This window comes from Tasmannia lanceolata, unplaced genomic scaffold (genome assembly GCF_043159265.1).
Source record: "Tasmannia lanceolata isolate RefF3 unplaced genomic scaffold, GAP_Taslan_0.1 ptg000019l, whole genome shotgun sequence".
In the NCBI taxonomy this organism is placed as follows: Eukaryota; Viridiplantae; Streptophyta; class Magnoliopsida; order Canellales; family Winteraceae; genus Tasmannia; species Tasmannia lanceolata.
In genome coordinates this window covers 7,124,862-7,269,040 of record NW_027518696.1, presented here as the reverse complement: position 1 = coordinate 7,269,040, position 144,179 = coordinate 7,124,862, and the positions used below count along the sequence as shown (strand labels likewise).

The 144,179-nt window shown below is 39.0% G+C and overlaps 3 protein-coding genes and 1 pseudogene across 13 annotated transcripts in view; 3 read left to right on the top strand and 1 right to left on the bottom strand.

Annotated features, from left to right (window-relative positions):
- Window positions 1-23,688: 23,688 nt before the first annotated feature.
- Window positions 23,689-48,574, bottom strand: APG3 (Peptide chain release factor 1). Of its 4 annotated transcripts, none has more exons than XR_013236758.1 (18): window positions 48,338-48,574; window positions 43,539-43,595; window positions 41,843-41,923; window positions 41,649-41,706; window positions 41,467-41,570; window positions 39,724-39,775; window positions 38,393-38,442; window positions 34,303-34,368; window positions 34,057-34,221; window positions 33,242-33,314; window positions 32,894-33,026; window positions 29,587-29,644; window positions 28,047-28,094; window positions 26,967-27,050; window positions 26,648-26,742; window positions 26,208-26,457; window positions 25,965-26,098; window positions 23,689-24,087 (listed from the first exon to the last, which is right to left on the bottom strand). XR_013236758.1 is itself a non-coding variant. In XM_077361626.1 (16 exons), exons 1-16 carry the CDS (start codon window positions 48,488-48,490, stop codon window positions 26,310-26,312), a joined length of 1,425 nt encoding a protein of 474 aa, XP_077217741.1. In that variant the 5' UTR covers window positions 48,491-48,574; the 3' UTR covers window positions 26,144-26,309. The 4 variants fall into 4 exon arrangements, 2 of the variants coding, with proteins under 2 accessions (XP_077217741.1, XP_077217742.1); XR_013236759.1 differs by having other exon boundaries at window positions 26,236-26,457; XM_077361626.1 differs by lacking the exons at window positions 23,689-24,087; window positions 25,965-26,098 and having other exon boundaries at window positions 26,144-26,457.
- A 5,559-nt stretch (window positions 48,575-54,133) lies between these two features.
- Window positions 54,134-72,556, top strand: LOC143852579 (zinc finger CCCH domain-containing protein ZFN-like). Of its 3 annotated transcripts, XR_013236798.1 has the most exons (9): window positions 54,134-54,483; window positions 54,622-54,764; window positions 55,517-55,582; window positions 55,801-55,920; window positions 56,329-56,622; window positions 56,725-57,045; window positions 61,536-61,598; window positions 71,419-71,857; window positions 72,156-72,556. XR_013236798.1 is itself a non-coding variant. In XM_077362022.1 (8 exons), exons 1-8 carry the CDS (start codon window positions 54,387-54,389, stop codon window positions 71,788-71,790), a joined length of 1,476 nt encoding a protein of 491 aa, XP_077218137.1. In that variant the 5' UTR covers window positions 54,134-54,386; the 3' UTR covers window positions 71,791-72,556. The 3 variants fall into 3 exon arrangements, 2 of the variants coding, with proteins under 2 accessions (XP_077218137.1, XP_077218138.1); XM_077362022.1 differs by having other exon boundaries at window positions 71,419-72,556; XM_077362023.1 differs by lacking the exon at window positions 61,536-61,598 and having other exon boundaries at window positions 54,135-54,483; window positions 71,419-72,517.
- Window positions 72,557-77,229: 4,673 nt separating this feature from the next.
- On the top strand, window positions 77,230-136,282 carry LOC143853307 (sucrose nonfermenting 4-like protein). Of its 4 annotated transcripts, none has more exons than XR_013237071.1 (14): window positions 77,230-77,355; window positions 77,558-78,144; window positions 78,470-78,557; window positions 78,817-78,996; window positions 88,835-88,969; window positions 89,078-89,137; window positions 99,855-99,944; window positions 107,167-107,301; window positions 112,840-112,984; window positions 113,061-113,234; window positions 116,199-116,320; window positions 116,498-116,561; window positions 116,691-116,760; window positions 135,351-135,418. XR_013237071.1 is itself a non-coding variant. In XM_077363025.1 (14 exons), the coding sequence occupies exons 2-14, from the start codon at window positions 78,020-78,022 to the stop codon at window positions 135,636-135,638; spliced, it is 1,446 nt and encodes a 481-aa protein (XP_077219140.1). In that variant the 5' UTR covers window positions 77,230-77,355; window positions 77,558-78,019; the 3' UTR covers window positions 135,639-136,282. The 4 variants fall into 4 exon arrangements, 3 of the variants coding, with proteins under 3 accessions (XP_077219140.1, XP_077219139.1, XP_077219138.1); XM_077363025.1 differs by lacking the exon at window positions 116,199-116,320 and adding an exon at window positions 135,547-136,282 and having other exon boundaries at window positions 88,865-88,969; window positions 135,351-135,468; XM_077363024.1 differs by lacking the exon at window positions 116,199-116,320 and adding an exon at window positions 135,547-136,282 and having other exon boundaries at window positions 88,838-88,969; window positions 135,351-135,468.
- A 2,868-nt stretch (window positions 136,283-139,150) lies between these two features.
- Window positions 139,151-144,179, top strand: part of LOC143853384 (pentatricopeptide repeat-containing protein At1g11290, chloroplastic pseudogene) — an 8,911-nt pseudogene continuing 3,882 nt past the window's right edge. For both annotated transcript variants that reach the window (XR_013237100.1, XR_013237101.1), the window contains exon 1: window positions 139,151-141,592. The product of XR_013237100.1 is annotated as a pentatricopeptide repeat-containing protein At1g11290, chloroplastic pseudogene, transcript variant X1 (transcript). The remainder of the gene's footprint in view (window positions 141,593-144,179) is intronic.

Here is a 144,179-nt window from a genome sequence, read left to right as displayed (position 1 = left end):
TTCCTGTGATTGGACATGATTTGACATTTTCCGCCGTTCACTTGTCTTCTCGGGAAAGCGGAATTACACAGTTGGCCCTCTAAATTTTCTCACCAAAAGGATGGGAAAATCACTTTCCTAAGAAAACCACTTTGCCTGCATACTTTCTTTTCCTTTCTCGGCCAAGTGAACAACGGAATTTTCTCACAGTTTCTTTTTCTTTCTTTTCCAGTGTTCCACGTCAGATTCTTTTCCTTTATTTTCTTTTCCTGCAGCTAGAAAACAAGTGAACAAAGCCTAAGGGGTTGTTCACCATGTGATAGCAAACTCGGGTTTATTTAATGCTTAGATAAACATGCCATCCTCAGTTTTCTTCACAATTTCTGAGATAACATGTAACTAGAACATAACGAATTAAACAAGGTGAAGATAATTGAAGATCAGCGAATAGCCTATCTAAGGATTTCTATCCCCGAATAGCCCAAAAAGATATTGTTATCAGATGCACGACCAGGAATCTTTACATGTGCCATAACATTGACTTAAATCCCTGATAATTCTCTCCGTATCTGTAAACTAATTAAATATCAAAGTTGAACTTTCCAGAGTACAGGCAAGAAGAATCTTACATCATATATTAAAGCTTCTAACTAATAATTTCATGTAAATAATGGTACACATACGAATCACACCCTAAGACTCTCTCTCTCTCTCCATTGGAAATGGCTAAGGGAAGTGGTGAAGTTAATTTATAAGATACTTTGATTTGCAAATAATGCATTTAACTATTGTGCACCATGTGACGTTAATTCTTGGCAGGCTCACATGTAATGGTTCTAAAAAGTGCTTAGATACAAAAACTCGAATTTTTTTTTCTGAAAGTTCCCCCTTTAAATTAAGGTTGCCCCCTTAAAATTGGGGATTTCTTTTCAAGTCGATAGGTTTGTAGGAATACAAGAAAACTCACATGAGATTCCTAAGTTCCTATATTATAGTGTTTTTTGAAATTGGGGATTTTTTTTCCCATGTAGACAGGTTTAGTTAGCAAGTTTTTGTAAAGTTACTATCCAAAAAATTTGGGATTTTTCCCTCCATATCATGTAAAGTTGCTACCCTAAAAATTCCCATGATGATCCAAACTGTTCATTTGTAGGGCCGCAAAAGAAATAGGTTGCAGCACGTAAATCATCTCCATAGGATGATCCTAACCTCCCGATAATGGGATCGCACATTCGATCGGATGGTTAGGATCATCCTATGGAGATGATTTATGCGGTGCGGAAAATGAGGTGTAAATAATGGGCTCCATTACATGGAAATATGAGGCGTAGATTGTGGGCTCCACCTTAAGCATGTGTTAGGGGAGATGGTGGGCCCACCTATCAAAACATGAATTGCAAAATGGTGGATCCAAATTACATGCTATAAAAACCATTTTTTGTCCCCTCTAAATAGGGGTGGAACTTGCGTCGGGTTCAACCCGATTTTGGCTCGGGTTGGGTTGGGTTAGTGATGCAGCCCACACCCATGTGGCTGACAAATTTGAAGCCCACATGAGCCACCCTAAGGAAAAGAGAAGATCAGCCCGCATTCACACATGGACAAGCTAATTAAGCCAACAAAATAACCAAAATGCCCTTGCTCGCAAACTTATATTTTTGTCCTCAATACATCTCTCAAAAATAAATAAAAAATAAAACTGAACTAAACAAAAATAGTTTCTAAAAAAGAGAAAATATATGGTGGCCGACCGTCAAGTCCAGTGAAGCTGGTACGATGGAAGTACCATCCTTGATATTTGATCCAACAGAAGCCTCTTGAAAAGTGAGCTGTTGTTGGATGAAAGTGTGGTAACGCTATGACGGTACTTGACGGTCGGGCACCGCCATATAAAAACCATAAACGTGTGATTGCCAAACGTTTATGGTTATTATTAATTTTATAATTTTTTGCCAGCTAAGTATACCTCCTTATTGTTTATTTTATCCTTGCACAGACTTGCTGTCCTCGGTTCATGTCAACCATTTTCTTCCATAAGATGTTGCCAGAGAAAAACTAATGAAGAAAGGGAAAAAAAAAATTCAAAGATAAACTAAAAGAAATGATAAATGCGCCCCTTTTCAAAACTTGGGACAATGGTTTGAAATTTCGGTTTCGGCATATATTTCGGGCCTAGCATAAACTGAAGTTTCAGCCGAAATTTGGTAAAGACACACGAAATATCATTTTTTTGGCCAAAATTTCGGTAATTTTGTGAAATTTGGGACAGGAATAGAAAATTAATATATATTTTCAAAGTTCGCTGAAATTGACCAAATTTCCGAAATTTCGACCGAAATTGAGTACGTTTCGGCAATTCCGGTTTCGGTCTTTGGACGAAATTTAAAATCATTCTTGGGAAGTGATGAAAAGGGGCGCATTTATCATTTCCCTAAATTTATCATTAACAGCCCCAAAAGAATCTTTACATGTGTGATGGCATTTACTTAATTCCCCGAGAATCCTCTCCATATCTATAAAGGGATTAAATATCAAAGTAGAACCTTCCAATAGGCTAGAAGAATTTTACATTATATATTATATAAACCTTCACACAAATAATTTCATGTAAGTAATAGCACAAACGAGAATCACACCCCCAAGAGTCCACCTCTCCCTCTCATCTCATGTGTCTATATAAACACCGAAGCTGCTTCCATATCTCACACCCTCAAGTCTCTCTCTCTCTCTCTCTCTCTCTCTCTCTCTCTCTCTCTCTCTCTCTCTCTCTCTCTCTCTCCCCCTATTGATGTGTTTGCAAACTATTCAAATGCGGATATATTAACTAAAAGAATTGTGACCCCTAAATCCCATATTTACCGAACTTGCACAAATCTGTTTTTCCTGAATCCAAATTATTGAGCGATTGAGTGTGTGTGTCTATCACTCTCTCGATCCTTAGTCCAAGAAGCCTAGGAGAGGCTTGCATCAGTTAGGGTTGGGAAAAGCCAACCCAATTTAATTTCGAGTTGGGTTAGGGTTGAAGCCTTAGCAACCAGACCCGATTTAATTTCGGATTGGGTTAGGGTTTAGGCCTTGCCAACCCGATCCGACCTGAACCCGACCTCTGTCCTCTAATTTTGTCATGATTTAGGATTATGTTTTTTCCTTGTATTTTTCTGTTCGGCCCTAGTTGAACCCGAACCCAACCATCCTCAACCCGAACCCAACCCGATTTGGAAGGGGGTTGGGTTAGGGTTGACCATCCTCAACCCGAGGTTCGGGTTGGGTCGGGTTAGGCTAGGGTTGGACTCAACCCGACCCATACCTCTAAAGCAGACTCCTGGCTCCGCCCCTGATAAGAACAATAGAAAAAAAAAACCCTCAAAGCATAGAGAGATGGAGTAAATTGGCACTTTTCAAAACACGAGCTTACGCATGTTGGAGCTTCAATGGAGGTCTTTGTAATTGAAAATCTATGTAAAAAAATCCCAGCAAATAGAAGTAAATAGTGATACGCTTAGTCGATGGAAATAGAGACTAATGGCTTAGAGATGTGGTAGTGGATGGAAAAGTGGAAACTTAATTGCTTAAGGAAGTGGTGGTCGGTGTAGAGTTGCAAGTACAGTTTGAATTCATATATAATAAGAGGGAAGTGGGAAGATTGAGGAAAAGATAGAGCAAACAAATGTGACTCACACATGTACAAGCTAAGCCAACAGAATAACCAAAATGCCCCTGCATGCAAACTTATATTTTTGTCCTCAATACATCTCTCTAAATAAAAAATAAAACTGACCTAAACAAAAATAGTTTCTAAAAAAGAAAAAATTTATGGTGGCCGATCGTCAAGTCCCGTGAAGCTAGTACAATGGAAGTACCATCCTTGATATTTGATCCAACAGAAGCCTCTTGAAAAGTGAGCTGTTGTTGGATCAAAGCGTGGTATCACTATGATGGTACTTGACGGTTGGGCACCATATAAAAACTCTCCAAATAATACTCTTTAAAAATTAACATTCTGAGGTAGGCGTGCAAGTTTGGCCCTGCCAGCCCTGACCCGCCCTGAGACCAAACAGGGTCTGGGCTGGATTTTTCAACCCTGAGGGTGGGCCAGGGTTCATTTTTTAGGCCCTGACTCAGGGTTGAGTCGGGTTCTGGGTTAATGCCTCGGGTTACCCTGACCCGGCCCGACCCTAAGTTTTCTATTATAGAATTGAACCATCTGTCATGTTTCTTTTGCTAATGTTTTCTATTATCTTGGATTGATGTTTCTTTAGATTATTATTGTTAAATGTCTCTGCTGCCCTTCATGTTGTTGAATTCATATTGTCATATTTTGTTCCCCTTCTCTGTTTATTGATCATTTTGTTCTATATGATATGTGGTTGCTTTATTTTTCACACTCTTAACAGGTATTTTCACTAGGGTCAATCAAGGCCAGCCCAGCCCGGCCCTATCCAATCAGGGCGGGCCAAGGCCGCGCTGAGCCCTATAGGGCGGGCAATGGGTTGAGGTTTTTCAGCCTTGACTCAGGGTCAAGGCGGGTCAGGGCTGAGATAATGGGAACAGGGTCTGGGCTGGATTTTTCAACCTGAGGGCGGGTCAGGGTTCATTTTTTAGGCCCTCACTCAGGATAGGGTCGGGTTCTGGGTTAATGCCTCGGGTCACCCTGACCTGCCCGACCCTAAGTTTTCTATTATAGAATTGAACCATCTGTGCATGTTTCTTTTGCTAATGTTTTCTATTATCTTGGATTGATGTTTCTTTAGATTATTATTGTTAAATGTCTTTGCTGCCCTTCATGTTGTTGAATTCATATTGTCATATTTTGTTCCCCTTCTCTATTTATTGATCATTTTGTTCTATATGATATGTGGTTGCTTTATTTTTTGCACTCTTAACAGGTATTTTCACTAGGGTCAATCAAGGCCAGCTCGGCCCGGCCCTGCCCAATCAGATCTAATCAGGGCGGGCCAAGGCCGCGCTGAGCCCTGTAGGGCGGGCAATGGGTTGAGGTTTTTCAGCCTTGACTCAGGGTCAAGGCGGGTCAGGGCTGAGATAATGGGAACAGGGTCTGGGCTGGATTTCTCAACCCTGAGGGCGGGTCAGGGTTCATTTTTTAGGCCCTGACTCAGGGTCGGGTCGGGTTCAGGGTTAATGCCTCGGGTCACCCTGACCCGGCCCGACCCTAAGTTTTCTATTATAGAATTGAACCATATGTGCATGTTTCTTTTGCTAATGTTTTCTATTATCTTGGATTGATGTTTCTTTAGATTATTATTATTAAATGTCTCTGCTGCCCTTCATGTTGTTGAATTCATATTGTCATATTTTGTTCCCCTTCTTTGTTTATTGATCATTTTGTTCTATATGATATGTGGTTGCTTTATTTTTCGCACTCTTAACAGGTATTTTCACTAGGGTCAATCAAGGCCGGCCCGGCCCAATCAGATCCAATCAGGGCGGGCCAAGGCCGCGCTGAGCCCTGTAGGGCGGGCAATGGGTTGAGGTTTTTCGGCCTTGACTCAGTGTCAAGGCGGGTCAGGGCTGAGATAATGGGATCCAGGTTGGGCTAGGGATTTGAACAACCCGACCCTGTTGCATCCCTATTATGAGGGCAGCTAGCAAAACTGGATTTCATTTGGAAAATATAGACAACTCCACGGTGTGACACATATGCAAAAAACAATGAAGTGAGTGTGAGTCCCCACTAAATGCAAAAATAACTGTGAAAGTGGCCAAATTGTTGGTCAATTCCACATTCATCTTTATTTCCTGATGAAATCCAGCTTTGGAAGTGTTTTCCTAACATTATTAAATGACTAATTAGCAAGTGATGATTAAGAAGTCAACTCATCAAAACCATAAACGTGTGATTGTCAAACAATCTCTTAGATGATCATTATTAATTTTATAATTTTTGCCAGCTAAGTATACCTCGTTATTGTTTATTTTATCCTTGGACAGACTTGCTGTCCTCTGTTCATGTCAACCATTTTCTTCCGTAAAATGTTACCAGAGAAAAACTAATGAAGAAAGGGGAAAAAAATTCAAAGATAAACTTAAAGAAATGATAAATGCGCCCCTTTTCAAAACTTCGGACAATGGCTTGAAATTTCGGTTTCAGCATATATTTCGGACCTAGCAAAAAATGAAGTTTCAGCAGAAATTTGGTAAAGACACACGAAATATCATTTTTTTGGCCGAAATTTCAGTAATTTTGTGAAATTTGGGACAGGAATAAAAAATTAATATATATTTTCAAAGTTCGCTGAAATTGACCAAATTTCCGAAATTTCGACCGAAATTGAGTACGTTTCGGCAATTCCGGTTTCGGTCTTCGGACGAAATTTAAAATCATTCTTGGGAAGTGATGAAAAGGGGCGCATTTATCATTTCCCTAAATTTATCATTAACAGCCCCAAAAGAATCTTTACATGTGTGATGGCATTTACTTAATTCCCCGAGAATCCTCTCCATATTTATAAAGGGATTAAATATCAAAGTAGAACCTTCCAATAGGCTAGAAGAATTTTACATTATATATTATATAAACCTTCCCACAAATAATTTCATGTAAATAATATTAGCACAAACGAGAATCACACCCCCAAGAGTCCACCTCTCCCTCTCATCTCATGTGTCTATATAAACACCCAAGCTGCTTCCATATCTCACACCCTCAAGTCTCTCTCTCTCTCTCTCTCTCTCTCTCTCTCTCTCTCTCTCTCTCTCTCTCTCTCTCTCTCTCTCTCTCTCTCTCTCTCTCTCTCTCTCTCTCTCTCTCTCTCTCCCTTTGAAGATGGCAAAGTGGAGTGGTGAAGCTGTTGTAATATTTGTAGTCCTAGTCTTGTTTGTGTCATGTGCCCATGCCCAAGTGGAAACTGTAGTGACTTGTGTCAACAACTGCATTGGAGCTTTTTCGACTTGTGGGAGTACTAATTGCCCAACTGGTCAGGCCCCCATTTCTTACGTTACATGCTTCGCAAACTGCGCCCTCAGCTTGGTCGGCTGCATTGCTCAATGTAATGTCCCTGCCTGTGTTGTGTCTGCTAGCTAGGCTTGGAAATGGTAGACGGATCTAGGATTCTTGTCAGTTTCCAATTAATAATAAGGCCAGGCCAATTCCATTGCTTTTTTCTTTCTTCATTGTAATAAGCATTTGCATTTGTAATATGCATTAGCATTTACAACATGCAATGCAACAGTTGTGATTAATAAAAATCATACTCGGTGTGCAATTTTTCTATTAATGATTTCTACTTTATACTTGAATTTATAAGATATTTTGATTTGCATATAATGGTTCAACTAATGTGCACCATATAGAATTAAATGGTTTTGGGGCTCATTTTTTAGCAGATTTTGTCTTATTCATTTAATTCACTGGAGGTGGCTGTTCTCTCCGCCAAAAGTAAGCCACAAAATTGGCTTCAGGTGAAATTGCCTAGCAAATCACATATAATATAATACATTGATACAAGCATTTGCTCGGCAATTTTGCTGAAAGCCATTTCGCGGCTGACTTTTGCTCGAGATAACAGCCACAAAGGCTCAGTTTTAAGTAGATTTTGTCTTATTCATTTAACCAATCTAACCCACTCTCTATTCATTGGAAATGGCCAAGGGAAATGGTGAAATTGTTGTGTGGTCGTGGTCTTGTTTGTGTCATATATGCACCCATGCACAACCGGAAGCTGCAGTTGCTTGTGTCAATTGCTGCAATGGAGCTTTTTCGACTTGTGGAAGTACTAAGTGCCCAACTCCTCAGCCCATATATCTTCTTATGTTACATGCTACTAAAACTGTGCCCTGAGCTTGGTGGGCTGCGTTGCTCAATGCAACGTCTCGGTCTAGTACCCTTTTCTTACATGCTTTGGGAGACATGGCCTCAGTTTTCCTTAATAAAAAGGCCACCCAATGTTATGGCTTTTCTTTCTTCTTTGTAATAAGAATTTGCATTTGTAATTTGCATTTGCATTTGCATTTATAATATTCGATGCAACATTTGTGATTAATAAAAAGCGTACTCCAGTGTGCAATTATATACAAAACCTCTTAATAATTTCAAGACTATGCTACTAAAACTGCGCCCTCAGCTTGGTGGGCTGTGCCTTGAACCAGGGTGCTTGCATTGTTCGATGCAACGTTATCGTCTAATACCCTTTTATTTGCATGGTTTTTGTTTATGTGGTCGTCCCTCTTCGTTCAACTCTCCTCTCTTTGTGTCTCTACCTGGCTCTGCTTCTCCCTTGTGTTTGTTGTTAATAATGAAACCACATTAATTGTAAAATATTGAAGATTTCCATTAATCTTTGTTTATCTTACAATCAAGCCTAATGAGTGTTTATGTAGAACACTCAAGAGGATAAACATAGAAACTAGTGTCACAAGATTTATGGAAAGAGATTTGACAAGATATGAGAAGATAATCTCAATACCTAATCTAGCCTCCCTGCATAATCTTCCCCAATTAATCCAAATTAAATCTTGGAAGATGTGATTTTATTCTACCTAATCAAACCATAATTGCCTAATCTAACCTATTGGTGAGATCTCACATATTCTAACATCAATTCCATGCTTTTTCACTCTAGCCTCATTTGGGTGCATTATATGCAGTGTGAAATGCACTATCAATGAACTCCTCTTTGCTTACATTTGGTCTCTCTCTCTCTCTCTCTCTCTCTCTCTCTCTCTCTCACACACACACACACACATATTCAGCCCCTTATCTTCATCTGGCCACCTCATCGAGTGGTTAAGAAATCCACTTACCAAAAACCTTGTCATGTGATTTCTGAGTAAGGTTTAAGCAAGTTACTAATATTATTTACATTAGAAAAAATAATAATAATATTTAATTGTAAACATGACCCAATTTTGGTGGTATCAGAAGAGGTCATAAGGGGTTGTTCACCATATGATAGCTAACTCGAATTTATTATATCCTTAGATAAACATAGCATTCTCAGTTTGCTTCACAATTTCTTAGTTAACATGTTACTAGAACATAACGAATTAAAAAGGACAAAATAATTGAAGATCATATCCAAGCAGGATACCCTATCCCAGGAGCAACTTATCTAAGGATTTCTATCCCCGACGGGGTCAAGAATAGCCACAAAAAATATTTTTATTAAATGCACGACCCGCCCTAACATTGATTTAAATCCCGGATAATTCTCTCTGTGTCTATAAAAGTGATTAACTATTAAAGTTAACCTTTATAGCCTCAAACAAATACTTTCATGTAAATATGCACGACCTGGCTCCACTTGTTTGTCGTGTAGTATTTAAAGGGATTTCGGAGGATATTACGGTTCCCAAAAAGCTCTTTAAACCCTTTAAATACCACACGACAAACAAGTGGAGCGCCTATTTACTGAAACACCTTGGCGCAGATATCATTTCCCAAATTTTATCGAAAATATGCTTCCAAAAGATAGAAAATAAATATGGATGTCCCATCACCAATTTCAGACATTTGATGGAAATCACTGAGATTCCAGTGTGGTAGTAGGAATACAAGAAAACTCACATGAGATTCCTAAGTTCCTATATTATAGTGTTTTTTGAAATTGGGGATTTTTTTTTCCATGTAGACAGGTTTAGTTAGCAAGTTTTTGTATAGTTACTTTCCTAAAAATTTGGGATTTTTCCCTCCATATCATGTAAAGTTGCTACCCTAAAAATTCCCATGATGATCCAAACTGTTCATTTGTTGGGCCGCAAAAGAAATAGGTTGCAGCACGTAAATCATCTTCATAGGATGATCCTAACCCTCCGATCTATAATGGGATCGCACATTCGATCGGATGGTTAGGATCATCCTATGCAGATGATTTATGCGGTGCGGAACATGAGGTGTAAATAATGGGCTCCATTACATGGAAATATGAGGCGTAGATTGTGGGCTCCACCTTAAGCATGTGTTAGGGGGAGATGGTGGGCCCCACCTATCAAAACATGAATTGCAAAATGGTGGACCCAAAACATGCTATAAAAACCATTTTCTGTCCCCTCTAAATAGGGGTGGAACTTGGGTCGGGTTCAACCCGATTTTGTCTCGGGTTGGGTTGGGTTAGTGATGCTGGCTGACAAATTTGAAGCCCACATGAGCCACCCTAAGCAAAAGAGAAGATCAGCCTGCATTCACACATGGACAAGCTAATTAAGCCAACAAAATAACCAAAATGCCCTTGCCCGCAAACTTATATTTTTGTCCTCAATACATCTCTCAAAAATAAATAAAAAATAAAACTGAACTAAACAAAAATAGTTTCTAAAAAAGAAAATATACAGTGGCCGACCGTCAAGTCCTGTGAAGCTGGTACGATGGAAGTACCATCCTTGATATTTGATCCAACAGAAGCCTCTTGAAAAGTGAGCTGTTGTTGGATCAAAGTGTGGTAACGCTATGACGGTACTTGACGGTCAGGCACCGCCATATAAAAACTCTACAAATAATACTCTTTAAAAATTAACATTACAAGGGCTGCTAGCAAAACTGGATTTCATTTGGAAAATACAGACAACTCCAAGGTTTATTGATCATTTTGTTCTATATGATATGTGGTTGCTTTATTTTTGGCACTCTTAACAGGTATTTTCACTAGGGTCAATCAGGGCCAGCCCGGCCCTGCCCTGCCCAATCAGGGCTGCCAATCAGGGCGGGCCAGGGCCGCGCTGAACCCTGTAGGGCGGGCAATGGGTTGAGGTTTTTCGGCCCTGACTCAGGGTCAGGGCGGGTCAGGGCTGAGATAATGGGATCCAGGTTGGGCTAGGGTTTTGAGCAACCCGACCCTGTTGCAGCCCTATTATGAGGGCAGCTAGCAAAACTGGATTTCATTTGGAAAATACAGACAACTCGACGGTGTGACACATATGCAAAAGACAAGGAAGTGAGTGTCAGTCCCCACTAAATGCAAAAATAACTGTGAAATTGGCCAATTTGTTGGTCAATTCCACATTCGTCTTTATTTCGTGACGAAATCCAGTTTTGGAAGTGTTTTCCTAACATTATTAAATGACGAATTAGCAAGTGATGATTAAGAAGTCAACTCATCAAAACCATAAACGTGTGATTGTCAAACAATCTCTTAGATGATCATTGTTAATTTTATAATTTTTGCCAGCTAAGTATACCTCGTGACTGTTTATTTTATCCTTGGACAGACTTGCTGTCCTCTGTTCATGTCAACCATTTTCTTCCATAAAATGTTACCAGAGAAAAACTAATGAAGAAAGGGAAAAAAAATTCAAAGATAAACTAAAAGAAATGATAAATGCGCCCCTTTTCAAAACTTGGGGCAATGGCTTGAAATTTCGGTTTCGGCATATATTTCGGACCTAGCATAAACCGAAGTTTCACCCGAAATTTGGTAAAGACACACGAAATATCATTTTTTGGCCGAAATTTAGGTAATTTTGTGAAATTTGGGAAAGGAATAAAAAATTAATATATATTTTCAAATTTCGCCGAAATTGACAAAATTTCGACCTAAATTCAGCACGTTTCGGCAATTCTGGTTTCGGTCTTCGGACGAAATTTAAAACCATTGTTGGGACACCCAGCTGCAATATATGTGGCAATTAGGTCACTTCATCCCATCATATGTGAACTACATCAGCCCCTTTGTAGTCATAGATAGTGCCCCGAGTGATGAAAAGGGGCGCATTTATCATTTCCCTAAATTTATCATTAACAGCCCCAAAAGAATATTGACCAAGAATCTTTACATGTGTGATGGCATTTACTTAATTCCCCGAGAATCCTCTCCATATCTATAAAGGGATTAAATATCAAAGTAGAACCTTCCAATAGGCTAGAAGAATTTTACGTTATATATTATATAAACCTTCACACAAATAATTTCATGTAAATAATAGCACAAACGAGAATCACACCCCCAAGAGTCCACCTCTCCCTCTCATCTCATGTGTCTATATAAACACCCAAGCTGCTTCCATATCTCACACCCTCAACTCTCTCTCTCTCTCTCTCTCTCTCTCTCTCTCTCTCTCTCTCTCTCTCTCTCTCTCTCTCTCCTTTGAAGATGGCAAAGTGGAGTGGTGAAGCTGTTGCAATATTTGTAGTCCTGGTCTTGTTTGTGTCATGTGCCCATGCCCAAGTGGAAACTGTAGTGACTTGTGTCAACAACTGCATTGGAGCTTTTTCGACTTGTGGGAGTACTAATTGCCCAACTGGTCAGGCCCCCACTTCTTACGTTACATGCTTCTTAAACTGCGCCCTCAGCTTGGTCGGCTGCATTGGTCAATGCAACGTCTCTGCCTAGATCTCTCTCTCTCTCTCTCTCTCTCTCTCTCTCTCTCTCTCTCTCTCTTCCCCCCTTGTTTTTATTGATGGCAATGTGTTGTGTCGGCTAGCTAGGCTTGGAAATGGTAGACAGATCTATGATTCTACAACATGCAATGCAACAGTTGTGATTAATAATAAGGCCAGGCCAATTCCATTGCTTTTTTCTTTCTTCATTGTAATAAGCATTTGCATTTGTAATATGCATTAGCATTTACAACATGCAATGCAACAGTTGTGATTAATAAAAATCATACTCGGTGTGCAATTTTTCTATTAATGATTTCTACTTTATACTTGAATTTATAAGATATTTTGATTTGCATATAATGGTTCAACTAATGTGCACCATATAGAATTAAATGGTTTTGGGGCTTATTTTTTAGCAGATTTTGTCTTATTCATTTAATTCACTGGAGGTGGCTGTTCTCTCAGCCAAAAGTAAGCCACAAAATTGGCTTTAGGTGAAATTGCCTAGCAAATCACATATAATATAATACATTGATACAAGCATTTGCTCGGCAATTTTGTTGAAAGCCATTTCTCGGCTGACTTTTGCTCGAGATAACAGCCACAAAGGCTCAGTTTTTAGTAGATTTTCTATTTAACCAATCTAAGGTGGCCATTCTCTCAAGCAAAAGTCAGCCGCAAAATGGCTTTCCGCGAACTTAGTTGCCTAGCAAACCCCATTGATATAATAATAGATTTTCCAACAGCACTAACCATGCCCGACCAACTCTGAGGGGCCCGCCCCGGAGATACTGAAAACGCGTCTACACAGAGAGAAGGAGAGTTTACATAGAAAGTTCACATAGGCACCTCAAGTGAGTAGAGATCCAATTCCTGGCACGCACCTCAAAGGGGTACCTCAACTAAAATGGAACAAAAAGAAGGAAATAATTTTGAAAAAAATTGGGAGAAATAGAGAAGTAATGTATGAGGGACACTTAACAATACTGGTAAGAGAATGACATTGCGTTAAAATGGGGTGCAAATATCAATGATAGTGGTGAATATTTGGGGAAAGACAAAGGGGTGCTTTTATCAGTATGAGAGCTGAGTTAAAGGAAAGACGAAGGATGTGGGATCAAGATGAGAGTGATGCTCCTTTGTCTAAGATAGATGTGAGGAGAAATATAGAAAATTGGAATCAAGGTGGGTGCCATTATCAATGTTAGGGGTGGTAGATTGGATGAGACAAAAGAAAGATATAGATTGCAGTGCAGTTATCAGAGATGGAGCCTGGCTATTTTGCAAAGATAAAGACAAGGGAAGTGGTGCACTTATCAAATCTGGAGCATGACTATTTGGCAAGGGAAAAAGGGTAGTGTAGATCTTGAAATGGAGGGTACTAATTTCCAGCCCAATCTCTCCTCCTTTAATCATCATTGCTTGCACCCTGAATTATAGTGTGGTAGTAGGAATACAAGAAAACTCACATGAGATTCCTAAGTTCCTATATTATACTGTTTTATGAAATTGGGGATTTTTTTTTCCCATGTAGACAGGTTTAGTTAGCAAGTTTTTGTAAAGTTACTATCCTAAAAATTCGGGATTTTTCCCTCCATATCATGTAAAGTTGCTACCCTAAAAATTCCCATGAAGATCCAAACTGTTCATTTGTTGGGCCGCAAAAGAAATAGGTTGCAGCACGTAAATCATCTCCATAGGATGATCCTAACCCTCCGAACTATAATGGGATCGCACATTCGATTGGATGGTTAGGATCATCCTATGGAGATGATTTATGCGGTGCGGAACATGAGGTGTAAATAATGGGCTCCATTACATGGAAATATGAGGCGTAAATTGTGGGCTCCCTCTTATCCATGTCTTAGGGGGAGATGGTGGGCCCCACCTATCAAAACATGAATTGCAAAATGGTGGACCCAAAACATGCTATAAAAACCATTTTCTGTCCCCTCTAAATAGGGGTGGAACTTGGGTCGGGTTGGGTTGGCATTTTCTCGGGTTTGGTTGGGTTAGTGATGCAGCCCACACCCATGTGGCTGACAAATTTGAAGCCCACATGAGCCACCCTAAGCAAAAGAGAAAATCAGCCCGCATCCAAGCCCAACACAAGGCCCAAGCCCAACTTGAATTCACAAATCATAATGTCCAGCTCCAGCCCAAGATCATGGGCACGCCAATTCAAGCCTTATCCAGTTGCATTTTCGTCATAATGATTCTGGTCATTTTTTAAGCACATCTTTGGACCTCTAGATGGACGAATCAAAGAAAATGATTAACTCAGAAGTTGTAGATCTTTAAATTATCTTTCCAACGGATATTCATTGTCTTCATTTGGCCAAGTGGTTGAAGAGTTATGGTCATTTTAGTAGATTGTGTCTGTAGGCCTTTGACTATTCAATGTGTTTTGAATTCCTAAGTCATTTATGAGTTTTGTAAGTCCCTAAAATAGTTAGTGGGCTAGCTTGAACGTCTTTTCTATTGTATTTTCTCTATAAATGTTTAGTAAACATCTCTAATGAAGTTTTACTTGAATATTGAATGAAAATTTGGTTAGTGCATTTTCCCTTGAACCTTGAAGAGTTCATCCTTGAAACGTAGAAGAGTTTCACTCCTTCCTTGAAGAGTAGGAGCTTTCCCCTATTGTTTGCATCATTGAAGAGTTGCAAGCATCAATCTAGAAGAATTGATGTTACCTATCTTTCTTGGCAACCTAGAAGAATAGTCATTGAAGTTGTTATATTTAGCCGGAATTTAGTCTTTGTTGGACATCCTACTTCCAGCATTTGCATTTGTAATATGTGTGGACCCCGATCCGAGAGAGGCGCGGGGGACGTGCCCCACACGAAGTCTCTATGGATCATCCACGTGAATGGAGAGCTCTACCAAGGAACTCTCGAAAGAAGTGCCTCTCACAGCAAGAGTGGCGATACAAAGGGTGAGATACCTCTCGATTCGGGAACTAGCCCAGATTCGAGGCGTACCTTAAACAAAGAAGAGTCGCCATCCAAGGAAATAGGCAAATGGGCCCTGGATCCCATACTATGCTCTGTTGCAACGGATAACCAAAGATATAAAAGAAGGTTCGTGCCTGGTTACGAATTCGGAAGGTCCAAAGAGCACCTCATCCGCCCAAGTGCAAACACCTGGTCTCTTATGCCATTTATTTATTGATTTTGAAGAGTTTTTGGGCGAAAGTCATCTGAAATGGGAACGAATATCTCCGAGAAGACGTCTATCTAATCATGCATGTCTCGAAAATGAATAATAAGCACACACAAAAGAAATGAAATAAGTGTCACCTAGGGGTAGCTAGATTCTGAGTGACAAGCCTAAAGAGCTAAGTTATGAGTGTCATACCTAATTGGTGCCTGAGTTCTGGTGTGCAAACGCATGCATACTACAGCTAAAGGTATAGGATCTGTACATGAAAGTAAGAAAACACAGCAAAACAAACAACACAATTCAATTCTATACATGACTGGACAAAATGAGTCATAACTCTAATGTGACCTGACTCAGACCAAGATGGGCGTCCATCCCAGCTGCTCTACGTATCCCGGCCTCGGGAAGAATCGGAGTCAACGTAGTTCGATGCTCTATTCTAAACTACTATGCCTAACCATCTAGAACCGCTATCCTAGACTCGATCCACTAGACTCAATTGATTTTTAAAGCTTTTTGCACAATTTACTTACGTTCAAGTGAATTGTAATTTTTAGGACTCTCTATATGCCCTAACTAATGCAATTTGATTAGCCTTAAGCTAATGCAAGTGGGTCATACATCCTATGTGTAACTAGGCTGTGCAACCTAAGGAAAACCATGGGCTGACTATATGGTTCCTAGTCTAGCCATCGGTTCGACTAAATGTCTAACCGATCAACTCGAGGCCTCCTAACTCTAGGGACACTCACACGACATGATACATCATATCAATACAAACAAGACAGACTCATAACTCTTAAACACCCAAACGGCTAGGACAGACTCCTAACTCTAGGAGAATATCTTTTTGAAAAAGGTTTTGAAGAATTTTTTATATTTTTGGAAGATTTGAAATGCTTATTTTTAAAGGTTTGGCTGGACTTGGGATGTGAATCTCAAGCTGCACTACGTACCCATTGGAAAGGGATCAAGCCAACGTAGTTCGGAACAGAATTCCTAACTACTCTCCTAATGACTCAAGATTTTTGAGATTTTTGGATTTTTCAGATATTTTGATGTTTTTGAAATTTCTGAATGTTTTTGAGTTTTTGACACCAGAGGACAAAATCCTATCATCATAAGGGGAGGATAGACTCCTGAATATCCCGCAAAGGTTGGACAGCATCCTATGCTTTGCGAGGGGAAAAAACAGAATAACAACTCTGCAAGGGTTGGACAGCATCCTATACCTTGCAGGAGCGGATAGAAAAACACATGATTTGATGAGAGGTTGGACAGAATCCTAACCCCTATGATGATAGGACAAACTCCTAATGCACAACCCTAAGAGGGGAGGTGCCAACGAGACTAGGCTAGTCTCTTAAAAGAAGAGGAGATAAGAAGGGTGCTAGTGAGACTAGGCAAGTCTCCTAAACACAGAGATGGGCTCCATTGCCCTTGCAATGATAAGAAGGATACGGTTTTTAACAGACCAAGTCGGTCCTTAACCTAAAGGAGGTGTTCTATTTGAGACTTGGATTGTCTCCTATGTATGACTCGCTAATGAGACAAAGCTTGTCTCCAAAGGATTTGATTATGTTTTCGTGAGACATAGCTTGTCTCCCTAAGATGATGATGATCAGTAGGATAAATGAGACACGGCCTGTCTCTTAAAAAAAAGCTCTAGATAGCTCCTTCATTGTCCTTGCAATGAAAAGGAGAATCAAAATATCCAAGATACAATGCCTAAAAGACTTAGAGAGTCTTCTAAATGAGAGGGGAAAACGCTATTTGGACTTAGTTAATCCCCTAAGGATGGGCTTGGGCTATCGCCTTCATTGCCCCTGCAAAGATAAAGAGTTAACCTAAAACTTTAACTAATTACTACCTAAGATAAGCATGACACCTACATATCAAAGAGTCACATCAATAATTTTGAATTTCAACTTATAGCAATAACATCCTAAATAAGTACAAAATGGGCTAAATTGAGCTATATTCAACAGAGAGGATAGAATTCATAACCAAATTGTGTTGCTGTATTTTATGAACATATATTTACTATTTGAATATAAGCACAATTACTCATAAACAAATTCACAAAATTAAATTATCTGTTATCATTCAATCTTCACTTCTTAAGAGTTCTATTTTATAATGACATCTGAAATAGCATATAAGAATATAATCTCATCTTCTTTCTTATATAATAGAACAGAATATACAAAGAAAGACCAAAGTATGCACGTAGTCTATTAAAAATGAGACCAACCAACCAAGCTCAATGGAAGGAAATGCAGTTTTAGGATGTAATCTTACATATTGAGATGCAAGTCTGCAGTCTTGTCATGCAAGAACAACAATTTTTCATTGAATTAAAAATATCGCAGACAGCCAGTAGCATGTTATAATAACATAAGTCCATTTCAAGATGTTATATTACAAAATGCAAGTATAACCCAATTTCTTGTTCCAAAGAATACAATATGAAACTCCAAATTATCAACACGTGAATTTTAATACCAAATGATAATATGGAAATTAATAACTTCACCCAGTGTTACCCTGAATTGTGATATCCATAGACAACTGAGACAATAATAGTATAAGAGCAGAGTTACATTTTGAAATTAACAATTAGATTGCACACAGAAATACATGGCCATGGAGTTGCTCGTCACTTGAGACAAATAAATGTGTGGGTGAAGACTTATGAACGTCTTCTATAGCTAATGATAGAAGAGGTTACTGATATTCTGGAGGACACACAATGATTATGATGGAACAAGCCCACTAATCTTGCTTGATGACCAAGAAAAACTAATTACAATAAAGAGCAGTACAAAAGCAATAGTTTCTAAACTTTCAGGCAAAGCTATATATATATATATTTTTTTTTAAACTAATTTTTCTAAATACAATTCTATGTTCAAGATGAAGTGTAAACTCAGGCAAACTTCGGCAAACTAAATCTGGAATAATCAAGGTCACTGCTATAAGAGAAATTCAAGACTTCATGAAGAAATGAACTCAAGTTCACACTGCTCAACAAATGCTCATATTCATCTTGCTCTTAAACTACCTTTCATTGTCTACAAGGGCTGATTCAACCAATAATGTTCAATTGACTTGCAGGGCAAGTTTAACAACCCTATCCATGAATTACAGAAAGTAACACTATTCGAATATTATACAAAATTGGCAATCATCAAACCATGGCGCAATATTAGTTCAGAAAATGTAATTGGCATATATCATATTTTGATCCGTTTATGGGGACATTCTTCCTTTCATTATTACCATACAATCAACAGAAATATGGCCATATGATTATCAACCTTTCTAATTTAATTCAAAAGACATCAATTTCTAGGTGAAAAACAAATGATTCTGAAGCAATTTTTATCAATTTTAAAGTAAAACAATTAAATCCAAAATGATACCCTATACCATATGACTCTAATGTGAATTCCAGTATAAATGCTTAGATCCGAAACAATAATCATCAATTTTAACACAAAGCAACTTGATCTATACCAGTATTCATCAAATTCCATGTAAGCAAATAGATCTAGTATATTTTTTTTTCAATTTTTAAATTCCAAAAATTAGAGCTAGGGTGGCATTCATCCTCTCATAGCATCAATATTGAATTTATGATGAAAATTGATCTCAATTGAAGTCATCATGATTAATAAAAATTAGATCACCAACTTGATTGTCAGAATCTCGGATCAAATCGTCGGATCTTCAAATTCCACCGGAGTTTAGAGGAATGGCATGAGCTAAGGCCGGAGAAGATGACCGGAATCCATGAATGTCAATTGCTTGATCTCCTGCTCCGGCGAGAATGCTGAAAAAGAATATCGGAAGCTCTCTCTTACTACTTTGATCTAGGTCCTTTCAACAGAATTGGCCTCGCCTTATATAGATCTGCAACGCATGTTACAGATCCTGGAAAATATACATGAATTTTGATGGGAAGAAACCTAGCAACAGCAGATCAAGATCAAGAGGGAGAGAGAAGAGAGAGAGAAGATGATATCGATCGGAAAAAAAAAATGGGGGAAAAGCTTGGATTTAAAAATTTCTAGGGCTTGCAACAGAGAGGAGAAGAAGCTAATGAAGAAGGAAAAATAAAATTGTAGCTAGCCAGGGTTTAGCCGGAACTGGACCGGAGAAGATGATCGGAAGCACGAAAATCTCTCGTTCTCTCTCTCACTGCGAAAATCTTTTTCTTCCTCCTTTTTCGCACAGATCTCCTTTCTCTCTTCTCTGCTCGCAGATTTCTCTCGGAGTAAAATCGGAAGTCCGATCAGAGGCTTGCCTGAGAAGAAAAGCTTGGATCGGAAAAGGCGCAGGTTAGGATCGGGTCTCTCTCTCTCTCTCTCTGTGACGAAATTTTTTTTTCTTTTTCTTTTTTTTTAACGAGAGAAAACTTGATATTTATAAGGGATTTTGGTGTTTGATATCCACACTACCAATTTTGATTGGCGCGCGGTTGCGCAAATATTGATAAACGCACAGTGCAATCGTGTCCTATTCGGACCACGATCTGCACCGCTCAGGATGAATTCACCCCCCCTTTTCTGCATTTGTACTATGACTTTGCTCGACCCGTTCGCTAGGCAAACGCGCTCGAATGTTGACGAAATTTCGCAGGGACCTAGCTGGGGCCTTAACCTAGCTTAGGGTGAACTTTGAGACCCTGCCTAGTTGATTTGATGGGTTTTTTTTTTAATTTTCACAGAGAGGTTTATGGCCCGGTCAAAATGGGGTGTCTACAATATGCATTAGCATATAATGGTGTGCAATTTTTCTATTAATGATTTCTACTTTATACTTGAATTTATAAGATATTTTGATTTGCATATAATGGTTCAACTAATGTGCACCATATAGAATTAAATGGTTTTGGGGCTTATTTTTTAGCAGATTTTGTCTTATTCATTTAATTCACTGGAGGTGGCTGTTCTCTCCGCCAAAAGTAAGCCACAAAATTGGCTTTAGGTGAAATTGCCTAGCAAATCACATATAATATAATACATTGATACAAGCATTTGCTCGGCAATTTTGTTGAAAGCCATTTCTCGGCTGACTTTTGCTCGAGATAACAGCCACAAAGGCTCAGTTTTTAGTAGATTTTGTCTTATTCATTTAACCAATCTAACCCACTCTCTATTCATTGGAAATGGCCAAGGGAAATGGTGATATTGTTGTGTGGTCGTGGTCTTGTTTGTGTCATGCACCCATGCACAACCAGAAGCTGCAGTTGCTTGTGTCAATTGCTGCAATGGAGCTTTTTCGACTTGTGGAAGTACTAAGTGCCCAACTCCTCAGCCCATATATCTTCTTATGTTACATGCTACTAAAACTGTGCCCTCAGCTTGGTGGGCTGCATTGCTCAATGCAACGTCTCGGTCTAGTACCCTTTTCTTACATGCTTTGTGAGACATGGCCTCAGTTTTCCTTAATAAAAATGCCACCCAATGTTATGGCTTTTCTTTCTTCTTTGTAATAAGAATTTGCATTTGCATTTGCATTTGCATTTATAATATTCGATGCAACATTTGTGATTAATAAAAAGCGTACTCCAGTGTGCACTTATATACAATGCCTCTTAATAATTTCAAGACTATGCTTAAATTTATAAGATAACTTCGATTTGCAAATAATGCCTTCAACTAATTTGCACCATCTGGCATTTAATCTTGGCAGGCACACATGTAATGGGTCTAATAAGTGCTTAGTTGCAAAAACTCGAGTGAGTCAAGTCGGGTCACGTCGAACGAGTAACTTCTGATTCAAAGAAAATTTGAGTGTATTTTCCTGTATTAATTACCCCTAGACATTTTTTTATTTCAAGAACCAGGTGCAGTTCATCTCTAGATTACGCCGCCCAAATCTATTCCGTCTCCATTGCTTCCAACCGAATTGCTTTGGCAGAGAGAGAGAGAGCAAAATTTTTAGGGAAATGATATCTGCGCCAAGGTGTTTCAATAAACAGGCGCTCCACTTGTTTGTCGTGTAGTATTTGAAGGGATTTCAGAGGATATTACGGTTCTCAAAAAGCTCTTTAAACCCTTTAAATACTACACGACAAATAAGTGGAGCGCCTGTTTATTAGGGTGATGATAAATCCGCACCCCCTGCAGGATAATTCAAACCCCTTTAATGTGAAAAAGTGTTAAAGTATGCATCAATTCATGTTAAAGGGGTGTGAATTATCCTACAGGGGTGCGAATTTATCATGGCCTTTTTTTTTAATGGTAATATAAATGCACTTTGTTGATCAGATCGACCAATGGGGGCACTCTTTGTAGGTGGTTTTTGCAAGGGTTCCCTTCAGTTTCTCATCCTCTACTTTTATTTTCAAATAATGCGTTCAATTAATGTGCACCATGTGGCATTAAATCTTGGTAGGCTCACATGTAATTTGTCTAGCAAATAAGTGCTTCGTTTTGCAAGAAAAAATGCTTAGTTGCAAAGACTTGAGTGAGTCAAGTCGGGTCAATACACAGATATTTCTTAGTCAAGTGGCTCATGAGTCATGACTCCACAACAAGTCAATCGCATTTCCCATTAATATATCGTAATAATTCTTAGTCTTATAATAATTCTTACGTTATGATGTCTAAATTATGCAAGATGTAGTGGTAAGTATATTGTTGTATGGCATATAAGAAGTTTTAGGATCAAAATATCTAGTTGCTAATACTGAGGAAAATCTTCAATAAATCCTATCCTCAATGAGATGACTGAGACCAACTTAGAATTTCTCGCCTAGACAACAAGATCAGCTCCTTTTAAGTTGGATCAAGGATCATCTCTGAGTATGTGTGTCGGCTCAGATTGATAGTATCAACGTTGTAGAGAACATAAACTTCCAAACTATGAGTCCCACTGAGATCAACAACTCAAATTTCAATTACTATCAATTGAAAAGGGAGATTCGACTATACATTGATGAATATGTGCTTAGCGAGTCAAAACAATCAATGATAGTCTTGCTGCAATCGCCAATCGGCCAACCAGTACATGAAGATGATATTGATTCCGATATTGATATACTTGTCAAGTTTGGATCCAAAAATCAAGTTTCTTATCACATCTATTACTCCAATTCAATCCTTAAACAACCTTCTTGGACTTCTGTTTAACCAAGAGATATGGCTCTCAGATTCTATCTCCCCTATTGATGTGACCCTTCATCCCATACCAGTAACAACTTCAGAGGAAGTCTCCTTCAAGGGAACTTCATGAGGCTATATTGTACCCTAACCCGAGTGCTTAGAATTATCTTATTGTTGACCTATCCAATATGACCCTGCATTTCGCCTACCACGGACCCAAGCAAGTAAAAATATGATTTACTTTTGCCCTGTTTTTTACGAGTCACCTTCTCACCCTTCCCACTCCTCTCTCACTACTTGGTCATGGTTGCCAAACATGCCTTAAAATTACAACAAATTGAAGCAATCAAACCTTAATATTGCTATCAAATGCATGACCAAGAATCTTTACATGTGTGATGAGATTAACTTAAATCCCCGAGAATCCTCTACATATCTCTAAAGAGATTAAATATCAAAGTAGAACTTTCCAAGAGGCTAGAAGAATTTTACATTATATATTATATAAACCTTCAAACAAATAATTTCATGTAAACAATAATACACACGCGAATCACACCCCCAAGAGTCTCCCTCTCCCTCTAATCTCATGCTTCTATATAAACAGCCAAGCTGCTCTCTCTCTCTCTCTCTCTCTCTCTCTCTCTCTCTCTCTCTCTCTCTCTCTCTCTCTCTCTCCTTGTTTTTATTGATGGCAATTTTGTGGAAAGCCATTTCGCGGCTGACTTTTGCTAGAGATAACAGCCACAAAGGCTCGCTTTTTAGTACATTTTATCTTATTCATTTAACCAATCTAAGGTGGCCATTCTCTCAAGCAAAAGTCAGCAGCGAAATGGCTTTCTGCGAACTTAGTTGCCTAGCAAACCCCATTAATATAACAGCTTACTAACAAAAATCTGAAGTACTGTATTGGTTTTCACTGTTTTTTATGGATTTCTCATGCTCACTCGATGTTCTATCCATTTGTGCCCTCTAAAGGCTCCTCTTTTCAGAGTCTCGCCTATGAATGTTCAATGAAATAAATTTTCATGCTTGCCAAACATGCCCATAACATCACGTGGGAACGTGATATCATTGAGGAATAGGTGCATTAGGGAAGGCACAACTGGACCGATGAAGAAATTACCACATGCATTTACGAAATGGCCGAAAGGGAAATTACAATCAAATTATATGAAATTGAAGCAATCCAACCATAATAAAGGGTTCATCATGCTACCAATTGCACCAAATTAAATCAATTTGATGAAGCCAGTTTGGCTCTGACCTGCTCCAATAAAGCATTACAAGCAATCAATTACTTGAATGTCTATCCTTTACATCATCCTACATGGCTTGTGATTGAGACAGAGTTGCCTGTGACTTCACTTCCGTAGTATCAGAGTCTCTAAGCAACGATTAATTCATGATGTTTCATCTGCATCAGGGTTAAATATTGCTAGCACGATCATGCTTTTTGTTCCATGTGGTATTACTCTGAATCCTACCACAGAAGATATATGTGGCTTCTGTTCTGTACCATGCCACAAGGGTGGTATGTGGCTTCTGTTCTAGGCCCTGTCAAAAGGATAAGTGTGACTGCAGTAACAAAGGCTGTAGATTTTCAAATGTTTTAAACATATGAATTGCTTTATGCAAATGAAGATTGCAAAAGTGTGTTAGATTTAATCATATATAAAATACTCATTCTTTTACAAAAGAAAAAGGATTTCCTTGAAAATCTCAATTTTGGATGTTCGATCTCACATACTTTATCTGTCTATTTAAGGTTGGTGATTACTTAGTCGGTTGTCTATGTTTACCTTGTTTCAGTTGATCAGTTGAGTTTGTTTGCTTTGAGGTTGGCAGAAGTACATAGAGAAGATTCTCAAAATATGGAAAAACTTAATTATTATTACTTGAGATTCATTGGCTACGAGCTTACTGTGATGATTGTAACTTCCTCATCCGAGAATACCACAATTTATTCTAGTTTATTTTGAGGAGTGGTTTGAGATCATGAATTTATGGATACCTTTAAGCTTCTTATGAAAATGGAGTTACTAGACTATCATGGATGTTATTTGGAATAGTTCCATTATGAAGTTTAAAATACAAATTGAGTGAGACAATGGGTATGTGGTTATTAGACTATCATGAAACCCTGTTCATGTATGCTCTAGGAGAGAATATTTTGATATGTTCCAAGAGACAAGGGCAGGTTAGTGTCTTAGGGTAATGGGTCTCTTGTGATGTCATGAGAATTGGGACTGTGAAGATCAAGATTTTCAACAAAGTGATTCGTACTTTGGGTGTTGTGGCGTATGTCTCAAAGATGCAAAAGAATCTCTTATCACTTGACCGATTGGACTCTAAAGGTTGCAGGTATTCAACTGCATGTGGATCCAAGAAAATCACACCCGACTACATGGTTCTGATGAAAAGAGAGAAGTGTGACAGATTATATCATTGGCTGGGGATGCGGTGACTAGTGTTCCTAAGATCTCGATGTTTAGTTGGAAATTGAGTGGTAGCACGTGCACGCATAGGGTCTCTTTCGCAGTAAGTGGAGGTAGGTTTCCAGGTTGCAGACGATGTTGAGAAGGTGACAATACCTAAGTGCATTGGGGAGGATGGATCAAGATCCCTCTCTTGGGTTGACTAATGAGTTAATGGGTTGGCAGCTACACATGTGCATTAGCTGTATTGATCGAGTCTGGAGAAGTTAGAACCATGTTGATTCGATAGTGTGTGGCTGGTACTTCAAAAGGCGAATGATGGTTTTCTGCGACATTGGACCGGTGGTGACATCAACGGAAAATCTTCGGGTGGTTAGAAAACAAGCCAAGGTAAAGATTGTTCAGAAAGTGTCTTCTTTCCTATTTGGAATGGAAAGTAAAATAGAAAAGTGGTACTTTTAGTTTTTTAGAAAACCAAGGTATAAAAGCTAGTCTGTTCACAAGAACAGTGTATGACGGCTAGGGCTTTTGAGACTGTATTTTTTGCTATTCATACTGTAAAAAGTCGATTACTCAATTGAATGGGAGATCAATGGATGATTGAATAATTTTGTATATATCAAAATAATAATAATAATGTTGTGGCATTCTTTATACTACCATTTGTCATTATATGATGCAACAACTAAAGGAGGCTGGAAAATAATATTAGACCCCCTTTTGTTTGTATTTACATAAAACTGACAGTATTCCCGCCATTTATTTTTCTTTTCCTCTCCATTTATTTATCTTTTCCTGAAAGTAACTAAAGGGGGCGAAATGATATTTTCTGGAGCCTTGGAAAAAAAACCCCAACCATCTGTGATGAATGCACAATAGTTTGAATTAAAATCTGATTCCAAAATGGCCAAATTTAATTTTCTAGAGAGGGAGGGAGAGAGAAAGAGAGATCTTTCAATCTCCAATATAAATGAAAGTAATTATAACCTAACTCACCTAGATCAAACTGCCATTTTAAAGCCATAGCGAACATTCAAGCCTTTCTCTGTCAATGGAGCGACAGCTCTTGACTGATATGATACTTCACCCAGACAATAACGAAAATCCAGTAAAAGAGCATACTCCTTGGACTACCTGGGGGGGTTTGTTACTGTCATGAAATTTTATAGAACATGAGTGAGAAATGATTTTGATTTCCACAAGACCAAATCTAGTTTTCCACATGGAAAGATGTATTACATTCAAAACATATGCACCCATCTCTTACTGAGACTGTCTCTGTACAAAGCTATCAAGAATGTGCCAGCCCACCATCATTGTTGTAATATGCGTCAGAGTGGATTAATGAGAGGCAACCACTACTCCTTGCTTCTCAAATCCTAAGGGAAGATTTGGGAGCAGAGAAAATTTTGATAAGTTAAACAGCATGGGCACCAACAGACTCGGCAAGTTCTTCCAACAGTTCCTTCTGCTCCATGGCAACACAAGACTGCAAGAAACAAACATTAGATTGCAGCAAAACCTCAAATTTCTTTAGCTCTTTTCCTTTTTAGCCAAACCGAAACCTCCTAACTCTAGTTCTTGGGCAAAGAAGGCAATGTTCCGTATAGGGATTCTTACAAACTATAAGTTTTATATAATAGGGATTTGCTAGCATTCATTGCAGAAGGTGGGCTTACTTTTCAGCAGATTTTGTCTTCATACATGAGGTGGCTGCCCTGACATGCAACAGCCCATCCGTGAAATTCCTTCTGCGGTGGACGCTAGCAAATCCCTTTATAATAACATTAATTTTTCATTAGTTCTTTCAATAAGTGGGCAAGACTGAAGAAGTGGGAGTTTTTCCAAAAAAATTACTTACACAAGGCAAGTATCTAGTTAAAACATTCATTGAAGTTCTTGATGTTTTAAATTCCTTCTTTATAGAAGGAAAAAAGATTTTAAGTCAAATCATAAAACACAAAAAGTTATATCGGTGATCCTAATAAAGATATATACCTGCACAGCTGTCTCAATATCACCGGAGAGAAAGGATGTGAGCTCAAAATTCGTCTTCAATCGGTGGTCGGTAACTCTATTATCCTATCAAAATAAAAAGGTGACAGGTTATGACATCCCCCACATGAAAATGACTAATATGTCTGCAGCACAAAAATAGTTCCAATTTTTTGCAAATTGACCATAATACCCTTCACAGTGCCTTTGTTTTTGCCTAGCTGCTACTAGGTAGATTAACTGCGTGAAATTAACCACTTTTAATCCACTAAAAATTTTCTTGTCAGTTGGGCCCAGGGTAGCTTTGAATGAATTCCCAATTAATCTATGAATTGAAAGCTGAGGCCTATCCTAAGAGACTACAAAGGTTATCTGCAATTTATAGAGATCTTAACAACAAAATAGACCATGCCATTAGTTTCGAAAGTTGGCCTGTTCTTTCAAAGTACCCATAACTGTTATAGTATTGCATTTTACAGACCTTGGCAATAACAATAGAGCATGTCATAAGTTTTCCATATTTGGTCCTTTCTTCAAGACACTCAATTGTGGCCCTGGTTAAATTAATAAACTCGAGGAAGAGTCCTAAATGTGGCCCTGGGTGGCCTAGTTTGTTAATGTTAAGAGGAAGAAAATAAGGTAATAATAATTAAAGCTCCTTGTAACACGTATTCTTGTTTTCTAGGTTCCATAATTACAACATCTGACATGATTCTTTCTCGTCTTGTATAAATTAAACGTACATGGCTGCTCATGGAAACAAGAAGGTAACTGGCTGATTCTGTAAGCTTTCTGAATCATCTCTTCACGGTGATTCATCAGTTAATTCTTAAAATTCAAGCCACTCCGAACATTTCTTTTTTTTTCTTTGAAAGGTGACTCCTAAAATTTCTCAATCCTCTATGATTTTGCTTATGAATAAGTAAGATGATAAAGCACTTAGAAGGGTATTGTGGTCAGCCACCAAGGTGACATGGTAATTTACATAAAGATTTTGATCGTCTTATAGAGGTTTTCAAAAGATTTCACTAGGATTGGGCGTAGCTAAACCAGCATAACAATTTAACATGTAAAAGAGAGAACCTTGTAATTGTACGTCCGGATCTTTTCTGAACGAGCACCAGTACCAACCTGCTCATTTCAGGAAAGACCATAAAACACATTTTCCCAATGAGTGCATCAAACTTTATTGTATCCAGAATCACTTTATGACAGAAAAGAAAAATAGAACACACTTAAAATAAATTTGGCAATTTAACTACATGTGCGTGAGAATAGAAACAAAGTGTCCAATCATACGAAATCATTCAATCATTTATGCCACTTATGGAATACATCCACGCACATCTTAAACAGTAACGCTACCACAAAGATTTAATATGTGATAAAAGCCACTGAGAATGAAAATATAAGTATTTTTGGTGCAATTCTTCCCTAACCACGTGCATGTATGTCAGTGGTCATTGAAGTAATAAAAATATTCGCAAAGTTCCCAGCTATAGCACGAATTATGGCACCACATTGTGAACTTATTGAAAGCTACTCGAACTCTTACATAAAGTTGGTTTCTCCATAAAAATTTGGCTTAAAACAGGTTTCCGTTGTGGTACAAATATCAAAGAAAAACACCACTATGCTGGGGAGGATAATTTCAGAAAGAAGCTCACGATATGATGTAGCTCTGATATATTATAGAGACAACCCAGCTCCGCTTCAAAGGAGAAAAGATAGAATTCAGCAAGTATGTTTACACCTTACACCAACTCCTATAATCATACGCATCCTTATCCAGAATTTTAAATAATGAAGAACTTAAGGACCACTAGTTTTGGGTAATCTCCAACTATGTTAAATCTTAGATGTTTCTTTCAAAGGTCCTATAAAACCTTCAATTAGACGACAAGCTCGTGCACCTAAGGTCAAAGAGTTCCAAAGCCTTTTGGCGGTGTTTAAGAACTTTTACATGGCGAAGAACTCGCCCAAGGTAAAACCAAGTCGATTAATGCAAGTCAATGTGGTCTTTGATTGACACAGGCAAGTCAAAGTGATAACAAATCAGGGCTGAAACCAAGTCAACTAGAGCATTAAATGATTGACTCGGAGGAGTTTTTAAGCAGTGCTTATTGCTGAACCTGCAAATAACAAGGGAACAGACTTTGAAATTTGGAAAATCACTGCCAAGTGTAAACGCTCCTTTGGTGTTCATAGTTAAAAAGTATTCATGATCCATTTCCATAACAGCAGTGTCTCATCACTGATTTGCCTAGTGTTAAGTAGAATTGCTTTTTCTTCCCAAACTGCACAATCAATGGAGACACGATTATTACTTTTTCTTCTGCCTTACTTTTGTTTTACCTTGAGAAACTAGGATCACAGAATGCCTCTAAAACTTGTATATTGAGTCTAGCTCCAATAGAAGAAATTGTTGCAGTACATTAAATTTCACGACATAGATTCTCATTCAGGAGACTCGGACTTGACTAGTAATAGAGTAGATAATTTATGATGATTTAGATACAAAATTGGCATCCAGAAGAGTTAATTTGTGGAAATTACAATGACTCAAAACCTAGCAAGTTCATCCAACATATGAGTGCATCTTTCTTAAGTCAATATGTCAAACCTGTAATTTCCGCTGATTTCGTATTGACTCTTGCTGCTCCCTTACTTTGATCTCATAGCTGCAACAATCAAATATATTGGCAAGGATATATCAGGAAGAACTTTTTTCCAAATCAATGTACAAAAACTGGAAATCAGAGGACCAAACCACACACCTGAAAATATGAAAAGATTTAGTTATGCAACTAGGGGCCTAAATCATCTTAGTGAGGAAAGTCTCAAAGTTTAGGCCTAGTGATAAAAAACTTGACCATGCAACCTAGATCATGATCAAAATCCAAGTTTTATCACATGTATTTCCAATTGTATATTCCATAATTTTTATCATGGCTAACATCGTTATTTTCATCGCATGTTGACAAGCAACACATCATTTACAAACTCCATAATATTTATTTTTATATTCTAGAACTGTTTTCTGGTTTATGATAATTATGGTAAGTTTTCTGTTTCATGCAAATATATCAGGTTTCTCTATTAGCTTCTGATCACACGTCCGGTTTACAAGCATTTTAATAATCTTCATGGAATTTATTGATTAAGAATTCATAATTTTGCTCGAACAATGCTTTTTTTAGGACAGGGTCCTAAGATCCATCAGTTGATATCTTGGTAACTTAACTAACTCTTATATGGTGTCATCGCCATTAATTTACAATGTACTAGATAATTAAGTAGGCTTGACTGGACAATTTTTAGCTTTTGAGAGAATTTATTGGCATGTGATGCAATTTAAATGAATAATCCATATGGTAAAAAAGACCAGATTAGAAATATTCAAATGAATGTAGACTTGGCTATTAAGATAATGGAAGATACATTGAAAGAAGATGGGGAATTGTGAAAAAAGAAGAAATACTATATTGAAAAGAATTAGACTCATACAAATGTATAATTGTATGGGGAGAGAAATTGACCTAGGCGTATAGTGGATAATTATACAGAAAAGAATTAGACAGAAAGGTGCTGCATCGACATAGACATGAACCACGAGGAGTACTCTTACATATAAATACATGCATGCAACATCTTCTCAAAGAAAATAGAATTCTTTGTCAACAAAAGGAATTCGTGAAACATTTTGCAATTATTAGTGCTTTGGAAACACAATTATCATATGATAGAGAAAAAAAATGAAGGTTGTAGCAGAAAATGTGAGAAATCTAACACCAGATTAGTTTGCATAGTTAAGGCCCCCTCCAAAATGGTGTACATTCCAGAAGAAATTGCATAGAATGCTCCAACGACAAAAGTTGAGTTAGGAGATGTCGATGCTAAAATTTTAGGGCATTATTGAGAGACAATGAGGAGGTTAAATGTGAAAATCCAGATTCCAACAATAGTGATGCTCCTAGTTGTTACAATGGAGAACTAGAGAGAAGCTATCTGCTATCAAATACAGGATTTCATTTTCATTAAGGCCACGTTTGGATACCTAATGTTTTTGTATTTGGATTTGGATTTGAATTTTGGATACAAAATACATCAATCATCTTCAAGCTCATGTTGTACGAGAGAGAGGGAGGGAGGGAGGGACGTCTTGCTGCTGCTGGTCAAGGAGCAGCGAGGGTGAAGGTACTTGCCACAACTATGGATTTCCAAATAATGTCTTGCAGAAAAGATTTGAAAATCAGTTCTTTTTTCATTGTTGTAGCTGATTTGGAAATTTAAGGATTTGATCCAGATCCAAATCTCAACTGCCAAATGTGAGAAATCCAAATCAAAATCTTGTGGGTATCCAAACGTGGCCTAGTTTGCAATGTGTTTGTAGTAATTTTCATTTTGAATGGTGATCAGTGCATTCTATCTACAACTACTTTTTTCTTTTGTTCTCATTTCTAAGGAGAGGAAAACAACTACAGATTCACAACCTTGCTCCTATGCCAAGGAGATCCAATTGATGAGAACTCCTGGAACAATAGTAGGAAGGGAGGCGCTTCTGCAGCCATGAATAGCGTTAACCATATAAATGGCTCCAAGGTCAGATCAACAGATGGATAGGAAAGATCTTCAAGAAAGTTGGCTATATCTTTTGGAGTGCATGAGGGCAAAACCACCGGAGATAATATTATCGATAAAGAAAAGGGAAATTATATTTAAACTCTCTCTCCAAAGGAAAGAAGGAATCTCAACCTAATCTTTTAAGAAGTTTGAAAGCCCTCGAGTTTTGGAAGTGTCAGCCTTGTCTTGAAATAATGGTCTCCCTCCCCTTTTGCCCCATGGGTTTGTTTTAGGACCTCTTTTTGTAAGGATGAATCTTCCAAAATGTGAGAAAAATGCTAAAGCATCAAAATACTCCTCCATTTTAACTTAATAACATGACAAAGCCACACAGGAAGGCAAGATGCATCCCTCCCTCCCGTGCCACTGAAAAAGCGAAAAATAGGAAACATAAAATTCTTGACATACTAGAGAAGTGCAGCTATAGAAAGCTTGTCACTCAGGCCTTCCTATCATTTACTCTATTCTCTCCATACAATGGTAACCGAGCAATTGAGGTTTTCCTCTACAGCAAAAGCCCAAGCCAGTAACAATGGAAGACCGCTTCCATAGAAAGATCCACTTCGATATGCCCAAAATTTCAAGTGGAAATTGTAAGAGAGAGAGAAGGTACTGAATTCACATCTTACTACTTTATACATAAAAAAATTTCTGTTTTAATATTTTTTTATTAGTTATTTAAAACATCATACTCATCACTGGTTCAATAGAACCAGCAGTTGAACCAGTTCCAACCGATCCAAAACCTTCACTGGTTCAGTCAACAAAAGTTAGGTTTTTGAAATATCATTATAGTTAGTATAAAATAATAAAGTTAAAAAGCTACAATTGCATCTATAGTATAACTATGTAACACCATAGTATATATTAAACATTAGCAGATTATACGCTAATGAATTATAGAAATATCAACATTCATAACATATGGGATAAATTGATTCCTAAGATGGGTGTGATTGCACTCCCCATAGAGAGGCAGAGGGTGGGATTGTACCCCATGTATGACTCCTAACTTGTGGATTCATGGTTTGTGGCCATAACTGAGCAGATTCGATTTCTAACGTATAGACAGACATGCCATTTCAAAAAAAAAGAACAGACATGCTTCACAACAGCGGATCCGAATCCCCTAACCAGACATTCCACTAAAAGTGGGTCACTCAACTCCAACCATAAGAGAAAAAAGAAGAGGTGGGGCCCCCAATCTTCATTCAGAAAGCCAACAGTTTAACAAACCAAATCTTCTCCCTCGCAATAACTCACACTTTAGCAGCTAATCTAAACAGCTCTCCCCAGCAATAACTCACAGTTTAGCTCGCAATAACTGAAGTGCACGATTCCGATTTTGAAGCTGAGATCTTTCTTCAGTACAAAAAATACGAATTCCCGTTGGTTTATGAAAAAGATCAACAGCTGTCTCCACCTTGTTGACATTCTGCCCTGCATGATGCACCCACTAGCATGAGATGAGCGGCTCAAAAATAGTAAAGACAAGTTGGAATGAATATAGAATGCGGTGAAAGCAAGAAATGGCAAAGAAGATTTCGATACCCTCATAAATTTCGTAAAAGAATCACGAGGCATATAATTCACTCGTAAAAAAATTCTTAGCTACCATTTAAAAAAAATCTGAGCAATCTTTTGGTGATTCGTACCTCCAGCACCACCAGCTCTTGCAGTTGTAAGTTCAATGTCTTTTGGATCAATTACCACCTCAACTTCATCAGCCTGAAGTCAAATAAAGCTTAAACCGTAAATGTGGAAGTAGAGGAACAACACGTTGGTGTAAAAGTAGTAACGAGAATTGTTGCAAACAATGGTAAGAAACTTAATTGTCAATTGATCATGCTTATATAGGAGGTATCACATCTAGAAGATAAATCATCTTTTAAGCGGTCAATGCCTTGTAGTAATCAAAAAAAAAAAATTATTTGTCCTCATAAGAAAATCCGCAAACAAGTAGAACATAAATGATCAATCAAGATAAACCCCAATGCATCGGCCAGCATCCTCTCAAAATGGAGGAAAGGAAGAAAAATGCAATAGAACAGATTCAAAATGTCCATAAAAATTACGAGCTTACAGTCAGAAACATAGATTAACTAGCAAGCTTCCAGCAATGACAACCCAAACTGTGTCCCAACTAATCTATAGAAGATGTGACTTGTGAGTGTAAAACCTTCTCGTGGCATAAACTATTATACAACACTAAGTATATAGTTGAGGATTTAGTTGCTAAGGTAATCACAAAAAGTTCATTTCAATGTGCATCCTATATTATTTTAAATTGGAAACCTGCGTTGTGTATAGCCTCCAAAGAACTTCAGTAGCGCTAACCAAAAACACAATTGCAAGAGTTTTTAATCGACTTCTCCCATCAAAGATAGCAGATCAAAATTGGCATCTTAAAAAAAAAAAATGCCAATAACAAAGAGAGATGCACATGATTTATATGTGAAATAAAATGTACCTCTGGCATAATTGCTACAGTTGCTGTTGATGTATGCACACGACCCTGTGCTTCTGTCTGAGGGACGCGTTGAACACGGTGAACACCGGACTCATACTTTAACTTACTATAGACACGACTTCCTTTAATTTCCATTACGTATGTCTTAAAGCCACCCTTTTCAGCCTGAAAAGTGAAAGTAACCTCCATGAATAAACTCGAGTCAGACAAAGATGTCGGAATCTCATAAAGTAGTAACATGAGTACCTCTGAACAAGAAATGGGAGTGCACTTCCAAGAATTACGCTCACTATACCTCTGGTACATGCGCACCTGAAGATACCACGAAAACCATCTCAAAGTATCAATTAACTTTAGTTCTCAGCAATCTAACTCAAGAAAAAGCTTAAGGGTTTGTTTGGATGCTTAAGCATTCTTTAGGGAAGTAAAGTCTATGGAAGGGGGGAGAGGGAGAGATAGAGAGAAAGTTAAAGAGAGAGAGGAGAGGAGGATTACCTATGAAATCTTGTCCTTTTGAGATATTTCATATGAAAAAAGAAGTGACGTCACATCACTAGACATGCAATTATTACACCTTTTTGCTGTCCGGTAATCTCTAAGGATTTGGGTGTTACTTTGGCAAACAAATACACCAAGGAATCCAAAAAATGCATTTTTTGCTTAGGGAATGCTTGAGGATCCCTTGCAATTGGCATCCAAATAAAGCCTAATGGAAGGGTTCAATAACCACACAATCAACAACAGCCACAGGGTGATTTGATAGATAGCTTAATTTTATTTTATATTTCAGAGCAGGAGTGTTGGGGATCTGGTAAGGAGCTTGGCTTTATGTGTGTCTTCGGTTTGGGGATGACTGAACATTAAGCTCTTGTAAACATTTTATAATGATACATACGAAAGAAATTACTACTCATTGGCCGCAGATTTTGCTTCTCTCTGAGTTTGGGAAGCCAGAAAGTATTATTGCTTCCAGATCACAAGATTTTTTCTCTACCCTTTCAACACCTGGGTCCTAAGGAGACTCCTAGAGAACTTCCAACCAGAAAGGCGGACCTAGCCTCCTAGGTATAAGATCATTATATCAGTAAGGAATCAACCTCCCATCCCATCAATGTTGCAAACCCCCTCCACACTCAATCAATCTCATTCCTACACCCACTATCACACTCGCCTGAGTTGACCGTCCACCCTGTGCCACTTCGAAGCACCTTAGAACAAATCTTAAATTTTTAGGTTGCTCTAGATGATATCCACAAAATATAGAAGTTTTTATCAGAGGTGTTAGATGCGTGGACCAAGATTACACAGGAATCAACAAGCCCATAAGCCTTCTCCACACCAATTCGTTATATGACAGCAACTTACCTTCCCTATTCCACAAGTCTAAACTCTAAACCAATCATCCACAACAAGAATCCATCAAGGATTCTCATCCCCTTTACAAACACTCCTTTTAACAGAGAAATAACCTCCAAAATACCTCCTTCATTCTCAAAGAGTGAATATTCGCAAGTAACCTATAAAAGCTACCACAACCTGATTAGACTAAAAATCCATTTTTAGAGATAGGAAGCATGTTAAGGCATTGATAACTCTTCTTTCCTTTTCACATACAAAAAAGATCCAAAGAAAAAGATAAGGAACTGTGAGATCGGATGGGTGTTAATAGAGATTGAATGGAGATCTTTGATTTTCTTCCCCCTTTGAGGGATCAAGTGTTGCAATCCTTCCTTCTTTGTTTTTCTTTTCTGTACTGACCACCTCTGTGTTGGGGTTTTCCGCCCTCTCTTTTAAATAAAATCTTTCATCGTTCAAACAAAAGAAAGTTCTAATACCATGAAAGAGTGCATTAGAATTAAATCAATTCAAAAGTTCATTTCGAGTGAGTTCAATCAGACCAAGATGTATATATAATATATACATAGGCCCAATCACATTTCCTGTGAGATGCACAGGGTTGGTAAACATTTTGCTAACACACATATTGGGTACAGATTGGATACAATGTATTCAATAAGAACAAATAATCAAGATAGCTATAAATGATATACAAACAGTATTTAAAAATAAAATCTTCAAAAACATGCAAAAGTAAAATATGGAGATGGAGTATACATTCCCACTGTTATTGTTTTCTATTTCCGGCCAAGTATATCCATAGCCACTTTCTTTAACTAACTCTATTATAAATAACGCTGCGAGCGTAATTAACTTTCTCATGAATAATGGTTGCAATGTGTGCTCGCGTGTGTGTGTGTGTGTGTGTGTGTGTGTGTGTGTGTGTGTGTGTGTGTGTGTGAGAGAGAGAGAGAGAGAGAGAGACGAGCGCGGGGGGGAGCGGTATGTTTTCAAAAGAGAATGAATGTTTCAAAAGAGAGTAAATTTGAGAGAGAGAGAGAGAGAGAGAGAGAGAGAGAGATTTTAGGTGAGGTAGATTTCACATTTCTCTAATTAACTCTTTTTTTAGGTAAGCTGGGATTTAACCAGTTGAGCTAGAGGCTCAAGCCACTCAACACCTTCTCTAATTAACTCCATGAAGAACAGTTGCAGTCTGTGTACTTATGAGAATGAAGAGAGAGATTCTAGGTAAAAGAGAGTGGACATTTTCATAAGAGAAATGAGAGAGAGAGAGAGATGGAGAAGAAGTTTTAGGTGAAATCAGAGGGTCGCCATTTCATATGAGAGACAGAGGGACTGCAGAAAATTAGAGAGGGATAGAGAGTCCCCACACAATAACTAATCAAAATTTTTGGAGAAATCCACAGAAAAAGATAGAAAAAATGAACGAAAAAGGGAACGTGTGTCAAACAAAGGTTTGGTGTACAAAACCTGACCCTTTCATCTTAGTATATTTAAAATTTGAGTGGAAGAGAGAGATGAGGGACAGACTTTACCAAATTAGAGAGTGAGGCCCCCCAGAATAATGAATAAAAAATTATGGAGGAAATCAAAGAAACAAGATAGGAAAAAATTGACGTGTCAAACAAAGGGTTTGATTTTAGGTGAGAGTCAGCATTTCATAAGAGTGAGAGAGTCAGCATTTCATGAGAGAGAGAGAGAGAGAGAGAGAGAGAGAGAGAGATAGAGAGAGAGAGACTCCATACAATAATCAATCAAAAATTCTGGAGAAAGTCAGAAAAAATGGGAAAAACAAACAAGTGTCAAACAAAAGGGTCAGAGGAAAAAGATGGGAAAAGAAACAGACGTGTTAAACAAAAGGGTTTAGTGTACAAAACATGACATATACTAATACTTATATATATATATATATATATATATATATATATATATATATATATATAGCAGTCTGCATGTATGTAAACACGGAAAGAGTAAATGACTTAAAAGCACCAACTAGTTTACATGGGAAACAAGAATATAACCATATTAAGATTTAAGAACCAAAAAATAAAAGAATGAATGAAAAACTGCCCGCTGAGTTCAAAGCAATTAATAGGTATATCTTATATGCAGAGAATACGAAAACAGGATAAATTATCCACAAAAACTTCATTTTGTTGGAGAACTTTTCAAGATTACATAACATGTTCCAAAGCACTGAGATATAAAATGCATTGAAAGCCATTTTTGGTGTATTTTATTAAGAAAATGAGAAAAGGATAACAAATTTCACACAAAGGAAAATGTTTTAATCTATTGTTTGGGACCATTAATTGCAGTATTCACCTAAGTCATGCAAAAATCATCTTTTAAATGTCCAGAAAAATGCCCGTATTATCTTTTATGACCATGGACTAGATTAAGCAATTTAAGGTTTAGTCTTATATTCCAGCAAGTCTAAGGCTCTTATTTATACTAGGGTTTAGTTCCTTCTTTTGTGTGTGTAATTATATTTCCTTCCTTGGGCATACAACTATCGTTTAATTCTAGGAAAATATGTATATTTTCATCAATGAAAAATGAAAGAGAGAGACCAATATCAATCAAGCAAAAGTAACAAGACATAAGAGAATATAAGACTCGGCTATCGATCAAGGTAATCTTAATCATCTAGTGTAACTAAAGGACAGTCCTAGGGTTTCCCTTTCAGTAGGTCAAAACTCATATTTACTCTCATAGTTTTTTTCTTGTTAATTTTTCCATCAGTTTTAAGGTTCATTGATTCATTCAACTCAAGCAAGTAAAACTCAACCAAATTAACTCACCCAAACCTCTAGGTAACTTTTGGGTTGAAACCAAGTTTGCAATCACGGATCAAAATATTAATATACATGGGTTCAAAAGAATCAATGCTCCTAAGTAGAGTAGAGACTTATATGGCATAATCCAACACGGCAACACCATGATTAGCAACGATAAAGAAACATGTACCTACAAGATCACCAGCCCATATCCCAGCCTCATCACCCCCGGTGCCTGCCCTCACTGTAAAAGAGGGAAAAAAATTTTGGTAGAGCTGTTTTGAGACAAAAATAGCTTTTGAGGAATCTTGCTTAACAGACCTAGGTCTGAGTAAAGAGTCATTTTAAGGCAACGCTTGAATTGAAGCATTGTCTTCAATTCAAGCATGTGACGTTCATTTTAAGGCAGCAAAACCACATACACTATATAATTTACTATTGACCATGTCATAATGTTGTTATTGATACATATGAGACAAGTATCATGTGATCAAGTGCACAACGTTGGCAACAATAATGGTAAGATAAGCTTAAACAGAGAGCTGCATCTCCAATTTAGATGCATGGTTTTAAATTTCGACCAAATCCGAAATTTCGGATTTCGGTCAACACCGAAACCGAAACGACCGAAATCCGAAATCCGAAATCATCGAAATGTACCAAATTTCAGTCGAAATCCCGGAAATTTTGGTAATTTCACCGAAATTTAGGAAAAAAATATTAATTTTTTAATCCTTTACCAAATTTCAGCCGAAATTACCGAAATTTTGGTAATTTTGGCCCAAAAACGACATTTCGAGCGCCCATTACAGAATTTTGGCCGAAATTTCGGTTTCGGTGAGGACCAAAATTGACCCCAAAACCGAAATTTAAAACCTTGTTTAGATGACGGCTCCAGTAAGTCATGACTTCATTGTAATAGAGTGAGGCATGCCCACTTTTTCTTTTCTTTTCTTTTCTTTTCTTTTCTTTTCTTTTTCTCCTTTTTTCTTTTTTTTTTGAAAGGTGAGGCATGCCCACCATCACATAGGGGAATCCTACCTACAATCGGTATGGACTGTCTACCTGTGAGGCCCCACCTTGCACCTCCAATGGGCCACAAAAGCATGCTGATCAGATGACACTATTCAATCAAGAGCTTGCAAATGGATGGTCACAAACGCAATATAAGTGACGGTTCATATTCAAAGGCCAACAATACATTCAATTGGATAGTTATTTTTACTCGATTGGCATGATATTTTAGACATTGTGGATCCAATGTTAAGAGCTACCAGATGGATATTCTGAATCAACAAACAGTGGGGCACACTATGTAATACTAGGCATGCCCCATTGTTTTATAAAGAGGTGGCCTCACTGGAGCGTTCCTCCTCCAATATGATGAAGTCCATAAGCATAACTGATAAGATAGCAATTTGATACCAGAACATATCCAAGGAACTATTTCTATACATGAACTACTTAGTCATTAGTAGGAAGAGTACATTCATTGATGAACGAGTTATAGAAAGAAAATATCTACCTTCAAGCAAGATATTTCGTGCATCTAGAGGGTCGCTTGGGAGCAATAATACCTATCAGAAAAATATAAATAGAATGAGAAAAAAAAAGCATCCAACAGAAGTGCTTAGAAATTTGAAATATTCTACAGAGTATGATGCTTCCAGGTGCACTGACAGAGAGAAGTAAAACTCAGATCACCACTCCTATCACCCCCGATGCATATTTGACTATTGATACCATGTTAGAAGAGAAGACCAACTGGTCATAATAGATCATAGAATCTAGCTATTTAACTGTCAAAAATAAACTTGCAAGAAAACAGCAGTATTAAGTATAGAAATGTCAACATAAACTAGAGAAAAAAATAATTTGAGAAAAAAAATGCTTCCACGTAATCATGATCTGTGTACAAATTTATAGCAGATCTGACATGGAAATTACTCTAATCCGTGGAAATATGTCTAATAAAACAAGCCTTAGTCAGATGTCCGAAACTGTGACCTAACTGGGACCTGATCACAACTAGGTTTGGAGAGAATTGAAGGATGTAACTCTGAACTCCAAAGTATTGTAAGATGAAATTATGATCCATTCTCAATTAAGAATTCCTATTGAGTACCAACTAAAAATTTTAAAGAACAAAAAATGTCCAAGAAAAAAAGAGAAGTGATTCGAAAGCATGTAGCCAGAATCCTACTTGCGAAAGCAACTCAAAATAATGTACTCCGAATGGGCTGCAGGATTCGTAATGGAAACAATAAAGGCTTCACATAGGAGGTCGGCGTGGCACTGCTCACCATGTGGACCTCATATTTGAGAAAATTGGAACCATGGGTCCATAAAACCATATCTATAGAACAAACTAAGTTTATCCACTATGTTTTGGACTAAAGTTTATCCACTATCATGCTCTATCATTAAGCTGAAAGAGGAAATACATAAAAGGAAGAGAAATACTTAAGCAATGGGACATGATTTGATACAAACTGATTCCTCACTGGAAGCGTAATTGAGCAGGTAATTCCAAAGAATGATAACTCAGCACTTAATAGAATTAAAAAAGCAGCACAAACCTACGATAGCAACATCAGTTAGTGAATCTACATTTATGTGTTGTGTATTTAATTATTGATGGTGCATCAAGTTTGTGATCCTGGGATTGGTATCAATGTGAGAGGAAATTGGCCACTTCATCACTGACATCAATCATATCTTTCAAAATTTTGATGCTTTAGTATATACCATAATAAATAAGAAAAAGGTCTAGGTAATATCTTTGGACAATCTAGAATTTCAGCCAGGTGAAGATCATCAGGATATTGATCTGTAGATACAAGAACCAACAATTAAAGAGTTTATATGGATACAAAAAATATAAACCAATTTCTCTAGGATTATATCAACCTGCAAATGCATCACATAAATACAGATCATAGCAATCACTACATGGTATGCAAGGCTTCAAAAAGAAAACCTCATTCCGTGCACAACACAACTTTTACTAATTTGACACCAAGTATCCTTAAAGGACATAGGATTGTTGAGGGATCCCAAAATAATCCATCAATAAGTCAAAAGAATACAAGAGTCTTCTTCTCAAACATTCTATCTTACGACAGTACAATTAGAAGAACCAATCACATGATAGCACAGTGATGGAATATTACCGTCTCAAAAATTGAAGGACAGTGCAATTAAACCCAACAAATAACTAACTAAAACTATCTATGGTGTGTGACGACATGAAAACTAAGGTCAAAACCTTCAGCTTCTCCTCAAGCTCTTTGAGTTGATTAGATAGTGTTTCAACTTCATAAGCAATCATTTCTGCCATATCCTGGTCATTGCCATCCTCTTTCGCTAAAGCTGTCAAAAAGATAAATCCAGCATTAACAAAGGCACTTCAGCCATTCTGAAATTAAAAGCAATACGAGGGGCATCAACCTTTTGTTTCTTCTCTTTGTTTCTCGCAATCCTTGAATCTCTTATAGATTGAAACTACCTGTTTTTTAAAAGTGTCATAGCATGAATTAGTGAAAGAAACATCATTGGAATGCTTCCCAAACACTTTCTCACATGAGAATTCTTTGCCATTCAGCAAACATATCTGAAAATGTATTGTTTTCTATCTACAATACCTCTTCAAGTTCTGCCATAGACTGTGCAAGCTTTTGGTATTCACCAGGATTTGAGACAACATCAGGATCTGCCAGCTTGACCTACAGTTAGCAACTTATAAGTTTCATTCTCATGCAATATTTGCAAGGCTATTGAAGGATATTTGCCAAAAGAAAATATTAAGAGACAAAAGAAGAGTGTGAAGATAATAATGTCACCTATGTCACAAATATCATTCTCGGGAATTTATCAGCAAGGGAAAATCTCGGGATATATTAATTATATTTTTATTTTTTGGGTTTATATTGGGAAAAAACAGTAAAATAAAATTATATAAAATATATATAAACTCAACTCAACTAAGCCTTTGTCCCAAACTAGTTGGGGTCGGCTAATGAATCCTTTAGAAAAATTTCATGAAGAAGGATTTAAAAATATATAAATTAAGAGAAAAACTTTAAAATATACAATATCGTAAAAATATCATGATATTATCACAGTAAATGAATATCTTTAAATTCTCGGGATTATTTCGGGATTTTGTCCTTGCAATAAAATTGCTATATTTTGAAACTATCGGAGATATTTGTGACATAGAATGTCACTACATGAATGCCTTCTGTCATTGACACAATATATTCTGCCACTCAAAGTAAGAGAAGGATTTCTAATGGCAATCAGCCACCATCATAAAAAAAGATAACCGTTTGGAGTGCCCAAAAAATACCCAGAAAACATGCTAACCAGTCTTATGTGCAGGTGTCTAGGGTGCAGTGGTCTAAATTATTATTCTATATTGTATTCACAGAATCAAGAGCGCGAGCCTTGGCGCAACGGTAAGGTTCTTCCATTGTGACCTAGTGGTCACGGGTTCGAGTCACGGAAACAGCCTCTCTACAAAGCAGGGGTAAGGCTGCGTACATCTAGCCCTCACCAGACCCCGCAATGACGGGAGCCTCGTGCACTAGGCCGCCCTTTTTTATTATATTGACGGAATCAAATGGCTCTGTGGTGCAATTCCCCTGCCCTTTCATTCAAAGAACATTGATTTTTCCATTCAATTAGTTATCAAGTTTTAATTTGTAGTTTTTGAATTCATCAAGGCTTTGGGCTGTCAATGCAATAAATTCATAAATTGACATACATAAATTTCAGGTCCCGGATAGCCACGGATGAAGTTATAAAATAAGTTATGTTTCTTCTAGTTGTTGCACACTTGTACTCACGGAGTTCACATATATAACTGAATGAGAGATTTCAAAAAGTCATTGGATATCAGCCTTTTTGGAAGGACATCTGGTCATTTTGCACCTTGAACATGATTTCGTCTAGTACTAGATTAGAGAAATTTCGTCTAGTAGTATGACAAGAATAACAAGATGACAATAAAGTCAATCAACTTTACCAAGAAAAGATCAATGCACTAATTATCGACAAGACAGCAAGCTTTGGACCATCATGACCAGCTTAACAAATGAGCGAGCGAAAGGAGAAAATGTATGTAGCTTTTACAAACCAAGTTCATGAAGCAAATGAATAAATACCGAGATATCAAACAATGATTGTTAGCATCGCTGTGCTATTCAAAAGCATAGAGGTATTGCAACAACGAGCTTTAATATCTATCTAATTCATATAAGAATGCCAACAATAAATCAATGCTCAAAGATAATGGAACAATGGTTGTTAACATCTATGTAATATTGAAAAGTATACCGACAACTCTTTCCATGTCCTCTCAGCAGAATCCAACTTTGATATCAGAAATGGTTCCTACATTAAACCAAAAAAGAAAAAGAAAAAGTAAACCTTGAGATAAGTAATAAATGATTGAGAAATTATGTTGAAAATGTCTATTCATGTACTTGTTGTGTACTTAAATGTCTATGTAAATTTCAAATGAGTATAGCATGATAGTCTATGACATGCAAGTTACTTAACATGTAACAAACTATGCAAGGGAATGCTATAGCCATTCACATGCATGAAAAAACATGTGATCTACGACATTCATTGGTGCAGCCGTGCAGGGAATGGGACCACTTGATAGCATCCGTGAATTGGTAACGGAACCCTGATGCTAGAATTTCTCAATGATTTCAACAGATCATGCATTGTCAATAAGGTGTGATGTTAGCTTTTTTCAACTGTGACATATAAAACCTTGTCCTTCTTTTGCAAAATATCACCACAAGGAAACTGTTTCTTGGCATCAAATCATAAAACATGCTAAGCTTATGTTTTCTCTAAGCAATAAAATAGAGACTTTAGCATTCAAATATCTGGGGCATTGGTTTCCACAAAGAATGGCCGCGCATTGTGCATACAATTTAACTCTACATTTCCAACACCAGTCACTTGAAACTTCACTGTGATGATACATAGAAAAGCATTTTTGGAATCATTGTTGGAGATTAACTCTAGTCCACGACTTGCATGCAAAAATGATCATGCCATAGTTTCCCACAGAAAGGGGGGGTTTACTTTAAAAAACCCACTAAAATAACTATTCACACACCATTCAAAAAAAATAACTATTCACATGCTAACACACACTAGACAGAACTATATTGGCATGAAGCAAACCAAATGACACACAAGGATGTTTTATTTCACACCATTTCCACTGAAACCAAAACGAAATGACCAAAATATTTCCATTTCCATCCCCACTGAAACGCATAACAAAACCAAAACTGTAAGGTGGTTTTTTTAGTGTGCTGCTGCTTATTCTAGCACTTCCTGAAGTTTCATCTTAAATGTCCATCTTTGCATATGTTTTCGTACATTTCCGTAATTTTACAGGATTTCCACCAAAATTTCCATCCAAGACCAACATGTTTCCATTTCCGTCATGACCAAAACGCATGCCAAAATCAAAACCTGAAACCTTGGACGAGGGCGAGGCCAAGGTAAAACCGTAAAATGGAGCTGACTCAGACGTTTCAACGATTGACTCGGGAGCGTTTAAACAGTGGTTTGGATCACAATACACATGTCCGTGCGTACGGTGGAGATGGGGTGAAGGATCTCATGACACATAAATATGGATACCATGAATAGCATGACTTAGCCTTATGATGGGAACCATCACCGACTATATTCAAGCAAGGAAATCATCACTATGAGCTTTCAAAGGCTCTAGGATCAGGTGGGGTCCACTGAGCACACTAAACCATTCCCCGTTCTCGAAAATTGCACTAAGGGGAAATTCCGTAATTTTTATAGTTGACATGGTCAAACTATCATACATGAGGGTTTTCTCTTTTGGTTTTTCGAGAAAAGAGATGTGGCCCACCAAGGATCTCACATGGAGCCTAGAGTTAAGAGTTACTATTTTAATTGTTTAAGAGGTTGGTATAGTAGTTACTAAACTAGCATTTTTATGTCCCGACTTCTCATCTTAAATCTTCTTTCGTCTTCTTCGTCTTCACAACTACCACACCCTAATTCATCTTTTCTTTATTTCCGTGTGTATTGGATGAATTCTAGATCTGGAATCAATTCTATTACAAACCTTAATTCCCAAGAATGGTTGTTGATCTCTTCTTTATCAAAATTTAGAGTTCAGAGTTACTATTTTAATTGTTTAAGAGGTTGGTAAAGTAGTTACTAATTTGAGTCGGGTACGTTGATGGGACTCCAACTGGCGTTTTTATATCCCGACTTCTCATCTTAAATCTTCTTTCGTCTTCACAACTACCACACCCTAATTCCTCTTTTCTTTATTTCCGTGTGTATTGGATGAATTCTAGATCTGGAATCAATTCTATTACAAACCTTAATTCCCAAGAATGGTTGTTGATCTCTTCTTTATCAAAATTTGGAATTGATACTAGCTTCATAAAGATTGAAACTGGACTTTTCTGAATTTCTAGACCATTGATTTACAAAACAGTTCAGTGAAAGCTGCAGATCTGTCACGTGAAACCTACGGTTGTAAGAGGATTTGGGCGTTTCTTTTTCTCCTTCGTAATTCCTTTTATTTTCTCTTATAATGAGAATCGGTTCTTGCGCCACAGATGCAGGCATCTTTGCCGAACCATGTATATCTTTATATTCTTGTGTGTGTGTGTGTGTGTGTTGCGTTCCTCCATCCTCTTCATGTTTTATTTAATGAGGGATGTGTGTGGGTGTGGATTTCATTGTAAAATTTTGGTTTTTCTTGGCCGATTTGACTAACGAGTGTGGTTTTACACGATGACAATAAAAGCTTCATATTGTCAATTCCGTATTGAGAAGTTTGACGGGCGTGGTAGTTTTATGCTATGGCATAAACGGTGAAGCACATTCATCGGGACCTAAATTTGGCATTGAAGGAAAAGGATGATAAGTTGGGGAAGATGCAGCATGACGAGTGGGAGGGCATTGAGTCGAAGGGCATCAGCACAATTTGATTGTCTGTCAAATACTGATATGTAGGAATATTGAACCCCAGAATTATCAGAAAAGATGAAGAAGATCAATATGACAAATAGCTTGACCAACAAGTTGTATCGAAAGCATCAGTTGTACGAGCTAAAGATGCAGGTTGGCAGGAATCTTGTAGAAACATTTGAGTGTATTCAATAGGATCTTATATTAGCTAGACAAAGTTGAATGTCAAGATGGAGGAAGAAGATAATGTCAAATTGCTTCTTACCTCAATTCTTGATTCATACGACGATCTAGTGACTACCTTACTGTTTGAAAAAAGAAACAAAGAAGCTGAAAGAGGTCATGCCACCACCGCCTATCTAACGAGATTAGGAAGGAATTAAATCCTGAGGGCGGTCAAAATCAGGAGTTGATTACTCGATGAGAGAATCGAATAGGAATATTGTCTTATACGAGATCCAGGAGGCAAGTCGAGATACAGAATCAATGGGAAAGGCATACAATGTTTTCGTTTTAAGAAAGGAGGGGAGGTGTAGTTTCCTAGGGTAACAGATTTTTTTGTGATGTCAGGGCATTGGTAGGGTAAGGATCAAGATATTTGATGAAGTGGTTCACACTTAGGTGGGGTGGCGCATATCATAAGATGCGAGTGAATCTAATATCCCTTAGTCGTTTGGACCCACGGGTTACAGGAATTCAGTTGTGGGCTGCAGATGGTGACATGAAAATCACATGACTACGTAGTTCTCATGAAGAGAGAGAAGTGAGGTGGTGTGTATTGTCAGGTGAGGAATGCGGCGTCCAACAGTATTTGTATGACCTTGATGAGCTTCTGTAAACGAAGTGTGTGAAGTCATAAGGCCTTGTGTGGGGTCTCTTCTACAGCTGGGTTGAAGGCATGTGTGAATGGTTTTCATATTGAAGACAGTGGTGAGGTGCGGTTCTTCAGATGGGAGAGGACATATATAGTCCCTCTCTGGAGTTGACTGGATGAGTTAACTCGAGGGAGCTACACATGTATTGATCGTGTTGATCGAATTTGGTAGACTCATAACCAGATTGATTTGATGGTGTGTGTAGTTAATGCTTCTTAAAACCAAAGGTTTTTTGCAATGACAGCAACAAGTGGAGATGCCAACAAGAAATCTTCAAATTTGTTGTGAAAACAAGCCAAGGTGGACACGATTGAGGCAGATCAACTCACTAAAACTAGGGTGGAGTGATTGTTTCTGTAGTTGTTTGATTTTATTCGTCCTTGATTTTTATTTTTTTTCTTTTTGCTTTGTTATCTTTATCTTTTCTCTCCGGTCATGAATTTTCTTCCTTCTAGATTCCTAGTTTAAATAATTGTCGTTCAAATAAAAAATCAACGTGGAGATTATAGTGATTTTTCTTATTTCTCTACTTCACATGTTTCCTAAGTGATAAATACAGGAAACAGCTGGGGTTCTCTTTCTAGATTCCTAGTTTAAATGGGAAAGGGTGAGAGGTGTTGTAATCTTAGGATTTTCTATTTTTTATTTTTCTAATTAGGAGAGAGATTGGAAAAGGATTAGAGATAGTGTTTTTCACAGTGAGAAAGAGAGTAGGGATAATGTTTGTAAGGGGATTTTAGGGTTTCTTTTTTCTCCGTTGTAATTACTTGTATATTTTCTCTTATAGTTATCGCCCCATGGACGTAGGCATCATTGCTGAACCACATACATCTCTATGCTCTTGTGTGTGTGCTGCATTTTCCGTCATTTTGTTATTTCATTTATTGCGGTGCGAGCGTGAATTTCGTTGTAAAATCACAATTACCAATCAGAAAACAGGTTAAGCTTGAAAAAAAATATATAACTAATAACCCATCACAAGTACCCATCAGAAAAAACAGGTTCAGAATTTCTGCGAAACCATGAGATTGAAAAAGAATTTCTCTACACATGGACAGACTAAATGTTTCCTTACTGAAGACAACTGACTTCAATCATATAGAGAACTATTACAAGGGTTTGAGATTTTACCATCAAAGAATAGGCTACACACAATAGCAGAGTATATTAATCGAGATATAATCTCTAACCATAAGCAGAAAATTCATAGAAGAAAACACTGTTTCTGAGATTTCAGTATATATTGAACTAAACGAAAATTACCGCCGTGCAAACGATCCTTGGAGGTTTGAAGGTGGGAAAAGGGCGAGAGATGAAAGATTTTCTGCTTCTGTTGTTGAAGATAACAGGTGGAATTCCATATTGCTTTGTGGTGGTGGGAATTCGAGATATAAAGCTTGTGAATAGACTTTCCATTTTCCTTTCAGCTAGGGTTTTGAGACAGAGAAGAACGAGTGGTGCTGTTCTCTCATCTCTGCCTGGGATAATATGAAAAGCGGGAGGGGGGTGCGGATATAAAAAAATTAGGGGGCGGAAAAGAGGCCATAACGGTCAGATTGATCTGAGATCTAATGATTTAAATTTCCATGATTTGGGCCCTACCAGGATGGGCCTTGGGTCAATTTGAATGAATTAGAGAATCCTAACCATCCAATTTGTAGTCTTAAGCAAAGTGGTTAGTAACAAATGAAAGATTATTAAAGGATTTATATTATAGATGGACTGGTAAGACTGATCTGGTCTTGAAGGAAAATGAAGGCAGATGTGATTGGTGATCTGGACCGTTGATGTTATGAGCCAAGAAAAAGAGTGACCCAATAGATCTAGGTCCCATGCCAAATGGAAATCTCTTTCGGAAACTTAAGACTTGCAAAAATCAACGGCTTAAAGACATCTTAAAGGTGGTCTTGTTCACTGTGCTTGATCGAAGGCCTGGGATCATCCAATGAGGTTGGCTGGGCAATAAGCTATAAGCCATGAAATAAATTTCAAATACGTATTGAAACGTTTTCCTTAAAAAAATGGTGTTTTTTGCCTTAGAAGTTTTGAACATAGTATTAAACAATGAACCTACACAATGCATTTTTTTAAAACAAAGTGCGGGTTAAAATGGCTTTAACTATAGGTTTGATGATATTAGAATCTTAAAATGGCATCTTTAGAGACCCTTTAAGAGAAGCTAATTGTACTAAGAATGATATGAGAAGCTAATTCTATAACCGGCTCCATACTTGGCGACCAAAGTGTGGAACACATAAAAAAATCAGATTTTTACATTAGGCCATGTTTTAGCCAGGAACCATTGAATATTAGCTTACCAAGGGTTCTGACGAGAGGGGAGAGGGGAGAGGAGAGAGGGCACTAATGAAGCGAATGGTAAGTGGCAGCAAAATATGTAAAAGAAAAACTCTGTTCAAAATTTAGTTCTTAGTTTCTCTATTTTGGAGGAACTTCCCATACCTACCTCACTAATGCCGTCTTAATTCTCTCCCTCTCCCACCACCCGATAAACTACGCAACAGAGAACAGCGACCTCAGATAAAAATGAATAAGACAAAAACTATCAAAAAGTTTGGCCAATAAGAGCTTCTGGACAACAATGCTAAAGTCATCTCTTCGCCTAGATGATCAACCCAACGTGTGTCATAAGTCTCTTTCAACAGAGCCCTCTGCAATCCCGGTGCAACTCGGGCGGGATCAACCTGGAAAAATTAAAAATAAAAGTCGGTTCGGGTTCGGTTTCGGGTTCGGGTTGAGGGTTTGGGCATCGTGACCCAAGTCAAACCCAACATTTTTTGTATCAATTTTTTATATTTTTTTGTAAGCTTAAAAACTAGGACCGGGTCAGGTTGAACTCGGGTCGGGTTTGGGTTGGGGAAAAAGGTTCCTTGGGATCGGATCGGTTGAAACTCATCAGGTTGGAAATCAGGACGTGTTGGGTTCCGGTCAGACCCAACCTGACCCGAGTTGCACCCCTAGCAATCTCCCACTCCCACTACTAGGAAAATACACTCGGCCCACTTTGGCATAGAGAACACACCGTCATCTGCCCACAATCGAGGAGCTGTGAGCCTGTGGCTATTCTCTCATAACAAAGTGAGCCGTGAAATTGCGTCTCGAGAAATTGCCTCGCAAATCCATTTATTTTGTAAGGATGGCGACCCCCTTTATAGAATTTACCAAAGATATCCAAAACTAAAATCTCAGCTATAAAAATCTGAGAATTTCTTACTCCATCTAAAGACGTGCAGCGCCTTGAGCCCCTGGTTCCCCTTAGACATGCATTTTAGTTCAGCTAGCATTCCGTGTCTTGTAAACGTTGATTTGGTAGACAAATAGGACAAATTGACATGGGTGGAAGTGACTAAATTAGAGCGCAATGCCAGACTTCTTACCATTACCACTACTAATACTACTCCGAGAAATGATAAAATGAAGGGCGCCCCGGCAAAAAACCATCTACAAAAGTGGTCCTGCTAAAGATAATGCATTTTTTTGTTATTTTCATGTTATAATGAACTTTGTTGAGATGGAACAATTGAGGAGCCCATGTGTAGGTGGTTTTTGCCAGGGCACTTGGTATTTGTAATAGTTTACGACTCTGGTTATTAAAATTGGGTAGGACCCAAATGGCAGTGTGTCCTATATTTAAAAAAGTGACATGTACTCAGTCTTAAGCCAGGATGACCTTTGCTAAAAAATGAATTGGAATTAACTGAAACTGACTCGATTCAAAAGCTCAAGAAATTTTCTAAAAATCGACCAGTGGGCCCTCAAATCATTGACATATTTAAAATGTAGAAGTGAATCAAACAAGAGAAAATGGCATGGGTCGAATATGCCTAAATTAATGGGTGTAGCAATTCCCTAAGCATAGAGAATAAAGAATGAGAATAAAAGGAGACACATGTGATTCTTGTGTTTTGAAATATTAAAATAATTAGAATTAGATGCACTCGAACGATACACACACACACATGAGGCAACATGATTTTAGGCCATTCATTGTAAATTTGTACCCGTTCGCTCAAAGGACTTCATTGTGGACCGTTGATCGATTGTTAGGATGTGGCAACTCCACAATAGGACCCACTGCCCATTATAAACCTCAACATATCAGAGGGTTAGGATCATCCTATGGAGAAGATTTTATGGTCACACCCTATCTAGGTCAGGGCCCAACAAATGAATGGTTTATCTCATTCCGAACCGATCCGATTACATAGACAATGAACAGGTGGGTCCAGATAGTGTCTGCTAGGAACAAGCCTAACAGCCACTTTTTTTTTTTTTTTTTTTTTTAGCATTTCCAAAAAAAAAAAAAAAAAAGTTCTTTATTTTAATCGATTATTTAAATTAAACCGAAGGAGAAGCGAACAGCAGAATCTGGAAAAAGCACTTATTGTCTGAGTCAAACCACGTCCAACTTCGTACCGGTTACTGCCGGTTCCAAAACCCTCCTTTTCACTAAACAATAGCGCCGTACTATTTCCTTCACCGGACGTACAATGTGGGGACCGCATTCCCTGTCACCAAATCTTTTTTTTTTTATGGGCAAAAGTAAGGGGAATTGCTAGCGGCCATCACAAAAGAATTTTCGCGGCTGGTCTGCCGGTCACAAAATCTTCACCGACGACTAGAGGCTCCAGGTCTTACCTACCACACACCACCGAGTTTATTCGTCCTGACATGGGTACGCAATCTCCACCGTTCATTCTCAGGAATCTCATCTAACGTCCATCTTATCTGAGTGACGTCATAGCCAACGGAAACAAATCCCCACGCGCTGTTCATCGTAAACCGCCTGTCCACTCGAGGAGCGCCACGGAGCGAAGGTCAGTTATAAGGGCAGAGATGTCCACGTGTCGTGTATTCATTGGTTGAATACGAAGTGTCACGCCTCGCGTGTTCGCATCTTTTAGGCACCCTTGTTTTTTCTTCTCACACGCTAAATTACTAACTTAACCTCAACTATATCTAGAAATAACAAATTCACCCTTTAGAAACCCCATGTAAAGTACTGAAATACCCTCTTGAGCTTTTCTGCAAGGGGGCCAACCTTTTTCGTAAATATTTATATGGGATCTGTAGGCAATTTTGCATGTAGTGGCACACTTTTGCAAGAGAGAACAATCACCTAGATGAATCAAGCGAATAAGACAGAATTTGCTAAAAAGTGAATGTGTGGTTGTTCTCTTGGTCGCAAAATAGCTTTCCGCAAAATTTTGTAGCAAATCCCTATTTATATATTGGTTGTTTAAAGTACTAAAAAGCCCAATTTTCCCAATTTATTTAAAATATGCAGAGGTAAATTTGGTTACGCGTAGGTTCGAATCCTACCTGGGAAGTGCTATGTGATTTCAAAAATATCATATAGTAAGGATGGATGTTGAGCTTCGTACGTCAGTTACTTTCACTATGTAAATCCACCGTCCAGTAGACCTAAAGGGGAACGGCTGGGATTGGTATTCGTGTCAGTAGCCGGTACGAAGTGCTTACTCTATCTCAAGCGTACTTTCATCATCACAAATGAGACTATGAGAGGGAATGCTAAACTAGGGGGTGAACTTGCGAAAATCCAACTGTAAGGGTGAGCCATTGGATTTATATCACCCAACCACATTTAACATCCGCTTAATTTTGTAGTCGGGTGACGTGGATCCAATTGTGCACCCTTACAGCTAGAGTTTTGCAAGGGCTCCCTTCACTCTAGCATTTCTCTACTGTTAAATACGTTATAATTTTATATATTTTGTAATCACTATTAACTATATCATAAATGCAAATTTCTCGTTAGTATTAAGTAACTTATTTATTTAATATATAATGGGGTTCTCCATGGGATAAAAACCCTTGGATAAGTTGTTCTTGGGATTGCTATCCTATTTGGATAATTTCATACTGAATAAATCTTTGAGATTGGCTACCCTACTTGTATATGGGAAATACATATATTGACCACAATGGGGTCCATTTTGAAACAAAGGGTACTGAAATGTGTGTGGGTGGTGAATTAAATGAATAAGACAAAATCTGCTACCTCAGATGAATTTAATAGGGAATTTCGCGGAAACGATTTCATAGTTGACTTTCGCAGAGAGATCAACCGCCTCAGATGAATTAAATGAACAATACAAAATCTGCTAAAATTTTAGCACGTGTGGCTGTTCTGCCATGCAAAAGTCAGCCGCAAAATGCCTTTGTGTGAAATTCACTAGCAAATATATATTTCAACTTGATATATTGGCCGATACGTTGGTATATCGGGCCACAATACTTAAAACCATTGGTGAATAGGTGCAATACAATGGTGGCAACACAGTTATTTCAAGCAAGAGTGAGGTCCGATCTCCGTTTTGATTTTTAGGTTTGAAGGTCCCGATATATCAGCCATATTTTATCTCCACCCATATCAATATATCGTCGTATCGACATACATTGATAGGGACTTGCTGGGCCAATTTCGCAGGAAGTCATTTCGCAGCTCACTTTTGCATGAGAGAATTAAATGCATCCTCTCATATGAATTAAATAAATAAGACAAAGTCGGCAAAAAAGTGAGCTTACGTGGCTGTTCTCGCATGCAAAAGCAAGACGCTAAATGGCTTTCCACAAAATTTCCCAGCAAATCCCTATCAACATATGTCAATATCACCTCCCTTTCTATATCACAGTATATTGACGATAGGAGGGGACGCAATTTGGTTGAAATTGCCTATCAAATCCGATAAATAAAGTCTACCGATATCGGCACTACCATATTTTAATAATTGCACAGACTCATCTAACTTTTTGTTTTTAATTGCCATCTGAGATCCTTTTTGGGAGCAATAAAAGACAAGATGAGTAGTGCAACCATCAAACAGAGTAGTGCCACTATCAGTAATCAAATATATTACATCGGCCGAGATATGGGTGCAAATGTGCAATACAAGGGGGGCAATACGGTTATTTAAATCAAGAATAGGGTTAGTTCTATACCATGAGGTCCGATTTCCATTTTGATTTTTCCGCGAGATTCCCCTTCAAGTTACTTATTTTAATGTAACCTTTTTTCTTTGTTTGGCGGGTATAAAATCGAACAGACGAAAAAGGCCCGAGAAAGAGTCGGAGGATCAGAGCTTTGAAAACGGGAGAAAAAAACGAAGTTTCAGAGAGAGAGAGAGAGAGAGCTGTGATTCCACAGAAAATCAATCTTTCAACAGTCCCTTTTCTTCCCCTTCACACGTGCACACAAAACCCATCACTTCCCCCTTGTAAATTTATGTAGGTACACAAAAAAAGGAAGAAATTTTACAAACTTTACAAATCCATGGATTTGTACGGACGGAGTGGCGCGGCAATGGAAGGGTCGCCGTTCGATCAGACGCCGGACTGGAACTCGCCGGGAGGAGAGATGGGGCTAGAAGGTAAGTTGAATTACACCCTACATTCTTGTCAAATTTTAAATTTTAATTTCATTTGAATTTCGCTTGAATTTAGGGTTTGAAATAGAGGGTTGAGTTTATTTAGGGTTAATGTTTGGTGATTCTTTTATTGCATTGTAGAATCCATGTGGCAGTTGGGATTAGGGGGAAGGGATTCGTATCCAGAACGCCCTGATGAGCCTGATTGTGTGTACTATATTCGTACTGGATTCTGCGGATATGGTGCTAGGTGCCGCTTCAATCATCCACGTGATCGAAGCACGGTAATTTATTGATCCGTTTGGGTTTTCAAGTAATCTAGGGCTTGATCTTCGCTGTAAGTTTGATCTATGGATTTCGGTGTTGATTTGAATTCATTTGCTGTTGGAGTGTGTGCAATTTTGATTTGTTTGCACAATTCATTATTAGAGATTTCTGATTCAGGTTTTAATTGTTTGGTGTTCGATTGATGCTGAAGTTTTGAAATTTGTAGTTTTGTTTAGATAGAATAATTTTGGGCTTCAGTGTTAGATTGCTGCGTAAGTTCTGAAATTTACATAGAAAATTTTTTGGGTTTGATTTGAATTCATTTGTGGTTGGAATGTGTGTAATTTTGATTTGTTTGCACAAATTCACGATTAGAGCTTTCCAATTCGGGTTCCAATCGTTCGGTGTTAGATTGTTGCTAGAGTTCTGAAATTTGTAGCTTTGTTTAGATGGAAAATTTTGGGTTTCAGTGTTAGATTTTTGCTAGAGTTCTGAAATTTTTAGTTTTGATTAGTTAGAAAAAATTTGGGTTTCAGTGTTAGATTGTTACTAGAGTTCTGAAATTTGTAGTTCTGATTGGATAGTAAAATTTTGGGTTTCATTGTTAGATTGTTGCTAAAGTGCTGAAATTTGTAGTTTTGAATCTTTTGATTAGTTGGTAAAAAATTTGTAGTTTTGCTTAGGTAGAAAGAGATCAGTGTGTTTGATTTCTGCAATAGCAATTTGTATCTCTCTTCTATGAAATTTAGAATGCATATGTTGTCCTCAGGTTGCCGGAGTTGTTGGGCCCGGTGGAGGGGAGTATCCAGAGCGGCTTGGCCAACCTGTATGTCAGGTACTTTCTTATTGGGACTTGTTGAATAAAGGAGAATTATTGAATACCATCTGCATGCTTGATTCTTTGACCTTGGACAATGTAGATCCATGGAACCCAGGTGTATTCATTTCTTTGGACTGTTTCACTGACAATATGAATTCAAGTTATTTAATTTTCATTTGATTGTAATCTGAGCTGAGAGGAACCAATTTTGAAAAGCTCCCCCTATTTTGCAGTATTTTTTGAAGACTGGGACTTGCAGATTTGGTGCTACATGCAAGTACCACCATCCTAGATATGGGGGTGGATCAGTGAGCTCAGTGTCATTAAATTATTACGGATATCCATTACGACCGGTTGGAATTCTTCCCTTTTTTTTATCATCCCATACCTTTATGCCTTGTTATTACGAATAAGCATAAAATCCTTTCAAGTATGCCATGGCACATTCAACCAATGATCTTTTTTTTTTTTTTTTTTTGAATAATGTTATGGAAACCGAGTTGGGGACCTTGAGTGGAACTGAACAAATAGCCTCTAACACATTAGCAATCTTTCCCTTGATTTTTGGCTTTTCTCTCCATGAAAATGTAAAAACTGCCCCTCCCATGCCATGTGGCATGTGGGGATTTGTTAGGTTCCACTCTCGGTTCCACTCTTGGTCTCCATAGCAACACTCTTTTTTTGTTTAGATTTCTAATCTTTCTTGATCATGCATTATGGTTCATTTGCATCTTACTTGAATAAAATCTTGAAATGTACAGGGCGAGAAAGAATGCTCCTACTATGTGAAAACGGGGCAGTGCAAGTTCGGTGTAACCTGTAAATTCCATCATCCACAACCCGCTGACATCTCGATGCCAGCACCTGCACCCGCATTTTATCCGACGGTGCAGTCTCCTTCAGTTTCTTCTCATCAGTATGGAGGGGTGGCCAGCTGGCAACTTGCACGGCCACCGCCAGTACCTAGTTCATATTTCCAAGCGCCTTATGCTCCTGTGCTGGTTTCTCCAGGGGGGATGGGGATGGTTCAATTTCAAAGCTGGAGTCCTTATCTGGTTGGTTAACTCTTGCCCTTAATTTTTTTTTTCCCTTTTTCTAGTACGAATTTGTTTAGGGCATGACATTTCTTGTTCTTTCATTATTTCATGTGAAAACAGCCATCTGTAGGCCATGTAGCATCCCCTAGTGCACAGCATGCTGCTGGAATGGGCTCGCCATACCCGTTAACACATCAGTTATCTCCTTCGGCACCTGCATACGTTGGAACTTATTCGTCCTTATCTTCTGCTGCTGGACTTTCAAGCAGTAGTCAGAAGGAAAATATGTTTCCCGAAAGACCTGGTCAGCCTGAATGCCAATTCTATATGAAAACAGGCGATTGTAAATTTGGCTCCTCTTGTAGATACCATCATCCGCCAGAATGGGTTGTGCCAAAAACAAATTGTGTCCTTAGCCCCATGGGTCTTCCTCTACGCCCGGTATACATCTCGCATCTTATTTTTGGTTCTTTTATGCCTAAAATTGCTGTTTATATTTTCATATCAGCCAATTTCTGAAATCTTAATGAAATGATGACTTTATGTTTTACAAACATTATATTAGATTGGTGTACATACTATAATATTTACCTTTCTTTTCTCTATTTGGTTGAGTTAAACTTAGAGAAAACCAAAATCCTTTTTTTTTTTGGGTCAGAGGAAGATAACAAGAATTTATTTAAAACAAGGAGGAAAACTACAAAGGAATATCATTAGAGGACACTGACCCAAAACACATAATGGATCTAGCAACGACCGCCCTAACCAATCTATCGGCTAGTTCATTGGCACTTCTATGAATATGAGAAAAAACAAAATACCGCTCCCCAAACAAGTCACCAATGTTATCAATGAATTTCGCCAGTCTCCATGGTCAAATGCTATTTTCATGAGCCCAAGAGTGTACATTAGCCGAATTGTGTTCAATTTTGAGTCTTCCCTCAAATGTTTAAAGAAGGTATGCAACCCAAAATGAAGAGCTCTCACCTCAGTCATAGAAAAATCGCCATGCCAACTGGACTCGAAAACCGAAAACAAGATAGCCTCACTATCCTCTAAGACACCAACTATCACCGCTAGGCTAGGGCTGCCAATGGAGCAACCATCAACATTCAATATGATGGAGTTACATGGAAAAACACACCATTTGGCTATTGTTTTCTTCTTAGGCCTTCTACCATTCAAGATATCATGCCAATTCTACATCATATAAAAAAGAATCATCTCCCAAAGGGTCACACCTAGAGAGCCAACTCCCCCTTTTCAACTCTTCAAAAGGCCCATGACTAAAATGCAAAACACACACCTAACCCCAAGCCAATCATGTACATGGGACCAAATTGCAGCCGCCTCTTCCAATGAGTAAGCAAGTGATCCACCACTCTTCATCTTCAAGGTACATGATACATCTATTAGCCATCTCGAACCATCGTGTATTCAACATGTCCACCAATATTGATTTTCTTGAGCATTACGATCCAACAAAAATCCTCGATCTTATTTGCAATTGAAGCCAACCAAGCCTTCATCCGAGCAAAATGAACGACCCTTGGAGAGGATAGCAACATGAAAAATGAGCTGTAGAATATGCCTCTAGGATCCAAGGCCCAAACTCTTCCATTACGTGAGAAATTAAGCAGTTCTCGAGAATACAAAGAAGTCTAACCAAACAAAATATCAGGATTTTAAGGTTTCTATAGAAAACACAGCCCCAAACTACCCTCTCACACCCTCTCATTGCAATAAAAAAATGCTTTCATTCTTTATTCACAATCCTAAAGAGTTTGGGAAAAGCTTGGGATAAAGACTCTCTCTTAACCAGAATCATGCCTGAGACTTATCCTCTTCTCATCCCCTACCCTTAACCTAACCTCCTAGGTGAACTACTTGGAACTAGGACACATTGATCTTCAAGCTCCCAATCCTTGAACTCTACCTAACCCACTAATGCCTATCACTCCCTTCCCCATACTTTCCTTTTCGATTGTCCTCCAATGAGTCCCTATCCTCTCCAAAACTCCACAACCGTTTGGGCTATTGCATGCCCTCCGATTCTCTTGGTTCTCTTTGGAACCCAATTATTGAGTGGATGGAGAAGAAATTGGATGGGTGGAAGAAATCCTTCCTTTCTTTGGGCGATCACATTGCTCATGTCAAGGCTAATCTTCCCAGCCTCCCAACTTCCTTCATATCCTAGATCAAAATTCCTATGGAAGTGGCGAAATGAATAGAAAAGTTGCAGTGTAATTTTCTTTGGGAAGAGGTAAGGAAGAAGGAAAAGGACTTGGAAAATGCTTGTGGAGGTTGGAAAGGGCATAAGGTAGGTCATGAGACTCTTCCCATGGGGGTATTCAAAAAGAAGGAAGCCCAAGGTACGCCATAGGAACTGAGAAGTAGAACATACAAAAATACCTACCAACTGGGAGATAAGAAAACTTATGGCTACCAGCCAGCCATGGGGTTCTTCCCCAAATTCACTTTCAGACCATAAACCACCTCAAGATTGTGTGAAACTTTTTGATCTAGTTCGCAATGGATTTGCAGAAAGCAATGCAATCGACAAACTAGAGAAGATAAATCGTACCCACTTCCCTAATATTGACCCCTTCAATCAAACCAGACTAACAAGCCATTGCCATCATCTTACTCAAAGCGTCCTCAACAATAGTAAATAAAACAGTAGATAGAGGATCATCCTATTGCAAACCCCTTGAACTCTGATGGAAGCCAGAGGGCTTCCATTAATTATCAAAGCGAAGAACGACCCTAATTTACATTTTCTCATCCATGACCTCCACCCCCTCCCCACTAATCCATCTTTTTAAGGTGAAAATGCACAAATTTCCATTCCATATGATCATAGATTTTCTCCATATCCACTTTGCAAACCACCCCTGAGATACCTTCTTCTATGATTTCAAGCACACATTAGCTTTGAGTACTCCATCAAGGATTTGCCTCCCCCCAACAAATGATCCCTAAAGAGGAGTTATGATCCGACCCGTAACCCTTCTCAATCGATCCGCAAGAGTCTTAGTAATGATCTTATAAACACTACTAAATAGACTGATTGGTCTGAATTCCTTTCCTACTTGGCACATTCCTTCTTAGGAATGGGAGAGATAAAAGTCGACTTTAGGCCATTGTTGAGCTTGCCCCTGCTATAAAATCCTCCACCATTTTCGCTAACTTTGATACTCTCCCACATATCCCAATAGAAAGTCATCATGAACCCACATGGACATGGAGCCTTGTCCTGATCAATGGAAAAAATAACGTAATGGATTTCATCCTCATTGAACTTCCTTTCTAGCCGCTCCTTTGCCTCATCTAAAATCCGACTGAAAGTGATGCCAGCTAGTGACAGTTTCTATCTATTCTCCCTATTATAAAAATGTTTATAGAAACTAATAATGGCCTCCTCAATCTTCTTCCCATCTTTTTAATGCCCCTTAATCGAGATGCAGTTTATGGCATTCTTACACTTCCTAGCCGAAACAACCTTACGATGAAAATAAGTGTTCCTATCCCCTTAAGCCATATAGCCTTCGAGCGTTGCTTTCACGTAATTTTCTCATGAAGAAAGATTTTTTCATATTCCCAGAAAAGCTCCCCTCTTCTTGCAAGAATATCCTCATTGAAATTTCCCATCTCTTATTCCTCATCAAGCCTTCAACTTGCCTTCAATCTTCTCCTTCTAAAGATGCAAAGACCTGAAAGATGCTTTCTGCTTCTGACAAATTTAAGGCTCTCATAGAACCTGAAACCTTCCCAGCCATGCACTTCTGTTTCATTTTACCAACCTCTTAAAATCTCTTTATTACTACGAACCTTTAGCCATACATTCTCAAACTTGAGCGAAGGAGGACCGTTAGTGCTTTTTAAACCCACCAAATTGTCTAATGGTCCGAGATTGGCCTAGAAAGCACAATCAAAGCAAGATTTGGGAACAAAATTTCCCAATCCGACGAAAAAATAAATCGATTCAGCCTGGCCACGACCAACGCCAACTTATTTAGATCACATATTTAGTTCCTTTCGGAGGTAAGTCAATCAGCCCAAATTGTTAATTGAAAGATTGAAGCCAAGCATACTTATGGTAAACTGCCCGGTGAGATTTATTAATGTAATAAGGCCATGACTTATAAGAGCATTTGAGTCTTCTTAGTTTTTACAATAAATAATAAATTTTAGGGATCGTTGGACTTAACTCACTCATGTTTTCCCCTTTATTCTCAAACATCTTCTCCTCTCTTTCACCGTCTTCTTCCTTTTCTATTATCTATTTCTCATATTAAATCAATCTGATTTTTCTACTTGGTATCCACGATTTTAAATTTCCACCGAAACCGACATGAAATGACTCAAATGTTTTTGTTTTCATCAACACAAAAACACATATCAAAACCAAAATGCATAATGAAACCAAAATAGTAAGTGTTTTAGTGGTATAATATACTATACTATTATATATATATATATATATATATATATATATATATTATAATTATATTTATATGAGTTGCATATGAAATATTTTGTATATAATATGTATAAATGTTTTTTTGAATTATACGTGAAATGTGGTATTTACTGAATTATTAGATATGCACAACAACACATGTCACTTGGTGTTTTATTTTTGTTCAACTATTTTTTAATTGCATTTTTTGTTAAACCATTATGAGAGTCTTGCTACTTATGTGATGGTTTTTTAGTATGTATTTGTGCTTATTTGGCTTTTTTTCTTATGTGATGGGGTTTTTAGCGTATATTTTTGCTTATTTCAGAACTTCCGGAAGTTTAATCTTAAATGTCTATCATTGGCATACTTTCCATACGTTTCTATGATTTTACTAGTGTTCCACTTAAATTTTCATCAAAAACTAACATGTTTCCATTTTCGTCGTGAATGAAACACACCTGAACAGAGTCACCGATTGGGTGGTACAGATGGTGAACACCTTATTGATGCGGGCAGGCATCAAAGACTGGTTAGTAAGTTGTTATACTTGTCTCCTATGTGACCCGACATAGTGTATGCTATGAGAGTTGCGAGCCTGTTTATGCATTCTCTAAGGACAAGTCATTTCAAGACAGCGCTTAGAATACTCATGCATCCCAATAGGTGTACAGAGAGGATTACAGTTTAAAAGACATGATTACATGAGTGTGGAAGCTTGGACTGATGGATGTAGGGCGGGTTGGGGGTAATAAAGGAACAAAGATTGTATGCTTTAAATATAAGAGAAATAGTGATCGAAGAATAAAACATAGAAAGAACATAAGAAATAATAGGGGTTGGGGCCAAGGTTTTAAATTTTGGTTTCGGTTGGAAATTTCGGTGATAGACCCATCACATGGTGCTGTCCAATTGATAGAGGAGTTGGATATGGATTGGGTCATTGTGGAAGGAGACTCTAAAAATGTCATCAATTGGATGAGGATGAGGCTGCACACCCTTAGAGATGTGTTGATGAGATCCGAGATAGAATCAAAGGTCACGGCGTTTTTTCCAACACATGTTACGACTCACTAATAGTGATGCGGTCCGTTTGGGTACTTTTAGACCTACCCTAGAGCATTCACAGGCCCTTCTCCCTATTAGAGCTCGGGGGCTGGTTCCCTTCTCTCTGTATTTTTTCTTGTTTTCTTCCCTTTTGCTCTTGTATCTGACCACCTTGGTCCTTGATCTTTCCTTTTTTATACACTTGTACCATTCAAAAAACATATCCAAGTGATAGAATTTTAAGATGAAACTTCATAAAATGATTGAATATACACAAATACACACTTAGAAACCACCACATAAGCAAAACAGCCATCTTTAGTGGTTCAATAACATCAAACACCTAGTGATATGCATTGGTGTGCATGCGTGATAATTTAGTGCATACCACATTTCAAATGCAATTCATAAAATATGAATACATAGTACATACACCCATGGTACCGAAATTTCGGATTTTGGCCGGAATCCAAAATTTCAGATTTCGGCTGAAATTGGGTCATTAAAAATTTCGGCTGAAATGACCGAATTTTTTTTTTAAATCATAAACCAAAACCGAAATTTGAATCCTTGCATACACTCTCATGCAACAGCCGTTGCACGAAATGCATTCTGCGATGGTCCCTAGCAAATCCCTAGGGAAGAAGAATTTAATGAGAATTTAGCTGACAAGGGGAGGAAGAATCTAATGAGCATTTACCTGAGTCAAAAGTCAGAGTCCCAATCAGAGAATCTAGAAAAAAACTATTCTTTCCAAAAGTCCTCGATTGATGAATAACTTCAAAAATATTGGAGTTTGCTTATTTTCAACGAGGTGCAGGCTCATCAAGTCTACAGGGAAACTGTTGAATAGAACTTCTACGGTTGGTAGTGTTGGTTAGGGTCTATTACAAGAACTCAATCAAGTTCAGTCGATATTTTGGCCTCTAAAGGAGAGGCAAAGGGAAAGAAGAAGAAGTGGCTGGATAAATCCATTCGGTGAGGGTCAATATTCTTTTCTTAAATTGGAGTGAAAGCTCACCTATTAATGATTTCTTTCAAAGTGATAATCGTAGAAACATGATCTTTGATGTGTATGCATGTCTTGATGTAAGCATTCCATCTCTTGATTGGATCTTCAAACATGGGTAAGGCACCTTATGTAGGGTTATTGAAACATTCTTGATTTGATATCCAAGAAGTGTGGGAACTAAGATCAGGGGAAGGAAGGATTTTGTATGAGAAGATGATGGTTGGAAAGGATACAGAAGCTTGGAATAACGTAAAGTTGAAAAATAAAAAAAGAGAAGAAAGGGCGAAAAATCATGATTAAGGAAGAGAGAGCAAATTGAATCTGCTCCTGATGCAGATTTCCTAACTTCCATTTCTGGAATAAATGCAAATTTTGCTCAAAAATATTGTTTCAAAAAGACTGAAATGACAGTAAGGAGCAGGGTTTCTAAAATACCATCCAATAATAAAGAGGTAAGAGAAACCCTTGTGGGCAAAAAGGAAGAGGAATGCTCAAGTTTAGCAAAAGAAGAACATGAAAAAGACTCCGCCAATGAAGCTAATAAAATGATCAAAGGAAAAAGTATTACCACTATGGTGATGCTAAATGATACTGATTGCCAAAATCAATCAAGAAATGGTGAAGAAAAAGCAGAAACTACTGAAGAGATGCTTGATCAGAAAAATACTTGGAAGAATGGGCAAGTCGGAAATGGAATATTCCCTATGGTCTGAGCATCAATCTTCTTGGACCAGGTACCTACCTATTCTAGTTACAAGACGAGGGAAACATGACACACATTTCCCATTTGCGTGAAGTATAGGGCGGTGTAATCGTAAACCTCTACCTTTGCCAGCCAGCCAGCCAGCCGATCTGATCGATATGGGTGGTGATACCTGGTATCCCGCTGCATGCATGGTTTATCAAGACATTTTTCAGCCATAGGATCTATCTTCGGACAAGTGGTGGAAATTGATTTGGAAGGTAACAGATTAGATAAACCTTGGGTTCTCATCATGACACACGAATGGCAAACTCTGCATTTCGAGGTGAAGATACAAGTTAGGAATCAATGGTTTTCTGTGATGGTGAAAATCGAACACGTTTTCGGTGTGATGGTGAAAATCGAACACGATGTGGCGGAATTCAATGATCCGAGTTTGGATCATATGGCGACAATGAACCCTATGATCTAGATTGCCAATCCAACGGCTTTAAAAAGTCCATGAAAAAAATATTTAAATCCATTTTAATCGACGTCGTCAATCTTCAGCGTTTCCTTCCATGTTAAAAGATGAAAGGTTTGATTGGTGGGAGAAAAGATAATGAAGAAGATAAACAGCGGAATGACCGTGTCGCCAGTGGAATGATTACACAGAAGACGGTGTTGCAAGGAGCCAATAGATTGATTCTCCAAAGGGAGTAAAAATTGAGCGTCTCTGCTCTGATACCATATTAAGTGAGATGGAGAAAATATGTGGAATCATTATTTCTGTGCATATCTCTTTACAATGGTATACTAGATGTATATATTACAATTTACAACACCCAAGACACTTTCGTATCCATAGAAGGTAGTATCCCAAAATTGGTTCTTGTGATAAGGAGAGGAAGAATAGAAATAGTGAGGAAAGTAGCAAGGCAAATACATATCATTGGGATTGTTTCCAAGTTTATTGCCCATTGCCTTCCCATGTAGATATGTCTCCAAATCAGAAGATTCTGTTTCCTAATATAAATCTTATTGTACCGTACACGTGCGTCAACGCATGCCACTAGGTGTTTGATATGTTAAACCATTATGGATGATTGTCTTACTTATGTTATAGTTTCTAGGTGTGTATTTGTGCTTATTTTAGCATTTCATGAAGTTTCATCTTAAATTTCCATCGTTTTCATGGACTTCCATAATTTTTTACAGGATTTCCATCGTTTTCCATGACCTTGGGGACCAAAGTACATACCGAAACCCAAATTTGAAATCTTGGCGAAAACTATGTGTCATCCTCATTCGGAGATGAGATATGAGAGGGCCACTAGGACAGGCATCGAGGCTCCATAGCTTTTGACACAACATAGCTGGTTTTTTCAGCCGTCACTCTGAATAGGAACAGAGACAGTGGCGGCAAAGTGACCAATCTGACCTCCATTAACGAGAATAGAAAAGTAAACCAATGAAATAAACCAGCCTATCCACTTTCTCCATTTGAGATCATAGCTCATTTTTCACAAAGTCCACATGAGAAGGGGCATTCAAGCCTATTATAATCTTTTTCTAGGTCCAGCCTAAGGCTTTCCATGGGAGCCACAACTTTTGTTGAATGAATGTCTTTGTTGGCCACCACAATCCCCTCTAGGATTTGTCTTCTTTATACAACTCTGCTTTTGTTAGACACAACCATGAAGGATATGACAGATGTGTCTGAACGAGAGGATCTTAGATATTATTTTGTGGACACTGATGAGGCTGATGGCATTGAAGTCTTTAATTTCCTCCGCATTCCTCTCTTTTGGATTCAAAGAAATGGAGGCATTGTAAGCATTGGAAATCTTAAGACTGATAAAACATTCAACACCTACATCAAATCAGGTTCGACAATTTCTTAGAATTCTTGGAAAAAACATTGGGAAAAACCATCAGGGCCCAAGTCATTGTCTTTTTTTAACGGTTCCCTCCTCCAAGCCAGACCTAGCTTCAAATTCCTAACCAGAAACAATCAGCTGACTAACAATCTTTCTTCTCCCTCTAAATGTGGCTGTGCGATGAAAGTGTCCAGAATTACATTCTCCGGCAACCAGCCACATAGATCTAGATCTCTGCCTCTTGTTGTCATCATTCGAGAGCCTCCATCAGCTTACATATTGGAATTAGTCATCTTGTGGCTTTGTTTTGAGATCCTATACTGTTGGCAATATCATTCCAGCCATGACTGCACATTATATATTAATTTTGCATATGTATGTTCATGTTTGTGTACTTGACATTCTTGTGAAACGACCAATTACTCCAAAAGCTTAAGCTGTTGGAGAAGGCAATATTTAATCTTTTACACTTTAACACTTCCCCTCACGTGCGGGCGTGCGGCCCCTCTTTTTAGGGTTGACCTACATGTGGCACATGTGGCCCCTCTTTTGGGTTGGCCATTACATGTGGATTTTTAATATCAAGGAGGTTTGAACTCAGGACCTCTGCTCTGATACCATGTGAAACGATCAATTATTCCAAAAGCTTAAGCTGTTGGAGAAGGCGATATTTAATCTTTTATACTTTAAAAATACTCGCATATTGCTAGAGTTTGCAATTGTTGATGTATGCTTCCAGAGTTCCAGTATAGTGTTGGTGTTTCTTGGCTGTTATTGGCTGACAGCTAGGGTTAGGCTCTCCTATTTCCTGTTGTCTAGTTTTGTAGAATCAAACTGGAATTTTATAAGAGCTCCATTGGGGTTCATCTGAAATCATAACACTTGATATTTAACAAGGTCGGGCTGTCAAATATTATCATCCAATTGTTATGTAAGTAGGTTTGGAGTTTTGCACCCGATATTGGCCTTTGAAGAGCTGTTTAATTGCTAGTTGCTCTTCTAAGTCTCATAATATCTACTTGTGTTGTCTTTTTGATGGGGACATCAACGAAGGACTAGGATTCAAAGTTTACAAGCGAAGAAAGAATCGTGGGAAGGAGAAGGACTGATTTTTTGCATGAGAGATGGACGTTCACCCATGCTACATATACCACATGTGCCACATGCCACATGGCGTCCACTCTATGTGACATTTTCTTTTAGTTGTTTTTATTATTATTTACTTTCTATTTTCGTCATTTTATTTGTAGCTTACCTTTTAGGGATCAAATCTCATCCGTTTGGCGTGTTTTTGGTATTATTAGAAAGGTTTTTCAATTACCTATCTAACGGGCCCAAGATCACATGATTTGGATGCGTTTTGAGCAAGTTATGAGTGTATTTAGGAAGTGGTATAGGTCTATTACGGGATTACTATTTTAGGTAAGTTTTTATCTTTATTTAGCTTTGCTTTAGATTAGATGAATGGTTGAGATTAGTTTTTAACTTTAGGTTATCTTCTAAGGTTTCTTTTCTTATAAATACATCATATGAAAGCAATGTAAGGATTTTTGAATATTGAATAGAATTGAGAATTTTTTGTGAGAGCTATTGTGGCTTGGACTTCTTCTCTTCTTCTCTTGATGGCTTGGACTTCTTCTCTTCTTCTCTTGATGGCTTGGAGCCATTCTTCTCTCATCTCCTCTCTTTTAGTATCTTCTGTTATCTTCTATTTCTTCAATCAAATCAACACAAACAAGGTTAGTAAATCAGATTTTCTATTTTCTTTGTTCTTAAACCCTGAAACTAGAAAACCCAAAATCCATCGATCTCCCTTGTTCTCCAAGATCTTGTTATGAGATTTTGAGGGATATTTTTATGATTAAACCTCAGCCTAAACACCCAAGAACCCTAACTTTAAACCCCTTTTTAGTATTATTGCAATTTTCACCCCTTTTCAAGCCCTAAAATTAGTTTTAGTGAACCCTAGCCTAAACCTACCACCAAATCAGAGCCTAAACCCTAGATTAATTAGGCGACCCCAACTAGTTTGGGACAAAGGCTTAGATGAGTTGAGTTGAGTTGTACTGTTGATTCAAATTATTCCGTTTTATTGACTTCACTCATGCTCACTTCACTCATCAAAAGCTGGACATTTTAGATTTTGGGTAGATTACTTGTGGAGGTCATGTTTTTCCTTTGCTACTGTTGATTCATTAGCCGACCCCAACTAGTTTGGGACGAAGGCTTAGTTGAGTTGTACTGTTGATTCAAATTATTTCGTTTTAATGGGCCCAATTACTTTTCCACTGGTTTTTTTTTTCTGGCTTCTGATGCTGTCCTTGTCTTTCTATGCTCTTCTACGCTTATTCGACTGCCCAGCATCACCTGAAATAGTAATACCATGAGAATAGCATTATCTGGTAGTTAAATGTGCTTTGGTTGCACCCTTTGAAATCAAAACCTGATTTCTCTTCATCTACCAATTTTATATCTAACATTTAAGATTGCTGATTCTTTTGCAATATTCTTTCATGTATATTTACCAAATTCAATGAGGTTTACGAGATTAAATGTAAGATTTGCATGCAGCATCATATATATATATATATATATATAGCAGAAGAGAAAAGGAGAGAATTATTTGAATTTCTCCCAAAATTCTATGAGAATTTACACATCACTTTTTTTGACTTTTTTTAACAAAGGCACCCATTCAACCCACATATTTTCAATCCTACCCCCTCCTTTATGCTTTTTTAATTATGGAAACCTCTATAGATTGGAGGGCTAGGATCAGCCTATGGAAATGATTTTACGGGCACAACCTATTGATGTTGTGTTCCATCACATGGACGGTTTGGATCAACCTATGATGTGGTCCGTACAGTTCTTTGTCGACCCGTGCATCGCACAGGGTTTTTTACTAGTATATATATATGTATATATATATATATATATATATATACATATATATATACTAGTAAAAAACCCTGTGCGATGCACGGGGCGGCGAAGAAAAATTAAATGAAGAATAAAAAGATGCCCTAAGATGATTTAAAAAGTATAGCATAAATTGCTGATATATTTGATTACCCAGGTGTAAAGTGTAGTTGTAGTTTCAAAGTATTGGATATGAGGGTTCAAAAGGCAAGAGAGAAATGAAATGATAAGTTTGATTAATTTAATCTGTCAGAAACTACATTGGAATAACCTATATTGAAGTACTGTATCTCAACACTAAAGAAGAATTGGTGAAACTAATGCAAAAAGAATTTAGTCAAACACAAAGAAATAAAAAAACTGAAAATCAATGGAAAGAAACGGTATTTTACAAAACGAAAGCATTTTAAGGTTTAAAATAGAAGAAAAGAAATTAAAAAAAACTGAAAAGCAATGGAAAAGCAGAAATTCTAATCTAATTAGAAGCATTAGTCCATAATCAAATATAAAATATATTTCCTACTGAGATCAAAGCTCAAGTGAGAAGGAATGAAAAGAAATGGTAAGCTTAAATAAATTTCTACCTTGGATTTTTAAATATAGATATACATGCAAACTATGTGGTATTCACATAACCAAAATACCCATATTCTAAGATTTTCCAATAACTAAATGACAACTATCTCAAGCCGAAAAGAAAAAAGAAAAATTAAAACACAACTAATTCGGTAAACTTTATACCCTCTGTTTTGGATTTTGATAACCAATTGTGGGTCTAAAATTGATTATTGGACTTAAAATTTAACGTATATTTGAAGTCAAAAAATCAGCTTTGCACTTGCAATCGGTTCTCAAAATTCAAAACAAATAGGGCTTTAATGAACATAAAAGTTATGGCAGTTCAATTCATAGGAGTTGTAGAAGTTGATCAATGCCTTTTCTTGTTTGCAATAGATCAGCACCGGATGATTCCTGTTATTTGGAGACATAAAAAAGAGATGCATGGAACACCACCGGGATTCTAAGATTGGCATAGCAGGTAAAGAGTGTGTAATTGATAAAAAATTCACACAAATCGCCACTGAATGAGAACCTAACATCATGTAAACATCACATTTCATTTCAAACCAAACATTGCACAAAGAAATTGCACAGGATATAAAACCAAATGATTAAGAAACAATTCTATTATAAGGTCATGTGTAATGGATCTATGCTCTCACACTCTACTGTTGGGCATTTTTTCGAACAGGTGGCAACTGTCGACAGAAGTTGCATCCCAAATAAAACCCTATGAAACTAAAACATAAGAGACACAATAAAAATATAACCCGGCAACTCGGAGATTTTTGAGTAAATTTCTTCACATCTAATCAACTATGACCAAGCAAATAAATCAGAGAATCCATAGTCTATTGCATGTTTCTAACGCACTGGTCAGAAAAGAGCTACAAACAGAATCAGCACAAAAAACTAATCCCAAACCCTAATGAAGAGAAATAAACACAAATGCGAATGGGAAAAAAAGAAATAGAGATAAGCCTGATCTTGATTATTGCTAAGAACCTCTTTTATCCTGAGAACCTTCGGTTTTGCTGCCATCCACTTTGCCCTATCAAAGCTTGCCTGAAGGTAACTACTAAACAACCTGAAGAAAGCAAACCCAAAAAAAACCCTCTATTGTTCCACGGCTCATCACAATGTAGGAGAAGAGATTGGCCTCGTCCCAACTGCCAAGTCCTTGCAAAAAATATGGATCATAGATGGAAGAGAGAGAAGGATACGTGTTTGGTTAAGCAGAGTAGTTGCTGAGAGAGGAGAAAATATCTCTGACGAGAGAGAGAGAGAGACTCGGAGATAACTAAACAGGGAGGCCCTATTTTGCCCTTCCATATATTCATTGATGGATGTAGCAGCAGAGTGGTAAATAAGGAAGTATAAATTTTTTGAGGGGTGGAAATGTAATAGATGAATAGAGGGGAATGGCCTGACGTGTTAAATTCACAGAATTTAGGAAGAAATTCAAAAAATTCCCCATTTTCTCTTCTGCTATATAGTAGTAGATATATATATATATATATATATATATATATATATATATATATATATATATATATATATAGGGATTTGCTAGGGACCATCGCAAGAGGCATTTCACGGGCCGGTTGTTGCATGAGAGAGCAGCCACATAGGCTCACTTTTCAACAGATTTTGTCCTATTCATTTAATTCATCTTAGTTGGCACTTTGATTTAATAGCCGGTCCGCGAAATGCGCCTTATGTGTGTGTGCGCGCACGTGCATTCATGCCCCAATTCTATGCATATACTTGTGTTATTTTCAATCTATAATTGTTCACACAACTTGCTTGAAGTGGTTTTCTGGGATACACTCATATATTGTGGTTGCAACTTCATTTTTTTCACCATTGTCAATTTGGATGACACACACTCACATATATTATAGAGAAATTATATGGTGGCCGCCCTTTATATGTAAAGGGTGGACAAAGAAAATACCAACCACCTTGATTTTTGATCCAAGGTAAAAGTAAAAAAAGGGGCTCATGTTGGATCAAAAATCAAGGGGGAGAGTTTTTTCTCTCTCTGCCCTTGTTGGTGGACGGTCGGCCACCATATAAAAACTCCATATATATATATATATATATATTGTTGTTGTTGAAACTTCATTTTTTTCACCGTTGTCAATTTGGATCCAGATTATTCTCTTTTCTCTCGATTCCTGTGTTGACATTTTAAATGCTTTGTTCGAAAGCCTTTTTGTATTTGATCTTTTGACTTAATTGACAGGGTGCTCCACCTTGCACTTTTTATGCACAACACGGTGTGTGCAAGTTTGGTTCGACATGCAAATTCGATCATCCTATGGGAACACTGAGCTACAGTCCATCTGCATCTTCTCTTGCTGACATGCCAGTTGCTCCCTACCCCATTGGCTCATCGCTCACCACCTTGGCCCCATCCTCGTCCTCAGAGCTACGTCAAGAATTTGTTGCCGGGCCCAGAATGCCATCATTCGAGACCAGAATGCCATCATCCCAGAGCACGTCTAGTGGCTCTGTGGGTTCAATTTTTTCTCAGTCTCATGTACAACTCTCTGGTCATAGTTCTGCTCCTTCGAGTAGTAGCAGTAGTGCAGGTCATGGCAGTGGACAGTCTTAGTTCAAGCTGATCAAAATCAAAATTCATTCTTCATAGTTCCTCATCCGGATTGAATGTCGTGAACCTGGTAAGTTCGTCGTTGTTATTACTGTCCAAGGAACTTAAAATATGTGTATTACATTCTCAGTATGAACTTCATTTCCATTCTTCCACGTTCCATCATCCCCTTGCATTCATGTAAACTTTATATATCCAACATTGCCATCTCAAATAAGCTTTGTCATCCTCAAAAGGTATAGCAACCCTCTCTTGCCCAATAACCATCACAAAAAACCCTTCCTTCGAAGGTATATAACTGCAGTTCTCTTTCCCAATTTGGTGTCTGGTGTTTTAACTTATGCCCTGATCTTTTTGAAATGAAAAAGGTCGGGTTTGTTCCACGCAGTCACACATTTTTCCGTCTTCTTCCCACGGTGTATGCATGCCTTCTCTTCTTGTCCAGGCTGTGAAATTTCGTATTCTAAGCTAAATCACTCCAGGTAAGAAGGGAGTAGGATGGCTTCTTGTTCTCCTCTTCCCCAAAAATTTATTGCAGAGAGAGAGAGAGAGAGAGAGATGAGGGATGTTGTTGGCATGTGATGAGACTTGGATTGCTTCATAGCTTCTATTTAAATAAAAGAAGCAGCACCCTGAGCTTGTATTAAACAATTTTCTTCTTTCTGTTTTGCACTAATCACTACATCTGAACTTGTTTATTTTTATATATGCTTGATTGTTAAGACTCGTACACGTATTAGATTTGAAAGTGTCTGTTTGTTACTCTGAAGTTAGTGATCTGGTCCTATTGCAAATTTATGTGCATTTAAATTTGTTTGCTTCTTCCTCTTCCAAATGTTGAGGGATGATAAATTTAGTACTGAGTTTTGTTAAGGAATGCTTCACTAGGGCGCGACCACACTAGGGTGAAATACAGTGACGCATGCCCGCTACATCATAGTGGTTCCCACCTTTGATTGATCAGAAGTCATGGTAACCGGAAACTTCTGGGGCAGGTGGGAAACTCGTTTCCCCGAAAATGCGTTTTGGAAACATTTCCGAAATATGATGGAAAAAATCGGGGAAATGTTTCCAAAACGCATGAGAAACACATGGAAAACATGTGAGAAACTTATGTGAACCAGGTGTGAAACCTTGAGAAATGTATGGAAAACCCGTAGAAAACATACAAGTGTGGGAAACATGTGTGAAAGTTACGAAAGTAGTTTTGGAAAAAAAAAAAAACCAAAAAATTGTGGAATACGTATTGAAAAGGAAAGCAATGGCATATATTATAATAAAAAATAAAAATGAGAAATATTCAAATAGAAATTTGAAACTAACAAATTTTAAACTTACAAAATCATATATTTCGTGTTTTCCTTGTGTTTTACGTGTTTTCATTTGTGTTTATCTATCGTTTGTGAAATGTTTCTAATGCGTTTTCTAAGATGTTTCTCATGCGATTTTCTATTGTTTTTCCGTTTCTCATTTCCCCTCTATATTATCTTTGCGTTTCCCGTTTCTGTTTCATGTTTTGCCTCTTTGATTCGTTTTCCACCCTAGTAACTAGATCTGAACCGCTTCTTTGCTTCTGTTTCATGTTTCTCTGCATCTTCTATAGCCCAGAAATCCCAAAGTAATGCAATCCTAACTTTCAGTGGCATGGATTTTTTGTTGCTGAATGTGGTAGTTTTACGCCTTCTATATTCAATGAGGAAATGTAGTGGGCGTGATTTTTTAGCCTTAGAAGATCTAGAGCAAGAGGTGTCAAATGGAGGGTCAGATCATTCAAGAGCAGGCCCATTATGCTGTAACGGGCATGCCTCACTGTTACAATGAGGTTGTGCTCTATTTAGATTTGTCTCCCTCTCTCTTTCAAATCCATTTAGATTTGTAACATAAATATTTTTCTCCTTGGAGAGATGCATTAATAATTGCACAAACTCAGCTTGTTTTTCATGGCTAGCATGGAGCCTAGAACCACCACCCTTTTTGCCTTTTTTTTTATTTGCATGCATTTAAATCACATTATAGTGTGTTTTTTTTTATTAGTGTATGAATACCATTTAATTAATTTATTTTTTATAAAGTATTTAATGTCCTCTGAGAAAAGTTATATGTATAGTGATTAAATGACCTCTTTGTATATCTAACACATACAAGGAGAGATAAATTTATAGTGTTTGCTTGCTTTTACTTCATAAGTAAATATTTCTTGATATCTACAAGGAAGTGACACTTACGATACACGAGTATAGTGCATGGGGTATTAATAATTGCACAAACTCAGCTTGTTTTTTCCATTTTTTGTAATTGGCTTCTGTGAGTGTTTTTAACGATTTTGACAGTTGTTTAAATAATAAAAGACAAGATGTATTAGTGCAATTATCAAAACATGGCCAATATTAGTAGCCTAGATTGAATATCATATCATATATCTATGGGATTTGCTAGGGTCCATCGCAGAGGGCATTTCGCGTCTGTTGCACGAGATAGCAGCCACATAGGCTCACTTTCCATTCGAAATGCCTTTTGCGATGGACCCTAGCAAATCCCTATATCTATATATATAAATTTTCCATTAGAAATTAAATACCCTGCAATTTTAAGCCTTGCTCTATTTTTAACTGATAAAAATTTTGTTAGAAAATATAACACACTCATTACTCATGTAAATTACGTGAATAATACTCAGCTCATAGCATGTGGTGGGGAAAAGATCAGGTGTCTACATTCACCAATTAAATTACTTGAATGGTATTAATAGTGTGCCCGCTTTTCCTAGCATGTGGTGGTGGTGGTGATGGTGATTGACAAAAGTATCAAACTTAGGCATTTTGCTTTAGCCGGCTAATATATTTTTTGGGAGGTAAGCTCGTATCCTCTGACCTCAAGGTTGAAGAGCAGAGCCTTGGCCAATTGAGCTAGAGACTCCACCCTCAGCCATTGGATAAGTCCGATCAAGATCGTCCATGACCAAACAATTCAATTTGATCGGAAGATAACATTAAAAATTAAATCTATAAATTGATCAGAGTGAAAGAAATAAGTAAACATGAGTTGGTCCTCTATGTCATCTATACTATACATAAAGCGAAGCCTCTCCCACTTTTTATGGGCAACTAAAATAAATTTCATAAGTTTGGTATGGAGTCTCTCTCTCTTTATATATATATATATATATACTAGTAAAAAACCCGTGCGATGCACAGGCCGACAAATAACTGTACGGACCACGTCATAGGTTAATCTAAACTGTCCATATGATGGAACACAACATAAATAGGTTGTGCCCCAAAAATCATTTCTATAGGCTGATCCTAGCCCTCCAACCCATAGATGTTTCCATAATTCCTCTTAAATCGGATGGTTAAGATCACCCTATAGATTTTTTATTAAAAACCATAAAGGAGGGGGGTAAGATTGAAATTATATAGCTTTAATGGGTGCCTTTGTTAAAAGCATAAATGAGTGGGTAGGATTGAAATTATATGATTTAATGGGTGCCTTTGTTAAGAGCATAAAGGAGGGGGTAGGATTGAAATTATATGAGTTGAATGGGTGCATTTGTTCAAAAAAGTCAAAAAAAGTGACGTGTAATTCTCATGTAATTTTCAAAAAAATGGAAAAAAATCTCTTCTTTTCATCCCAGCTTATTGTAGTTGATATATATATATATATATATATATATATATATATATATATATGAGAAAACGGTTCCTACACATATGTGTAGAGAGTTCTCTACACACTAGCTTAAAATACAGTGGGGGCCCACATTGTTTAGGTGATCCAAGCCATCCATTTTAAAGGCCCTCACATAGATAGGGTGTCTACAAAAAATCAGATCCATAGGATCATCCCAACCCTACGATTTGTGGAGGTAAAATGGATGTCTTTAAACCTTCACAAATTAGTCCATTTTTTGCCTCCACAGTTCGAATGGTTAGATGATCCTATGGATCTGATTTTTTGTGGACACCCTATCTATGTGAGGGCCTTAAAAATGAATGGTTTGGATCACCCAAATAATGTGGCCCCCACTGTATTTTAAGCTAGTGTGTAGATAACTTATCTACACATATGTGTAGGAACCGTTTTCTCTCTCTCTCTCTCTCTCTCTATATATATATATATATATATATATATATATATGATATTTTCACCCCTCCAGTACGCATTCGGCCCCCTTTTAATGTGATTTGACGTCAAAAAGAGTTAAAGTTGCCCACTGTTCACGTTATTGATGTGTGTGTTTGGGGGGGGGGGGACGACGACGTACTGCAGAGGGTGAAAATACCATCTCCCTTTTTTAATTGGCCAGTTTTCTGCCCATATCTGCGAATCTATTACAGAAGAGGGCTTGAGGAACTGTAATTAAGGAATCAAGTATAGTCGCTCATTTGTGATTCTGTTTCGTTCATTTTGTCCGATTCGAAGAAATAAGAATAAGGTAAGATGAAGAATGCAGTCTAAGTTTGGGGTGCAATATCTAATGCTTTCATCCCTAATAAAATACTAAGGCCCCGTTTGTTTTGGTTTTTGAGAACCAATTGTGAGTCCAAAACTGACTGTTGGGCCCAAAATTTAACATATTTTTGAGTTTAATAATCACTTTTTTTTACTCACAATCAATTATTGAAATCTAAAACGGTAGGCACTATTCGTTTGGGACTGTGGCAGCCGATTGTGATTACTATACTCAAAATTAAGGCCACATTTGATATCCACAAGATTCATATTTGGATTTCTCACATTTGGCAGTTGAGATTTGGATCCGGATGAAATCCTTAAAATTCCAAATTAGCTACAACGGTGAAAAAAAGACCCGACCTTCAAATATGTTCTGCAAGACATTATTTGGAAATCCATATTTGTGGCAAGCACCTTCACCCTCCCTACTCCTCGACCTTGCTGTAGGACCAGCAAGACATCCCTCCCTCCCTCCCTACATGAGCATGAAGATGATTGATGTATCTTGTATCCAAAACTTAAATCCAAATCCAAATACAAAAACATGAGGTATCCCTTATGCCAACTGATTACGAGTCCAAAACCAATTACTAGACTCAAATTTACTTTTAACTTTGAGTCCAATAATAATTGGTTTTGGACACACAATAGGTTGGCATAATCTCAAACGAACAGGGCCAGATTGAGTAAACCAAATGTGTGGACCCCAAACCGATTAGTAGACTCATAATCAGTTTGGGGATTACAATCCGATCTAAACCGTAAACGTAATTTCAAGCCAAAAATCAGTTCACAAAATCCAAAACAAACGGAACTATCAGATCCCGACCTCAATTGCGATATGCAGTGGGCCCCACCGCATTTCTTTGTTTCGAAAACGCATATCAAACCGTACGATTTGACCACAAATCACACGATCATTCCACGTGGCATACGTCCCATTCCTTAGCTCCTATTTATACCCTCTCATTTCCGCCATTTGCCCACAAGGAAAATCGTTTTTTAATTTCATTTCTTCTCGTATTCTCCGACTCAATTTCGAACTTTCATTTCATTTCAGGAACAAAAATTCCTTGGAATTTCATGATCTGATCTACAAATGTCGTTATTCAGGTAAAATTTTAATTCCTTTCTCGTGCTTTTCTGTCTTTTTTGTTTTTTTTTTTGGCCCTAGGGTTTGGGGTTCTAGGTCTTGGTTGTTGCTCTTGTTATGATTGCTGGAAAATTAGGGTTCTGAAGCTAGGGTTAGGGTTTATATCAGATGTGATTTCTGATTTTGTTTTCTTCTTTCTTTATTGATTTGAGGGAATTGCAGAGGATGTTGAGTGAGGGTTTCGAATTAGAGTCAGATTCGGATTGAATTCTCAAGAAAGGAGGTTCGAATTAAATTTTCAAGAAAGGGGAAATTAGGGTTTTTTTTTTGTTGGATGGATTGAGAAACGCTTGTGTTGTAGAATTGCGGGGGTTTTTGTTTCTTTTGCTGAAGGAGATTGTGGTTTCAACTTTGAGGATTCTTTTTGTTATCTGATTGTGGGTATCGGCGTGGAATTAGGGTTTTATTCTTCACCTACTTTTGGATGGTGTGGATCTGCTGGCTGGGAATGTGTGATAACTGAGGGGTCCTCTGCTCTGATGTGGGGGATCCCTGTTGGAAGAAGCTAAATTTGGTGTTTTTTTATTTTGGTTGTTCGAATTTGGTGGTAATATATTTACAGTCTGGTGACGAGCGGTTTGGTGGGAAAATTTTCTGGGTCTGTCTTTGTTAAAGGATTTGAGCATGTTCTCTCCGGGACAAGATTCCACACCAGAAACCAGTGGAGGTGCCACTACAGTGCTAGTTCCGACGAGGTTTGTTTGGCCTTATGGGGGGAGAAGGGTCTTTCTCAGCGGCTCTTTCACGAGGTCAGAATTGGAATTGTTTAATTTTTCACATCCATTTTCTTTTATTCTTCTTCATCTTTTAGAATGTTAGAAAGTGTCATTTCGAAATGCTAGTTTTCTCTTCTATCATTTGATAAGAAAATTTATGTCTGATTATGTTCTTTGTCTATACGGATGCTCTTTCCCGCACACTTTTGGATTGCAGTTAGAGAAAACAGTGTGATTTTGATTTCCGTACATCCCTCTTTCTTAGGGAAATCAAATTGTGAATCCATTTTGTTTTCACTACTTCAGTGTTCAACTTCTTGCCATGATATCATGCCCGTGCTGTCATTTGTTTTCTTAGGTGGTCTGAACATTTGCCGATGTCCCCGGTGGAGGGCTGCCCCACTGTATTTCAAGTGATTTGTAGCTTAACGCCAGGGTATCATCAGGTGAGTAAATTGAAATTGTCAATGCATCTCACCCTTTTTTGTTTGAAATCTATTATGCAAGATGGCATGCAGCTTATGTGGTTCATGTGTTTAAAATGGACCTCATTTGCTTGCAATTGCATATTGTATTCATGGAGGTGACTGCAGGTAACACTTAATCAATAACAGGTTCTCTAGATACATTGGTATAAATGTAAAGGCATATGGACATGTTCAATTGTTGAGACTTATATTGCTATTGTTTTCCCTTTACATACAGTATAAATTTTATGTTGATGGGGAATGGAGGCATGATGAACGCCAACCTGTTGCGACTGGGAACTATGGGGTTGTGAACACCGTCCTGCTAACCGGGGAACCTGATCCCATTCCAGGAATGTTGGCTCCAGAGACACCCAGAATGAACATGGATGTGGACAATGATCCGTTTCAGCGCATGGTGAGTTCATTGCATACCAATGAGATCTGGTTGTATTTATTTATTTATTTATTTGATCAGGATTCTTTCCCAATCTCATGCTGTAGTCCCATGAAATCCTGGAACCTGGTTCATCATGTAACTCAGCCTTGTCTAGGCTGTGCTCTAGGGGTGCTGGCAACTTTTTGATGTCTTCAATAGGGAACGGTCTATGTCTCGCTTTGCTATTCCTCTCAGGCATTATAGGTGACCATAGTCTGTGTCTTGATGCATGGAGTTGCTGGTCCGGGTGTAACGACCCGATTTCCGTCGTGTCGCTACGAGCAAAAGAAAGTAAAAATCATGGAAATATTTTTTTTTTCATGTAACTATTTTTTTTTTTTTTTTTATACAAGCATCAACGACGATCCCGATAGAATCTTATTACAACTTAAAAATGATACATGACGTAAGACGTCAAAATGCAAGGACTCCAGGAACGAACTCTCTGATCACACAGTCCCTTATCCCATGGTTCCTTCATTTGCAAATGCTCCGCCATCTAATGCCTCAACCCCTGTGGTGGAGGAATCAACGTCAAAGCAGGGTCATCCAAAGACCGAGCAGAGTAAAAGAGACAATATAAACAGTGCATACAATATAATCCACATTTTCAATAATGTCTAGAAGCAATATAATAAAGATTACAATGCCCATGGCAATGACAATAATTTCAATGTATGCTATGCATGCAACAATTATGAGACAGCACATTCCCCAGGTACATCCGGCTTTTCCCCCATTTATTTTTCTGTCAGTTCTTTTCTGACTTTTTCATTTTCTTTTATTTTTTTCTGCCGGTGTCCTTGCCGCACGGCTAACCACTACCCCTGTCTGAAGGCAGTGACGTTATGGACTTGGATTACGGTCTCGCATGTAATGCCGAGCCGGGGATACTATCCCTCGGGGATACTTTCCCTTTTTGGTTGGTTTGCCAACGAAAGGCAGTACACGCTTCTCGCGTTGGCCTTTGGACCTTAGGTCCCAGGATGATTCCACCACACCCTTATGTTCCCCTTCACTCTCCCCCATGTATGCAACATGTATGCAATTACTTACCTTTGCCTTTCTTCCTGCATTCATTTCAATTCATTTGATTCCAGCATTCATTTCAATTCATTTGATTCCAGGCAAGCGAGTATAAATTCACTAAGCAGGTATTTATCAGGCAATTTATAAGCAGAGCTACATTGCATAGACAATTATATTGAACACCATTACAAGACAAGGTCTAGCTGTCACCTGCCTTTTCTTATAGTCGCAGTAGGACGAGATGGCTCCTGTAGGCAAATAAGTGAAATAGGTCAACTTATTTTAGTCTAGGTCCTTTTAATATCACACAGACAACACTTGTCCTTTCTGTGTCCATTTATGTCCTAAAATAAGGTTCCCTGTGTTCACTATTCATGTGGGCCCCGCATGCTACTATTCATGTGGGCCCCGCATGTCACTATTTATGTGGGCCCCGCATGTCACTATTCATGTGGGCCCCATCATGTCACTATTTATGTGGGCCCCGCATGTCACTATTCATGTGGGCCTCATCATGTCACTATTTATGTGGGCCCCGTATGTCACTATTCATTTCACCATAAGTTGATAAAGTTTACTTTACGGTTATTATGCTAGCATTTCACCGTTAAGTATATAGGTGGTAGAACCAACCATTACTTTATCCATATAGGTGGTAAAACCAACCATTACTTCAAATAAAATATAGGTAGGTGGTAGAACCAACCATGAAAGAGATCATTAAATAATTTAGGTGGTAGAACCAACCATTGAAAGAGATCATTGCTTTCAAATAATTTTAGGTGGTAGAACCAACCATGAAAGAGAGACTATTATAAAAGACTTACTTGGTAGTGGATTTTCTTTTTCCTTCGTCTCTCTCTCTTCCTCTTTCTCTTTCTTCTCTTCCTCTCTCTCTCTCTCTTCTCTTCTCTTCTCTTCTCTTCTCTTCTCCTTTTCTTCTCCTCCTCCTCCTCTATTTATAGACATTTTTTTGCATAGTACTTTTTGCATAGTAAAGACTATTTACTATTTTAAATTATTATTTCTGTCGGTCAATAGTATTTTTGCATAGTACTTTTGCATAGTAAAAACTATTTACTATTTTAAATTATTATTTTCGTCGGTTAACAGTACTTGCATAGTAAATAATATATTTTTTTATTATTAATTTCGTCGGTCAATAGTATTTTTGCTACTATTTATGATTTGTTTATTATTATTTTCGTCGGTGCGATGATATTTCCGTTTTCCACTAGATGTGGGACCCGTTGATGTGGGACCCGTTGATGTGGGACCCGCTTGTGTGAGACCTACTTGTGTGAGACCTACTTGTGTGGGACCTACTTGTGTGGGGCCCGCTGATGTGGGACCTGCGGGTGTGGGGCCCGCTGATGTGGGACCTACTGATGGTGGGACTCGTTTGTAAATAGTACTCGGTGGGTCCTACTGTGAATAATACTTTTAAATAGTGTATCTCAATAGTGAACTTGCATAGTATTTCTGCATAGTAATCTCGCATAGTGACTATTGTGAATAGTGACTATTGGAAATTTTTAACATATATATATATCTATTCCGTTTTTGTTGACATCTGGGGCGGTGGCTTAGTGGTAGGAAGCCGTTCAATCTTAGCTTAGACTTGGGTTCGAATCGTGTACGCCCCATTATGCCAGATGTCCTCATGCCCGATTAACTTGGGGAAAATGAGTAATGGCCGATGATTACCCACCTATGAGGCCATTTTTATATTTATATATATATATATATATTTTACCGGTTCTTACATTCTACCCCCCTTAAAAAAATTTTCGTCCCCGAAATTCACTATTCGCATAGGCTATCAATTACCATACCTCACAACTTGAGCTGAATCTGGGATCAATACGCTCCATCCTGTACCTTAGTATCGTCGTTGACAAGGGCGAAGAAACGCCTCTCAGTTCCTGGTGGTGCGTTCTTATCTTGAGCCAGAGGATGGTATTGATTTCCTTTTCTTTGGTGTTGCTGTGGCGGAGGTGGGCGGTTCTGAATATAAGTCGCTGCCTTAGGGCAGTCCCTCCTCCTGTGATTAGGGTCTCCGCAGTTAAAACAAACTGTCATGGTTTTCCAGCATTGCCCAGCGTGGATCTTTCCACAGTGGGGGCACAAGGTCTTTGATGGTGGACCATCATCCGTTCTCTGCTTTTTGGGTGGAGGTCCTTGATTTCTATTAACAATAGATTGAGATCTAGCTGCCTGTACTGACTTCTCACAGTCTTCTGCCACCTCGGCCTTTTCACAGGCTTCTGCCAAGGTCTTAGAACCAAGGTTAACGATACTCGCCTTAATGGAAGGACGAAGACCGCTAACAAATTTTCTAACCTTATCATTTTCTGTCGCTGCATAACCCGGGGCATAGCGCGACAAAGCCCTAAACTTGGCCCCATATCGAGCCACCGTCAACGTTCCCTGTTTCAGTTCTGCAAACTGTCCTGCTAACTGGTCCTTGACATGCGAAGGGAAAAATTGATTGTTGAATCGTGATTTGAACTGGTTCCAAGTTTCGTTCCTAACCGTCGGGTAATTTTCTTCTACTGTTTGCCACCAAACACCGGCATCGTCCTTTAGTTGGAATGATGCAAGGCGGATCCTTTGAGTATCAGTGCAATTCATTACTGCGAAGATCCTTTCCATTTCAACTAGCCAATGGTCAGCTGCTAAGGGTTCTCCTTCTCCATTAAATTCAGAGGGATGGTAGTCCCTGAACTGTCTATGGACTTGAGTGGTATCCTCATGATATCTTGGCTCCTGACGAGTCCCAAGGCTCGCTGCAATGGCCTGAAGAGCTGCTTGATTTGCCTCTTGATTTGTCCTGAGGATTTCAGCCAGTATTTGTAGGCCATCTTGATTCTGAGTCTGAATTGGGACCTGGGTATTGTTGTCAGGCGCAGGAGCTTGGTTAGTGTTGCCATTCCTGCCAGTTTGCTTCCTTCTTGGATACATCTATAAGATTCAAGAATACATGGAATGAGGAGAAAATTATGGGTCAGAACGAAATCTCTTTATTTCCCAACTAAATTTCGAGGTACCATGAAGTCTCTAATCAATTGTTTACTTACTAAGGTTTTTAGGGTAGTTCTCCTATCTCGTTCGAATTCTCGGTTGACCTTAAAGGTGTGACGTATCATATGTCACCTATTACCTATCTAACCCAAATTAACGACTCAACCCACAAGCACCAGATTTTCCGTAAACCCGGGAATGGGGGTCTACAACATATAATCCAGGAACTTTCTCTCTCCGCTTCCGATGTGGGACTATTACAATCCACCCCCTTTACAGGGCCCAACGTCCGCGTTGGCAGATCGTACTAGAGGAGGTACGGCTCTGATACCACAACTGTAACGACCCGATTTCCGTCGTGTCGCTACGAGCAAAAGAAAGTAAAAATCATGGAAATATTTTTTTTTTCATGTAACTATTTTTTTTTTTTTTTTTTATACAAGCATCAACGACGATCCCGATAGAATCTTATTACAACTTAAAAATGATACATGACGTAAGACGTCAAAATGCAAGGACTCCAGGAACGAACTCTCTGATCACACAGTCCCTTATCCCATGGTTCCTTCATTTGCAAATGCTCCGCCATCTAATGCCTCAACCCCTGTGGTGGAGGAATCAACGTCAAAGCAGGGTCATCCAAAGACCGAGCAGAGTAAAAGAGACAATATAAACAGTGCATACAATATAATCCACATTTTCAATAATGTCTAGAAGCAATATAATAAAGATTACAATGCCCATGGCAATGACAATAATTTCAATGTATGCTATGCATGCAACAATTATGAGACAGCACATTCCCCAGGTACATCCGGCTTTTCCCCCATTTATTTTTCTGTCAGTTCTTTTCTGACTTTTTCATTTTCTTTTATTTTTTTCTGCCGGTGTCCTTGCCGCACGGCTAACCACTACCCCTGTCTGAAGGCAGTGACGTTATGGACTTGGATTACGGTCTCGCATGTAATGCCGAGCCGGGGATACTATCCCTCGGGGATACTTTCCCTTTTTGGTTGGTTTGCCAACGAAAGGCAGTACACGCTTCTCGCGTTGGCCTTTGGACCTTAGGTCCCAGGATGATTCCACCACACCCTTATGTTCCCCTTCACTCTCCCCCATGTATGCAACATGTATGCAATTACTTACCTTTGCCTTTCTTCCTGCATTCATTTCAATTCATTTGATTCCAGCATTCATTTCAATTCATTTGATTCCAGGCAAGCGAGTATAAATTCACTAAGCAGGTATTTATCAGGCAATTTATAAGCAGAGCTACATTGCATAGACAATTATATTGAACACCATTACAAGACAAGGTCTAGCTGTCACCTGCCTTTTCTTATAGTCGCAGTAGGACGAGATGGCTCCTGTAGGCAAATAAGTGAAATAGGTCAACTTATTTTAGTCTAGGTCCTTTTAATATCACACAGACAACACTTGTCCTTTCTGTGTCCATTTATGTCCTAAAATAAGGTTCCCTGTGTTCACTATTCATGTGGGCCCCGCATGCTACTATTCATGTGGGCCCCGCATGTCACTATTTATGTGGGCCCCGCATGTCACTATTCATGTGGGCCCCATCATGTCACTATTTATGTGGGCCCCGCATGTCACTATTCATGTGGGCCTCATCATGTCACTATTTATGTGGGCCCCGTATGTCACTATTCATTTCACCATAAGTTGATAAAGTTTACTTTACGGTTATTATGCTAGCATTTCACCGTTAAGTATATAGGTGGTAGAACCAACCATTACTTTATCCATATAGGTGGTAAAACCAACCATTACTTCAAATAAAATATAGGTAGGTGGTAGAACCAACCATGAAAGAGATCATTAAATAATTTAGGTGGTAGAACCAACCATTGAAAGAGATCATTGCTTTCAAATAATTTTAGGTGGTAGAACCAACCATGAAAGAGAGACTATTATAAAAGACTTACTTGGTAGTGGATTTTCTTTTTCCTTCGTCTCTCTCTCTTCCTCTTTCTCTTTCTTCTCTTCCTCTCTCTCTCTCTCTTCTCTTCTCTTCTCTTCTCTTCTCTTCTCCTTTTCTTCTCCTCCTCCTCCTCTATTTATAGACATTTTTTTGCATAGTACTTTTTGCATAGTAAAGACTATTTACTATTTTAAATTATTATTTCTGTCGGTCAATAGTATTTTTGCATAGTACTTTTGCATAGTAAAAACTATTTACTATTTTAAATTATTATTTTCGTCGGTTAACAGTACTTGCATAGTAAATAATATATTTTTTTATTATTAATTTCGTCGGTCAATAGTATTTTTGCTACTATTTATGATTTGTTTATTATTATTTTCGTCGGTGCGATGATATTTCCGTTTTCCACTAGATGTGGGACCCGTTGATGTGGGACCCGTTGATGTGGGACCCGCTTGTGTGAGACCTACTTGTGTGAGACCTACTTGTGTGGGACCTACTTGTGTGGGGCCCGCTGATGTGGGACCTGCGGGTGTGGGGCCCGCTGATGTGGGACCTACTGATGGTGGGACTCGTTTGTAAATAGTACTCGGTGGGTCCTACTGTGAATAATACTTTTAAATAGTGTATCTCAATAGTGAACTTGCATAGTATTTCTGCATAGTAATCTCGCATAGTGACTATTGTGAATAGTGACTATTGGAAATTTTTAACATATATATATATCTATTCCGTTTTTGTTGACATCTGGGGCGGTGGCTTAGTGGTAGGAAGCCGTTCAATCTTAGCTTAGACTTGGGTTCGAATCGTGTACGCCCCATTATGCCAGATGTCCTCATGCCCGATTAACTTGGGGAAAATGAGTAATGGCCGATGATTACCCACCTATGAGGCCATTTTTATATTTATATATATATATATATATTTTACCGGTTCTTACACCGGGTGTTCATATCATTGATCTAGTGTTATTATTTCTTGGAATTTGGTTATCATGCATCTATCAGGTCTAGCTGTTTTACAAGGTTGTATTTCCCAGCCTATAAAGGTGGGGGCATGAGATGAAGCGTAAGTCAAGTTGTGAAGTGTAAAGTAAACCTCTCGAGTTTCCTTATTTGAAGTTAAAATAAACCTCTTGAGTTTCCTTATTTGAAGTTAAAATTTTACAAAATAGGAAATTATTGAAAATAGTAAATAGTTCTAGCAGTGTGCTTTATTTTTCAACAATAACTTACTAGTAGTCAATTAGGAACGATGAATATAACCCATAGGATGTTCTGTCACCATTCCTTGTGCATATTTCCATGCAGAACTCTCCTCTCCTCTATATAACATCCATAATGCACTACAAATCGTACATTTTAAATTCTATTACGGCTCAAAATTCCAATTCAAAACAAAGCAAACAAATGGAAAGAATGAATTTTTATTGGAGGGATTGAAGGCTTTTTTCAAATCAACAACTTTATTAATAGAATTCGGAGAAAATTACAAAGGAGGACAAATGGATAGCAACTGTATAAAGTACAACAGATCTTACGACACCTGACCCGGTGAGCTTATTAGCGAGCTCATTGGATCTTCAGAATGTGTTCAACACCTACCCGTATTTCGATCCCTATGTGCATCCAAAATTTTGCTCAAATATGGTGAGTCCCAAAGGACCCAAATTCTCACCATCTGTCCAGGATTTCCCATTTTACAACTCACCTTCTACAACTAAACTCCCACTCAATTCTCTATTGAAAGCTGCACCTCTATGTGACGGGTGCAAAAATCTGCCCTCATTAAATCAGCATGATCATTGGGTTTCGAGAATGACAATATTACAACTCCATTCTCAGCCCCCAAAAACAGTAAAGGGGACCATGTACCACTATTGTTTCTCCATTGTGGATGACGAAAAGAAGAAAAAATATTTGAAAGGGGAGCTTCTAAAATCTGTTTTTGTATGTCCCCATTCTCTATAAATATATTGATGAACGAATCACGAGTGTTGGATTTCAATTTCAATCAATGATTGCAATAACTATGAAAATAGTCATTCTCCAAAACCTTGACCTCCCTAAATCTCTAATGTGAGTCTTTGTTTTTAAAATTTCTTTACACTACCCCTTTCCCAGATTAAATTAAAAATATTAGGGGAGATTCATGTTGAAAAAAGAAAAGAAAAGAAAAAGAAACTATGGCTTCTTAGTCAATTTCACCCACATAGACGGTCTGGTAGGCTTACACTACAAGCTTGAGATATACACCTCAATACCTCATGCACCTTAACAAGTCTCAGGGTTTGAAGTGTAAGCCTCAGAAGACAGTATGCCTCATGAAGCTAAAGTTCATTGTGTGGGATGTGCCTCGAAGCGTACATCTCAAGACACCTTATCGACGCTGCTTTGTCAATTGCTGCCTCCTTTATTCTGTCAAGCATGGGTACATTGTCGGGTATCACCTATAATTTTGTTGAGGTTGAAAACTTTTGTTTTATATATTGGATGTGAAGTTAGGAAAAGTGATGATAATACTATGGATTGCTAGAAGCTGAAGTTTATGGATTTCCATGAGTTTCCCATTTATTCAAGATTTGGGTTCCGTCCAATATAAAAAAAATAGATAGGATTAGGGGGGCAAGGTGGTCGATTTGGGCTGTTTCCAATCAATGCTTCAAAACTCAGACTTAGACAAGAACTCGACCAATGTATAAGGGAGTCGGCTCGGGTATGTCAATGACTCGCACTTCCAATTTTTCATTAGCTTGGACGAGTAAAAGGAGTTTTGATTGAAGTCGTAGGGCTAAATTCGGACTCGGATGAAAACTTGGGCAAGGTAAAAGGGAGTTGACTCAGGAGAGTTGATGATTTACTCCTCGAGGTTTTAGGTAGTGGTCCAAACCCAACCCAAGATCTAGGGGCTAGGACTCATCCTGACCAACCTGAAGACTGAACCAACATGATTGTTAACACACCCAACTTAACACAACCACTCGTCGGATCCAATTGTGTGGTGTTCTTCCTTTTAGTGGTAGCTTCCTAGGTGATATTTTTCTCCTGATGGAGACTTGTTTGCAAGTTGGAGTTTGCAATGAGGAGGTGTGGAAGGAAAACAATAGCTGATAAGGAAATGGGAGAACAAAATCTATCTTAAGGGGTTGGGGTTATGATAGAGAAACCAAATTATTTTGGAAAGAGTTAACGTAATATATGACTTCTGTGATATAACCATACATCTTTATGCACTTTGATATTTATTATTTTCTTGGGTGGGTTGAATTACTTGGGTTGGGTTCAGTGAGCTAAAGCTGACTCATGCCATTTTTTTCCCGAGGGGGGGTGGGGGTCTTAGAAAGCTCAACTTGATCCAACCTGATGTGTTGCATTGAATGCCCAACCCACGCCCAACCTGAGCAAAAAATGTATTAGGTTTGGGCCAACTCGACCCAACTTGCAGCCCTATATATGATGAAGCTGTTGATAGCTTATTGAAATGACTTGAAATCCAAGAACATGGAGTTTTGGCCAAAATACCCAAGGAGTTAATTTATGAACCCCATTTTTAGTTGAGAGAATTTAAATTTGGGAGACTTCAAATTTGGTGGATCATAACCAATATTCTGAAAATTGAATTGTGCACTGAAGTAGATGCATAATGTAGCAACAATAGCATATTTAAATCTATTAAGTTCATAAAGTATGTCCTCTACATCTATTTTGACATCGTGCATGTTAAAACAATAATTCCTTTGCTATAAAAGTAGATCAACTGGACATGACCATCAGATGAGTTATTTTAATATTTTTTTTATTCTTTTCCTATCATACCCAGCAGGTCACATTGTCAGATGGTACCTTGCAGGAGGCACCGAGGATTTCAGAGGCTGATATAGAGGTCTCGCGCCATCGTATATCTGGATTTTTATCTACACATACGGCTTATGAGTTGCTTCCTGAGTCAGGCAAGGTTTGGATGCGTCACCCTCTTTTATGAGATTCGTAATCTGCTTGAATCTATTCACCTTGTATTGGAGATGCATACCGTTGCCTGATTTATATGCATGCAATATTTCAGGTTATTGCTATGGATGTCAATTTACCGGTGAAACAAGCATTCCATATCCTCTACGAGCAGGCATTGTCTTCGATTATCCTGAGGCCATATTTAATTACACTCTTTCCATTAGTTTTCACATGTCACGGACTGTGCTTTCTCCGTTTTCCCGTTCTTATATATGGTTTTATGGTCTTACTATGGTTATTTTGTTGCATTTCGTGCATGACTTAGATAATCTGACACTCATTACAATTTCTAATGCTCAAATACCTATCCATTTTATCATTAAAAAAAATGTATTCATTTTGTTTGTATTAAGATATTTTGATTCAATGGCATTGTTCTAGTTTTTTTTTTTTTTTTTTTTCTATTATTAAATGTTCTGCAGATCTTCTCGATCATCTAGATATGTTTTAACATGTGAAGCGAAACGATTCAATGAGTACAACCATACAAGAGTGACAATGGTCTGGTGGATGCAATTCCAAAGGTTGTGGGAAAACTCAAATCATATTTCTCAAACTGTTAACAGTGGATGGGTTGAGTATTTGTACTGCAGCTATTTGCTTCTTTGTAATGTGATGTTAAACTATTTTGGGTTATGAAGGCTGGTGGGATCCGAGAGAAGTTCAGTACATGACTATAATCGTAGATGGTTTGTGGTTGTAATCAAGTAGCAATGTTGTACAACTAATTTACATGTTGCATTGCAATTCACATGAACATGGGGGATGTGGGTGAATTTCATTACAATCTTTCGTGAAACCTATGTATACATGCGGAAATGTTTGATATATAGGATATACCACAAGCATTCAACCCGTGACCTAATCGTTGGTGTATATCAATGCATGGATGGTGGTCATTCTGCGGTGTGTAGTGTCTACTTTTAATCATCAGAAGACAAAATTACTAGAGCCTTAGAGATCATTTTTAGGCATTTATGTTGATGTGTTTCTCATTCCCCAAAAATCTGCTCCACGAGATGGCTCTGACCATCTAATCCATGTCCTACATCACCCATTTAGAAGAATCCATTTAAAATAGATGATAGGTGAAAAATAAGAAGAATGCCCCACCTCCCACTCCTCTTTGAATGGTAAATAAGAAGAAACCCTTGGCAACAAGTTCTTCCTGCTTGATAAAGAAAGATTCTAAATACTGCATCAGAAATACAGTAACATATGGGAATGTTTATGGTTTAAAATTTTTAATGATCAACAATTCTAACACTAAGTTAAAGAAAACTGGAGGACAATTGGGGAGGGTGAAAGGACTAACCTGAAATACACGAAGCCAGACCTTTTGTGCGGCAAATCCGTATCATAAATACGGGCAACAATTGAGCACATGAATAGATAATAACTCAGCATCTCCTGCATACTTAAAAAATCTCATTGAAATAGAAGATTAGGCCCTCTATTGTTCAAGCTTTGGCAGCCCCTGCTCTTGGGCTGTAACCCATATTTTTGAAATGAGTCGCTTACGGAAAAACACAATAATTTTTTTTTCTTAAAACAACTATACTAAAGTGAAATCCAATTAAAAGCAATATTGAGCAATCTTATTCCATATGATTTCAAACATATTACATCAATTATTTTAACCTACTACTATCCCTGTCCATGAACTAAAAATAAAATCAAGATAACACTCAAAATCAAACAAAACCAAATACTCTTGGACATGATCATACTGTCACTCCAAAGCTTGGTCACTCATTCCCGTCTTATGTGTTGTTCATAATTGTTCATTTGCGAAGGTTCCACCATCGCCATCCTCAAAATCTATAGGTGGAAAAAGGGAGTCAAACAAATTGTATACATCTATAGTGGACTCATATAATAAAAGAAATATAATGAAATTGCATTACAATAATGTTCTCTCTCTCTCTCTCTCTATATATATATATATATATATCAAGTGATTATGAAAGGTAAAAACAAAAAAAATGAATATATGAGTACCTATACATGAGAGTGTGGAGAATAGTTAAAGGTACCCAAGTACGAAAAATAAGTGTCAATAGACTATGGAAGTGAAACAACGTAACATGTCAAGACATTGAGAAGTCCAATGGTAAGTATCTATAGGAACAAGTCACATCATGTGTGAATAATTTGGTTTCAAATCAAGGCATTATGTCTATACAAGGCAACCACATACTATTACATGTGGCTAAAGGTCTTCATATATATATATATATATACACACTTTGTATATATATACGGATCATATAAGAGTGCCATGCTAAAACATCAAGTATGTACATATATGGCTTAAAAGATTGTAAAACAAGTATTTTTTTCAAGATTATTTTTGCAGTTCTAAAGCATAGGTTAGAGGTAGACATGAACATGATAATAAAGAACAAAATTATAATAAAATTGTCACTAAAAGATCCGTTATCATAAGAGTCAACTACAACTTGCCTTCAGTTATTTGAGTGTAATGAAATGAGGAATGAAGCTCTATATGTCACTTGGAAGATAATCTGTACAAATTACATATCAATTGTAACCATTTGTTCAAGTATTAAAATTTCTCTTTAATCTAACGTATTCGTCTTATTATGTTAATTGAATAAATTCTATCTTAATCATGGCGTTGTTGGAGATTTTCATCTTATTACAGTTTCATTAGTAAATTTCGTCTTGTTACGTTATTTGGGTAAATTTCATCCTATTATGTCATTTTGATAAATTTTCTGGATGATATCAACACAAAAAAGAATTAGAAAGTCTAAACGGCACATATGAATTAGAAAACCCAAAACCCAATCGACTTTTGCAACCAAAGAATCCACTTTTGAAGCAACCACCCATTTTTTGTAGACTAACAACTCAATTTTTGCAGCCACAAGACCCGCCAATCTCATATTTCACGTAAAAAACCATAATCTACATGCCTTGAATCCGACAACCCCAATCCGACGCCCAAAATCCATGCTCGAATCTGTAAAACAGGAAGAAAAAACAAAACAAAACAGTGGTGAAAAAAAACAGGGATGGAAATACTTATAAGAAAAGGAAGTGGTATATTCACCCTCTTCTTTTCCCTCTGACCACCCCCCATCATATATTTATAATTACTCTTTTATGGCAAAGAGGGTGGCTCGAGTAGAAAAGGGGGAGGCAGATATATCACTTATTAATTAAATACATTGAATAAAGGAAGATAAATGATACTTAGCTTGTCTTTTCCCTTTTATAGCATTGTGGGAATCTTTTACTGTAGTGTAATAACACTTTTGCTAACTTATTTAATACTGAAAGACGAGATGGGGTACTGTGTGTGTATATATATATATATATATATATATATATATATATATATATCAAAACATAGTTGTGTTGATATCATCCAATAAATTTACACAAATGACATAATCAGATGAAATTTATCTAAATAACATAACAAGACGAAATTTACTAACAAAGTTGTAATAAAATGAAAATCTCCAACAACGCCATGATTAAGATGGAATTTATTCAATTAACATATTAAAACGAACATGTTAAATTGAAGAGATTTTAATACTTGAACAAATGGTGACACTTGATATGTAATTTGTACAGGTTATCTTCCAAGTGACATAGAGCTTCATTCCTATCTCATTACACTCAAATAACTCAAGGCAAGTTGGAGTTGATTCTTATGATAACAGATCCTTTAATAACATTGTTATTATAATTTTGTTCTTCATTATAATGTTTGTGTCTACCTCTAACCTATGCTTTAGAACTGCAAAAATAATTTGGAAAAAATAACTGTTTTATAATATTTTACGCCATATATGTACATACTTGATGTTTTAGCATGATACTCTTATATGATCCGCATATGTATACAAAGTGTGTGTATATATATGAAGACCTTGAGCCACATTCAATGATATGCGGTTGCTTTGTATAGACATTGTTAGCAAAAAGTTTAGAGAGAAAAATGAATGATTTAGGGTTAATCTCTCCCCGACTCATATCTTTATACTAAAGCATAAAGAAATGTACAAAGTCCTAAATGCCCTTAGGCAAGTTACATATTCCAACACTCCCCCTCAAGCTGGAATGTAGATATCATACATTCCTAGCTTGTTACATTTATCACTCAATTTTGACTTATTTAAGGACTTTGTAAACATATCAACTAATTGGTCCCCTGACCGAGTAAACACAGTGCAAATCTCTTTTATGGATTTTTTGACGGATAAAATGACAATCCACTTCAATATGTTTGGTGCGCTCATGGAAGACTGGATTGTTGGCAATTTATATTGCAGCTTTGTTGTCACAATAAAGCTGCGAAGGAGAAGATTAAATGAAGCCAATTTCAGAAAGAAGTGAACACAGCCAAATAAGTTCCGTGCTTGTCTGTGCCATTGCCCTGTATTTAGCCTCTGCACTGGACTTAGCTATAACATCTTGCTTCTTACTCTTCCATGAAACAAGATTGCCACCTACAAATGTACAATACCCAGTGGTGGACCGTCTATCTGCTGGGGATCTAGCCCAATCTGCATCAGAGAAGCCTTCATCTTTCATATGGCCATGTCTTTTGAACATCAATCCCTTCCCTAGAGCCCCTTTCAAATACTTGAGAATCTGTATCACCGCTGCCCAGTGAGAAGTACGTGGAGAGCTCATATACTCACTGACAACTCCAACAACATATGAAATATCTGACAGAGTAACTGTGAGATATATAAGTTTACCGACAAGCCTGCGATACCTGCCAGGATCCTCCAACAACTCTCCTTCTTCTGGAACGAGTTTCACATTAGGATCCATGGGTGTAGAAGCTGGTTTAACTCCAAGATTGCCTGTTTCTTTTAGCAAGTCCAAGACATACTTTCTCTGTGATAGGAACAAGCCTCTAGTAGAACGAGCAACCTCTATTCCCAAGATATACCTGAGCTGACCCAAATCCTTAGTAGAGAATTCCTTTTGCAAGAAGGTTTTCAAACGCTGTATATCTTGTGAATTGCTCCCTGTGATGATTATGTCATCCACATAAACTATCAACAAAATACACCCAGCTGAAGAGTGATAACTGAAGATTGAGTGATCCACTGCGCATTGTTTCATGCCAAAGTGCTTGACTGCCTCACTGAATCTCCCAAACCACGCACGCGGAGATTGTTTGAGGCCTCAGAGTGACTTGCGTAGGTGACACACGTAGGAGGAAGTCTTCCCCTGAGCAACAAACCCTGGTGGTTGCTCCATATACACCTCATCAGTCAGGTCGCCATGGAGGAAGGCATTCTTCACATCCAGTTGCTGAAGGGGTCAGCTATGATTAACAGCAAGAGACAAGAGCACACGTACTGAGGGAATTTTGCAACTAGACTGAAGGTCTCAGTGTAGTCAACACCAAAAGTCTGAGTGTATCCTTTCGCGACTAACCGTATTTTTAAGCGCTCGACAGTACCATCATGGAGGTATTTGATGGAGAAAACCCACCGACAACCAACAGGACGGGCACCATGGGGTAGGGAAACCAGATCCCATGTATCATTACTATGAAGAGCGCCCATTTCTAGGTTCATAGCATCACGCCAGCCAGGTTGTTCAAGAGCCTCAGCCACTGACTGTAGTAAAGACATAGAAGACAAAGAGGAAACAAAGCTCTGGAAGGTACTGGTGAGCTTATCATAGGAAACAAAATTCGAAATAGGATGTGCAGGGGAACGGGATCTCGTACGAGATGCAATAGGAGAATCAGAAACAACAGGGGAAGGCGGAAGAGAAGATACTTGAGAGCGGAAGAGAGGGATCATTGGCTCAGAAGATGATTGTGCGAGAGGAGGTAGAAGAGACCTATCTGTAACTTGTCGCCTCTGATACTGCTGTGTAATTTTAGGTGGAGCTGGCTTCTCCAACGTGGCAGAAGAAGTAGAATCTGCAGAAGCTGGTTGCATGGAAACAGGACATGACGGAAGAGAAGCAGATAGATCTGGTAAGGGAAGCGAGACCTCGGACTTGAGAGAAGGGGTGAAAGATTCTGCTCTATGTTTGAAGAATGCCTCAGACTCAAAGAACTTAACATCGGCTGAGACAAACCAGCGACGCAGACGAGGTCTATGGCAACGATAGCCTTTCTGCGTACGGGAATACCCCAGAAAGACACAGCGCTCAGATCGGGGATCGAGTTTGTCACGGCCAGGTCCAAGGTGATGAACAAAACAAATGCATCCAAATACACGAGGTGTCAGAGGAAACTGTTCCTTACCAGGAGGTAAAATCTTGAAAGAAGAAGTACCCTCTAAGACTGAGGAAGGAAGGCGATTTGCTAAGAAACACGTCGTGAGAAGGGCATCACTCCAGTATGCCTTAGGAACACTCATATGAAAAAGAAGAGTACGACCTACTTCAACCAAATAACGAAGTTTCCTTTCAGCATCACCATTCTGTTGAGAGGTGTACGCACATGAAGACTCATGTAGAATCCCATGTTGGGAGAGATAGGATTGAAAGCCAGTAGTATCAGAAAAGTATTCTCTAGCATTGTCAGTACGAAGACATTTAATATTACAATTATATTGATTCTTAATTTCAGAATGAAATGAGCGAAAAGCAAAGAACACGTAAGATCTATTTTTCAGTAAATATACCAGGTCATGCGTGAGAAGTCATCAATAAACACAATAAAATACTGAAAGTCAGTACTAGACGCGACCCTAGAGAGTCTCCATACATCAGAATGAACTAATTCAAATGGGCTAACGATGCCACTAAAATGTATCCACAGAGCTATATAAGACAGTAGGCGGCCGGCAGTCAAGACGATAGAGTCCATCTACCTCATGACCCGTTCCAATCGTCTTCCCAGTCGAGAGATCCTGAAACAAGCAGTAAGATGGGAAAAATGACACAGAATAGTGAAGAGATTTAGTAATTTGGCTAACTGAAATTAAACTAAATGGTGATTTTGGTACACATAAAATAGAAGATAAGGTAAGAGCAGGATGATGGGAGATATGACCAACACGAGTGATAGGTGTAGTTGACCCATCAGCAAGGGTGATAGATTGAGAGGGAGACGAGAAGGAGCGAAAAGAATGAAGCTGAGAAGAGTTACCAGTCAAGTGGTTGGATGCGCCAGAGTCAATGATCCATGACCCTGAGCTAGATAGAAGGGTAGTTGGTGAACTACCTGGCTGGGCGAAACCTGTAGAGGGAGGACGAGAACTGAGCCTCAGACGTTGAAACTCCTCATAATCGGCACGGGATAATGTATAGGTGGAATCTGCTGGCGCAGGAACAGAAACAGAGGGAGCGCAATCTGAAGCCGAAGCAGTAGTAGCATCCATGTGAGCCGAGTGTGCCTGACGAAGCTCGGGATACAGGGTATAGCAATGGTCGATATAATGTCCCTTGCGCTGACAGTGAGTGCAAAAAGAACGGCCACGGCCACCATCAGAACGACCATCACCATGGCCGCCACGGCCACGACCAGAGGAGACTCCACCACGAGGCGGGTACTGCCATCATAGGTCGCGAGAGCAGAACCATCAATAGGAACAGATATTACTGGATCACCAGGAGAGCACTGCTGGACGCGGGAGTAAACCTCAGTAAGGGAAGGAATATCGCCAGAACCGATAATCTGCTGACGAAGATGCATGTACTCTGGACTCAAACTCTCACGGTATTGCACAACACGGATCTGGTCCCTCTGACGGGCAACCTCTGTGAGATCCGTGGTAAGCGGCATGTAAACATCAAGCTGATGACATAGGCCAACGATCTGGCTGTAATGGGTGGCAAGAGGGAGATCACCACGGGGGAAACGCACCCACTCAGAATAGGTAGAGCAGATCCGACTAATGTTTGCCACGCTAGAGTAAAGAAGAGTAACCTGATCCCAGATCCGTTTCGCAGTAGGCAGAAGCATCAATGGCCCAGAGACGTGAGGGGCCATACTCTGCCACAAAAGGGTACAAACAAGAGCATCCTCCTGTTCTTATCGATCAAAGGTGGGATCTGTCTTAGGAGGAGGATCACGACGAATGACGTGGGCTTTCCCACGGGCAATAAGATACTTCTCGACGGCTTCTTTCCAAGTAATGTAGTTTGCCCCATCCAACTTAACAGTAGTGATCTGTAGGAATGATCCATCCATAGAGAGAGATGATGACGAAGAAGACGCCAAAGAGGGTGTCGGATGAACACCAGGAGCCACTCTTGTGGAAGGATGGTCAATCACCTCCTCCATAACAAAAAGCAAGAAAGAAACAGACAACTCAAACCAAGACAATAACAGTAGATAACTGAATAGGTGGGCAAACTAGGACACGCCAAGAAAGCTAGACGCGGCTCCAAGAATGATGGTCATCGACGAAGCTTGACAAGACGGAAGCCATGGGGCATAAAGAGGAGCCGCAAAGACAAACAAGAATCAAAGTAGAATAAGATATGAAGATCTAACACATAACAAGAGGGACAAAAGAGTTTTAGGTTTTATAGAGGGATGAAAGGGAGAGGAGGAAGAATGATGTGGGTTGAAAAACTGGGGGGGGGGGGGGGGGGGGGGGAGGCTTACCTGCAAACCCAGGAATTGGGAGCTGGGAAAAAAAAAAATCCCACGGGCGGGGGGAACGACTCTTTCTCAAGAAGAAAAAGACAGTATACCGTTTTGCCTCAGATGAAAGTTTGGCTGGAGTTGGGGTTGGGGTTAGGGTTTCGCGACGAGAGGGAAGGGAGGTTTCGGCTATGTGAGGGTGGCTGAGAAGGTGAAGGCTGATAGAGAACCCTAGGGATCAGAAACCCTAAGGCTTTGATACCATGTTAACAAAAAGTTTAGAGAGAAAAATGAATGAGTTAGGGTTAATACCCCCCTGACTCATATCTTTATACTAAAACATAAAAGAATGTACAAAGTCCTAAATGCCCTTAGGCAAGTTACATATTCCAACAGACATATAATGAGTCCTTTAGCTATTCTTCATACTCTCATGTAGCTATTCTTCATGCCCTTAGACACTTTTATTGTTCATGCTTAGGTACCTTTAGCTATTCTTCATACTCTCATGTAGAGATACTCATATGTTCATTTTTGTTTGTTTTTACCTTTCATAGTCGCTTGATATATTTAGCAAATTATTGTAATGCAATTGCATTATATTTCTTTTATTATATGAGTCCACTATAGATGTATACAACTTGCTTGAGTCTCTTTTTCTACTCACAGGTTTTGAGTAGGAGGGGAATGAACGATCATGATTTGGAGTGACAGTATGGTCATGTCGAAGATTGTTTAGTTTTGTTTGACTTTGAGTTTTATCTTGATTTTATTTTTAGTTCATGGACAATGATAGTAGTAGGTTGAAATAATTGATGTAATGGGTTTGAAATCATATGAAATAAGATTGCTTTTAATTGAATTTCTCTTTAGTACAGTTGTTTTAAGAAAAAAATGTTTTATTGTGTTTTTTCGTAAGCGACTCTGAAAAATCTGGGTCATTACATGAATTTTGATGGATCCGGTACTGGTAATCCAGGTCCAGGCCAGGCTGGCATAGGAGGTGTTCTTAGGGACCACAAGGGTGATGTTATTTGGACGTTTTCAGGTCCAATTGGAATAGCAGACGCTAGTGAATCCAAGGTTAGAGCCATTCACCAAGGCATTTTTCAGTTGGAAAAGGACATTATAGACAGAGTAATAGTGGAAGGGAATTCACTTAATACTATTCATTGGCTTAGTTCGGTTCCCCCTGGAGGTTCGCTCAGTTCTTTGATGAGATCCTGGACGAAATTGAAGGGTCATCTATTAGTTTTAATCATGTTAGAAGATCGGCCAACAGCAAGGCAGATCGGTTAGGTAGGGTAGGAGTAGACAATTGTTGGAGTGGTTTGATTTTTTGCCTCCTTGACTTTGAGCTTCTTTTGTATTTCTTCTTCCCTTCTTGTCTTTATATTTATTTTATCTTTTGGGTTGACTTTCTTTGTCGCCCCTTTGACCTTTGAATGTAATCTTGCTACTATTCAAAAAAAGAAGGAATATTTAGGTTGGAAAGAATTTCTTATCATGTGAATTCCTTTGAGATTCGAAATACGAACATGCGAGTCAAATCATTGAAATATTTATTGGATCGAAAGGTTCATATTCATTATCACTGAATTCCAGTAGATTTTTTTATTTTAATACGCTTCGTAGAATGATTCAGTAAGCAATTGATACAATTCGATCACTCAACTCAGTTATTAGTATCCCTAGAGTCCACTACTTCCCCATACTACGAGTGAAAGGGAGAATATGTAAAGACTACCATTAAAGGAGCCAAAAGCGAGACTTACTATATCCATGTGAATTATGTCCAGTATCTCTATTAATTTGAAGGAATTATTCCACTACTGATGGTCATGAGGGATAGGAGGGAAGGAAACTGAATAGTAGCAGATCCCACAAGGTCAAATGTGATTTTTGCAGAATTGAATTTTGATGTTGAATGCGCTCTGGAATTATCAACACATTTTGATTACCATGAAATTTTCAGCCAGACACTACAAATTTAATTTCCAAAAGCACGTAGGTTGTTATTCAAGCAAGGTAAATTGACATCATTGGGAAATACATGATGCCATGAAAGACAGCTTCAATAAAATTTGAGGGAAAATTGTTTAACATTTTAGATTTCCACCAAGTTTGAAAATTTCAATGAAAATGTATCACTTACATCCAAATGACACCTGATTGTCGCATATGCCTCCTTTTGCTTGTTTTAATGTCTGTGAATATGTAATATGTAGTTGGCAACTTGGCATGCATACATTTTTTGAAATTAAGCTTTTTCCAGGGAATTCCGGTGGCTCCACTTTGGGACTCTTACAAGGGGCAATTTGTTGGAGTCCTCAGTGCGTTGGACTTCATTTTAATCTTGAGGGAGGTATGCATGGAAATGTTTATTTTTTTGCATTGATTTTTTTGTTAATGTAAATATTGACTATTCTTAATTTAAAGGAAGGGCATTTTATGTTGTTCCATCTACTTTTCAATTGACATTTGTAGTAGACATTGATCTTTTCGTTCCACAGCTCAAAATTGAATAAATATTACAATTTGGGACTTCTTTATCTATTGGGGATTGTTATGGACCCATTTTGAAACATAGTTACCGGATTCACCATTTGCCTTCCGATCCGCGATCCGGGGTTGCACGATCCCAAACGTGGTTCGCTAGCGACCCGGATCACAAAAAATGACGAACCGCGGCGACCCGCGGGAGAGAAAGAGAGAGATGCATATAGACTAAGAGAGAGATGGAGAGAGAGCTACAAATTATATATATTTTTGGGTTGAATTGGAGCTAGAGCTTCATTCTTGAAAAAAAATATGTAGGGCATACATGAGGTTTTTTTATTTATTTTTATTAAACGGATATAGTATGGACTATGGAAGGATATTCATATATTCCAACGGGAGCTTTCTTTTTGAAAAAATATGTATGACATACATGAGATTTTTATATTTTGTGTATTAAATGTATGTGTACAATGGAATGACATTCTTGTAAAAATATATGAAAAAATATATATATATATACCCTCATCGTACCGCGTACCGGGCTACCATCGTACCACGTACCGGAACGAACCGCGTTCCAGGTAACATTGGTTTGAAAAGTCCTATATATGATCATGATTGTCTAGATTTGACACTTCTTGCTCTACTATATTCATTTGCAAGGCCGTTTCACAATTGATGCATGGTTTCTAAAAATTATAAAGCCATAGTTTTGTAAGAGGGTTTGTGCTTTGAACTCGTGTATGAGGTTACAAACATCTGTGTTCCATTGAGAGAAAACACTAGAGCTTCGCATAAAAGATAAATCAAAGTCACATAACGGGGGGAATTTTATTTCTTGGAAAATGGAGCTCAAACATGTTTTAGGACTGTAGTTTTCAACTCTAATTAATAAAAATTCAAACCTCTGTGAGACCCTATTTTCCAATTCTTTTCTTAATATTTGAAGTAGGAACTAGGAGAGATAAAGTTCTTGGAGACGATCAATGCATCTTATTATCCAGTTCTTTTCTTCAAGATCTGAAGTTGGAAATAGGAGAGATAAAGTTCTTGTAACATTGTGGTATTCTGCTGTTCTTGTGGTTCTGTGGCTGATTTGGAAGGAAAGCAATTGAAAGATTTTCAGTGGCTATATCATGAACTTTGGATGTTTTCACCATCATATCTTCTCTATGATTGTTTGATGGGCAGCTTTGACCCTGGGTTTATGCGAGTCAGAGTCTTGCTTGCCATATTCGTGGAATGCAATAAAACAAAGTTCATTTCGCTCACATGATAGACTCTGTTGGGTTCCTCTGCCTCTTGTTTTCTTCAAACTCAATTTTGATGGGTGGAGCCAAGGGAACCCTGACCCTGTTGGTATTGGCGGTCTTACACAATGCAGATTTTGTGGTGAGTTGGTCCTGCTCTACACCTATTGGGATGGCTGATTCTAATAAGTCAGAAGTCTTCACTTTGCTGCATGGCATTCGTCTTTTAGACCCTTTTCTTCTTGATTATTTGATCGTGGAGGGGGATTCCTTCAAAGTTTAATTAAGGATCAGAAGGGTTACCCTGGTCGGTTCACAGATCAGATGGAGGAAATTTTGGGGTCACCCCATTACTTTACAGCATACTTCTTGCTCACACCATTACTTTTCAGCATACTTATTGCTCTAACAATTGTGAGGCAGAAGCTTTTGCTCACCGTGGTGTAGCGAGATCTGGCCTTGTGGTCTTTGACTTTTTCCCTCATTGAGGATCCTTTGTATTGGTTTTATGTTTTTCTTTGTTTTGCTTGTCTTTTCCCGGCTTCCTGGACCATCTCAGTCTAGGGACATAGTTTTTAGTTTTATTTATTATATCATCACCCTTCACTTCAATAATAATAAAACATTGTCAAGCTTGGTAATGATAAGCTAGTTTCTCTACTATCAATACTCGAGATGCTTTATCACTGTACGCCCCACAACTCTTATACCCTATGTAAACAATGTAAACAAGTTCCTTTCATTACGTAGATAGACAATGCATACTACAATTACCAACACTAGTACACATAAACCTTTCACTTACTAATTCCATTTTTGAGCTTCTGTTGGATTGAAAAATGGCTTTCAGCAACTCTCTTCTTTCCCCTATTGTAGTGATTTTTTCAAAATGAAATTTGCGGGATCAACTAAGTGATATGGATTATTTATAGAATGTATTAATGCAATATAAAATATATTGGATTTAAGCAATTGAACTATTTCAGATTTCCTATTGATCCAAGAATGACATTTGTAGCGCCCATTGCATGACCCGCATATTGTGCACCATCATTTAGACCTTGAGAGAGCCAATTTCTTCGTCATAGCACAGCTAAGTTTGAACTTGTTAATGCTGTTAGGTGTATATAAGTGTTATGTACATGTCATTTATTCTTTTTTATTCCTTGCCCCTCATTAAGGCTATTTTAGTCATTGTAACAATGCATCCGATATGAGTTATTAAAAGGGAGGAGACACTGGTTTATTCCTTATGTCTATATATTGTACTGTTCTCGCTTCTCATTTGTTTATTCTTCTGTTGCTCCTCTTCATTTCTTCTTCCATAGACCCTAAAAATGCCATCCAGCATCATGGTATGAGATCTACTCCTTGGCTAGCCTTCCCCCCATCCCCTCTCTGTGTTTTCTGGTCGTCTCCATTGCTGACATCAGCCAAGAGGACTGAGGCCAGCCCTATTTTTTCTAGAAAGAAGGGAAGGGATTTGCATTTAGTGGTGTTGTTTTTGCCATTTGGGATGCAAATCTACACTTTTTCTCCGTTACAAGTTTACAATGCATCTACGACAAGCAAAGAGAGTTTTTGGGTTTCTTCATGCATGCATGGCCATATTTCTTGAAATCTGGTTTTTGGTTGTGTTTGTAAGGTTCCGTTGAGAATTGCATCCTCTATTTGGCTGGTTTTTTTTTTTTTAATCCTGAAGGCTATCGGTACTCTTTGTTTGACCTTGAAAACAACATCCGAGTGAAGAACCTTGCATAAAAACAGACTGTCTGTGTATCTGTTTTCTCCCAATAGGAGCACATTTTGTTGAGTTTTTATCTCTATTATCAGTCTATTTCAGCGAGAGTTTATTCCTTCGATTATCAGTCCATTTCAATGGGTTTCCTACCCTTGTTTTTGAGTTCACACATGTAGGCATTAAAAAACGGTTTTTTTTCTCCCTATTTTTTGTGTTTTGATTCACGCTGTTTGTTTTTAGCCTTTGCTATCCGTCAGTTTGTGCTATATGCTTCTGGAATTATTCCAGCTGTTTTGCCTGCTTTCCTAACTTCCATTACTTTTTCTGCACGTTATATTGCAACAAATATTGAAGTTTAGGCATACATTGCTTGCATGTGAGTCAAAACACCTCTGTTTTTTGTGGCTCTTATCAGTTTTTTTAATGTCCATATTCGTGGATCTGTTGGTGTGATTCAGTTTCGTGATGCCTACTTATTGTCAATCTGTGGTTATCCTCTTGGGTGCACGTCCAATCATGGACATTAACCCCACTGATAGCTATAAATCAATGGGCACTAAAAAATCCCATCATACTAGGATGACTCTTCAACTATATGGATCCCCCTCTATTGCTCGTGTGTACATGTTAAATGATTTTGCTTCAGAGTTATGGAACAGGCAGGCTGTGACCTTTGCCTATGGTGAACATGATAACCGTGTTTATTATTTCACCCAAGATATATAGCGGCATGTAAGTAAGGGAATAGGTCTATAAGGCATATTTAAGCTCATTGCAGAGCACACCTATGTTTTTTGTGACTCCTATCAGTTTTTTAATGTCCATATTCGTGGATCTGTTTGCGTGGTTCAGTTTGGTGGTGCCTAATTGTCAATCTGTGGTTATCCTCATGGGTGCTTTCAATCATGGACATTAACCCCACTGATAGCTATAAATCAATGGGCACTTAAAAACCCCATCATACTAGGATGACTCTTTGTTATTGTGGATAACGAAAGGAAGAAGAAGAGTCTCCTTTAAGGAGCTCACTCACATGTAATATGATGTATATAAGAGCCCAAAGTAGGGTTAAATGTACAAAGACTGTAGTACCCTTCAACACTCCTCCTCAAGCTGGAGTGTATGTGTATATATCATACAACTCCAGCTTGTTACAAAGACTATAATATTCAAACTCCAGTTTGATGAATACATAGTGAAAAGCATAACAAAAGGCAACGGAGTGGCCATCCCAACCACAGTGAGTACAACGGCCTCCCCCTGAAGTAGGATTACTGCCAGAGCGATCCCCACAGAGCCTCCCTTTGAATTAGAACAACGGCCAACTGATCTGCATACTAAGAGTTAGAACAGAGGTGCCTCAGCAGGGAAACAACAACGACCCACCGACAAATGAGCACACCATAGGCGCGCACAACTAACAACGCCGAAGTCATAGGAGGAGACATTAGCCGACATCCAACAACCAGAAGGTGAGAGTAACCAACAACCAACCAATTGGGCGATATAAAATCAGCTCACCACAACAACGATCAACCGACCAGCCAACCAACGGGGCGATATAAAATTAGCACCCCCCTGATCAACCAACCAACCAACATGAGAGATAGCTCTAGCAACGACCAATCGATAACGACAACACAATCAGTCCATACCGCCACCAACAACAATACAGACAACCACAGTGCCACACATCAGCACACGTCTCCGATAAAACAAGAAGAGGTAGCCATGATAAAGGGTATGGCAAGCCACAAACAACAAAGCGTATAGCAATGCAAACTACCACAACCACATCGAATGCGTAAAGCAATGCAAAGCAACTACATACATCACACGGCTCCGAAGCACCAACAAAAAAAAGCAACCAACCAACAAAGAGGGCGCAACAACATCAACCGGAGCCGCCAATAACACAGAACAGGGAGAGAGAAGAGCTCAAACCATAAAGAAAGGGGTTAGGAATTTAGGGATTTAGAAAATGTTTTTTTATTTGAGAGTTTGGGTGAGGGTGGATGGATTTATAGAAGATATGAAAATTTGGGAATCACGGCAAGGGGAATGAAAATGGGAGGGTGGATCCAAAAGGGGATAATGGCAATGAGAATGGATTTCTGTTAGAAATGGGAGTAGGGATGGGGGATATGGGGTTTTGGATGGAGGGTGTATTGTTAGGAGAGAGATCTGATGAGGATTTGGGGTATTTGGGGTATTGGATGAAGGGTGTGGGGGGGGGGGAGAGAGAGAGAGAGATCTGGCCAGGATTTGGGATTTGGATGGAGATTAAGGAGTGGTGTGGGAGGAGTAGGGTTTTAGGGTTACGTCAAGGGTTTGTTACGGCAAGGGAGCGGTGGGATGGGGGTTATGAAGGAGGGTGGGTTGGGATGGGGGGTTACGGCACAGAGAATGGGGGGAGGAGAGGTGCGTGCGTGAGGGGAGAGGAATACGTCGTGAGAGGGAGGGGGGGGGGGGGGGTGTTGACGAGATGGGGATACTGGGTGGATTTGCTACACTCCTGCCATGATTTTCTCTTTATTGTAGTGACTGTTCTTTCTATTGTTCTTCTTTTCGCTGTATTTCGATCATCTCGGTCTTTCTTTCCCTTAATAAGCTACCATTTTCCGAAAAAAAATAAAAATCCAATGGTCTAATGGCTCCATATGTTTATTATTCCTTTAGTAACCCAAAGAAATTTGTGTCCAGAGGATGCAGAGATGTGTTCTCATCTTTTACTCTAATTTTCTTGTTTAACAAATGTAACATGAGCTTGAAAGAGTTAGTTATGCATATACATCTTTAACACGTGACATACACTATTTTTTTTATACTTACAAAATGTGTTGTAAATGAAGGAGAAGCAAACCTTTAGTTGCAGTATTTGAAGTGCCTGGCTAAGTTTGGGCCTACAAGGCTACTCAAATATTTCATGAGAATCACTGAAGAAACCTGATTGGAAGAGTTTAATATTTATACGTCTTCGAATTCAGCCACCTGTCACTATGCCAATCGCATACATGTCTAAGTGTGTTGGTCTTATTCCGCAATGCCTCTTGTTTAGTTCTTGCTAATGCATCTGAACTAGGGATATCCAAGCATTGCAGGTGATTTTGAAAGTGTTGCTGCATTATCTCAGTGAAACCTATTGAACCCCCAAGCATTGGTAGGAATATATTTCTTTCTGATGACCATGGTAGCGCACAAGAGCATGGTCCATGGAACGTACAGATAACTAACATGTGGGAATATGTTGATGTTAAGCCATCATATCATCATCTCAGATGTTATTGTTCAAGTACACTCTTGGAGTCTGATCTAAATAAATAGTGGCTTCAACAGTTAACCATACCTGCATCTGCATCTGCATTTTTTAAAAAGGTCCTTTATAGTGGTGTTTGGGTAGCATCTCAACATGGCGTTACCTAACTTATTGAAGTTGATATGCATGGCTGGCCAATGGACAGTCATTAAATTCTTTCATGCTCTGTTTCATATGCCATGAGCAGTGTTTTGAAAATTGGAATCCAATTGTAAATTGTAATAGGGGTCTGTAGGCACCCAATTTTGGACGGCGCAGCGCCCACGGGAACCGGCGCTACAGGGTTGAATCATAAATCATATTAAATTGTAAGGTTCATTCATATATAATCAAAAATAAAAAATTATAAACAAATTATAGAATAATAACATAATTGCAGCTTTATTTAATCGTATGTACTTGGATCTGTGTTCTTTGCTTCTCAGTTTCTTTTACGTTATCCTTCTAGCTCAAAATAATTGATCTCGTAAAATTTCACTACGCTTATTCTTCCGTTTCACATTAGCAATTTTTCGTATTCCTAACTATTATGTTGTCTTGAAATTTGCAACTTCCTTTTACTTGCTTGTACATGCTAGGCCTGTTGATCTCGTAATTGGGTGTTCATGCATTGTCGGTGGATTTTTTTTCATCCTAAGTTTTGTCTATGCGGTATTTGAATGTTTGTTAATAGTACAACCTCCAATATGTTAAATGACTAAGCCTAGAAATTAACATTTTTAGGCAAAAGTAAGTGAGATAACATTGTAGGAATGCTCTAAACTTTCGACAATTGCAGCTTGGGAATCATGGGTCAAATCTCACTGAGGAAGAGCTTGAGACACATACAATATCTGCTTGGAAGGAGGGAAAATCACAACAAAGTAGACAACTTGATGTGCATGCTAGACCGTTTCAAAACCATTTAATCCATGTAAGGTCTTTATGTTAGTATATACTTAGCAGTTGTTGCTCTAGCCATCCTAGCATTGAGTTTCACGACTTAAATGTGCTATTTCTGTTACTTTTTTGCCCTTTGGTGGATACTTCTGGGACGATCATCTTGATTTAATTCGAAGCATGTTATTCTATTAATTTTGTTATTGGAGAATGTCACTGGGGTTATAAGGCCCTTGTATTGAGTCTAGGTTTGGATTATTTATGCATTACTCTGACCTTATCTGTAATCTTTCCAAATATCTTATGCTATTCTTTTTGTATTTACACATGCGTGCATACATTTTTTTTTTGAATGGTGCATGCATGCATACATTTGCTCATGTGTTTTTGTGTATATGTACTCACTCATCTACGTGTATACATAATGCTGGTAATTATGGATCTTGAACATCACCAACAAAGATTTTTCACTGAAAAGTCCCATGTCTTCCACGATCAACATTTGTGCAACTACATGATTCATTTTTGTACTTGTGGGGGTTCAAATATTTTTAATCTATTGATTAATGCACGCCATTTCTTTAATGGCATTGATTGATGAACCTGTACTCCCAACTTATTTCTGTCAATCTGGGCTCTTTCCTTTCTGATGTTGATAATGAGGATCAATTCTACTATTTGTACTATCACCACTTTTTCCATATAAATATTTATTTTTCCAAATCTAGAGTATAGTCTTGTCTTGTCTTGTCTTGTCAAATCAACGTATTCTATGTTTACACAATCACTAAATATGCTAAGTCACTTGTTGGAATATAAATTCATATTTTCAAAGTTTTTTTTATTGATAATGGTATATGGGAAAACTGTTGAGGTCAGGTGTTCAAACTTTGTCCTTACTTTTAGAGAGAAAAAAGCAATATCATTTCATGCAATTGCTTCCTACGTGTTCTTTTTTTTTTTTTTTTTTGATAATGGTATATGGGAAAACTGTTCGTGAGCTTGAGCTCATATAAGCTTATATGAGCCTAGTGCCCAAACACATGGGTCCCACATTTTTTGTGGTGATCCAAACCATTCATTTGCAAGGCCCCATCATAGATAGGGTGTGTACCAAAAATCTAGTCCATTGGATCATCCTAACCCCTCCAAAAGTGGAGGGCAAAAATGGGCAGATTTGTCGACAAACAATTTTTTGATAATGGTTGCAATATTATTACGCTAGCTATGGATGAGCTTACGGAGGGTATCCAGGATGAGGTGCCGTGGTGTATGTTATTTGCCGATGACATAGTATTAATCGACGAAACCAAAGCAGGAGTACATGCTAAGTTAGAGTTATGGAGAACTACTTAGGAATCCAAAGGTTTTAGATTGAGTAGGACTAAGACAGAGTATATGGAGTGCAACTTTAGTAATGTAAGGAGGCGGGATGAGGATGTAGTAAATATGACTGGACATGAGGTACCTAAGAGGGATATCTTTCGCTTTCTTTGTTCAATTCTACAAGGAAGAAGAGATTGAAGAGAATGTTGACCATAGAATAAGAGTAGGCTAGTTGAAGTGGAAGCTTGCCTCAGGAGTTCTGTGCGACCGTAAAATCCCTACCAAGTTGAAGGGAAAGTTTTATAAGACAGCCGTGAGGCTAGCCATGCTGTACGGCTCAGAATGTTGGGCCACCAAGAAGCAGCATGTGCATAATGTGAGTGTAGCGGAGATGCGAATGCTTAGATGGATGTGCGGACACACAAGGTTAGATAGAATTAAAAATGAAGACATTCGTAAAAAGGTGGGGGTGACACCAATTGAGGAGAAGATGAGAGAGCACCGCTTAAGATGGTTTGGACATATCCAACGTAGGCCTTTGGATGCTCCGGTGAGAAGAGGCGACTCGTCCCAAATTGATGGAGTAAAAAGAGGTAGGGGCAGACCAAAGACAACTTGGGTAGAAACAGTGACGAAAGACTTGATAGCTAGGAACACGACCTTGGATAGGATAGAATGGAAGAAAATGATCCACGTAGAAGAACCCAACTAGAGTCGGGTAGATTCCTTTCACCTTCTTCATGAAATTTTTCTAAAGGATTCATTTAGCCGACCCCAACTAGTTTGGGACAAAGGCTTTGTTGAGTTGAGTTGATAATGCTAGCCAATTTTATTGAAAAAGGACCGAAATGGTCAAAATACAAAGCGACAATAGGAAAAAGGAAAAGAAAAAGAAAAAGAAACAAGAAAGAGAGTTTAAGGGGGAAGAGAGTCAATTAAAAGACATTTTTTAAAATTATCTTTACCATTCAAAAAAAAGGAGGGGGGGGGGGGGGGGGGGGAGTCAAAGAGAGCTAATGCTTCCTTAGAAACTCCAACTCCCGCAAGGCGATCGGCCTCTTGATTAGCAAATTGGCTAACATGAATAAATGACCATGAATGGCGAGACATCCAGTCAAACATTTCATTAAAAAGGTGAACAAATCTCCAAGGCGGATTTTTAGATTTCTTCAACCACCTAATGGCATTCAACGAGTCTCCTTCAACTGTCACATTTTCCATCCGATGTCTTTCTAATAATTTCAAGCCTTGTTGAACTGCTTTGACTTCGGCCTTCGTGGCATCGACTCTCTCAATGGGGCTTGCAAAAGCTCACAAGACCTCTCCTTCGCAATTTCTAAGAACCCCACCAATTCCTGCTGGGCCTGGGTTGCCTTGGCTTGAACCATCAAAGTTGAGTTTCATAAAATCCTCCGGCGGAGGGATCCACTCTTGAGACACTTTCGACTTAGAAACCACCGATCCACACCACCCTTCCCATAGATCATTAGCAGAAACAAACCTAAAAGAAGGGAGGATCTTCACCTATGATATTGTAAGAGCTAAAACTCTAAGGAATAAGGATTCCGGGTTCTGAGAAATCCCTTTGAATACTCTTGCGTTCCTTTCCTTCCATAGCACCCAAATGGTGGCTAGGAAAGACACATTCCAAAGCGTTTTTCTTTTCTGCTTCCAAGGGGCTGAGGACCAACATATCAGAAGGTCAACCAATCTTTCTGGTAAGACCCAAAATATGCCGAATCTACCAAGTAATTTGCCCCATACTTCTCTAGCAACTTCGCAATGAAGACCCAAAACATGCCAAATCTACCAAGTAATTTGCCTCCATGCATTAGGCACAATGATCAATGACAATCATCTTCCTTTTTCGAAGTAAGTCAAACCTTTGAATTCTTCTCCTTAGCGCCGCCCATCCAAAAAACCATACTCGTGGGGGTGCCTGGAATGACCAAACTCTAGCTACCTTGGAAGATGCAGGGTAATTCACTATGTTGAAGTAGAACAATTTGACTGAGAAGTTACCAGATGAATTTCGGGTCCATATCCTTTTTATCTTTCCCATCCTGCTTAATGTAACATTCTTTTAATAATTTCACCAATCTAGCAATAGAGAGTCCATCTCCCTATCGAAAAAGTTCCTTCTAAAGTTAGGTTTCCATACGATCCCATCTTCTCTTTTCTTCATATAGTCTTTAACTAAACTCTTGCTTCCTACGTATTCTTGCTTCATATTTTTTTTCTTTTTTGACAAGTATTACTACCACACTTTCTCATCCAAACTGGCCAACCAAGGTAAATAGATCTGCAAGAACTGTTATGTATTATGGTTTTTCAATGTAGAATGTGATATATATTTAAATCAAGATTGCCTGAATCGAAAGCGAGAATCAAAACGGGAATCGAAGGCTCCCGGAATGGTCGGAAGCGGGAATCGTGAAGTCGTTGGAGAGTCACCGGAGATTCAGCGGGAGTCGCTGGGAATCCGAATTCCCAGTTTTTGGGGATTCGAGAAGATTCCCGTTTCGGATTCGCGAACCGGGGAATCGCCGTTCTCCACTCCTAGGGAAGAATCCTGCTTCCTTGATTTGAATAACATAATTTTGTGATAAGGTTCCCAGGAATGTTATGTGGTGGGTCCTTGAAAGGAAAAAAGTGCCTACTAAATATGTTGATATGATTAAAGATATGTATAATGGAGCAGTAACTAGTGTCAGAACTACGGATTTCATGTCTAGTGAGTTTCCAATTACAATAGGACTACACCAAGGATCAGCTCTAAGCCCTTATCTTTTTACGCTAGTTATGAATGAACTTACGGAAGGTATCCAAGATGAGGTGTCGTGGTGTATGTTATTTGCAGATGGCATGGTATTAATCGAAAAATAAAAGCAGAAGTTAATGCTAAGTTATAGTTATGGAGAACTACTTTGGAATCCAGAGATTTAAGACTGAGCAGGACTAAGACAGAGTATATTGAGTGCAACTTTAGTAATGTAAGGAGGCGGGGTGAGGATGTAGTAAATATGACTGGACAGGAGGTACTTAAGAGGGATATCTTTTGCTATCTTGGTTCAATCCTACACAAAAAGGGAGAGATTGAAGAGGATGTTAACCCCATAATAAGAGCAGGTTGGTTGAAGTGGAAGCATGCTTCAGGAGTTCTGTGCGACCGTAAAATACCTACCAAGTTGAAGGGAAAGTTTTATAAGACAACTGTGAGGCCAGCCATGCTGTACGACTTAGAATGTTGGGCCACGAAGAAGCAGCATGTGCATAAGATGAGTGCAGTAGAGATGCGAATGCTTAGATGGATGTACGACCACACAAGGTTTTATAGAATTAAAAATGAAGACATCCGTAAAAAGGTGGGGGTGGCATCAATTGAGGATAAGATGAGAGAGCACCGCTTAAGATGGTTTGAGCATATCCAACGTAGGCCTTTGGATGCTCCAGTGAGAAGAAGTAACTCGTGTGGTCGTGCCAAGTTGATGGAGTAAAAAGAAGTAGGGGCGGACCGAAAACAACTTGGGTAGAAGCAGTGAGGAAAAACTTGATAGCTAGGAACATAACAGAGAAAATGACCTTGGATAAGAGAAAATGGAAGAAAATGATCCATGTAGAGGAACCCAACTTAGTCAATTTGAGCTGGGTAGTTCCTTTTACCTTCTTCTTGTAAACTTTCTAAGGGATTCATTAGCCGACCCCAACTAGTTTGGGACATTGGCTTAGTTGAGTTGAGTTGAGTATAATTTTATGAATGGATCTTCGTAATGAGTGGTTAGTGTACTATAAAAACTTGGTTATCAACATGTTTGAGATAGAGCAATTGAAAAAAAAAATGTTTGGGATAGAAAATCTGTGTCTCTCTAATCAAAAGACGATATGTCATTGAATTGGTGCACACTGTAAATTTAGTACAATATTAAGTTCTGATGGAAGAAATCCTTTTAGTTATATTGGTATGAGAAACTTTACTCTGGTACAGCATGATTTTTAATGATTAGGTATATTGCCTTAGTTATTTTAATTTCACTTTCCAGGTATTCTTCTAAAACCAAGTTATGGTGCAGACTTCTCTTATATGGTTGTATTCTAGCCTTTTTTTTTGGATCTTGTTAATAATTGATTCGATTAATCCTTTCTCTATCTGTACCCTTTAATTATGTCGTTAACTCCTCTGCTCATATTTTAATGTGTGATCATTTCTGTATTTTCATGCTTTTTAATATCCAATTTTTACGTGCAGGCTGGTCCATATGATTATTTGAAAGATGTTGCCATAAAGATCCTGCAAAATGAAGTGGCAACAGTTCCGATTATCCATTCTTCATCACAGGATTCTTCATTTCCTCAGCTGCTACATCTTGCATCGCTTTCAGGAATACTGAAATGTAAGATTTATGCCATGGCTTGCTACTCTCTAAAGCATATGATCTACTGCTAACATTTGGGCCTTCTAATTTCCAGGTATTTGCAGGCATTTCAGACATTCTTCTAGCTCTTTGCCTGTTCTGCAGCAACCAATTTGTGCAATACCTTTGGGTACATGGGTTCCAAGGATTGGGGAATCAAATGGACGACCATTAGCAATGTTGAGACCAAATGCGTCTCTTAGTTCTGCACTATCTTTGTTAGTTCAAGGTAGATATTCTGTTCTCTTACTAATTGAATGATATGCATGTTAATTAGGACTTCATCAAATCTTGTTCTTGATTATTATTTCAATATAGGTGTATTAGGATTTTTTAGCAAAGAAAGAAAAAAATAATCATTAATGCAAACATGATCCCATCAAAAATTGAATTACATTTGAGGCTAGGTGACTAGAGTGAGTTGCTCCGATGTTGTTTCATAAAAAAATAAAAAGTTCAGAAAAACATGATAAAGAAAAGTAATTTATGAATAACTTGCATTATATTTCTGAATTGACAGGTGAATGGCATTTTATTTGATTTCATGTCCGTCTGGCTCCATACAATGAAAAAGACCAAAATGCTCTCCCCTTCTTCTCTGTTTTTTCGGTTTTTTTATCTCCCACATCGTCAACGACCATCGCTGCAACTCGGAAGAGGAGGAAGAGGAAGAAGTGGAGGAAGAAGAAGAAAAAGAAGAGGAAGAAGAAGAGGAAGAGGAAGAAAATAGGAGGAAGAAGAGAGAAAAATAAGAATCAACGCTGAAAAAATGGAAAAGAGGGAAAACAAAAAAAGAAGAATCGACATTGGAAAAAATGGAAGACGCCTAGAAAAATGGTAAAAAAAAGAGGAGGAAGGAAAAGTTGGGGTCGAGTTGATCTCCTTTTCGAAGGGTTGATGGAAAAAGGAGATTATGTGATCACACAGGGCAAATAAGCTGTGTTCAATGGTCAACATGGAAGGAAAAAAGAGATTTTTGGATCATACTTGAATGAAGCAAAAACAGGGCGTTGTAATGATTCGAAGGTGATGCTTCACAACACGGGAGTTAAAGCATTAGAGTTCAGGGCACACATCGTGAAATTTCAAGGTCATCTTTTGCATGAAGCTTAGGTTGGTCAGTGTAATCATTGGTGTCATGAAGAGATACCCATTATACTATCCATGTAGAACTACAGAACTAATGTAGCCTGACTATGCGTGAATGGGCATTTTCACCAGGGTTGGTCAACAATCGCACCTAGTGCAAATTGTAGAAGTTAAAAGGAAAACCTTTGACATTTTCCCCTTCTTTGTATTGCTTTAGAAAATCCAATAAAGCCTTCACTTTATAATGCATACTTCCCTCTTTTATAACTAATAACTAGGAGGGAAAAGCAATGTGATGGGTGTGGAAAAGCAAATGTGGAAAGTCCTGGTCGCAAATATGGATCCCCTTTGATGCAAATAAGGAATGTCTAAAGCAGAATTATAGATCTCCTTTAGTGAAAATATGGAATGACTTGGGCGTGTGATTGGGAAGCAATTGGGGTTGAGCCTTTGGCTCAGTGGTCAAGGCGTTGTTCTTCAACAGTTCAACGTGGAGGTCGGAGGTTCAATCCCAGCTTACCTACTAAAAAAAGTGGTTGGGAAGCAATCCCATGGTGTGGCTTGAGCAGGGAAAAGGACTCAAAATCCACGTTTATTGTGAGTTGGAAACAGATATGTAATCCGCGGCTATATTAAATTGACAATGGACATCCAATCAACAGCTACCATCATGGGAAATGGAAAAGTTATCTTTTGGGTATGTGGATGGAGATGCTGTGGATGGGAATGGCGCATATACAAGTGGACACGCTTGGGTGCCCCTGGCCTTGAGCCTCTCTGACCGTCGCACAACTTTTGGATGGGCCTGCTTCCTCTCGTAATCAGATGCTCTGGATCGGACCCCACCAAGAACAGTAGGAGAATTATAAATAAGGCACACAATGAGCAAGTATGGGAAAATGAGAAAATCAGGGAAAATAGCTAGACATCACAACCTTTCAACTCGCTTCAGCTGAGTTCTCTCCCAATCACTAAAGGGATGATGTGGCACAGGCGCATGCATGTGAATGTTGTTTTCTGTAAACTATTTTCTTAAAATTTAATCATTTATTGTTCTTTTAACTCAAGGGTTTGGCGTTTGTGGTGTAATTTTAGGAATGCTTATGTATATTTAAGTACGGAGATTATTTAGGGACCTTTCTGTAATTTTGGGTCATATAATGACATTTTGGGTTGGTTCTATAATGTATTGTTATGGGATTTTAAAAAAAAGAGGAGATTTCTTATTATTGAGACTAGAATTTTGTTTCTGGTTTTACTGTGATTAATTGCTGCTGGAAAAAATATTCCTTTTAATTGGAATCAGCTAATGACTATCAAGATTTTAAATTTCGATTTCGGGAAACAAAAACGTTTTGGTTTCAGTTGGAAATTTCGGTGAAAATCCTGTAAAATCACGGAAACATGCAAATGATAGAATTTAAAGATCATGAATAACACTGCAAGAGAAAAAATATAAACAAAAAAATAATGAAACTAAGGGAAATGCTAGAAAAAGCACAAATACACACTTAGAAACCATCACATAAGCAAGACAACCATCCATCATCTCTTAAAAACGTCGAACAGGTAGTGACATGCGCGACATCACATGCCTTATTTTAATACATACCATGTTTCACATGTAATTCATATAAATATTTTTATATAATACATGTACCCCAATTCACTTGCAATTCATATAAATCTAATAATGCAATACATAGTGATATGGTGTAGCACTATTACACTTGCGATTTTGGTTGCATTTCAGTCGTTTCGGTTTCGGTTTCGGTTTTCGTAGGGATGGAAATGGAAACATTTCAGTCGTTTCATGTCGGTTTCGGTGGAAATTTAAAACTATGCTGTGACTACAATAAATCATGATTTTTGGTTCTCCTATATTTGTCTCAGTTTTGCATATTTCACTTGGAAGAGAATGTGATTCATTACTGTCAGTTTCCTGTTTTGTTAATTCCGTTCATTAAGAACGGAAACTAAAATGTTTCTCACATAGTAAATGTGAAAACGACCAGTTACTGCAAAAGCTTAAGCTGTTGGAGAAGGCATTATTTAATCTTTTATACTTTAACACTCTCCCTCACGTGTGGCCCCTCTTTTTTAGGGTTGGGCTACACGTGGCACATGTGGCCCATCTTTTGGGTTTGGCCATTGCATGTGGATTTTTGCTATCAAGGAGGTTTGAACTCAGGACCTTTGGGTCTGATACAATGTGAAAACGACCAGGTACTCCGAAAGCTTAAGCTGTTGGAGATGGCATTATTTAATGTTTTACATTTTAACAGTAAAGAAGTATAAAGAATCATTTTTTATCAATGTTAATACAAAGCTTATTTGTCTTGTTTTCACCAAATTATTCTTTTGACCATCTACTATTTGCTGTACTTGTGATTGCCTTTGCAGCTCAAGTTAGTTCAATACCAATAGTTGATGACAATGATGCATTACTGGATATATATTCTAGAAGGTAATATTTTGTCGTCTACTATTGTCCATTTTATATTTCCTTATCTAGTGTGTGTGTGTGTACATATTGTGTTATCGCTTGCTACTCTAACATATAAGGTTGATTTGTGGGGCATTATTTGTTTAACAGTGATATAACAGCTTTGGCGAAAGACACAGCTTATGCACAGATCCACCTTGATGAAATGACTATTCATCAGGTAACTGCTATAGCCTTTGTTTTCCTCGGAAATTAATGTTCTGTACACTTATTCATCTGAAGAATGGGTGTATGTAAGTGGATGGATTTTGAATGCCTAATGTGATTTTTATGCCTTTTTTTAGAAGAGATTGACATGCAAATATTATATTTTTAGAATTGAATTTTACTGCTGATAAGAAAAGGTGCACTCATAATAGATTACCATTTGGTGACTTCTTTTTCCACAAAGGTCTTCACAAATGCAAATTCCACCATCTATAATATGTAAAGAAACATTCGCTTTCACCGTAGCCCACCTTGGGCAGTCTGTCAATTGAAGTTACTTCCTCAAATCTTCTGAATGACAGGATGTGTTGAGGGTTGTAGAGCTCTTTCTCTGTGTCTTTCTAATTTGCCATCTAAACAGCTTTCTGTCCTTATACATTTTTTATATCTGTGATCTGTATACTTCTCCCTAACTGGACTTATATGTTGTTTTTTAAATTGCCAAGGCAGCCACTATATCTGTTAACATGCTAAAACAGCTGAAGAACACATGGGCTGCAATGCTGCATCATTGGTGCCAAACCAATACAGGTTATGTTCAAAGTGAACACAATTGGTAGATGATTCTTGTCATTGCTATTCTTATAAATTAATGATTCCATATGGTCAGAGTATGTAATATGCCTAAGGGCATAATAGACTTTGTACCTGTGGCTCTTTAATATAAATATACGAGTGAGGGGGAGATCCTCTCAACTCATTCATTTCTCTCAAATTCTTTTTGTCAACATGGAATCAGAGCCCTAGGGTTAGCGTGCCCTAAAGGACCTCCATTGAAGATCTCATGTCTTCTCCTTCTCCTCCTCGCCTCCATGCCCTAAACCTCTCTCTCTCTCGGCCCTCTCCTCGCACCTCCTGCCTCTGCCCCCCCTCTCACGCCCCCCCCCCCCCCTCCCGGCCCCCCTTCTCCGACCCCTGCCTCTTCTAACCCTAACCCTAAACCTTTTTTTTGAAAGATGACAAATATTTTCATTGGTACTATGAAAGGTACATTGGGGACCAGAGGTCCCAGCTTGCATTACATAGTATCGAGTATGCCTGGCCTTGCTCCTAAGTCGGGAAAACTGAGAGTAAACAAATAAAAAAAGTCTGGGTCGCGCCATCATGCACCATGCCATCCTCACACTGCCGCCAAACAAAAAAGGAACCCCTTTCAAAACCATAAGGATCTGTCCTCCACTGTGATCGTACAAAAGGATCGTCCACCAGCTTCACAATTCAAACACTTTGCACTCCTTTTCTAGCAACTCTAAACTTCCACCACAAAAACAAATGAGAGAAACATCCGGGCAAACATGCCTTACAAAGCGAAAGACCATGGTCTCTCAAGCTATTGAGGATCTACTTCATTTACTTCACCCCGCCTGGATAACATGACAGCTCAGCATCTGAACAATGGCTAGAGGTTGTGCTTCCATCAGCGCTCTTCCGATTGGCAAAGTAACCAATTCCGCACGATGAACCTCCTCCTTTATTCACCAACTTTACAACCTAAAAACTCCGCACCCCTTTTCTAGCAACTCTAAACATCCATCACAAAAACAGATGAGAAAAACATCTGGGCAAAAAGGCCTCACATAATGAAAGACCATGGTCTCTCAAGCTAGTGAGGATCTATTTCATTTACTACACCCCACCTGGATAACATGAGAGCTCAGCATCTGAACAAGGAGCAGAGGTTTTTGCTTCCATTAGAGCTCTCCCGATTGGTAAAGGAACCCAATTTCACACATTAAACCTCCTCCTTTACATTTGAGATGAAAACAGACAATAAAGGCATCCCCCGCCTAAGGAATAATTACACCATAACCAAGAAAGTAAAGAACGACTTAACCCTTAATCTCCAACAAGGAACCATCACGCTGACCACACACACCACCAATTTTGAAACACTCCTGCGATGAGACAACAACCACCACTATTAGTCTCTCTCTTTTAACACCTAGCAACATCTAGAACCTGAAAACAACAGACTCTTCCAACCATAATTCCAACATACCCAAAAACCCTCCAAGCACCTAACTGCTGCAGACAGACCTTCCTTCTCCTAACTTCAATACCAAAGGCTTTACCCTGAGACTTAGACTCAATAAAAGAAAAGAAAAGAAAGACCCAAAAGCTCCTAATAAAAAAACTATATACATAGGAGAAAAAGACTCTATTTCCTTGGAGCAATAGGTTCTCCCTTCCCCCAACCCCCAACCCTGAATTTTTCTTTTTTCCTTTTTCTCACTCAAATCCATTTTCTCCATTCCCAAGAACCTTTTCTTCGGCTCTACTGAGTTCTCTTCATATCCTACCCCGAAGATATCACCTATAGATAGCATTTCATCAACCTCATCAGAGGCATTGACTTCTTTCATGGCTTGAAAACTCCTGACCTTTCCACTCTGATCCACCTCTAGCGATTCCCTGGAAGTTTTGAATTCCTCTTCAGGAGTGTCAACTATAGGCTCCTTTTCCATTTTTGAACCCTTTTGTTCTGATTCCTAGCTCTGCCTCCTTACCTTCCGTTCTTCTTCCAAGGCCTTTTTAAAGTGCGGAAGTTTGTAAACCGCGATACAAGCTTCTTTAACATTTCTCTTGCCTATCAAACGGAAGAGCTCCTCTGCATTCTTTCTCGCAGCTTTTTTGAATTCCTTACATTCTTGCTTTATTATCTCCATCTCTCTCTCTTTGGGCGTTGGTGGACCTTCATATGTCCTCTTCTCCTTATCCTTGGGCACCTTCTTGCTTTCTTCTACTGGATTATCCTCCCATACTACTTTTCTTTTTCCTTATAAGGTGACCCTGTAGCTTTCTTTTAAAGAAAGATAAACCACCTTTAGTAACCTGAAGGGGTGTCAGTAATGATTATGGCCCTCAAGCTTGAGGCCACCTCGCATGGAGGAAGCTTTTCCAATACGGAAACTTTTCAGCTTTTGGGCTGATTTGACCGTTTCCTTTGGTTATGACTCCTGTCATCTTCTTTCCTATTAGATTTTCCAAAATCCTTTTTGTAGCTAACATTTATTTTTTTGGAGCCCGTCAAGACTCCAGCCGACTCCGTATCTTTTTTGTCACTTGTTCGATTTCTGTTGGCCATCCCTCGTGTGCCACTTGTCCTAAACATTAATGCACTATGTTTGTCCTTCACAACAAGCCTTCCTTCTTTACTTTGAGGGCTCGTTATTCTAATCATTTTTTTTTTTGAAAGACGTTATTCTAATCTCAACACCTATGATTTGTTTAGGGGTAATCTATTCAATTCAAATTCGGGAGCTGGATCTTTCAACGGCTTTTTTTCCTTGTCCTTTCATTTGTCAAGAAATTGTTTTCCTTTATTATCACGGATTAACTTTTCCTTCGGCATTGGCACGCTGGACTTCCGTTTGACAGCCTCCTCTCGATGCCCATTGTTTTCCCCGCTTCAATCACTTCTCCAACATGCTGCTTTTCATTAATATTCGTCCCCACATCTAGCGCCTGAATTCTTACCAGATAGCTCTTTGTTTCTACCTTAAGGCTAATAAATGGAATCTGGTATTTCCAGTTTGAAGTGAGAACCTTTGCTGAGGCGAAAGCCATGCAATGGTCGTGATTCCCCGTGAGTTGGACCTCAATCACCTGCCCAAAGTACTTCCCCAGAGCCTCTATTGTTGAAAAAGTCCATGCATGTAGCGGGATGTCATAAAATCTGATCCTTATGGCTTTCGTTCCAGTGTTGAACAATGGATTCCAATTCAAAATTGAAAAGGATCAACGATGGGCTAATGTGAAACGGTTTTTCTAACTGAGGTAGACCCCAAACTCTCTTTGCCCATGACCATACAGGATCCATGAGTTAATTCTCATGCAACCCACCAAACATCTTTTAAGGGCCGATTTACGCTCCTCAACCTGCCCAGCGGTATACTAATCTCCGGTGGCCCACTACTGGTTTCATTTTTCTAAGGCATTTCATCATCACCCTCTTTGTGAGTCCTACCACTTGCTCCTTCCTTTTGCTGCACAGGGCAATTCCAGCGTAGATTGCGACTTCCAAAATTCTTATAACCACAGCCCTGGGCATTTCCAATCTGACTGATGAGAAGAGATATTCCTACTGCTCCTCTTCGCCCATGTACCGAAAGTTCTAGCTCCTGCGTGGTAGTTTCGTAAGAAGGCTTCTCTCGCATCCTCACTTTCCGGGGCTATATAGTGATTTCTTGGAGGGGACATGGAAAGAAGGATCGATGGAAAGAGTATTGGATAGAAACCCTATGGTATCTATGCCTGCTGAAGTCAGCTATTCATTTCCAGGGAGTTCAGATCTAGGTTATAAGGTTCAGTTCGCTTGCTTCACTTCATCAAGGAGTTGAGTTGGGCTGCTCTTTCCCTGCGGAAAGTCAATCAATGCAGGCACCTTTCTTCGCTTTGTAGCACTACTCTTGCTATAGGTTAGGGCTTCTTTAGCGCATAGCTAGTTTGAAGCTCAAACAACGACCGGGGAATTCTCAAGCTATGGGTGTTCCAATCAATCTTTGTGAGAAGCCTCTGTTCCTATAGTTGTAATAGGGTAGGGACAAGAGAAAGAAGCAGGAATGGTACCAATGGCACTTATCCGAATTCCTATTGCTTTGTCTTCAAGATATTGCACTTCAAAATCGTTACTAGTAGCACTGCAAGTGCACTTCCTATCTAGGCAAACCAAACCCGAAAAAGCACCTCCCCCCCCCGGCTAGCCTTGGAAGAGAGGGTGTGCGGGAGAACAGAATTGAGCATCAAGGCTGTGAAACACATGTGATCCGAACATTGGCGCGAGAGTTCCATACAAGGCTTTGTAAACGCTGATCGTGCTACAAAGCCAAGGCGTTGAGCCTCTCTGTAGAAGAATCCCATCTTTCCAGCACCTCAAACTACTCTAGTTTTGAAAACCCAACCCCAACCCTAAACCTAACCCTAACCCTAACCTTCATCCTAGTGCCCTGATGCACCAGACTCTCACTTTGAGATTATTCTTCATGGCTCCACTTCTGTCATTCATGGATTCTGTCTGACATTGTGACTTCGATGTATGCCCTCATTGGAGCCGCGTGTAGCGCCCTCGCCTTGCCCTAGTTTGCCCCTTCTCGTCTCTACTTTTTTTTTTTTGAGCCTCGTCGTCCTCAGGGTTGTCTTTTACCTCATTTTCTTTGTCATTATGGATCCCGTTATTGAGAATTCATCTACAGGTGTGGTACCTGCCGTTAGTGTGACACCGCCTTCGGTTCCTTTTTCTTCTACCTCTGTGGATAGTTCCTTCCCACAGATGACTACTGTCAAGTTAGATGGGGCAAACTACGTTACTTGGAAGGCCGCAGTAGAGACCTATATCATTGCTTATGGCAAGGCCCACGCCATCCGTCGTGACCCCCTCCTAAAACCGACTCCGCCTATGATTGGTGGGAACAGGAGGATGCTCTAGTTCACACTCACTTTGGCAGAGTATGGCGCCTCACATTGCTGGCACCCTGATGCTGCTCCCTCCCGCCAAGCAGATCTGGGATCAGATTATCCTCCTTTATTTTGGTGTTGCCAACATCAGCCATATCTGCTCTACTTACTCTGAGTGGATACGATTTCGACGTGGGGATCTCTCCATTGCCTCTCACTACAGCTAGTTTGTTGCTCTCTGCCATCAACTTGATGTCTTTATGCTGTTTGATGTCTTTATGCCTCTCACATCTGACCTCACTGTTGCTACTCGCCAGAGGGACCAGATGTGAGTTGTCCACCATCTTGAGAACTTGGGTCCGGAGTACACTCATCTCCGTCAGCAGATTATCGGCTCTGGATCCATTCCGTCACTCACAGAGGTGTTTTCCCGTGTTCAACAGTGTTCTCTCTGTGATTCTTCGATATTGTCGTTGGCTCAACTCTAGCAGCCTAGGATAGTGGTTCTCGTCAGAACCATAGTGTTGCGTCTTTTGTCCGTAGCCGTGGCCGTAGAGGCCGGGGATGTGGCCGTGTTGGTGGTGGACGTGGCTGATCATTTTGTACTCATTGCCTGAGAGAGGGCTACCACATGGATATCTGTTACACTCTTCACATCGGGCTTCGTCAGGCTCGCTCGGCCCACCTGTGTGCTACTGGTACTTCAGAGCTACCACAGCCTTCTACTACTACTCCTGTACCCGCTGATGATTCATACACCCTATCTCGTGTTGACTATGAGGAGTTTCAACACCTTCGTCTTAGTGCTTGTCCGCCTTCTGCAGGGTTTGCCCAGCCAGGTAGCTCACCCATCACTCTTCTTTCGAGCTCCGGGTCATGGATCATTGATTTGGGAGCCTCAAACCACACCACCTGTAACGCCTCTCACCTGGCCTCATTTAGGTCTTTTCCCTCAGGTTCTCAGTCCATCACACTTGTTGATGGGTCCACTACTCCCATCACCGGTGTTGGTACTGCTTGTCCTCACTCCAGTCTCACTTTATCTTCAGTACTGTGTGTACTTAGATCTCCATTTAGTTTACTATATGTTAGTCAGATTACTAAAAGCCTTCATTGCGCTGTCTCATTTTATCTTTCTTAGTCTTTTTCAGGATTTCTCAACTGTGGGGACGATTGGATCGGGTCGTGAGGTGGATGATGGGTTGTATCGTCTTGACTGTCGACCGCCTACTGTCTTGTATAGTTTCGTGGATGCCTATCAGTGGCACTATCGTCTTGGCCATCTATCGCCTCAGCGGCTTCAACAGACATATCTTGTTCTAGGCCCTCTTTCGAATTTTCAGTACGAGTCTTGCGAACTCGAGAAGCACCATCGTGTGTCATTTCCATCCCGGGTCGTTAGTAGAGTCTTTAGTCCGTTTCAGTTAGTTCACTCTGATGTATGGGGCCCTCTAGGGTCGCGTCTGCAACTGGTTTTAAGTATTTCTTTGTCTTATTGATGATTATTCTCGTATGACATGGATGTATTTATGTAAAGACTGTTCTGAGGTCTTCTTTGCCTTTCGCACTTTCTATGCTGAAATTCAAAATCAATATAATTGCAATATTCAATATCTGCGCACTGATAATGCTAGGGAATTTTTCTCTGGTTCACATGGCTTTCAAGACTAGCTGTCCACCCGTGGCATCCTTCATTAGTCCTCTTGTGCTTAGACCTCTCAACAGAACGGTGTTGCTGAGAGGAAGCTCTGCTTCTTACCTGAGGTAACCCGCACCCTACTCTTTCAAATGCGGGTGCCTAAGTAGTATTAGAGTGATGCCATTCTTATGGCCTTTTTCTTGGCTAATCACCTTCCCTCGTCCGTTCTTCGTGGTGAGTCGCCATTCATGGTTTTACACCCTGACAAGGATCCATTTCCTCTCACTTACTCGTGTATTTGGCTGTGTTTGTTTTGTACATCACCTAGGTCCGGGTCGTGATAAACTGGAGTCTCATTCCGAGGGTTGTGTTTTCATGGCGTACTCGCGTACGCAGAAGGGATATCGTTGCTACAGTCCTCGTCTTCGTCGCTGGTTTGTGTATGCCAATGTTATGTTTTTTGAGTCCGAGCCCTTCTTCACTTAGGGATCTGAGCCTCGTACTTATCTTTCAAATGCAGAGGTCTCCCTTCCTCTCCCTATCCTGCCGAATTCAGTCGTAATCCCTTCTATCTCTCAGTCTGCTCCTGTGGCTCCACCAGCTGTGCCTGCTTTGCCTGCTCCTCCAACCACTACGAAGCAGTATCAGCGACCCCGACACAAGAACGATCCCACGCTACCTCTCGATCTGTCCTCCTCTCAAGCGCTGATCCTCGCGTCGTCTTCTCAGGTATCCACTCAGCCTTCCTCCATTGCGGTTTCTGATTCTCCTATTGCTTCCCGCACTCGTTCTCACTCTACTGTACACCCTATCTCTAATTTTGTTTCATATGATAATCTCACCCCTACTTTCAAAAGCTGTGTCTTCTTTGTCTTCTGTCTCTTTACCGCAGGTATGTGGTTGAGGCTCTCGCACATCCTGGTTGGGTGAGGCCATGGACCTAAAAATGGGTGCTCTTCACACCAATGAGACTTGGGATCTGATTCCCTTACCATCTGGTGTTCGCACTGTTGGTTGTAGACGGGTGTTCTCCATTAAATAGTTGTCAGATGGCACTGTTGAGCGCTTGAAGGCGCGCCTGGTTGCGAAAGGGTATACTCAGACCTTTGTTGCTGACTACATTGAGACGTTCTCTCCAGTTGCTAAGATTTCATCTGTTCGAGTACTTCTTTCTCTAGCAGTAAATGGTGGTTGTGCCCTACATCAGTTAGATGTGAAGAATGCCTTTCTTCGTGGCGAACTCACTAAGGAGGTGTATATGGAGCAACCTCCAGGGTATGTTGCTCAGGGGGAGATGTCTTCCTCTGTGTGTCGCCTGCGGAAATCTCTTCATGGACTCAAACAGTCCCCACGTCCCTCGTTTGGGAGGTTCAGTAAGGTAGTCATGCGTTTTGGCATGAAACAATGTGCAGTGGACCACTCAGTGTTCAATCATCACTACTCAGCTGGTTGCATTTTCTGATCGTGTATGTCAATGACATCATCATCACAGGTAGTAATTCAGGAAGGACACACCAATTGAAAACATTCTTATAGAAAGAATTTTCTACTAAGGATCTAGGTTGTCTCAGGTACTTCCTTGGAATAGAGGTAGCACGATATTCTAAAGAGCTCTCTCTATCATAAAGGAAATATGTTTTGGATTTTCTGGAAGAGACAAGCAACCTTGGGGTCAAGCCATCGTCTGTAACCATAGATCCTAATGTGAAACTTGTTCCAGAAGAAGGTGACTTGTTGGAGGACCTTGGTAGATATAGAAGATTGGTGGGTAAGCTCATATATCTTACAATTACTCGGCCATACATATCATATGCTGTAGGGGTAGTTAGTCAGTATGTGAGCTCTCCACGTACCTCTCACTGGGCTACAATAGTCCAAATTCTTAAGTACCTAAAAGGGGCTCTAGGAAAAGGGTCTGTTGTTTAGAAGGTATGGTCACATGAAAATTGTGGGTTTCTCTGATGCAGATTGGGCTGGATCTTCTGCAGATAGGAGGTCAACCACTGGGTATTGTACCTTTGTATGAGGTAACCTAGTGTCGTGGAGAAGCAAGAAGCAAGATGTCATAGCCAAGTTTAGCGCAGAAGCAGAGTACAGAGCAATGGCACATACAAGCACTGAACTCATTTGGTTGCGCTCACTTCTATCTGAGATTGGTTTTGGTCATCTTCTCCTTCGCAGTTGTATTGTGATAACAAGGCCGCGATACACATTGCTACCAATTCAGTTTTCCATGAGTGCACCAAACACATTGAGGTGGACTGTCATTTTATCCATCAAAGAATTCAAAAAAGAGAATTAAGTTTTGAGTTTACTCGTTCAGTGGATCAGTTGGATGATATGTTTACAAAGTCGTTAAGCAAGGCTAAATTGAGTGATATTTGTTACAAGCTAGGAATGTATGATGTGTACATTCCAGCTTGAGGGGGGAGTGTTAGAAGAGTATGTAATATGCCTAAGGGCATAATAGACTTTATACCTGTGGCTCTTTAATATAAATATACGAGTGAGGGGGTGATCCTCTCAACTCATTCATTTCTCTCAAACTCTTTCTTCTCTCAACACATATCATCTGTTTCCTGTGTATTTTATTAATGTTCTTAGACATCTCTTCCCCAAATGTAACTTACTCATAATGAGTCCTATCCGATGTTTTGGTTGGTTGAAATCTCCTTCCACACCACGTGGCTCTCAATTTATCCAGCAAGGATCTTCCTAGTAGTGATGAAACTTCATTTTATCCTTTTCACCATCCAGAGAAGGCCGAGAGGCTTCAGTTAGATTTTCCTTGGTGCTGCAGTTGTTTCATAGGACCTTTCTAGGTTTACAATCTCTAGAATGTTGTTGGGTCATAGCTTCCTTCCTTGGCAATTCCTTGGTCCAACATTCGGGGAATTTGATTTCTCAGAACATTTAGGGCACGAAGGAATAAATCATTAGCCCATCATATCTTACTGTTTATCTTGAACATGTAAATAAACAAAGTTTAGAATCACAATAATCTTAAGGTACTTCGATCTTTGAATCTTCCAGGCTATATTTATGTTGAACCAGAACGTTGAATAGCTATGCTAAAAAAAGGCCCATCTATCGAATGTCAAGAAGATCTATCATTTGAATTTTGGCAAGGATGGAATAATATCATTTCTAGGAGGATTGCTCAATAACAATATCTTTGGGAGGCGTGTACCAAAGGTGTTTTTGGACATTAGGCTTATGCAAAAAATCAGGGGTAGTGAGGTCGTCTGTCTGTTGTGTTTACTCACCCTTGATTCTTATTGTTCCCCTTCTTTACGAGACAACAGATGGTGGGTCCATGGCGCCCAAGGTGTTTTCTCTGTCTGTTCTTTTTTCTACATGTTGAATCAGGAGAATAGAGATGGAGTTCACCGAGCAAGAATATGGAAGTCCAGTGCCCCACCAAGGGTAATGGCCTTTGCATGGACAATGGTAAATAAGAAGATCAATACTTATGACCGGATAAAAATAAGGGAAATTTCAGCTCGTAAGTTGGTGCATCTTCTGCAAGGAGGAGACGCGAAACCATGTCACTGATTCATTGCTCTTTCCCTCATAGTCTATGGAAGGAGATGCTCAAGTGTTTTGGGATATCTTGGGTGTTCCAAAGATCCATTAGGAAGATCTTGCTAGATTGGCATGGTGGTCCATTTGGCGAGGCGGGACAGGTGTTGTGAAAATTGGTCCCTTACGAGCTAATTTGGCACGTATGGAAGGAGCGGAAAAACCCCACATTCAATGAAAAAAATGAAAAGCTTTGGTAGAAATTGATTAGATATCAAAATAGATCTCATATGTTGGGAAAGAGCAAACATGTTGGAGCCAATCTATCAAGTGGGGGACTTCCTAAGAGAATTGCAACTGGTTATGATGGAAAAGAGAGTAAATAAGAAAGCTACATCGAAATGGCTCCCTCCACCATTTGGGCGGCTGAAATTCAACTTTGACGGAAGTTCGAAAAGAAACCCGGAGAGAGCGGGGTGTCGGGGGCATTTTGCGGGATTTTAACGGTAAAGCGTTGATGTCATTCTAAGGCCCGGCAGGGGTTTGTGATGTGAATGAGACAGAAGCTAGAGCATTGTTATGGCGACTAAAATGGTACGCAAATGAAAAGACTCAGTCCCTTGATCGTTGAAGGTTGAGTCCCCAACGTATTGGCATGGGCTACAAGCAAAGTGTTGGGGCCATGGAAGATTGAAGACATTATTATCTATGAAATTTGTGATCTCTTTCAGTTGATTCAACCTCAATTCAAGCATATGTTGATATCAGCCAATGAAAAAGCGGATAAGCTAGCGAAAGAAAGGGTGGAGAAGGGGGAGGTGGAAATCATCATTACTTTTGAAGATGAAGAAAGTACAGAGCAGAAAGCTGGATAGCATAAGGAGATCTACTGGATAGTCAGGAAATTGTTGGTTCTGTCATCTATCTACTGGTGTTTCTAAGGCCCTGTTTGTTTGAGATGTGCCAACCGATTGTAAGCCACAAACTGATTATTGGACTCAAAATTATGTTTAATTTTGAGACCAATAATAGGTTTAGGGCTCACAATTGGTTGGCACAATCTCAAACGAACAGGGCCAAAGCGTTATTCTTAGCATTTTGCACAATATGTCTAGATCGGGAGAGGGCTGTTATAGATCTTCTAGGTAGGCCATGCTGCATTGTTCTGTGGGATAAAAACTGACTACATAACGGATTGATTGCGAAAACTCTTAACGGATAAGGGCGATCCCTTTTCTCTTTGTTATGGTCGCGGAAACTCTTAACGGATTGATTGTGAAAGGAAGCGCCGCTAAGCTTATCCAAGGATTTTTCGTTGGGCAGAGCGAGGTGGAGATTACCCATCTATAGTTTGCGGATGATACTCTGCTTTTTTGTTCGCCTGAGGTAGAATCGGTTCTTTATCTTAAAGCTATTATTCGATGGTATGAGTTGATTTCTGGGCAGCGGGTGAACTTTAATAAGTCTAAATTGTATGGAGTGAATTTGGAGCATGAGATATCCCTCGGGCTAGCAGGGATTATGGGGTGCAATTTGGATCACCTCCCGTCATTATATCTGGGGCTTCCCTTGGGTTCAGGGAGGCCTAATGTAAGCCCAATGGTTTCCACCTTGGCATTCCCATCTTATTTTGATGATTCCAATACACAAGTGATTTATGATCACTAATGTGTTTGATTGTCTAAGTTGTAGATCACATTGGTGCTAAGACAACATTACTTGGATTGAGGCCAAGAAGATCTCATTGGACCACATCATGAAGGCCAAAGACATCGAAGTCCAAGACAAATGAAGACTTGAAGAATCCATTGAAGATCAAAGTCATATTTGAATGTATAAGATCCAATCTTAGTTTTAGATTTTAAGAGGCATAATTAAGTAAATAAACACTCCCTAAATTTATAAAAGATTGTCCTTGTGGTGTTCCAACACCTTGGAACCCTCATAGCAATCCCATCTTGGTGTAAAGTTGGAAGCCTAAAAACAAGAAGTGAAAATCTGCTCAACATAGGCTTCTCGGAACTCCGAGAGAATTCTCGGAGCTCCGAGCTCGGAACTCCGAGAGATTCCTCGGAGCTCCGAGCTCGGAACTCCGAGAGATTCCTCGGAGCTCCGAGAAATGGTCCAGTAACATTTTTCTCACTTCTGTTTGTATTCCCGGAACTCCGAGATTTTTTCTCGGAACTCCGAGAACACTATAACGGTCGGATTTTTAGCCGTTGGGAATTTTCCAGGAATTACCACAATGCCACTGAACGGTCATATTTTAGTTTTCCTATATATATGGGCATTCTAAACTTCAAGACTATCAATCCTAACACTCTAAAACTTCATTTGAACATCCAAAGAGTGAATCAAACTTGATTATGCCTCTCATCCTCTAAAGATTAGGATTTAGATCATAGGCTCAATTTGTACATCTTCTACAATTCTTGTAAACCCTTGTGAGGGATTTTTTGTTCTTTCTTTCTTATCAAGAACTTTGTATCGGGCGAGTGTTCGGAGAATCGTAGCCCACTCTCCGTGGTGAAGATTGCCACCAAGGTTAAAGGCATTCGGAATTGTAATCGGCATTGATCTTCGCCGAAGTTAAGAAGATCGCATAGTGAAGCCATCAACGGGTTTGGTTGGTGGAGTGGAGTAGGCCTCGTGTTTTGAGGACCGAACCACTTTAAATCTCGGGTGCACTCTCTCTTGAACTCTAGCTCTTTATTTTGCATTGCACCTCTAGATTTAACTTGTGTGCTTGAATTTCATTGTTGATCTCTTAATTTCCATTTTGGGTTTGAGTTTTTAAAATGATCAAAACTTGCTAGAAACCTAATTAATTTTCACTCCTCATAGTTGTCGTACTCGGGACCACCCTTGGAATTTCACCTAATCGTGCCAGCTGGATCCCGATTGTTGAGAGGGTTGAGAAGAGATTAGATACTTGGAAGAGAAATCTTGTATCCCGTGGGGGTCGTCTTACTTTGATTAAAGCTGTGTTAGCTAGCATTCCGATTTATCAATTGTCGGTATTTAGATGCCCTGCGAGTATTGCGAAGAGAATTGAACAGATTCAGCGGAGATTTCTTTGGGGGGGGGGGGGGGTTCCGAGAAGAAGAAGGGTTTGTCGTTAGTGGGATGGAAGACGGTTTGCATGCCTATTAAAGCTGGAGGTTTGGGGGTTAGGAATGTTAGAAGGGTGAATCAGGCTCTGCTGGGTAAGTGGTTGTGGAGGTTCGGTGAGGAGGCGGAGGCTCTTTGGGTGAGAGTTATTTCTAGTAAGTATGGTTCGTATTTATCGCGCTGGGTATCTGTAGATAGATTTCCTAGGTTAGGTTGCTCGGTTTGGAGGGATATTTTGGGTATTTCCTCAGAATTTCAGAAGGGTATTAGATTTAGGGTGCACTGTGGGGATCGTGTGAGATTTTGGTTGGATTTATGGTGTGGGAAGGTAATATTGAAAGATGCTTTTCCTGATTTATTTTTGGTAGCGTCTGCGAAGGAGGCTATGGTTGGGGAGTGCTTTGCTAGGATGGATGGGAAAATTATTTGGGCGCCTGCTTTTAGGCGTAATTTCTTTGATAGAGAATTATTATCACTGTGTAGGCTCTTTGATGCTACAAGCATTTACTGCCTTCTTCGGCTGCTCCTGTGATTGCCAAAGTATGGGACATTCCTGCCCCCCCTTCGATTGTTGTTTTTGGGTGGGCAGCCATTTTAGGGAGAATTCAAACGATTGATTTGCTGAGAGATAGAAAGATGATCATTATTAATTTTTGCATTTTGTGTCGGGAGGATGGAGAGTCGGCGGTTCATTTGCTTCTCCATTGCAATTTTGCGCGCAAGGTGTGGGGTCGGGTGTTGGCGAGGTTTGGAGTTCATTGGGTCTTTCCGAGGGATTTGGCCTCATCTATTGAGAATTGGCAATATGCCCCGTGGGGTTTAAAGGGGAAAATTTTATGGAAGTTATCTTTCCTTGCTGTTATATGGTCGATTTGGAGAGAACGAAATGCGAGAACCTTCAGAGGCAAAGATAAAAGTGATTCCTTTGTTGCTTACAAAGCTACGGCGTTAACTATCTTTTGGGCGAAGTCATTACATCTTTTCCAATTTGTGTCAGTGTTTGATCTTTGGTATGGTTGGCAATGGGTGTGTTCGAGTGGTGGCAGGACCAACATCATTGTTCAAGAATGGGTTCCTCCGGGAACTGGTTTGCATAAGTTGAATTTTGATGGATCAAGCTTTGGCAATCCCGGTCCGGCGGGTATTGGCGGGGTTTTGCGGGATGATAAAGGTGAGGTGTTATGGTCTTTTGCTGGGCCTATTGGGATAGCTGATTCGAATGAGGCGGAAGTGAGGGCTGCGTATCAAGGAATTACGTATTTGGCAGGGGAGATTCTGAATAATGTTATAGTGGAGGGTGATTCCATTAATGTTATCCGTTGGTTGTCTGCTTCCCATAAGGTTCCGTGGAGGTTTGCGGATTTTTTTAATGAATTATTAGATATCATCGGAGAGTCTTATATTGAGTTCAATCATGTAAGGAGATCGGCTAATGGGGTAGCAGATTCTCAAGCTAGGAGAGGGGTTGGTTTGGAGTCATTGGAGAAATTTGATTTTCTTCCTCCTTGAGGGCGTATTGTGTGTTCTGTTTTTCTTTTCTTTGTATATTCTGTCCGTTTCGGTCTTTTTTAATGAAATGTACCATTCAAAAAAAAAAAAATGACTACATAACAGCGTATGTTTCTGTTTGTTGTAATGTGCTGTTGCTGTGGGTGGAGATGTATATGTGTGGCAGCTTGTCCCCGCTTATGTATTTTCAGGTTTCTTATTAATAATGTTAGGTATCTTACCAATACGCCAAAAGCTCCGGAGCTGATGGAACGTGTTAGGCTAGACCTTTTAAACCTGTCCCATACCAGGCTGGGTCCCACCCAGTCCCATACCTAGGCGGCCACCCACAAAATAGCTTTTGTTTCTTAAGGAGGTCACGTTTCCCTCGAAGTAAACCACGAAAATTTCCACCATTGCACGGCGTAGAAAAAAGCACGTGACAACTTGGTATCAAAGCGTAGTGGACCCTACAATGGCAAATGGCACTCGTCTTTCTCAGTTGACGGATTTGGTGATGCAACCCCGTGAGACCCAATCCAAGATGCAAGAGGAAGCTCAGGCGAACAAATGAATGATCGACGGGATACTCCAAAAACTCAACCCTTTGGCAAATTGTTACTTAAAAAAAAAAGAATTCCTTTTGGGGATAAACTGCTAATATTTGTAGAAAATTTTTATAAAATACGCTATTATTTTTCAATCCTCCAGAGAGAAATAGTTCTTGAAGTAAATGTAACACGCACTGTAAGATGCTTTGAAGTGATATCAGGACTGGAGATAAATTTGTGTAAAGGGTATGTTATGGTGGAGGGGGCATGTTTGGGAGAGTTGGTTGGAATATTTTGTAATTGTGGGGGTGGGGGAGCTCTGTAAAGTAGGCACTTGGACAGTGTCCTACCTCCAGAAAGCAAGAAGAGGAAAATGGGAAACATATGGGTTATGGCTGTTGCAAGGTTATCATTAAGAAACAATGGCTGTTGCGAGGTTGGAGAAGAAAATGGCAGTTTAAAAAAAGCAATGCTAGCCAGTGGTTGGTTAGGTTACACTCCCAAGTCTTAACTCTCAGACCCCTTCCCATATATTTCATGTCTTATTTTTAAAGATCCTAGACACAATGGCGGGTAAATTTGAATGAATAAAGAGATCATAAATATCGTTTGATCCGTTGAAAAGAGGTGTGAAGTCGTGATTCTAAGGGGTAGGAAATTATGGCTTTCAAACATTTTCCTATTCTCAGGGGTAGGAAATTTTCTGATATTTCTCCTTTCATTTTTAAATACTTTTAATTTTATATGTGCATATTGAGCTCATTTTGTGGAATTTGACAGCTATATTATTCAATATTTAATTTTAAAGCATTGTGTATTCGGACAAGAACTTGCCCAATGTGAAATTGTGTCAACTTGGGCAAGCCTAGGAAGCACGGGTACTCTCCCGGGGCTACCGCACCCGCACCCGACACGTATGAGGTGCGGGTACGTCCGGGTACGCCCCGGGTACGTCCGGTGTACCCATTTTAAAAAAAAAAAGAAGAAATAGTTTTGGTGGTTGGGTGCGTGTCGGGTGCGCACCACGCGTCCTATTTTATTGTCCATTTACTTAAGATTTACATGTAAATAACGGAATACCCACTTTTGGATTTATTCAAATTTTAAAAATTCATAAAATCTATCGTGTCCAAGCATTATTAAATCCCAAAAGTCCGGTAAAAAAAAATCTCATAATTTGGTCTCTAAAAATTATTCATCTTGTCAGGCACTGGTCAACACACTGGTGACAAACTTTTTTTTCTAATGAATGATGTATCGATGCCTCATGTTCTGAAATATGGAACTTAATCACTTATGAAATGAAGAGTAATATTAGAATTTTCCATTTTGGTGATGTTATTGTTATTTGATTGCTCTACAATTATTTTTTTTAATTTTTATAAATATATAATAAGATATTAAAATATATTATTATATTCGGCGTACCCGAACGTACCCGCACGCAGTTTTTTTGGCAAATCACGTACCCACGTACCCGTGTCGTGTCGTACCCGCACCCCGTACCCGTGCTTCATAGGGGCAGGCCAATGGTTGGCGTGATGAGTTTCTATTCTCGGGTGAGTCAAAAGAGGTTTTGATTGACTTAGTAAGGCCAAAACTGTGCCCCTCAGGCGATTCAGTGATTGCCTTAAAATGTTGATACCATACTTTTAAAACTCCCCCGTGTCCGCGTCGACTCCCCCGAGTCAATTCCCTTTCACCTTGGCCGCGTTCCGCGTTGCGTCGCATCCTCATTCTGCATTTTGCCCTACAGAGTCAATAAATACTCCTTTGACTCGCCCGAATTATGACCGCGTCAACCGAGTACTTAGTAGCATCACCCGAGGACTCAATCGCGCCGTGCCGAGTCGACTAGGATTTTCTTCGGCTACGTTCCGTGCCGCATCCACGTTTTCAAACACTAGCTGATACTATTCCAATAATAACTGCAGACACAAACACAATTCTAGACACAACTGGGTCTCTCACATGAAATCCTCCATGTCATACAGATAAAACAAGTCCCCTTTTTAGGCAATGCCGGGATTCTCATTTGTGAAGCCAACATCATTCCCCATCTTTCTGAATCTTCTGTTAGCATTTTTTTTTTTTTCTTTGAGAAATGTTCTGTTAGCATTTCTATAACGAAATATGTCCTTCTTTAGGATAATGTATGCCTTTGCCATAGGTTGTGCAGTAGTGCTCAGTTCTGAGTTGAATGAACTTAGTAATCAGTATTCCCATTTTAGAAAGGCAATGATCTGGTGTGAAATAGACATGCCAAAGTTTGTGAGGGTCTCTCATCACCTTGCAGTCAAAGGATCTGTTTGTGATGGGTAGTCAACCTGGCAGCTTTAAAGTAGTAGGGATTAATCGGCCCAGTTACCATCTACTACGTAGCGTTTACTTGAAGGGAGTTGTCTAGGTACTTGACACCTTTAGGGAGTTTGCTGTGGTTGAATCTTGTGACCAATGGTTATAGTCTTATAGAAACAGGTGTTACGGAAAGTCAAACCCATGGTTTTGAGGTTAAACATTGGTCCATGTCCTATCACGTTCTGATCTTGATTGCGAATTCTGTATCGGTTCTTTGACACTCGGTCATTTCCTAATCAGTAAATTTCCATATTCATAGTCAGTAGCTACTAACACTCCTTTGGTATGAAATAATTTGCCTACTCATTTATTTCCAATGTCGTTCTTTGCTGGGAGATAATGTTGCCCGCATGCTTATAGACAATGGTTTATCAACTCAACTTTCATTTTGGGGCATGCCCTTATGTTGCTAATTATGGTAGGTAGCATAACCAAACATACAAAAACTCAGATTCCCTATTTTCTCTCTGCAATATTTAGGCACTGCAACTTGGACAAGAGGCAAATTCTCCTAATGGATTTTTCACCGGACAGAGATGCCAAATGTGTCTCCGCTCTGATCCTCTTCAGAAAGTGATGGAGAGATTGGCTAATCCAGGTAAGTGACCACCATTCATGATTTTGTCTCTCTTCTGAATATAACTCTATACTGAGTCCCACCCGAAATGACTTTCAGGGTTAAGGCGTCTCATCATTGTGGAGGCTGGCAGCAAGCGTGTAGAAGGCATCATTTCACTTAGCGATGTATTCAGGTTTTTGCTTGGCTAGTAGTACAAGGGATCATCATATTTTCTTTCTTTGATTGGATGGACCTCTATATTTCAGAGCCTGTTCTTTTAGGATAAAGGCCGCAAGAGGTCTGTAAATGAGAGGATTTAGTCCCTTTCCTTTATGGTCAATCCTTTGTGCTGCTGCTGAAGAGAATGGATCCTCAAAATGCACATGATACTAACAGAAAAGCAACAAGAATGTGGAGAATTTTAAAAAGCCGATGGATGCGGAATCTGCTTTGAAGTGATACTAAATGTTGTATTTAGATGGGGGCGCTGGATCATTTGAAGCAGTGGTCAGGGTACTGATTTTGTTTTGTTTATTCTTTCCAGGTAAAAATTTATGTTTCCTGTTTTAGTTGCTGTGCTGAGTTATGCTAGTTGCTTTCAAATAAGTAGTAAAATACACCATTGAAGTGAAGAGGGAAGGCTATATATGGCTATCTGGTCTCTGGATCTCCAAAACAAATCTCTCCAACTCATATTGAGTGCATTGTCTCCTTTTATGATGCTTAAGTAGTGATGTATGAGTATTTCTGATGCATTGGGATTGGATTGATGATTCTTAGTTCTGACCAAGTAAAATCCATGTAAATGATGAAAATCACGTTTTATTCAACACCCTTTTTTGTTGGGTCTTTATATCTTGTTAATAATCAATTGAGGCAATTATGCAATCCTAAAATCAAAGTAACAGTGCAAGTAAATCCTAATTTGCTCAAAGAAACCTGAATTCTTTTTCTCATTGAGGGATATCATTGTAGGTCTTATAAATGGAACTTTTTCTCATTCAAAATTGTGCATGGGACTTTCATTAGAAAATAAAAAAATAACTCCCTTCATATTATAAGACGATTTCTAAGCAGGATTACACACCCAAACAACTTTCATAACAAATTTTTTTTTTTTTTTTCATGTCTAGGGAAACCTTTCATTATTATTGTTGTTGATAAAAAGCAATTTTTTGGTTACATCAGTTTCAGTTTTCCCTTCCCCCATAGAGATATTGAATAAAACGCGAACCTCACTGGTTCAATTTTTATCTTTTTTTGTTGTATGATCAAACCATGGAAAAAGCAGAATTTTTTAGAGTAGTTTTTCCCCTCTAAATTCTTCCTGAAAATTCCTGCAATCCAACAGAGCCTAAAGAAAAATAAACCTTTCATTTGTAATTTACGGCATGGTATGCTATGTTACTTTCATGAATTATGAATGGGGTCATGCCGATGATGGCCAGCACCGTTCATCCAAAAGGCCGGCCATGGAATGCGGTTGAATGGAAAATTCTAATTCATTTCCCCGTATTAACATTTGGTATGTGTTCTCCCCATTCTTTTTTTTTTGTTTTTTTTGTTTTTGAATGATGATTCAGTCGGAATCAATTTCTTAAGCAGTCTTTGAGTCAAATTAAGCTGTGGTTTTATACAGTATGTTCTCCCCCACTCTTAATTGGGGTGGTTTGGATACAAGGATTTTAGAATCCGGGTTTTAGTTTGAAAATAGTGTAAAAGAGGGTTCATGATCAAGCTGTTGTATGCTGTCCTAACAGTATTTCTTGGATTTTAAGTAAGCAATCCAGATTTTAGAAATCTCAAGATGTGTGTTAGAAATCTCTCCCATATCCTAAGATTTCTAAAACTTAGAAAGATGGGATGATCTCCTGCTCTCTCTTGCTGACAAAAAGAAGGGCGAGAAAACAAAAAACAACGGCTGGCCTCCTTCTTGTTTCGTCTCCTAACTATGATTTGGAGGAAATCCAAGATTCTAAAATCCGAGTATCCAAACGGCCTATTTTTTGGGAATGAAGATTCAGTCAGAATCAATTTCTTAACCTGTCTTTAAGTCAAATCAAGCTGTGGTTTATTTAAAAGCGAGCTACGAATATATTGGCCAAGCTATATGGGAACGTACCATACAGAAAGACTGTTGTATTATAATGTGGAAGGAAATATGTGTTATGCTTGGTGAGCTACCTTTTCCAACTAACAGACCCAGCCATGAGAGCCAAAGGAGGAGGAGCTGCATGACTACACACTTCATGTAATTCCAACCTACAACTTAGATAATGTTATCAAGCTGTATATTTATTTATATAGTTAAAATATAAGTAGGAGCAAACCTGTTTTCATAGCAAGATGAAACAAAAAAGAGAATCGATGTCATTGTTGCCCATCTTTTAGTCTATCTTCCTATTTTTTCAAACCACATCTGGTCATGAAAAGCTGAAGAAAGTAGATACATGCAAAGTTCAGGCAAGGAGAATAAACCTAAAATAGTAGCCAAATGTTTATATTTTATGTGGTATTATGGCATTGTTATTTTTCTATTATTTATTTAGGGTTTGTTCTACTGAGGGTAACACGAGGGGTAATCTATTTCAGGGTAAGGCTAGGATTTATGCCTGGGACTGGATGAATTCCAAGCATTTAGAAGGTTCGCTGATGTGGGTTTGAATCGCAGTTGTGGTATGAGGATGGGAGAACGAGGGGGTCACTTCACGAGCTTAAAAGGATATTCTGCATGCATACAAACAGTTGCATGAATATGTCCTTGTAGTAAATTCTTTAATGTCAAATGGACGGTTCAGATTTATCCAATGGGTGACCCATTTTGTTGAATATGTTGAGATCAATCCAAGGTGTGACCCATTTTATCGTCCAATTTAAAGGCCATAAATTGGAGGCTGAGAGTCATCTCACGGCATGGCCCATCAATAGTAGATTATGTTCACAAATTCGGCCACCAAAATCCAATCCAACAGTAAGAATGAGAGAGAGAGAGAGATGCTTCTATGTTTTTTTTCTTACATGCATTTTAGCCTTTTCACGTAGTATAGCTAAATGGTCATTATTTTCAAAATCAACATTGTTTGGTAATTATGGCAACGTGTGGTGTTTAGTTGGCAAAAAATCTATACATTATTGATTAGGGCTGCAACAGGGTCGGGTTTTTCAAAACCCTAGCCCAACCTTGGATCCCATTATCTCGGCCCTGACCCTCAGGGCCGAAAAAGCTCAACCCATTGCCCGCCCTGATTGGCATTGGTCAGGGCTGACATGGCCAAACTTGCACCTCTAGATACATAGATGATAAACTAATTTAAAGTGATATAATATAATGAGAAAACGGTTCCTACACATATGTGTAGAGAGTTCTCTACACACTAGCTTAAAATACAGTGGGGGCCCACATTATTTGGGTGGTCCAAACCATTCATTTTTAAGGCCCTTAAATGGATGTCTTTAAACCTTCACAAATTAGTCCATTTTTTGCCTCCACAGTTCGAATGGTTAGGATGGTCCTATGGATCGGATTTTTTGTGGACACCCTATCTATGTGAGGGCCTTAAAAATGAATGGTTTGGATCACCCAAATAATGTGGCCCCCACTGTATTTTAAGCTAGTGTGTAGATAACTTATCTACACGTGTGTAGGAACCGTTTTCTCTAATATAATATCCTACTAATAAACTTTCTATTAACCTTTTGATATTGACATGCACAACGTATCTAGACATATTTAATTAATTGGACGAATAAAAGCCTACAAGTGTGGCATGCAAGGTATCTTGTAGAGAAATGGTTGAAGGGCAAAGCCTTTACCATTGACATAATCTGCATACCTTGTGTGGTACCCTAAATCATCACATCTTGGTGAGAAAAACCTTGTGTGGGACCCCCCCATCAAGCAACACTGCGAAATGTTGAGAAAATGCTCAAGCGGTACTCAGCCCAACATCTGAAGTGCGCTTTGATAACGGCACATCCCTTCTCTCACCACCTACAAACCCATTTCCTTCCTTACTCCTCTCTTTACCCTCATAACTCTAATTTCAGTGCACCCACTCCTTTTAATTTCAGCACCCTTCTCTCTGCCTGTGCCGATTCAGCTTCTCTTTCCCTGGGACAAAAGGCACACTCTGCCGTTGTTAAGCTTGGATTCTACTCCAATGTCTATATCGGAACCGCTCTCGTTACATTGTATTTTAAATGCGGTGGCATTTCAAATGCCCGCCAAGTGTTCGATGAAATGCCGGAGAGGAATGTTGTCTCTTGGAATGCTCTTATCTCTGGCTATTCCCAGACCCACTTCTCAAATCTAGCCTTTGAAATATTCGCAGAGATGTTAGAGTTGGGAGTATATCCTACGCCGTTCACACTCTCCGGGGTTTTGGTGGCTTGTTCACGATTAGAATCACCAGAGATGGGAATTCAGATACATTGCTTTGGTTTGAAATTTGGGTCTTGCTCTAATGTCGTGGTGGGGACGGCGTTGATGGACTTGTACTCTAAGTGTTCGAGTTTGGATGATTCGAGGAAAGTGTTTGATGAAATGCCTCATAAAAATGTAGTTACTTGGACTTCTATGGTTACTGCATATGCGCATTATGATCAACCTGATGAGGCAATGGTTTTGGCCAGAGAGATGTGGCGTTTTGCTGTTAGATTGAATAAGGTAACTTACACCAGTCTTTTAAGTTCGTTTTCCAGCTTAAAAGATTTGGATCACGGCAAGCAAGTCCATGGTCATGTAATTAGAGAAGGGCTGGAGTGTGATATGTATGTGGTAACTGCCCTTTTAACCATGTATTCAAAATGCGGTGGCGTAGAGGATTTCTATAAAGTTTGCTTAACTGGTTCAGCCAGGGATCAGATTTATTGCAATTCGATCATTGTGGGGTTGTCTCATTTGGGAAATGACTGGGAGGTCCTTCAACGTTTTGCTCAAATGAGTAGGGCAAGTGTAAACATGGACTTGTTTACATTCACGAGTATTCTAAGATCAATTGGGATTCTTTCTGCTCTGGAAGAAGGTAAGCAAACCCATGCTTTGGTTTTCAAAACTGGGCATGCTTCAAATGTGTATGTCCAAAACGGGCTTGTTTCCATGTACGCAAGGTGTGGTGTGATTAATGATTCAAAGCGTGTTTTCTCATCAATGAACGCACCAGATTTGGTTTCATGGAATTCACTATTATCAGGTTGTGGGCAACACGGGTATGGTCGGGAGGCAGTTGAGTTGTTTGAAGAAATGAAAAAAATGGGGATTAAACCTGATCATACCACCTTTCTATGTCTACTTTCTGCTTGTAGCCATGTAGGATTGCTAGATAAAGGACTTGAATACTTTGATTTGATGACACATGGTAATATGGTGGATGCTCCAAGAGTGGAACATTATGCTTGCATAGTTGATCTTCTTGGTCGAGCAGGCTACCTTGATGAAGCAGAATCCTTCATCAAGAGTATGCCGATAAAGCCTGGACCTTCAGTGTACCGAGCTTTGCTTAGTGCTTGTAAACTTCATGGGAATGTTGATATAGCAGAAAGGGCAGCAAAGTGTCTTTTTCAGCTGAGCCCAACACATTCTGGCGCTTATGTGTTGCTATCTAATGTTTTTGCGGCAGGAGGTTGTTGGGATGATGCAGTTGGAGTGAGGAAACTTATGAGTGAAAAAGGTGCGAGGAAGACACCAGGGTGTAGTTGGATTGAGGTTAATGAGAATGGCTAGAGGCCTGACAGGCAAAGCTGGTTATTCATTCAGTGTGCCTTAGAAGTATTCACATGATTTTACTCTTCTACTGGTTTATGGGAGATGGGAAAAGCATGAGAGCAAGAGTCGGTGGGAGATGGGAAAAGCATGAGAGCAAGAGTCGGCAGCAGGATAGGGGTACATTTATTCTGTTCATTCACAGTCCGTCGAAATTAACTGGTTTATGGGAGATGGGAAAAGGAAGTGGGTTTTTAACTGTCGAGGTTGCCTCTCCTAAAAGGTGAAGACTTTGCTACAAATGGGTCTTGTGTGCTCTGTTAGGATAGGATCCAAATAAAGATAAGAGTTCAAAAGCAATTTGGTAACATATTTTATGAAGACCACTTTATTTCTGTGGGGATATTGTTGTGGCTTTTTTTAGAAGTTTTTATACAGTAGAAAATGGAAAACAAGGTAGGAGTTTTTTTTTTTTTGAAAAGGGCAACAGAATATATATATATATATATATATATATATATATATATATATATATATATATATATATATATATATATATATATGTAAAAACAGAACCGAGGTGGTCCTGAAGGAACAAAGATAATACAAAGATAGCAGTACAATAATTCAAGGAGGTAGATAGTCAAAGCACTCAAACGCGGCCCGAAAGACTCCTTTCTTGGCAAGGGTGTCTGCTTCCGCATTGGCTGATCTCCTGACATGGCGAAAAACTATTGAGGAGCCCTTAGCTCTGTCCTCAATTTCCTCTAAGAGAGGCAAAAATCGCCAAGGGGGAGAAGCGTTACCCGAAAGCCAGCGAATAACATTTAAGGAATCCCCTTCGACGATAATGTTGTCACACTCCAGACGAGGCATCGAGAGAAGCCCGCTATGAACGGCTCGGACCTCTGCCTCGTTTGAGTCTGCCACTCCGATAGGCCCCGAGTAGGCCCAGAGGACTTCCCCTTTGTGGTTTCTACATAACCCCCCTACTCCTGCCATTCCTGGATTGCCGATAGACGATCCGTCAAAGTTAAGTTTCAGGGACCCCGGAGGAGGAGGAATCCAGGAGGGGAGGATTTTCACTTTGGTAGCCGATTCCAAGCATATGATTGACCATCCTTCCCAGAGGTCGAAAGCTGAAACAAAACGAAACAGAGGAAGGCTTCGAGCCCAGGATATGACCGCAGCTATCAACTGAATATAAATCCAATAGGGAGATCTAGCCTTCCCTTCAAAGATACGAGCATTCCTCTCTTTCCACAAGAACCACCATGAGGCCAGGAGACACATCTTCCACAGCGTTCTGCCTTTCCTTTTCCAAGGAGTCCAGGCCCAACTCTGAATGAATTCAGCCATAGAGTTGGAGGGGACCCAACTGATTCCAAAACGAGAAAAAATAAGACCCCAAATATGACGAGCAACCTTACAGTGTATGAAAAGGTGGTCAATGGATTCCCCAGCGGATAAACATAGAGGACAGTGATCTACCAACCACATTCCTCGCTTCCTCAAAAAATCCATAGTTTGAATGCGGCCCCAGCTAACCGACCACCCAAAGAAAGCAACTCTCGGAGGGCAAGATTGTCTCCAAACCGAGGAGGACACGTGCTCCACTAAAGAAGGGATCAGATGGTTATAAAAAGATTTGACTGAAAATATCCCCGAAGGATTCCAAATCCAAATCCGACGATCTACGCCCGAAGACTTGATGAAGCAAGAATCCAATAAGGAGAGGAGGGCGCTGTAAGAGCTTAACTCCCTAACAAAGAAGTCTCTGCGAAACTTAGGAGACCAATCCACCTTCCCATGTTCCCTTGCAAAACATTCCGATACCCAGGCCTCTTTCTGAGATGAAACGATGAATAAGTCAGGAAACATCACTTGAAGAGGATCATCCGAACACCAAGAATCCTGCCAGAACCGAACCCGATCCCCCCTATATACTCTGAATCGGACGCCAGGAGCAAATAACGACTTCAACTTCAAGATGTCCCGCCAAACCGTGAGACCTTTGAGTTTAAAATTATCAACAGAGTCCCAATGCCCATGATCTGAACCATACTTACTTCCAATGACCCGGACCCACAAAGAGGATTGTTCTTCGCCAAATCTCCACAGCCACTTGCCCATAAGGGCCTGGTTAAAACTCTGAACCCTCCTGATACCCAAACCTCCATTTTTAGTAGGCAAGCAGACCATACTCCATTTAATCAGGGAGACCCCCTTGGAAGACCCTGATCCGCCCCACAGGAAGCGTCTCTGAATTTGTTCGATGCGTTTAGCAACCGAGGCGGGACATTGAAAAAGAGATAGAAAATATATCGGCATATTGGATAGAACGGCCTTTATAAGCACTAATCTACCTCATTTGGAAACCAACCGGCGCTTCCAGGTAGCCAAACGTCGCTCAATCCTTTGAATAATAGGAGCCCATAGGTTGTGTTTCGGTCGACCCACACCAAGAGGAAGACCCAGATAGGTTGCTGGAAAGACATCTAAACCACACCCCATAATTCCGGCGAAAAAGGATGCATCGCTCTCAGAAACATTGATCGCGAACAACCGAGATTTTGCGAAATTAGATCTTTGACCCGAAACCATCTCATAACAACGAAGCATTGCTTTAAGGTTGAGAATCTGGGATATGACCGGAGAACAGAACAGAAGAGTGTCATCCGCAAACTGAAGAAGCGATACTTCCACCTTACTCTCACTAATAAGGAACCCTTGATATAGCCCCAACTCACTTCCTTTTTTCAGCAGTCTGCACAGTGATTCGGCCACAATCAGGAAAAGAAAAGGAGAGAGAGGATCGCCCTGCCGCAATCCTCTAGAAGATTTGAAGAATCCTTTTGCTGATCCGTTGATGAGGACAGAAAACCAGGCGGACGATAAGCAGTTCCGGATCCACCCTCTCCACCGACCCCAAAGCCCATACGACCCATGATAAAATCTAATGCTGCCCAATCCACTCGGTCATATGCCTTCTCCATGTCAAGCTTGCATAGAATGCCGCCTTCCCCCTTCCTCCGATAATAGTCAATGG

Excerpts from the sequence above, each read along its gene's own strand:
- APG3 (XM_077361626.1), bottom strand. The coding sequence starts at position 48,490 with ATGGAAAGTCTATTCACAAGCTTTATATCTCGAATTCCCACCACCACA. Across the intron at positions 33,027-33,241 it reads AAGAGCTGGTGGTGCTGGAG|GGCAGAATGTCAACAAGGTG; the intron begins GTACGAATCACC and ends TGCATCATGCAG. Across the intron at positions 29,645-32,893 it reads CAGTTATTGCGAGCTAAACT|CTATGAGATCAAAGTAAGGG; the intron begins GTGAGTTATTGC and ends TGATTGTTGCAG.
- LOC143852579 (XM_077362022.1), top strand. The coding sequence starts at position 54,387 with ATGGATTTGTACGGACGGAGTGGCGCGGCAATGGAAGGGTCGCCGTTC. Across the intron at positions 54,484-54,621 it reads AGGAGAGATGGGGCTAGAAG|AATCCATGTGGCAGTTGGGA; the intron begins GTAAGTTGAATT and ends ATTGCATTGTAG. Across the intron at positions 54,765-55,516 it reads ATCCACGTGATCGAAGCACG|GTTGCCGGAGTTGTTGGGCC; the intron begins GTAATTTATTGA and ends TGTTGTCCTCAG.
- LOC143853307 (XM_077363023.1), top strand. The coding sequence starts at position 78,020 with ATGTTCTCTCCGGGACAAGATTCCACACCAGAAACCAGTGGAGGTGCC. Across the intron at positions 78,145-78,469 it reads CTCAGCGGCTCTTTCACGAG|GTGGTCTGAACATTTGCCGA; the intron begins GTCAGAATTGGA and ends TTGTTTTCTTAG. Across the intron at positions 88,970-89,077 it reads TGCTTCCTGAGTCAGGCAAG|GTTATTGCTATGGATGTCAA; the intron begins GTTTGGATGCGT and ends GCAATATTTCAG.